Below are 144,179 nucleotides of genomic sequence, written 5' to 3' on the forward strand. Positions count from 1 at the left end.
TGGGGGGGGAGAATGTTGGCACCTAGTGCCAAGACCTACTACCCTATATGCACACTTAGTAATTTGATCCAATCAATATGCATCAGCATGTCGCAATATACAAACCCACGAACCGATTTTCTCACCTATAAACAATTAGTAATAAGCATAAAACTATTTCCAACCTATTAACCCAGCACTAGTAGACGGCGCCAAAAGCAGAAGCAGCATATCAGCGGGAAGAATGACCGACTGACCGATGCAAGTAAAAACCAGCCAGCTAAGCCGAAATGCGCAAGCAGTACATGAACAAACAATCTGAGTCAGCAGACTCAGAGGTGGGTGACCCTGGCATTAACCTTAGTTTAGCACGTCCAGAACTTTGACCTTTCTTAGATTTAATGATGTATAATTTAGCATCTTATATAAGAGTTATTCTTCTGAAATAAAGACAGTTCCGAAATCAGAGTCACTCGTCTCGTTACTCAGTGTCCACGGCACTTAAAATCAACCTACTTCTAGTGATCCTGTGTAAAACGGTTCACAAGTAGAATCCGCGGCATACCAGTCTACTTCTAGTGTTGCTACCGTAAAACCGGACCACAAGTAGACCCCGCGTCATATCATTACTCCGAGTGTTGCTCCCTTGAAACGGACCACGAGGAGATCTCGCGGCATACCAGTCTAGCTCGAGTGTTGCTACCGTAAAACCGGACCACCAGCCGACCCCGCACTATCTAACCTACTTCGAGTGTTGCTCCCGTGAAACGGACCGCCAGTAGGACCGGCCGATAAGGAATCCGCCGAACCACCATCCCACCGGTACTTGAGGAAAACCACCCCAGGACTTCAAGCACGCCACATCAACTCATGCCTGATCACAGCATGCGTCTGGCCAACCCGAGCAGTCCCTTGCAGAATCCAGGTAAATTTAGTCAGGACTATTTACGGTTTTGACTACGACTCCGGGTCCTACCGTTACTCCCGTGAGTTCAAGTTTGACGTAGTTGCCGCATAACGCTCTACGGACGAACAAGGAATGTTCACATCTTTTTGTACCAAGGTCTCGAAAAGACTTATACAATTTTTGAGCTCCGAATAATTTCCAATGAATTTTGGTAATGCTATACTGGGAAGTCTAGCTCGAGTTGGGGCTGGAGAAATTGCAGTAGCTGGGCGGGAGTCCTCAGCTGTACTGAAGGCATTACATAAGGACATAATCCTTGCCTTGGTTGCGATTTTTAATTCTTCCAACTTGGCTCCAAATTCATCCATTTCGTCTAATTGCTCGATCTGGTCTTGTAACTCATTTGCTTTAGAAATTGTGTCATCTAAAACCTGAAGCCTGCATTCTAGCTCGGTCTTTTCTAGAGGAAGTGATTCAGCTTCCAAACGTTTCTCCAACCGGCGAATGCTTTTTACTTTAACATTTAATCTTCTTTTTAAATCATGAAGGGTCGTGGAGTTAATTTTGGGTTTATTACTCTCCATTCGATAAAATTATTTCTTTTCTAAAAATGAAGCGACTTCGATGAAATTGAAATATTTAGAAATTATTTAAATTTTAATAAATAAAGAAAATTAAATAAATTTTAATTTTAATTTCGGTACAAAATAAACTAAAACAATAATAATTAATTAATTTAATAAATTACTTTTATTTCAAATTTGTATTTTCAAGTAATTCTGTGAGTTATAATTTATTTTATTTTTTATAATAAAATTAAATTATTAAGTTTCAATCGACGAAAATAATTAATTAATTAATTGATAGTCGAGGCACAGAGTATTTAAATATTTGTTCGCCAGGGATACCAAAAGAAATATACCGAACAAAATTGTAGGGTATCGCGTCACTTGGCGTTCCGTTGAACAAAAGGCGCCAAAAATACGTGCATACATACAGCAGCGGATAACGGAGGGAGGCGAAAACGATAAGTTCACCGCTGCATCTATTTGTATGTACCAATTACACAGGCCAACAGCAAAAAATCTCCACGCATAATTTCACCTGCTCCACAACCTTTAAGCTCCCCTGAACCAAAGTCCAGAACAAACATAGGTTCTATCACCCACAGTTTCCGCGGTACACCTAAGAGAAGAAATTGATCAAATTTTACCTTATATTGAATTATGTTGAAATATGATTTTTGAAATGTATGTGTACCAACTAAAATGAATAAATGGTATCTAGCAGTTACCATATCTTTGGAATATTCATCCAAAGATGAAATCTCAGATTTTCTTCATTAATTTTTGGTGTTCTATGATTTTTTTCCAAACATTTTCCCATGAAAGGTTTTTATTTTCTTATTAAAATCAGTAGATCATAACATGTTTTAATTTTGGATTTAAGGAAAAACACGAAATAATTTTATTGAATTTATTATAGGTGGTTAAACAATATTTTCGTCAATTAAATTGGACTTTTTAATCTCATATTTTCTACAAGTCATGGCAATCTACAATTTCTTTAAAACTTTACTAAACCAGCTGAAACTACAATAGATACGTTTTGAACATAGAAACAGTTTTAGATAGCCATGACTTTAAGAAAATATGAGATTAAAAACTCCAATTTAATTGACGAAAATATTGTTTAACCACCTATAATAAATTCAATGCATATATAAAATAATTTTTTGGCTGTACTTTATCTATTTTATTGGCAAATATTTACAATAACGAGAACGAGGGGTTGGGGGCGACAGTGATTTTGGAATAAATTATGCTTTTTAAATTTGTCCAAAGGCAATTGTTCATTTATATTAGCAATATTTTAATAAAATTTAAATAAAACTTTATTATTCACTTTAGCTCTACTATTTTGAAGTACGTATGCGCCAAGAATTGAAAAGAGGATCCAATATTCCAGCACAAGACGAATTTTTTTTCTTTTTTGTCTTTTCTCGATTTTTAATTTTATGCACAAATACCTGCGGTTCTGAGTTCGGATCCTTCAATCCTGCGGCTACTTTCCTAATACACTCGATAGAGGTGCAGGGCATGGGAATGACGATGAAACCTTCAATAAGGCGCTGAATAAATCCAGTTGTTAAATAAATGTTTACTTTAACTTTAAATTGTTTTTTGTTTATTATTTTCATAGTTCACAGCACTACCGTCGCGTGCAACTTTTTATTTTTATTTTTCGTTTTCTAGGTATTCTTTGTGTCACTGTCACTGGTTGCTTTATTTATAAAATTATAATAAACAAGTCCACCCTGGGGCGCCAAAATGTTTAATGAGATTATTTTATCTCACCGATTTTTAAAATAAAAGGTGGCTGTTTATTATAAAATTTCCAAACCGACGAAAAGAAAATTACAAGCACTCGACTCGACGTTATAATTCGCTATATTCAAGCAAAAAAAAACTTAAGCCTAGCTTATCTATTGCGGTGAAGCGGGGCGAATTCGCAAGAGAGCGCAACTGAGCTTTTATTTCGCTCCCGCTCCGCCTTATGCTAACTTAGACCAGACTTCAATTTGTTCTCGACTTCAGTATTTAATTATGCTACTTGTTGTGACTTGTGCCAGCATCAAATAACATAATTATTTTTATTTAATTCTCTCGGTGTAACTAGCCGCAGCGGTCCACTAATTGCCCGGTATCAGCTGTTCCATATTCTTTGTTTCTCCCAGATTCGCATGCGCTTTGTTGTTCTTTTGTAGCGCATGCACTTTGGGAGCTTTGATGGAGCTTCTGCGCAAGCTCTTAGGTTTACGCTCTTGTATATTCGGTTTTGTTGGGATCGGCCTCTGCAGTTGTTTTGGGGTTAAATTGACCCAATAAAAATCTTGAAATTGAATTGTGGATTCTTTATTGATTCGGTCGCTATCAAAACGCTGATAGCTCAACACTACTAATCTAATCTAATCTAATTATGCTAATCTAATATGCTGATGATAGTTGACCCTATCATCATTAACCTATCGTTTTGCGCCGAATATTTCCACCAGCTTATGAGGCAACAAAAGGAAAATTTGGGAGAAGGACAGATGGACAAAAATACCGCGCTGGATTGTGGGATGGATTGTGATCGGGCAATTGCGACTTGAATCGGCTCCAGAGTTCAAGGCAGAAAAGGTGCCCCGCAGTTTGGGCAGTGGCTATCGAGCCACTAAATCGGTGAAAACAACGCATCGGAGCGATATGACATTCATCGTCAAGGAGCTACTAAAAAAACCCGGTAGGCGGATCAACAAGACGAGCCTCACAAGGACTTGGAACCACAACATACACACAGTGTAAGTTCCAGTAAGCAAAGGAATTTAAAGAGTTCAATTCACCCCCAACTTTAAAGTGTGCGTGTACTCAGAAAGGATAACATGCATCTCCAAAAGACTCAGAACTAGACCTTACAGTGCGTAGTTGCATTAACATTGACCAGCTAAAGATAGTAAAGCCACAACATGTGTATGTAATTACACAGGCCGACAATTTCCAACTTTTTTTTCCTCCACGCATAATTTTACCTGCTTCATAACCTTTAGGCTCCCCTGAACCAAAGTCCAGAACAAACATAGGTTCTATCACCCAGAATTTCCGCGGTACACCAAAAAGAAGAAATTGATAAAATTTTACCATATATTCAATTATGTAGGCCGTGTAATGGCGATGACCATCATTGTTTCTAGTACATATCATTTTTGAAATGTATGTGTACCAACTAAAATTAAAAAGTGGTATCTAGCAGTTACTATATATTTGGAATACTCATCCAAAGTTGAAATCTCAGATTTTCTACATTAATTTTTGGTCTTCTATGATTTTTCCCCAAACATTTTTCTATGGAAGATTTTTATTTTCTTATTGAAATTAGTAGATCATACCATGTTTTAATTTTGGATTTAAAGAAAAACTCGAAATAATTTTATTGAATTTATTACCACCTGGTTAAACAATATTTTCTTCAATTAAATTGGAGTTTTGAATCTCATATTTTCAAAAAGTCATGGCTATCTAAAACTGTTTTTTTGTTCAAAACTTATCTATTGCAGGTTCAGCTTGTTTCGTAAAGCTTTACAGAAGTGAACAGAAGTTTATGGAGCAGGTGAAATTATGCGTGGAGATTTTTTGCTGTTGGCCTGTGTTATCTGATCTTATTAATGATCATCTGGTCCATATAAAGATAGTTGTGAATACAGAGTACTTGATCACTACTGAGACTGATGCCCCCATCAGAAGGACCGCCAGTAGAATCAGTTCGTTACGTAATAGCCTCAGTGTACTGCTCCCACCAGAAGGACCACTTCAGGAACATATAACCGATACACAACCAACACATACCCGAGGATGGCCAGCCGTAGCAGGACCTCAACTCTAATCCCGCACACCTCCCTTCATCGTAACCTCAGCGAGTTTCGCTTAACTCAGAGCGGCCCATAGGAAAATCCAGGATTACATTAGTCAGTCCTTCCACAGGTTTTAACTACGATTTCGGGACCTACCGTTACTCCTGAGAGTTCATCTATCTTGTGATGCCTAGGGAATCAGGTCGCGAAGGTGAGCGGTATCAAGATAAGATTCCTCTTATTCCCCTAACATGTGCAATTGCAAAAAAAAATTGGATTAAATTGTCACTTTCTTCTACAAAGCGCCTATATTTTAAGAGATTTGCCAAATGTCTATCCGATGCATACTAAAATTTGTATCAATGAGGGGAATGTATTGATTCGCACGATTCTGCGTCTAGTTCCTCCAAGGCATTAAGCTGCTGTCTAGACAATGAATCAGCTGCCAAATTGTTTTTGCCAGGTTTGTAAAAAACCTTTACACCTATGTCCACCGATGTGCCCTTGCCAATTTTTAATTATGGTGTTCGGATTGGAATCAGCTGCCGCGAATATTAGCAGCTGGAAGTCTGTGAAAATGCTTATATTACAAACAGTATATAGCGATGCCACGTTGGTCTCTGTCCGACAATTTCCGTGAGATCATTGTAATTGAACCGGTCATCCATCGTAAATACGAATGGTTGGCACGAAGGCAAAGTGACGCCCCTGCCTTTTATAACAGGTCAGGGCTCGTCGCCGCATGGATTAACCTCTTAATGTATATTCTACCCCATTTCAACAGGTTAGCACCTTACCGTTTCTCCGTCAACTACTTTCAAGGGTTAATGTCCATATGAACCGCCTTTCTCTGTCTCACAAATATGCTCACGGATATTGTTGGCCATTGTTGCCAAACTCCTTCAGTGCGATCTGTGTTCCGATGCGTAGCGTTCGGTTTAACCACAAGCCCAACCTTCCCGATCTTATTCTTTGCAACAACCTTCCTGATTTGTCCCGATGCGAGGAGGGGGATGGCTTCGCCACGCGCAAGCACATTTCTTTTATGCACGCGAATTCCAAGTAAAGAGGCAGCCTCTCCGCGAACCTTTTCGGGTACCTCTTTACCCGAAAGTTACGGGTCCTTGCTTATCACCACGTTCAACCACGTGTCACGTGGTTCACGCGGCGCTGTTTCTGGAGCATCGAAAGGTTCTGGCAGGGGGGTATATTCAGTTACATACCCAACAGGTGCGTAGTAACCACAGCTAGTGGCGGTGATGGCATCTAAGCTGGCGCTGATGGCAACGGCATTACGATTGCTGCCTGTTGGACTTCTTGTACATTCGATACTTCTGGGCGATGCCATCGAAATTCCTAACGCAACAAAGCCTACTGGGCCCCAAAAACGCCACCAGAGATAAAAAAGTCTTCTTGATGTTGGCCGCTTCCTCAAAGACGCCCTCAGCTAATTCTTTGATGACGCTTCGGGTCAGGTAGCAGCTACTGAATAGATTTATCACTAAAATAGAATAACGAATTTAATTTACTTTTTAACGATAGTTCTAAGGCGCGCTCCTATTCCCTTCTATAATGTCATTGCATACGCCCAATAAATTGGATTTATTTTGTCTCTCTCTATTTCATCTGCACGGAAAATAAACAATATTATAACGTTATTATGTAACGAATGTGTGGGGCCTTTTACATAAATTTAATGCCCATATGTGAGGCTTAAAAATTTTGGAGACGACAGTTTAAATCTCCGGGTTAGGTTAGACCCACCCACTCAGGGAAAGTGGGAAAAAGGTCAAAATGCCTCGAACTCGGGCGTACTCCCTTCTTGGGAGTCGATGGAAGATGGTTTTCCAAACGGACAGTGCTATTTATCGCAGTTGTTTTCCTCAAGCTGTTCACTCCTATTGGGAAATGATTTGTTGCAGCTTCTCCATGGTCAGCTGCGGTTCCAGTCTCCGTAAGTTGACGTGACAGATCGTTCCAAATACGCTAATTCGTTTCTAGCACTACTGCGGATATTCGCATTGCTAGCGGGTATCACTGCTAGCGACATCAAGTCTAGAACCCAATTGCGACGAGTGCAGCGTATGCTTTTTTGTGAGGGTGGGTCGGATTTGAAGGGAGATCTCGCAATCCAGCAATCTTGCCTCATCCTATCCTTTTTTCGACCAACTTGGTCTCTTACGTGTGGACGATCGCTTTCAAAATTCGGCGCTGGATTTTGATAGCCGTCCTGCTTCTGAAGGATCTATCCACATTCGTTTTCATACAAGCTTTAAAACGGTTTATATTGCGCCGAAAGCTGCCAACAACAATTTGATCTGACAACGCAATCTTTTTTGTCGGAGCTAAAAACGAGCTAAAGTAGTTGCTCCAACTCTTCCTAAGCGATGAGCATTAACGAGCACTGCTGGAATTTTGCGCGATTGAGTCTATCGAGTGGCATTTTATTCCTCCTCGATATCCGCATTATAGTGGATTCTGGGAAGTGGTAATCAAAACTGAAACGTATTATTTTTACCGGTCTGTTGGATCCTCAGTTCTTGGATTTGAGGACATGTGAACTCTGCTGTGTCACATTGGTGCTGCCATAAACTCACGGGCTTTATTGTCTCTTTTAGAAGATCCTGCAGACCTTGATGTCCTAACGTCAGCCGTTGTTTTGAACTACCAAGCGCGCAGTAGCTAAGCTTTGCCTATTGCCCCTTAAGGGCATGAACTTGAAAAACAGACCCCAACTGGGGGAAGAATGTCCGGCCAGGCAGCAGCTACTGAATAGATTTATCATTAAAATAGAATAACTGCTCTTATTATCATTTATCGTATCCGTATTGATCGTCGCAAGCCGACTCTTCTCGGCCGCTAGTCCACAACTGCTTCATCTGCTAGCATTAAACTAGCGAGCTTTCGCTCAGCGTATGTTTTAAGACGGCCTTTTACTCTCGCTAGGGGGGGGATCAGGGGGATCAATCCCCCCCCTTGGGTCTGAGAATTATAAGATGATATAATCTCAAAATTGAAAAAGAAACACATTTTTACGCGATGACTGTGCAGTACAGCATTATTATTATTATTATCGCAGATTGCGGATTATTATCGCAGTGTAAAATAAAACTTACAAAAAAACAGGATATTATTCTGAGTCATATCCCCCCCATATCAAAAAGCTATCTACGCCACTGCATGAGGCAGTGTGAATTTTGACTTGGGAAAGTGCGGGTTTTTGGGATTTTCGTATTTGACCTGCTATCTTTGTCTTTCAGACTTCTTGAATACATTGATGTGAAAATGTATCTGCCGTGGTAAGATTCCACTTCCTGTGCTACTGCTAAAGAGGATGGCATGTCTCTCGGTTGAAAACACATGTCTTTAGTACTCTGAAAATTCGTGCAGGCATTTACAGCGCCCAAGGATCCGTTGCATATAACAATGAGTTGCCAAAGTATTGTTTATTATTTCTTTATTGTATAAATGGATAACTCATGGGCAACTAAATGTATATAGATAAACTAAAATTGATCGCACAGCAGCCAAATGTAAAAAAAGAAAAAATTCCGCGACAAAAAAAAATACCAATAAAAAGACAGACAGATGCAGAAGATCGTTGGAGTCGTATTTTCTTCAAATGTAACGGGGGTTGCAACTCTTACTTAATTTACTTACTTAATATCGTATTATAATTAACGGGGGTTGCAACTTAATTTCATAATACGATATTATTGTACGGTAATATAAAATTAACTGTGAAGAATATAAAACTATAAAACTATTACTGTAACGGTGAATAATAAAAAATTACTTATGCACGCACAATGTTGCGTTTGTTGACCATGCGTATATTGACCATATAAAAAATAGTTTTTGTTGGCACCTAGTGCCAAGACCTAATAGCCCATCTCTAATAGACGGCGCCAGATATCACCGGAATCGGGCCAGAAGACGGAATCAGCAAAGCGGTAAGACCGCGTGCACCGTGTGTTGCTCTTGTGTTACGGGTCTCGAATATAATAGGTCTCCAAAATAACAAGAAAAATACACACCAGGTTGCATTGGGGCGTTTTTGGCCCACCCTACCATGGCCTATACTCTCGTCTATCATATTTGTTAGGCCCCTTTTTCTTGCAAGCTTCTACGGCGTCTTCTCGATCAGCATGCAGAACAGGGCTAATTATTCATACATTATAAAATATGGTTTATTAATAATTAAAAATACAAACTATCTTAGGATATTTGTGGGTAAATATTTTGGTTTGATTTTCAAGTGTTTTCTTATTCATAAATGTAAATTTTATAAATCAGGGGTATATCGAGAATTCGTTTTAATAAATTCGAACTGAACATTTCAATAAGTGTAACGATGAAGTGTTAAGTGATTGATAACGATGTTTATCAATCATAGATTTAGGATAATCTTTCAAACTGAATATTTAATTTGTATTCTTGGCCAACACTAAACTTACATTATAAAAAATACCTTTTTAATACTATAAATATTATTATACCGATATTTGATATTTCTAAGGTATTCTTACGATAATATTTTTTCGTTAAAAATATCGAAATATCTTACAGCCCTAGCATTCTTCATTGTGTGTGACTATTTGGTTCGGCATACTCTAGGTAAAGTGAACTATACATATGTGTTTACATTATAATTATATACTTGACAAATTTCAGTGTTCGAGTGATAATAATTAAGTAGGACAAAGTTATTTGTGCTTTCAAATAATATTATACAGTTTCGCCTAATGATGCTTTCATGGAAAATATAATAGTAAGCGTCCATTGCCAGCATTGCCAGATTAAAATAAATTGTAGATAATGTAGAGCCCATACAGTGTCAGTATTTTGTACGTCCAAGATTGTATAAATTAAAAATTGGTATTTATACAATCTTGGACGTACAAAATTTTATATTTAATAATTAAAAATTGGTATTATTAAATATTTGTTTAAAGGGGTTGCCTTTTTCCCGTGTCTAATTAACCAAAAATCATCTTTAAAATAAATATATGTTAAAATTGAAATATTTTTTAGGATTATCTGGATATGTAAAGAGAATGTATCCTTAAACTTCCCATTAAACAATACTCCTGCACTTCATCAAATATGGAATGTGCTGATACCGTGGATCCAACCATCTCTTCAGGAGAAGGTTTATCAGTTGACTTAAACACCGAACAAGCTTTACAAACTGATCTGCTTCCAACATGTAGTTTAGTTGATATGGATATAGAAAAAAAATCGGACCATTTAGGTAACATACCGGGATTTCGATGGAAACGTGTTCTCAACCCCACAGGACCACAACCTCGACCTAGACATGGTCACCGTGCTATAAACATAAAGGAGCTTATGGTTGTATTTGGCGGCGGTAATGAAGGAATAGTGGACGAATTGCACGTTTATAACACTGGTATTTAAAATAACTATATTTTTATAGTTTTTTCGTTTATTTTGGTCATTTCTATGATAAATGTTAAATACATCAAGCAAATCAATTCGATCCAAAAAGACTTTTCACCCATCACATTTAATAGCGTTGTTAGAACCTGAATAATGATTCATCTAATTTTGTAATATTTAAAAAGATTTTTATTTTACGGAAAATTTCAGAGTGAAGAAGGAAGGTTACGGCGGTAACAAAAAAAAACAATTTTTTTTTAACTTCAAACAAAACAAGAAAGGAAAGCTAACTTCGGGCGGAGCCGAAGTTTATATACCCTTGCAGTTGAGTCGCAGTCCGCTAGGTGGCGCCACGCATCTTATATTATTAGATATATAGCGGATCGTATATAGTTGGCCGATCCTTATGAAACTTGGCAAATCGAATTATTTTGCCAAAAGAGGAATCCATTGAAACTCCCATCCTTCTAACTTGAAAAACAACGAAGTTATAGCATTTCCGATCAATCTGTTATATGGCAGCTATAGGATATAGTTGGCCGATCCTTATGAAATTCGACAAATCAAATTGTTTTTCCCAAAATAGAATCTCTACCCATCTAATCCCATCTTTCTAACTTAAAAAACACCAAAGTTATGCGAATTTCGATCGTTCTATGACAGCTATAGGATATAGTCGGCCGATCCTTATGAAATTTTGTACATAAGATATTTTGGCCAAATATAACATGTGCATAAAGTCCCAACCCTCTAACTTAAAAAACATTAAAGTTATGGCATTTCCGATCAATCAGTTATATGGCAGCTATAGGATATAGTCGACCGATCCCGGCCGTTCCGACTTATATACTGCCTGCAAAGGAAAGAAGGGTGTGTGCAAAGTTTCAACTCGATAGCTTTAAAACTGAGAGACTAGTTTGCGTAGAAACAGACAGACGGACAGACGGACATGCTCATATCGACTCAGGAGGTGATCCTGATCAAGAATATATATACTTTATAGGGTCGGAGAGGTCTCCTTCACTGCGTTGCACACTTTTGACCAAAATTATAATACCCTCTGCAAGGGTATAATAATTTAAGTATGGAAATACACACCTGGCCAAAATAATAAGTACACGCTCATAAGATTTCTTCTATGTCACGTAAATCTTTTTTGATAACCGTAACGAACCAATTCTAATTTCTTTTAGTTTTCTGGCATAATGTTGATTATAAAAATACTTAACATAAGAATAATTCACGAAATTTGTAGAATTTATGGTCGATTAAACCTAAAAAACATAAAAAAGGGTTGGTCAAAAAAATAAGTACAGCAATTCTTCAAAGCCTCTAACTTAAAAATAAAAAACATTTTCTCAATTTTTTTCTTTTTATAGTAATCTTATGCTAATACCCAGTATATCCCCCCATATTTTGTATAACTTTTGTTATTCGTTTCGGCATGCTGGGCATTTAATTTACGGCACGTCTCCAAACAACTCTCGTACCTTGTCTTTGCTGCAATTCTTCTATATTTTTAAATGTGTTTGTGCCAATCCGACGATTAAGCTCTCCCCATAGGTTATCTATTGGGTTTAAGTCTGCAGTTTGACTTGGCCACTTCATAATGTCCACCTTGTTTTCGGTGAACTAAGCTTTGACCAGCTTTGATGTGTGTTTTGGGTCGTTGTCCTGTAGAAAGACCCAACTCAAGGGCATGTCTTCCTCAGCATTATGTCAGACAATATAATTTTATATCCAAATTGGGTCATAGTATCGGTAATCCGTAAATCGGGACGACTCCATGCCAAGAAAAACAGTCCCAAATCATAATGTTTCCGCTTCCGTGTTTAACGGTCTATTTCGAGTACCGGGCGTCGAATTCTTTGCCTTTGGGTCGACGAAACAAGTCGTACATTCTTTCTGGAGTCGTTACCAAATAGATTTATTTTTGTTTCGTCACTCCATAGGACATTATTCCACTTTTTGGAACCCTCTGTTCCAGATCATGCCAAATGATTTTGGGCTAACTGTTTCCACATCTTTAATTTATTCCCTCGAAGGAGAGTAACTTTTCTGGCTATGTGTCCTTGTAAGCCAGCATTAGTACGTCTTCGACGAACTGATCTAGACGATATTTCATGGTCAATATGAGCAGCAATGGATGAGCAGTAAAAACTTAGGATTCGGGTGTCGGTCGTTTGACAGGATTTCTTCTTCCGACCTCGAGTTTCGAATTGAATGTTGAATTTTAGGGCATTCTGGACCAAACATAATGACTGCCCAAGTCTTTTAGCGATTTCCCGAAGATTTTATCCTTCCTTTTGCAGAATTAAAGCAATTTTTCTTTTTTCTGTTGTACAACTCTTTTTTTTGCCCAACTATAGAATTTTTTTTTCCTGGGATATACTTAAATATGCTAGGAAATAATAAAAACCAACATATCTTGACTCGAATCTAGCTTTAATCCTTTAAAATTTATCAAATACAGATGTGTACTTATTATTTTGACCAGACCAAAATCGCCCACCCAGCAGAAAATTAAGCTTAGTATTGAATCCACGAGGTTCCCATATTTCATTCTTGTTTTAGAAATTGTGTTACATTGTAACTTATCAATATAAAAAAAATGGCGGGTGTGCATTGCATAAAAATCGAGTTATATCGAAACAAATAAACACTATATCTGTGTACTTATTATTTTGGCCAGGTGTGTATATAATTTGCAAATTTCCAAAAAAGTCGCTAAAATGTACTTAATATTCTTTGTTTATCTATGTTTACAGTTCCTCTTTCTAACTAGTTCCTCTTTTCTGACTATCACTATTCTGGCTTTCTGATGTTTTTATACCCTTGCAGAGGGTATTATAATTTTGGTCAAAATTGTGCAACGCAGTGAAGGAGACATCTCCGACACTATAAAGTATATATATTCTTGATCAGGATCACCTCCTGAGTCGATATGAGCATGTCCGTCGGTCCGTCTGTCTGTCGGTTTCTTCGCAAACTAGTCTCTCAGTTTTGTAGCTATCGAGTTGAAACTTTGCACACATCCTTTTTTTCCTTGCAGGTAGTATATAAGTCGGAACGGCCGGGATCGGTCGACTATATCCTATAGCTGCCATATAACTGATTGATCGGAAATGCCATAACTTTAATGTTTTTTAAGTTAGAGGGTTGGGACTTTATGCACATGTTATATTTGGCCAAAATATCTTATGTACAAAATTTCATAAGGATCGGCCGACTATATCCTATAGCTGTCATAGAACGATCGGAATTGGCATAACTTTGGTGTTTTTTAAGTTAGAAATATGGGACGTGGTACAGATTACTCTTTGGGCAAAATAATTCAATATGCCAAATTTCATAAGGATCGGCCGACTATATACGATCCGCTATATATCTATATATTATATATATTATTTATATATCCATATATCTATATATGCACACTTTTGACCAAAATTATAATACCCTCTGCAAGGGTATAAAGATGGGACTTGGTACAGATTCTATAATAGACAAAATAATCTGATTTGCCAAATTTCATAAGGATCGGCTGACTATATCCTATAGCTGCCATATAACTGAACGATCGGAAATGGCACAACTGCAAGGGTAACTCGGCTCCGCCCGAAGTTAGCTTTCCTTTCATGTTAGCCATATTTTTAGCTAGTTTCCAGAGTTGGGAACGGAAAATTTGTTCGGCCTTATAAAAAATTTAAAAAATCTGTTTTTCTATAATTGTTAGGCTCCCCTGAACCCACAGTTTTTGCGGTACACCTAAAAGAAAAAATGTATACAATTTAAGCGTATATTAAATTAAGTAAACCATGTGATTGCGTTCACCACTATTTGCTTGCAGAGGGTATTATACATAAGTGTGCAAAGCAGTGAAGGAGACATCTCTATAAAGTCAGACTCTATGAATCAGTGGCGTAGCGTGCTTTTTTGGGCCCCCGCATAAAATTTGTTGTAAGGCCCTTAAGAAGGGTAAAGATTACTCAAAAAAATTAATAATTAAAATAAAATTAAAGAAAATATTTATTCATTATATTTATCTATTTATCACTTTTTCAAAAATTTTCACGATCAATTCTAATTGAATATACACTTTCCTTGACTATTTTCGGCAAACAGATTTATTAATTCCGAAGTAAATGAACGCACGATTTACGCGGAAAAAAAATGTTTTTTTCGACTTTTGTCTTTTACAAAAAAATAGCACAAAAAATAAAAAAAAAAATTCACAACTTTTCAAATGTCTACCATATTTTCAAGTATCATTTGTATTCCATACATTTAGATAGCCAAGTCATGGTTATCTAGAAATGGTTCCATGTGCAAAAAATATCTCTTTGAAAGCTGATTAAATCAAGTTTTACTAATTTTGTATACATCCCTGACTTTTTAAAAATATTATATTAAAAAACTCATAAAAACATCATAGTTGACGAAAATATTGCTTACCTAACTATAATAAATCAATGACATTTTTTCGAGCATTTCTTTAAATTCAAAAAATTTTACATAGAAAAATTGTAGGCGATAAATCATAGAAGCACAAAAATAAATGTATCCAATTTAATACTTACGGCAACTGAAAAAAATGGTGTTCAACATAAATACAATATATGATTACCAATATAAAATTACCGGAGAAATTGTGTGTGATGGAACGTATCATACGTACGTTCATACTAGTTTTTGATTTAGGGGAGCTTAAGAAGTTATTAGTTAGGAGGTAAAAAAAATTCATTTTTCAAGATATTGTCCTAAGCATACTATTTTGCTTATATTGATTTCAAACTTGGAAGGTATATTATGACAACCTTAAACTATATTCACATATTGTTTATTGCCAAGAATAATTATAGGGAATGTTGCCAATTTTGCAGAGGTCCGCAAAAATAAAAGACCTCTTGCTGTGAGCACGATATCTGTGGACTGAATCATGTAAAATGCAAAAACAAAAAAAATTTCAATAATATAATAAATAAAAATAAATATTTTTTGACAAAATGGCGGCTACTAAAAGCAAAAGGTTAGATTTTCGACCGAAGAAAAATCTTGCTCACCAACTTTGAAAACACGGTTTCGAGAAAAACGCGTTGAAAGTTTTGAAAATACTGCGGTATCCCTTGGCGCGCCTTCACTAATGTGCCTATAACTTTAAAAATATTCGTCGGATCCACTTTAAATTTTGTGTGTATATTTTTTTTATTTTGAAAATCCCAACTGTAAGCTTAACCTTAAAAGTTATGGTTACCTTAAAACCTTAAAAGTTAGGGAAAATTAAAGGGAAAATAAAAGGGAAGGAAAAAATTCGATTTTGTCGGACTGTGTTATTAACCAACTCATAATTGATATTGAAGTTAGATATATCCGATCTGAAAAAAATGTTGTTTACTTCTATTTATTTAGTTACAAATCAGTGGTACGTGCCGGTGTTAAAAGGAGATGTGCCGAATGGATGCGCCGCATATGGATTTGTCGTTGAAGGCACACGCATGTTCGTCTTTGGGGGAATGATCGAATACGGAAAATATTCGAACGACCTTTATGAGCTTCAAGCTACCAAGTGGGAGTGGAGAAAAATGTACCCAGAATCACCAGAAACTGGAATTTCTCCTTGCCCTCGTTTGGGACACAGTTTTACAATGGTTGGAGAAAAAATATTCTTGTTTGGCGGCTTGGCAAACGAATCGGATGACCCTAAAAATAATATCCCAAAGTAAGTTACTATTTATTTTGGGTTATATATATAAATGCTTACTTTGTGTTTCTAATGTACCTTTACCAGGTATTTAAATGATTTGTATATATTGGATACTAGAGGTGTGCACAGTCACAATGGAAAGTGGATAGTGCCAAAAACATATGGCGATAGTCCACCACCGCGGGAGTCCCATACTGGTATTTCCTTTTCTTGCAAGAATACTGGAAAACTTAATCTTTTAATTTATGGCGGGATGAGTGGATGCCGCTTAGGCGATTTGTGGCTGCTTGATACTGGTAAATATTTGTACTACTAAATAATCTTACGGGTAGGAGATATATTGTTATATCCATGCAAGGTGTAATAATTTTGTCCAGATGATTGAAATGCATTCACCTCCTACCCTATAAAGTATAACGTGTCGAGCTTATGTGGATACATGATTTCTTTAAAATGGGTAAGCACATTTGTTCCCGAAGTCTGGGAGATTGGTCTCAAAAATATTAGGATAATTAACAGGATATTAGGATAGGATCAACAAGATGAAGACCCCAAGCACACGACTAAAATCGTAGAAAATTGGCTAAGAAGTCAAAGATCACAAAGTGCAACGCAGTGAAGGAGACATCTAATTTTTGGTATTTTATCTAAGGTATCTTATCAAAAAAGTTTCGTTAGGATCCGCTTACTATATTCTATAGATGCCATATAACTGAACGATCGGAAATGGCACAACCTTGCTATTTTTAAAGATGCTTGGGGCTGTTTTCCACATTTTTATTACAAAATTGATTTTATGGTAAAATTCTGACAGGAATCGGGAACTATATTCGATCAGATATATATATATAATAATATAAGCTGCTACCTAACTGCAAGGGTATATAAACTTCGGCTCCGCCCGAAGTTAGCTTTTCTTTTCGTGTATTAAATAAAAATGGAATACGTAGAAATTCCCATCAGTCTAGCTTTAGATTGCGAAGAAACAGACAGACGGACATGCTCTTATCGACTCAGGAGGTGATCCTGATCAAGAATATATATACTTTATAGGGTCGGAGATGTCTCCTTCACTGCGTTGCACACTTTTGACCAAAATTATAATACCATCTCGAAGGGTATAAATATAAACAAATTGTTACTTGAATATTTGTTTTTTTTTATGTATAGTAGAAATATAAAAAAAATTTTTACGATTAATAAATTGTTACCACTTTTATAACTCTTTGAACTCAGAAGTGACAAACATGTGCTCGCCACTGTATGTCACTGAAAGACATACAGCTCCGCAGTGAAGGAGACACCTCCGACCCTATAAAGTATATATATTCTTGATCAGGATCACCTCCTGAGTCGATATGAGCATGTCCGTCTGTCCGTCGGTTTCTACGCAAACTAGTCTCTCAGTTTTGTAGCTATCGAGTTGAAACTTTGCACACATCCTTTTTTTCCTTTCAGGTAGTATATAAGTCGGAACGGCTGGGATCGGTCGACTATATCCTATAGATGCCATATAACTGATTGATCGGAAATGCCATAACTTCGTTGTTTTTTAAGATAGAGGGTTGGGACTTTCCACACATGTTATATTTGACCAACATATCTTATGTACAAAATTGCATAAGGATCGGCCGACTATATCCTATAGCTGTCATAGAACGATCGAAATTGGCATAACTTTGGTGTTTTTTAAGTTAGAAAGATGGCATTTGGTACAGATTCTATTTTGGGAAAAACTATATTCTATAGCTGCTATAACTTCGTTGTTTTTCAAGTTAGAAGGATGGGAGTTTCAATGGGGGTTCCTCTTTGGGCAAAATAATTCGATATGCCAAATTTCATAAGGATCGGTGAACTATATACGATCCGCTATATATCTAATAATATAAGATGCGTGGCGCCACCTAGCGGACTGCGACTGAACTGCAAGGGTATATAAACTTCGGCTCCGCCCGAAGTTAGCTTTCCTTTCTTGTTATTAATAGAATCAAGTAATCTTCATCAAGTAAATTTTAAAACTAATTAATTTTGCGTATGACTTGTCAAAAACCATGAAGGTGGTTGATGGTAAAAATATTGAAAAATTTTTTTTTAAGTTTCAATCCATCATGCCCCCGAGACGATTTCATCATCCTAGCCTACCATTTACTGCTGCACATTGTACATGCTAGGTGTGCCGGATACACGTCCTCAGTTTCAGATGTCATTTCTCTTAGGTCTGCCTTTTGTTGTAAATGTTGTAGTGCTGCTCAGGACGAAATGAGGTCGTACATGAAGCAGACTAATAGTTTTTGGTCAGAGTACAATTTCGATCAAGAACATAATCCAAGTACGGTAAAGAAAACTGTCAAACAGTGAATTGCCAAACCTGTGAGACTTAAGGGGGGGTTAGGGTCTGAGCGAGCAAAAAAAGACACATTTTCATGTTTTTTTTTTGAGGATCTGGTAAACATCTATTTATTTAAACTATTTTTAGATTGAAGTACAAAATTTGAAGAATGTTTTGTAAAATTTTCAGAAAAAAATAATAAGAACTACGGCAATGGCGACCATTATTAGCAGGCTCCTCGAAAAAAAGTTGCATTGCGGTGCCCCTCATATATCGGTTGTAGATTATCTGAAATCAAAAAATCAAAGTTCTTTCGTTAGATAGACATTTTTCCCAGGTAACGCTGGGAGGGTTTTTAGAAGTAGTAGAAGAAGTTTTTAGAAGAACACTTTGAAGTGAAAAACGTGATTTTTAAGGAAAAAAAACGGCTAATTTGTTATTTAAAAAATAGAAATTTAAACAAAGGGATCTCCAGGGATACCTGGTCAATTATGTTGGCAAGAAGTAGTAAAAATTTCAAAACGATCGATTCAGTAGTTTTGAAGTTATGATGGGCACCGACTTTGAAAAAGTGAGTTTTGGGAAAAACGCTTTGAAGTTTTTCTGACCGTTGGCCTGGCTCGGAGGTATTCTTGACAGTATTCTTGAAAGGTTCTTTAATAAGAAAATAAAAAAAAAAAAAAATCGAAAAAAAAAAATTTTAAAACCCTAACCCCCCCTTAAACTCTCACATGTTAAAGCCACTGACCTTCCACTTCATCTTCCTTAGCTGCAAAATCTAATTTCTTTACCATCAACTATCAGAATACTAGAGGGCTACCCAGCAACTTCCAAAACTGTATTATTTACAGAACCTTTGTTAAATCCGGACCTGTTAAGATCTGAAGTTTTTTCCACTTTTAGGCGTGATCGACCTCCGCGAAGGAGAGGAGGAGTGTTAATTTCTGAAGACTCCATTCGCTTCTGAAAAAGTAAATTCACAAGCGTTTGGTGACGTACAATTTCTTTGCACTTTGAATTGCAAAACTTGTCCGCTATTCGATTCCGTCTTTCTTACTTAACAAGACTACGACTACCCCACGGACATGTTTTACATGTCATTCGGTCAAATTAAAAAAATTTTGAAAATTTTATTGCTCCGATTGCACCTATTAAATTTAAAGAATATCACGAATAGACTCCTATATAAACAAAACAAGAAAAGAAAGCTTTCGGGCAAAGACGAAGTTATAACCTTCCAGTTAGGTAGCAGCTTATATTATTATATATCGAATCGGATATAGTGGGCCGACTCTTATAAGAATTCCACCATCGAATCAATTTTCTTATAAGATGTTGGATACAACCCAGGCATCATTAAAAATAGCAAGGTTGTGCCATTTCCGATCGTTCAGTTATATGGCAGCTATACGATATAGTCGTCCGATCCTTATAAAATTTGGAATCCGTAGAAAGTCCCATCCATCTAGCTTAAAAAACAACGAAGTTATACCTATTCCGATCATTCAGTTATATAACAGCTATAGGATATAGTCGGCCGATCCATATGATATTATGTGGATAAGTTGCCAGAACATGTGTGAAAAATTTCATCCCTCTAACTTAAAAAAAATCAAAGTTTTGTCAGTTTTGACAGACGGATAGACGGACATGCTTATATTGACTCAGGAGGTGATCCTGATCAAGAAAATATATACTTTATGGGGTCGAAGATGTGTCCTACACTGCGTTGCAAACTTCTGACCAAAATTATAATTCCCTCTGCAAGGGTATTAACTGGCTGTAAATTTAATTATTCAACCTCTCCCTAAAATTCCTAAAGGGACTTACTTCTAAGTCCTATTTACACTGACTTCAGTCTTTCTCACTCAGTCTTTTGGGATTCCCAAATAATCTCCTGATTTGGATTTCGAGCTACTTATCTGGAAGAACACAACGGGTCTTTTTTAAAGATGTTCACTCGCGCCTAGTCCGCATCTAAGGAAGCGCGTTTTTGGTGTGCCCTAAGGAAGCCATCTTGGACCCATCCTTTTTACATTGTTTTTTAACGACTTGAATTATATATATATTAACTTATTTTCTTATGTACGCTTATAACGTTAGGCTTTCCCTTCAGTTTAGAATCACTAGTGCCCAATCTAGACTTTAATCCGAGTTGCATAAATTTCAAAATTGGTGCTTAGCAAATAACCTAAAGCTAAATGGATAGAAATGTAAACTTATGCCATTTTATCGATTTATCGGCCCTATGTACTTTCTCTATGGGTACGCCTTAGAACAATTAGCTCAGGTTAACTCAGATTTGAAAAAAATTTCAAATTGGGGGGTTATTTTTTTTATGTTTTTGCTATATAAAAATTCATTTTGGATATTTGTCGTTTCTTGTCCATTCTATAAAATTACATGTGCTAAGTATACTCTACAAATTTCAAGACATTCAGTTTTTTGACAAAACTAAAATCCTAATGCGGCACAAGCTCAGAAACTTCCAATTCCCAATTTATAAAAACAAAGAAAAATTCAATTCGGACCATATTTAGAGGTGCAATTCTGCTGTATTTTTATACCCTTGCAGAGGGTATTATAATTTTGGTCAAAAGGGTGCAACGCGGTGAAGGAGACATCTCCGACCCTATAAAGTATATATATTCTTGATCAGGATCACCTCCTGAGTCGATATGAGCATGTCCGTCTGTCTGTCTGTCGGTTTCTACGCAAACTAGTCTCTCAGTTTTGTAGCTATCGAGTTAAAACTTTGCACACATCCTTTTTTTTCCTTTCAGGTAGTATATAAGTCGGAACGGCCGGGATCGGTCGACTATATCCTATAGCTGCCATATAACTGATTGATCGGAAATGCCATAACTTTGGTGTTTTTTAAGTTAGAGGGTTGGGACTTTATGCACATGTTATATTTGGCCAAAATATCTTATGTACAAAATTTATAAGGATCGGCCGACTATATCCTATAGCTGTCATAGAACGATCGAAATTGGCATAACTTTGGTGTTTTTTAAGTTAGAAAGATGGCATTTGGTACAGATTCTATTTTGGGAAAAACATTTGTCGAATTTCATAAGGATCGGCCGACTATATTCTATAGCTGCTATAACTTCGTTGTTTTTCAAGTTAGAAGGATGGGAGTTTCAATGGGGGTTCCTCTTTAGACAAAATAATTCGATATGCCAAATTTCATATGGATCGGTGAACTATATACGATCCGCTATATATCTAATAATATAAGATGCGTGGCGCCACCTAGCGGACTGCGACTGAACTGCAAGGGTATATTAACATCGGCTCCGCCCGAAGTTAGCTTTCCTTTCTTGTTTTAAGTGGTTTATTCCAAAACATACAAAAGTATGCATTACAATTATTTTTTTTAAATATATACTTGAAAAAGTTAATTAAAGTTTGGGCTGAAAATAAGACTTCCGGGTATCGTAGAGTCGGGAAACTTGACTATTTGACAGTTTTTTCTTGTTATAGCCTATAGGAAGATATAATTTTGGTCAAAAGTGTGCAAAACCGTGAAGCAGACATCTCTGACACTATTAAGGGGGCAAGATGGTTTCAGAGGCTGAAAAAAAGCAGATTTTTGCGATTTTTTTTTTCATTTCTGAGTGAATATAATTATTCAATTTTTTTACATGATACATGGCTATATTTGGAGAGTATTTTTTTGTTATGAAATAATTATTATTTATCCCGTGACGGGCAGTCGGCCGGAGTCGCTTCAAAAAATTATTATCTTGCGGTGCGTAAAGTCTGGCCTTACAGTGTTATCGAAAATAAAAAAATTTAATTGATTTACTTAAAATATTAGTTTCTTGTGCGGATGAACGAAACCATTTTGAAAAATATGCAATTTTGGATTTTTGGCGCGGTTTCAAAGTCAAAAGTACCATTTTTACATAAAAATCCGCCCATTTTTGCCTCTAAAAAAAGTAAAAAAAATTTAAAAAAAAAAAGCGTTCGTTCATCCGCAAGTATTTATTGTATTAAAGATGTGTACAAAATTTTATTAAGATCCGAGCATTACTTTTTGAGTTACGTTACGCACCGACTTGAAAAAGTTGTTTTGAGCAAAACGCGTCTAAAGTTTTAAAAGCAATGGAAAGTATATGGAGAGAAAAAAACTAGAAAATCGGTATCTCAGCAAGTTTTAGTCCGATCGACATGAAACTTTCACAGGATATTTCTAAGATAATGTTCTATTATATAAAAAATTTCTGAAAAAAAATTTTTTTTGAAGTCTCAAACCATCCTGCCCCCTTAAATAAAAAGAAAAAAGTAGAAAATATTGAGCAGTTTCAAAGATATGCCCCGTCGAAGTGCGGTCCGTCTGAAAAACACGGGTCGCGGTGACCAAGACTGGAAATCTGGATCGTTTGAAATAAAAAAATGAAACGGATTTACATTTATTGAAAGTTTATCTAGTACTTAATCAATGGATATTCAAAAAAAATATGGCAACCTATCAAAGTTAAACAATCGTTTTTCGTAAAAAAAGCGGTAGTTTTTCAGCTGTAAAAAAAAAGTTTTGCATAAAAAATTCAATCCTTCAATTAAGTACTAGATTATTATGTATTAAAAAAGCATGCTAAATTTCAATACAATCGGGTCACTAGTTTTCGAGTAAAAGTGGTCACCGACTTCAAAAACGTAGTTTTGAGAAAAACGTGTTTAAAGTTTCAACTCACTATTACATTAACCGGACGCCCCTACCTTTAAACATGTGTATCTCAATGAATTTTTACCGGATCATTTCAAAATTTGTGAACATATTTCTAAGTATATACACTTTAAGAAAATGCAAAAAAAAAAAATTCGATTTTTTGAAATTTACAAGTGCGCATGCCCCCTTAAATGCTGCGGCTAGCTCACAGACTTTGTGGGAAAGTTCCACGAAATTTAATGTTTCGACGCTATTGCCCGATCCCAAAAAAAATGCACATAGCTTTTCTATGAATTCCTTCTTTTTTTAAGGGTCTTTACAATTTAACTGATAATAAATGCTGACGTACTCTGCTCCACCGCCGGCTCTATCATCGACGCTTCTCATCCTGTCGCTTCCATACTCCTGGAAGAATGGGTCAGTCAGGTGCCCAACAGCCGGTTCAACTATTGATTCCCTTCGTTAAGCTTTCTGATTAATGCGCAAATGAAACGGTTTTTTTAATGAATCTTCTGTTAATTATGCAACTAACAATAAGTTTACGAATCTTAACATTAAAATTTATCTAACAGTAAACGAAGACTGTATTCTGGTTGAACGTCCTTCAAGTTGCTCACTAGATGGGATTGCGACAAAGACGTGATTGGTTGCTCAACCTTGTTTGACCTCTCGCCAGGTGGTTAGGATGCAACTAAAACTTGGTAAAGTACAATTGTTGCCTTTTAGCTTTGTTGCTTTTATGTTGTAGGGGAGCATTGTCTTGATCTTGTACATAAGACCTTCTAGCCAGACTTTACCAAATGCTTGAGAGACGTCTGAAAATATGGTGCTCTCGTTTTTCGAAATCATTCCGAGATCCCAAATTGATGTGACGGGATTCCTTTCTGAATTCTTAGGTATGTTTTTATCCGAATCCGAATTTATGCAATATAGTAGGCTTATTGATCTGTACTACGTTGGGATTGTGTGGTATTTTACCGACTTTGCTATTATTATTATAATTGACTTTTACCATCTCACTGGAAAATGGATATGGGAGTCACTGGATATGGGAGTTGATGGGAGCAGGATTTGGTTGGAAAACATTTTTAAGGTGATTGGCAAACGTGCTGGCTCTGTCTGCATCGCTGCGCGCCCAGCCGCCTGAGGAATTTCTAATGGGCATCACAGTTTCTTTCGGTGTGCTCAGAGTTGGGTGAGCTCTCCATAAAGAGTGTTTTGTACTAGAAGTTAACAATTGCTTCATATAGCTGGGGTGGACATATGGTTTAGCTTCCTTTAAAGCTCAAGTAAGTTGGCGTAAGGCATGTCTTAAGCTTTTCTTGGAAAATGGCGATCTTTGGAGCTGCCACTTTCGACGTAAGCGTCGCTTTTTGAGGACGAGCTGTTCGATTTGTAGATTTGTCATCTTTTGGTTGCATTGTGTATTTGTAATTTGAGAAGCTCGAGTTGCGGAGACGAGTACAGACTCTAGTGTATTAACAAAGCTGTCTACGTTAGCTTTATCGTTGAGGTGAGGACTTGGCTCGATGTGTGAGCTAATATACTTTCTGTACTTAGCCCAGTTGGTTTTCTGTGAGGTCAATTTGAATGGTTGTTCCAATGTTCCTGAGTAGAAGAAGCAGGGCAGGCGAGTGATCAGAAGAAAGATTTGAAAGGCATTCGGCGCTTATTAGATTTTTAGGGATGTTTTTAGTACTCTCAAAGTCTATTAAGTCGGGTAGTTTCTTTGGGTCTGCCGGCCAGTATGTTAGTGTGCCAGGAGAAACGACTTTGTTCTTGGCATTGATAATTATAATTGCATTATAGAGCTGCTTTCCTTTTGGAATCACGAGACGAAATCCCCAGTGTGTGTGCTTGGCATTGATATGAAGTGGTCTCCTAATGAGTTGAAAAACTGCAAAAACTCATTATCAGCTATTGTGAAGCGAGGGGGCAGTGTACGGCGGCTAGTGTAAGTTGGTTGCCTGTATATAGTTTTTAGCAAATGTGTTATCATAGTGGTGCTCAATACTGCTTTACCATCTGGATGATTTGTTCCGTAGAATGCATAGCCTTGTAGTTAAAAATTGTATTTGATTGTAATGTGTGTTTCTAAAAGCAGCATTACGTCGATATTATTGTAGGAATTCAGCTATTTCAAGTCTATGCTGTGAAAAGCCGTTAGCGTTCCATCCAATCCAATTTGAATCAGAATTTGGTCTCTCATTAATCTTGCATAGTTGTGCGCATAAACGACATGAATTCCGTAAGGCGTTGTTATATGCTGTATATCATAGCTTCAAAGTTGCCTTTTGGCTGTTTCGGCGAGGGATGCTGCTGAGTATCGTGTTCTTGGTATGCTGATTGCAAAAATGAAATTTTTGAGGCAGGAGTAGCCAGTCCCGATTTTAAATCGCCTCCGTATCTCACATTTTTGTCAGAGTTAATGGGTCCTTGGCAGTTCGCACATTATACGGGACCATTGCGTTTGTGCGGTTCCTCAACTGCAGCACGAACTGAAGATTGTATATAGGGTGCAATTCGTTATCCTTCAGAGCGGCTGCGGCTTTCTATCCTTGTTTAGGATATTGAAGACTGTCTTAGCGCTATATCCCTTCTCTTGTAGCGCCTTTGTTATCTATGCAGGCGTTACGTCGGACTCTATGCCCTTAAGGGGTTAGGTGGGTTTACTCGTCCAAAAAAAGGGCTATTTTCAAAAATTTTTTATCCTTGCAGAGGGTATTATAATTTTGGATAGAACGATCGGAATTGGCATAACTTTGGTGTTTTTTAAGTTAGAAAGATGGGACTTGGTACAGATTACTCTTTGTCAAAATAATTCAATATGCAAAATTTCATAAGGATCGGCCGACTATATACGACCGCTATATATAATAATATAAGATGCGTGGCGCCACCTAGCGGACTGCGACTCAACTGCAAGGGTATATCAACTTCGGCTCCGCCCGAAGTTAGCTTTCCTTTCTTGTTTTTTATAAAAAAAAAAAATTTATAAAAACTTTTAAGTTTTTAATATATACATATTTGAAGAACAATTTCTGAAGTTTTCAGAAAGAAATATTAAACAGTCAGCCATTGAGACGTCATTTCTGGTGACCCCTCGGAAAAAAGGTACTAAATATTTTCTTTTAGTACAGACCTAAAACTAGAAACTGCAAAAAACTTGCAAAAAATTCAAATTTTGGTGAAATTTTGTTAACATTTTTTGGAACGAAGTTTCTTATGGCGCGGTATTAGCTTGGCGGAGGAGGGCTAGCCGAAAAAAAACCGTAATGTAACGTTAAACGGCTATCTGTCTGCTTCTTCTTCGTAGATTGAGAGAATATAACCATTTATCCACTCTCTCGCTCTCCACAGTCGAGCGTTTTTCCACTGCTCATGCTCCCCACTACGCGGAATTCACGAGTATGCTTATAGCTAAATTAGTGAAATTTTCGTAAATGTGACGGCTGTCGCGTCGCCGCAATGAAATTAAATTCTGACCCTTGTAATAATTACATTTACAGCGTTGATGGAATACCTCAACCAAATGTATCAGTGAATTTGGGGGTCGAAGAAAATATTTAAAAAAAAAATACCACGAAAAACCGCCGCAAAGTACCAAAAAGAGTATTGGGATAATCAGGAATCCATTCAAAAAAGAAATGCGCAGTGACAAAAGGACAGTAAAAAAATTGGAGCAGAGCCATCGAATTTTAACAATCAGAGGTCAATGCAAAAAGGACCGAAGCCAGGGGGAACCGTAAACAAATTCACAGCGTCAAAAAGAGTTTAGGGAACGCAGAAAAAAACCAAAAACCTCTCGACGCTCTAAAAATTCCTTTACTATCGACGTTCAATGGGTTTTCATACCCGATCATTCCCTCTTATTTTCCAAAATTAAATATGATCGAGCAGCGGCTCATTTCACCAAGAATTGCGTTCATGCTAATCAGAAGACTTAGGCATATCAATTGTCAATATGGTATTTACGGACAAATTGTTGTAAATTGTTGTTGTAAATCATTTTTCGCCTTCATTCACTCATGTCTCTCCTTCATTGCCAAACATGCCAAAGGAACTTCGTTCCTCACGCGTGTCCCTAGACACACACTGATTTTTGTTTTTTAATAGTTTTTATCAACGAAAAAAAAAATCCTTAGTTTAAGTTCTCGAGAATCGTATCTCGAAGACCTGTGCAAAATTTGATCAAGATCGGTTGAGTAGTTTCCGAGATATCTTGACAACCGACTTTGAAAACATAGTTTTGAGAAAAACGCGTTTAAAGTTTGCGCTCTACCTATATCTGACCTCGAGCGTCCACCTTTTCAAGGCTGTATCTCCAAAACTTTTATTCCAATCGACTTTGGAAATGTTGGAGAATGTTCTCAATATAAAAAAAAACAAGAAAGGAAAGCTAACTTCGGGCGGAGCCGAAGTTTATATACCCTTGCAGTAGAGTTGCAGTCCGCTAGGTGGCGCCACGCATCTTTTATTATTGGATATATAACGGATATGAAATTTGGCATATCGAATTATTTTGTCCAAAGAGGAACCCATTGAAAATCCCATCCTTCTAACTTGAAAAACAACGAAGTTATGGCATTTCCGATCAATCAGTTGTATGGCAGCTATAGGACGGCCGATTCTTATGATCGCAGATCATATACGTTTACCCAAATTAGAATCCATAGAAAGTCCCATCCTTCTAACTTGAAAAACAACGAAGTTATAGCATTTCCGATCAATCAGTTATATGGCAGCTATAGGATATAGTCGACCGATCCCGGCCGTTCCGACTTATATACTGCCTGCAAAGGAAAAAAGGGTTTGCACACGCAAAGTTTCAACTCGATAGCTTTAAAACTGAGAGACTAGTTTGCGTAGAAACGGACAGACGGACATGCTCATATCGACTCAGGAGGTGATCCTGATCAAGAATATATATACTTTATGGGGTCGGAGATGTCTCCTTCACTGCGTTGCACACTTTTGACCAAAATTATAATACCCTCTGCAAGGGTATAATAAAAAAAAAATCGATTTTTTTGAAGCTGCCAAACCCACCTAACCCCTTAAGTACGACTTGCAGGCCCTAGTTGCTTTTTAGCTGACACGTATAAAAGTTATTTTCAGTCTCTGTGAGATATTTCGATAATACTCTGTAATTATCTTCAGACTTAATTTGAACTTATGTTTCCTGAATGTTTAATAATTTTTTTGACAAGAACTTTTTTCTCGAATATAAATAGGCCGAGGCTTTGACTTCCTTTTCTCGACTTCAATAGATTCGGCCGCCTGCCAACGCGTCTGCCAAGATTTTAAATCGACTCGAGGTTATGGGCGTTTCTATTGAAGCTATGCTAGCATTGCCACGGGTTATTTTGGGTTGAGAATTTAGGGGACTCAGTTTCCTTTTTATTTGGATGTAGCTATCCATACAAGTTTGCACAGCCGGCTTAACATATTCATTGTTTTGTTTTTCGGGCAGAGAAGCGGCACACGTTTTTGTTAAATAGATTGAAGTGCTAGTTGCTGCTAATGATCGTAGATCATTGCGTACCTGCGTTGGGGGATGTTTAGTGATCTTCGGCTGCAGAAACATCGATAGTAACGAGGGGGAGCAAGAACGCACTCTTTCGCTCGCTACGTTCGGTCGAGTTCGGGGTAATTGACCGCGCTTTCTGAGAGGTTTCATTATGTACGGTTGATCTAAAAGAGAATTACGGGTTGTTTCTTTGTACTGAGAACCGTCTCTCGTCTTGCTCACTTTGACGTTGTGTGCGAACGTCGTTTAGGCTCATTGTACGATGGTTGCTATGTATATTTCTGGCCTAATAATGAAAATTCGAATATTTATGTTTAAAAATGGTTTTATTGTTTTTTAAAGTATTCTCCAGCAAGACCTATACACTTTTGCATGCGCTCAATTCAATTTGGAGACACCTCCAAAACATGGTTTTTGAACGCTTCAACAGCATCTTCTGACGTCGACCACGCATTTTTCTCTTGATATGCGGGAATAAAAAGAAGTCATCGGGTGCCAAGTCGGGCTGTATTGCGGGTGACCTATCAATTCGACATTTTGGCCGGTCAAAAAGGCTCTGGTTCGAGCTGATGTGTGAGAGCTCGCATTGTCATGGTACAGAATGATCCGTCTTCTCTTGTTCGTTTTTCGAATTTCTCCGAAGATTTCAGGCGAATGTATGCTGGTGGAAGAAATGCCCAAGGAAATGGCTCTATCTCCCGGTATGTCACATGACGATCTTGCATTATCAGTTCATGCACGGCGTAAATATCTCTGGAACAACGACTGTTTTTAGACGACCTTCACGACCTTCGTCTTCGAGCGAGCGTCGGCCACGATTGAATTCATTATACCAGTTTTTCACAGTGCTATAAGATCGCCATACAAGATCCATCGCCATACAAAGATTTAAGTCTTTGGGAACACGAGATTCCCATATTTCATTCTTGTTTTAGAAATTGTGTAACATTAAAACTTATCAATATAAAAAAATTGGCGGGTTATTTTATCGCAGAAAGCGTATTTTCGCATTATTCTAGATTTGTTAAACCAGGCACTGCACTTTTATGATTTTATTATGTACTTTGTTTTTTCCGGAGCTCAATAAATACACGTCTGCATGCGAATGCGGGTCACAACAAAACCCAACCCTCTAATTATTAGATATGTAATTTTCTGCGGGTCTGACAATTTTCCAAGTTGCAGTCTTAAGCACTGCTTTGATCTTCACTCACTATCATCTTCATATACCTTTGCAGCTTGCATGGATTTTAAGCGGTAAAATTAATAATTTATTATTCTTTTTTATCATGCACCCGCCCAACCGACCTAGGGACGCTGCCGCATAGCGTACGACTCTATTATAATGTTTATAGTATATTAATTTTGTCTAGATATGTGTAATGCATTGAAGGAAGCATCTCCGAACATATAAATTATAAATATTCCTGATCAGCACAAAGAGTTAAGATTTTTTTTTTTTTTTTTTTTTTTATCTCTTTAGGTTTTTTTTTTTGAACGCCAGGAATTATATATACAATTTTCAAATTAAAAGGTAGTTTTCGAAGATTCATTCATTTCATATCGTTTTCTGCGAAACTTGAAGCCCCGTCCTGTTGAAACTACAAGTTTTTTTTTGAAGAAGTAAGAGCCGATAATGGTTGAGACACAAACACCCGTCCAAACTGACACTTTCTCGTCGTGTAAGGGTTCCTCATAAATTACCAGAGGAATCGCAGTGTGTTTATTAACGCCGCCAGACATGGTTAAATGCGCTTCGGCGGTCATCAATATATCATGCCCAAAAATTTGGCATCTCCTTAAGAATCTCGGCTACATTTCGGGCGTAGGCCAACCGCGGTTTGTCTTCCGGCAACAATCGTTGAGTTATCTGTGTTTTGAACACATCCAAACCCTTCAAAATGCGACGCATTCGTGGTGCCACTAACTTTTAAATGCTACCTATAACACCACTGGAACGCCTCGGACTTCAGTTGGGTGGCCCGCACGGTTCACCACAAAACCGCGTAAAAAAAAACTCTCAGCCAACGAATGTACTTACGTTGATACCCAAACTGCGTTTTCACAATTGAACGCCCATTTTCGATAAAAGTTTCTACTTCGACACGTTCTTGGGTGTTAAGTTATCAATGGCCCAAATTTTTCTTCATTGGCGTCAAAACGTACCTTCAATAGCTTCTCAAGCGTCAAAGCTAACATATTTAGTGTTTCTATACCCAAAAATTTTTTGAGAGGCACACGCTGTATAAATATTTTGAATTTTGATCTAAAAATATCTGTGCTGAAATAATACTCATCACTTACATACATGTGCTGGATGAACTCTACAAACTTGAAGCCATTCGATGAAAAAATTAATTTATAAAAAAATAAAAACTAAACTTTATTTCTAGAACCCTAATAAAATTAATCCTGTTCATAAGCTACAGAATTTACATATTGGGTAGAGCTCTGAATTTCTTACAGGGAGATCCATAGCTCATACAGCTGTCTTAGGAACTATGGGTAAACTTGCTTATGTTTCAAGAAATTGACTTGTGACTTCATATTTAAAGAGACAGTGAATGTATAAATTGATGTACAATTTTTTTCGTATCGGCCGACAAAATTCTATATACTTATTCAGCAAGTGTAAGAAAAAAAATATAACAAAGACACGTGCCGTGAAACATGTATGTAAATTTGTATACTATACTATATACTAATATTCAAATTTGTCATCACTGAAATAGATATCAGATATTTTGGGTGAGTTCGTCACTGGTATTCGTTATTCGTGATACGATTCTTACATCGAAAAGAGGTGTATTTTATTTTATAACTATAAGGTTTAAGCTTATAAATCCACATGGAGAAAATATCTTATTATTTAAATTAATTAATGATTTCATACGTTTTTAAAATAGTGTTGAATTTAATTGGTTTTAAATCGTTTAAATTTAAGTTGATGTTTTACTTATCATTTTTTATTCATATTCACTTATTCATATTCATATTCACATATCGAATTATTTTGCCCAAAGAGGAATCCATTGAAACTCCCATCCTTCTAACTTGAAAAACAACGAAGTTATGGCATTTCCGATCAATCAGTTATATGGCAGCTATAGGTCTATATCCTTATGAAATTTGGCAGATCGTTTGACCAAATTAGAATCCATCGAAAGTCTCATCCTTCTAACAACGAAGGCATTTCCGATCAATCAGTTATATGGCAGCTATAGGATATAGTCGACCGATCCCGGCCGTTCCGACTTATATACTGCCTGCAAAGGAAAGAAGGGTGTGTGCAAAGTTTTAAATTTATAGCTCTAAAACTGATAGACTAGTTTGCGTAGAAACGGACAGACGGACAAACGGACATATACTTTATAGGGTCGGAGATGTCTCCTTCACTGCGTTGCGCACTTTTGACCAAAATTATAATACCCTCTGCAAGGGTATAACAACAAAAATTGCACCACTTTCAATATCTTAAGAATGCACACAGAAACTATGTCGGATCAAGCAGCAGCCGGAAAGTTTGGCCGGCAATAATTTATTGAATTTTTTTTTTCCTTTTATCTTTATGTCTCTATTCGCATCGCCCGCTCTCGTGCATTCGATCGACCTGCATCTGCCGTCATGCTCTATCGTTGTCTCGCTCTCTCGCGGTATCTCTCGGTCGCTCCGCAGCATCAAGCGTTGAGCCGCGCTCCCGCGTCTTTTAATTCTAATTCGGTCTTCAGCCCTACGCAGTCACATACATATGTCATATGTTGTATATATATATATCTATTGAATGTAATAATTAACTGTTATTTATACAATTATTCAAATTAATTATAATTAAGAGTTAGGCAAATTATTCTAATAGAAAAACAATCAATTTAGATTTTATAACATCTTGGGATAAATCACGCGAAAATATATGTGACAATAGGTTATAATTTTTACAGATAATGCGAAAAGGATCATGATCCGCATAATTAGATCTGCAAATTGGTAACCAAAGGGGTCGGAAGGATCTGGTTGACCTGTTTGGAACAGAGAAAAGTATCTTTTCGAGCAAAAGTTTCTAGTCAACGTGACCGAGAATGATTTTATGAAGGAGCATGGCCCCAGCACAAGTACGACGTACCTGCAATGGTGGTAGCTTTAATAACTTTAGCCGACAACGATATGGTGAAAGTAGACCATCTGAGTCCCAGTTTAAATATTTTAAGGCAAATAAGAGAAACTGCTTTTGCACTGATTCAATACGTCTTTGATGAACCATATACTGCGGACTCCAAACGCATGAACAGTATTCCAGGATCGGTCGAACCAAGGAGATATACAACGTTTTAGTGGTAAAGGGATCATCAAACTCTTTTGACCAACGCTTGATAAAAGCAAGTACTCATCTGGCTTTATTAACTGTTACAGAAATATGTTCATTTAACGACAGCGTGTGATCGAAAAGAACTCCAAGATCATTCATTAAGGAAATACGATCTAAAAAGTGATTCCCAAGTGAGTACGAGATGACATGAGGCATGCTACGATTAAACGACATAAACTTGCACTTTGAACATTTTAGTGAGAGAAGATTATTAGAGAACCACAAGAATACTTCATCCATAAGATAAAGTTTCCGGAGAAGGAGACGATGATTAACAGAATCGAAAGCTTTGCTAAAATCGGTGTAAACTACATCGGTTTGCATTCGTTTTAGATAACCCTTGTGGTTGATCGAAGTGAATTCTAGCAGATTGGTTGTTGTAGAACGATATTTGACAAAACCATGCTAGGTGGAGGAAATTATGCATTTGCAATGATGTTGCAGTTGCAATGTAACCAATTTCTCCAGAAGCTTGGGAATAGCAGAAAGTTTAGCAATACCGCGGTAGTTATCTATAAGTATTTTAGAATCTTTCTTATAAAGTGGAATAATAAAAGAATCATTCCAACTCTTGGGAAGGCATGAAAGGTCCAATGATAAATTGAATAGGGTAGTAAGAGGATAGCATAGGATATCGGAGCAGTGCCAGAGAATACAGCTCGGGACATTATCAGGACCAACAGAAAATGAGATATCCAAGGTTGAAAGAGCATTAAAAACATTGAGATGATTAAATTTAAACAAGTAAATATTGTTTATATACGGAATTTTATAAGGGTATGTAGAATTTAAATTATAAGAATTGGACGAATTGATTGAAAAAATGAAGCAAAGAGATTAGCAATACCTTGTTCTGAAGAATCAGAAATATTTTTATAAATTAAGGAAGGAGGAAAAAGACTGGATCTCGGAGCCAGCTCGGAGCTCGGATCATTTCGGAAGTTTGCCTTACGAAGAATAATAAACTGGTTGCGAATGTAAAGAAAATTTGTCTGATGAAACAAAGATCCTTAAGAAACATTTTGTAAGCTCTAGATTCCCTGTTCTTAAGACGAGATAGGTGTTTATTAAACCATGGCGGTTTAGTTGATGAAGACTATGAAACTACAGGAAAAAATTTGTCCAAGGCGTTGTGGATTACATCATAAAAAGAATCAGTAGCAGCATCAATAGAGCTAAAAGATGAAAGATATTCCCAGTCAAATCCAGCTAAATGATTGCGAAGACCACTGTAATCCGTTTTTCGGAAACATTTAGTACGATACTGAGTCTTATAGTTAGCATGTATATTAGGGACATCAATTAATACCGAAACCAATAGTGTAGGATGGTGTACGTCCTCAGAACTTATTAGCCTCAAGGTGGTGAAAATATACAGTATCTTCAACCGATGGAGGTATATAGGAACAGGTCATGAAAATATGAGTCGGTCCAACAGTTATTTTTAAAGCGATAAACTCGATTCCAAACTGATTCGGGAAAGAGATTACTTCAGCTGAGAATTTATTATTAACAGCAATGAGGACACCACCACCGAAAGATGGTCTATCCATTCGAAACACAGTGTACTTTGGAACAAAAATTTTATAATCAGAGACAGAGGAATTAAGCCAGGTTTTTCAGTAAGTGCAATAGCATCAAAATCAAAAGAAGCTCTCTTAGTAAAAAATTGGCTCAATTTTCCCAGAATACTTCGAACGTTTTGGTAGCAGTAAGAAAATACGTTATTACTCAGTTTTTTGGAGCTGAATCGGCATAGTTGGAATTTAGAGGATCTTTGGCTAAAAATTCATGAATAATACTGTGCTCAGACCAGGCTGACGGATCAAGTGCTTTGAGTGATTAAGTGATTAAACTTAATGACCGCTTATTCATTAGGAGCTACCTTAAAATGGTTTAAGAGGTGACTCTTGACATCATCCACAGTGGCATCCGGCATGAGCCGGGATATAAATATAGCTTTACGAGGTGCAACAGCTCTAAGCGAAAGCCCAAAGGATCTTAACACAGGCGCCACACCAGCGAGAGGCCTAGGAGACGGTGCCACAGGAACCTGTAGGTTTTCCAACGATGGAGGATCCAAGGCAATAGGTGGACCAAGACTCCTTGACGATTCCATTGGCTGACTTGTTGAATGGATCACTTCCACAGGCACAACAGTAGGCGATGAAGTATTAGGCGTTAAAAAAGTATCCGAATGAATCGCATGAGAAGCAGGAGTACCCAATAAAATGACCCCCATCGGGTTGTTGTTTGGAATTTTTCTCCTTGCAGATTCACTTAATAACTTGAGACCAAGGAATTGGGTCTTAAGTGTAAGGAATTGCTCATTAAGTGCAGAAAATTGCTTACTTCTTACATCTAGAAAGTCCGCTTCATGAAAGTCCGCATCTCAGACTCAATCTCTCTATAGGCAATACAAGACCATGTCAGACCAATATTCTTTGTGATAAGATCGCTTATCGGTCCATTGGGCCCACCACCAGCACATTTAATATGTGAGTAGTTGTTGCAAATCCAGCAGGTCAGATACGAGTCACCAGTGATGGATCCTCCAAACTCGCATTTCTTAGCAGTGCAAATTAGACTCATTATTGACTCATTATTGAGATTTGTCCACTGTAGTGAGAGCGAGAAGAGATCAATTAGAAATTTGTGGTAAAGAGGCACGTTCGGATCAGGCACGTCGAAGAGAAGACGTATCAAAAGAGATACGCCGTGACGAATAACCGCTTCAGAGTAACAATGATGTAAAGGCATTACTCGACCGGAGAAGAGAACTCAGGAAGGGAATATATATATATGAATATTCGAAGAGCGCGGCAGAAATAATATTGAAGAATAATATTATTTTTAAGAAGTGTATGGTTCAATGAACTATGTAAGTCAAATATGCTCCGACGATGATACGCGAAAAGAGGAAACTCGTATCAAAGATATAGGTAATCAGATGAGAGCAATCGCAAAAAGCGTCGGGATACAGCAAAGTCAGACTAAAGACTGATATAAACCAAATAGTTTAAATAAGTTGTTTTTATACGTAGAAATCGAACCGTGATTGTTTTTATTAAAGCCTAGATTTGGAACATTAAATAAAGCTCACGAAAACGCTTGGTAACTGAACAAACTATTTTCCGACTTAAAGCACGTGTTTTACAAATTTGTCTTTAATTTGATTATTTCAATAAAAAACAAGAAAGGAAAGCTAACTTCGGGCGGAGCCGAAGTTTAAATACCCTTGCAGTTAAGTCGAAGTCCGCTAGGTGGCGCCACCCATCTTATATTATTAGATATATAGCGGATCGCATATAGTCGGCCGATCCTGAAATTTAGCAAATCAAATTCTTTTGTCCAAAATAGAATCTGTACCAAATCCCATCTTTCTAACTTAAAAACTACCAAAGTTATGCCAATTCCGATCGTTCTATGACAGCTATAGGATATAGTCGGCCGATCCTTATAAAATTTTGTACACAAGATATGTTGGTCAAATATAACATGTGTGGAAAGTCTTAACCCTCTAACTTAAAAAACACCAAAGGTGTAACATTTCCGATCAATCAGTTATATGGCAGCTATAGGATATAGTCGGCCGATCCCGGCCGTTCCGACTTATATACTACCTGCAAGGAAAAAACGGATGTGTGCAAAGTTTCAACTCGATAGCTCCAAAACTGAGAGACTAGTTTGCGTAGAAACCGACAGACAGACAGACAGACGGACAGACAGACAGACGGACAGACGGACATGCTTATATCGACTCAGGAGGTGATCCTGATCAAGAATATATATACTTTATAGGGTCGGAGATGTCTCCTTCACTGCGTTGCACACTTTTGACCAAAATTATAATACCCTCTGCAAGGGTATAACAAGAAAGGAAAGCTAACTTCGGGCAGAGGCGAAGTTAATATACCCTTGCAGTTGAGCCGCAGTCCGCTAGGTGGCGCCACGCATCTTATATTATTAGAAATACAGCGGATCGTATATAGTCGGCCGATCCTTTTGAAATTTGGCATATAGAATTATTTTGCCCAAAGAGGAATCTGTACCAAGTCCCATCTTTCTAACTTAAAAAACACCAAAGTTATGGCATTTCCGATCAATCAGTTATATGGCAGCTATAGGATATATCCCGGCCGTTCCGACGTATGTACTACCTGCAAGGAAAAGAAAGATGTGTGCAAAGTTTCAACTCGATAGCTCTAAAACTGAGAGTCTAGTTTGCGTAGAGACCGACAGACAGACAGACAGACGGACAGACAGACAGAAGGACAGACGGACATGCTTATATCGACTCAGGAGGTGATCCTGATCAAGAATATATATACTTTATAGGGTCGGAGATGTCTCCTTCACTGCGTTGCACACTTTTGGCCAAAATTATAATACCCTTATACCCTAGCAAAGGTATAAAAACTTTCAAATGGGTCGTGGAAGAAGTAGGTCGACTTTTTGGATGCTCCAATAAGGTGATAAGAAACGCCATTACCTATAACAAAAGGAAAGAAACACGCGGTAGAAAGCGTTCCCTGACCCCTCGAGAGGTCAAAAGGTTGGTTCGCCATAGCAAAAGGGAATCTTAAAAAAGGACCTAAACATATACATAGATTGCCTTTGAAGTGTTAGTCAATTCAATGCCATGATGTTGTGCAGCTATTTTAGCCAACAAAGGATGCTCTATTAAATATTAATACACGCATTTTTGATATGTCAATATTGTTTACTAATCAATGTCATATGATTTAGTCATTATTATAATTTAAAATTCATTTTTATAAAGTGGTGCTATTATTTTTTTCGTTGAATTTTATATATACATAATTTATATATTAATAAATTTTGTTGAATAACTTAAGAACATTTAAAAAATTGAAGTTATTTTGTTAATTTGTATTTTCTTAAGGGTCTTCAATTTTAAAAACCTTTAAAACGTTTTTCTAAAAGTGTATCTGGAGGTGGTGCTATTTTTTTTTGTTTTCGCAGCTGTACTAATCACTGTTGAAAATAGTTTGGCATCCAAATTTTTTAAAAAGTTTTCTGAAACTTTTCTACAGAAAAATTGTATTTGTGATGTCGGTAGAGCCGTGAAAAATATTTTATCTATGTAGTTTATAGAAGAAACGATTTATTTAATTGTTTTTGGGTTTCTACAAATGATATATGTACATATGTGACTGAGTAGGGTTGACGACCGAATTATAATAATGAGCGCGGCTCAACGCTTGATGCTGCGGAGCGACCGAAACATACCGCGAGAGCGGGCGACCCGAATAGAGGCTAAGATAAAGAAAAGATAAAAAAAATTCAATAAATTATTGCCGGCCAAACTTTTCGGCGGGTGCTTGACCCGACATACTCTCCCCGTTAGAAGATGAGCTTTCAACAGCATCATGAAGGGGCAGCAGGCACAATTTGTTGACTGCCCGCCTTGTAGCTCCGGACGCCGTTCTCAGCAGCGCACCCGACACACTCGGTTATCGACGTCTTTATCCTCCCTGTCACTGCAGCTGGGCGATGGCATCTCGGTAGCCATTTCGCTGCAAAAGTCAAAAAGCGGCTTCACATACACACTGGGTAATATATGACCTAGCCACCCTTGTGCAGATCCCGGCCAGACGCTTCTCCATGCACTGCTCGCAGTGACGACGTTGCCTGTAATATTTATCCTTCTCGCTGAGCACTTTGCGGAGGTGCTTCTTCTTTGGCTTGGAGACAAAACTGCCATGAGACTCCACCTTTACCGGCTCCTTCTGAGGCTGAACGAGCAACTCTGACTGCTCAACTGCCATGAGGACCTTCCCGTTGTCAGGGCCTCCGCCTCTACAAATAATCCAACCGAGGCGAGTTTTTTTGGTGGAGGGCAAACCAGATGAATTTGCCCCACACAAAGCAGTTCGTAAAATAATCCAGCTCCAATTAGCAAATCAACTGGCTGAGGCTGGTGAAAATGAGGATCCGCTAGCTCTACATTGGCGGGAATTTTGCAAGAGCTGACGTCCAATGCCAAATTGGCTAAAGAAGACCTGGATGAGAAGGTCTGCGTCGTCCTACCGCAAAGTTTGATGCATGCGATGTCGTCCGCAAATCCATGCTCTCCAGAGTCCGACATCTTTGCTCAAGAAAACTGTCGATGGACTCCCACGTTGGAATGGAATCCAAGGAATCCGAGTCAGCTTGCATTTCCTTCCACTTAGACTGCATCAACCTTCTGACTTGGATTACGCAGTGCAAAAGTGATTCTGAACTTTTAAAGTGACAATAGGAATTGTTTATCTGGTCGAGTAAAACTCAAAACCGTGTATGAAATATTTGTAACAGCCTCAAAATCTTGATTTATGGTTAAAAAACGTTGTTTGGGACTTTTTTGCGCTTAAAAATTCCTGAACGATTTTTTTAAAACCAATTTCAAAATTGCCGGTGTTTTTTAAAAAGTTTAAGGTTGTAGCTTTTAAAAAAAAAATATGCTTTCGATTTTTTTAAGGGGGCAGTATGGTTTCAGAGGCTGAAAAAAAACAGATTTTTGCGATTTTTTTTTTCATTTCTGAGTGAATATAATTATTCAATTTTTTTACTCGATACATGGCTATATTTGGAGAGTATCTAGGAATTTTTTTGTTAAGAAATAATTATTATTTATCTCGTGACGGGCAGTCGGGCGGAGTTGCTTCAAAAAATTATTATCTTGCGGTGCGTAAAGTCTGGCCTTACAGTGTTATCGAAAATAAAAAAATTGAATTGATTTACTTAAAATATTAGTTTCTTGTGCGGATGAACGAAACCATTTTGAAAAATATGCGCGGTTTTTGAATTTTGAATTTTTGTTTTTTTTTTTGGCGCGGTTGTAAAGTCGGAGGTACCATTTTTACATAAAAAGTAACCCATTATTGCCCGTTAAAATGGTACAAAAAAAATTTAAAAAAAAGGCGTTCGTTCATCCGCAAGTGTTTATTGTATTAAAGATGTGTGAAAAATTTTATTTAGATACGAGCATTACTTTTTGAGTTATGTTACACACCGACTTGAAAAAGTTGTTTTGAGAAAAACGCGTCTAAAGTTTTAAAAGCAATTGAAAGTATATGAATAGAAAGAAACTAAAAAATCGGTATCTCAGCAAGTTTTAGTCCGATCGACATGAAACTTTCACAGGATATTCCTGAGATAATGTTCAATTATATAAAAAATTTCTGAAAAAAAAATTTTTTTAAGTCTCAAGCCTTCCTGCCCTCTTAAACAAAAAGGACGAAGATTTTACACAAGAAACTGAAATTTTCGCCTTTTATTAATGTTGTCTCATTAATTCTGAATAAAACGAGACAAACGAAGTTATAACGCTTTTCCCAAAAAAAAGTCAATTCAACCTTGCGAGCGCTCCGGAGTAACAGTTTTTTTTTTTTTTGTAGCAATGTGTTATGATGCAGCTAGCAATCTGCTTCGTTGTGCCCATGCTTGACAGGGCTCGCATATGTGAATTAAATTATCCGAAAGCTCGCGAAGCCTCGTCGCCGATGCGGATTCTACAGCCCTCAGATGCATTATCTTATGAACATTAGCTTGAAAAATAAGCCTGCGATTACTAAACCTTTTGTTTAGCAGCTCCAATGCGACGTTATAATTTTTGTCCGTGAGGTCCAACGATCGCAACCGCAACCGTTAAAGATTCTCGATCCGACTTATGAATGGGTTTGTGTTCACCATGGTCGAGAATAATGCCCGAAATCCAAGCCACTCCGCATAACCTCCACTAAAAGTGGGAAGTGGCAGTGGCGGCAAAACCTGGAAAGATCTGCCGAACGTCGCATCAAAATTGGTGGCAGAAGTACTGTTGATTAGCGTCGAACTCGCCGGCAACAAACTGGAGCGCCGCATAATCTCCTGGTCCAGGATGAATCGTGCCTCCCTCGCCGCATCGTTGAAGTTGACGCGCAGACCGCTCCTGAGTTCTGAAACATCCAGCTCGGACAGCTCCTTGTGTGTGCTCTTGAAATCCGCGACGATTCCCTCCAATTCGCTGAGCCGCACATTTAACATCGCCTCCGGAAATATCTCCACTGATTTCAAGGAGGAAACAATCCTTGAAGACCCTCAAAAAGGACAACTGCACTTTGACTCAGTAATAATTTATTTTAGTTCGTTTATTTCTTGTCAGCTAACGACCCACTGTGCAACTTCTATACAACTGAGTAAAATATATATGAGCGATTGTAGCACTCTGCAAACAGCGTATGTATGTATATCAACAGATGCTAATATTTCGCGCACAAATCACAAACAGAATAATGCTTTTTAATTTGTTTATTTGTTTATGTTTATATATTTGAAGCCGCGCAGCTCAAATTTTCAACCTAAGCACAATCACGTCGGTGCTACCAAATGTTCAGTTACCGTGCGTTTTCGGGAGCTTTATTTGTGTGTTCTAAAGATTGGTTTTAATAAAAACAAGCACAGTTCCATTTATAGATATTGATACAATTTATTTAATTGTTTTGGAGTTTCTACAAATGATATATGTATATATGTGGCTTAGTAGTGTGGACGACCGAATTAGAATAATAGACGCGGGAGCGCGACTCAACGCTTGATGCTGCGGAGCGACCGAGAGATACCGCGAGAGAGCGAGGCAAAGATTGCGCATGACGGCAGATGCAGGTGGCCGATATTTAATTGTTTTGGAGTTTCTACAAATGATATATGTATATATGTGGCTTAGTAGTGTGGACGACCGAATTAGAATAATAGACGCGGGAGCGCGACTCAACGCTTGATGCTGCGGAGCGACCGAGAGATACCGCGAGAGAGCGAGGCAAAGATAGCGCATGACGGCAGATGCAGGTGGCCGATCGAATGCACGAGAGCGGGCAACGCGAATAGAGACCAAGATAAAGAAAAGATAAACATATTCAATAAATTATTGCCGGCCAAACTTTCCGGCGGCTGCTTGACCCGACATAGCTTCTATGAGAAGTACTACAATTGGTGCAAATATAAGCTTTGCATTACTTTTTGTTTTTAAAATATTCAAACAAAATTACGTGTGTCTCACGCGAAACAGACAGAAGTTTCTTTTTTTTAAAAATAGGAGGTTTTTCAGGAGGTCCTGATCAAGAATAAATATACTTTATATGGTCGGAGATGTCTCCTTCACTGCGTTGCACACTTTTGACCAAAATTATAATACGCTCTGCAAGGGTATAAAAACATACTATTATAGAAATTGAATTTTTCGGGTGTGTTTGACTTTTCGGCAGAATCTCCTACTTTATGGGGTCGGAGATGATTCCTTCTCCTTGATACAAACATTGATATTAGGTTGTCAAAAAGTCTTGCGGTTTTTTCGTTAGTTTGGCGCTGAAATACTATACCTTTTTGGAAAGATCATTTCACGCGCTAACACGTGTTTGAAAAAAAAACATCTTTGACCGTATGCGAATCGCTTCTAAATCGCAACAAAATCGACCCGTTTTTGAAGAGTATGGTGACTGGCGATGAAAAGTGGGTCACTTACGACAACGTGAAGCGCAAACGGTCGTGGTCGAAAAGCGGTGAAGCGGCCCAGACGGTGGCCAAGCTTGGATTGACGGCCAGGAAGGTTCTTCTGTGTGTTTGGTGGGATTGGCAGGGAATAATCCACTATGAGCTGCTCCCCTATGGCCAAACGCTCAATTCGGACCTGTACTGCCAACAACTGGACCGTATGAATGCAGCACTCATGCAGAAGAGGCCATCTTTGATCAACAGATGCCGAATTGTCTTCCACCAGGACAACGCCAGGCCACACACATCTTTAGTGACGCGCTAGAAGCTTCGGGAGCTCGGATGGGAGGTTCTCTTGCTTCCACCGTATAGTCCGGATCTCCAACCAAGTGATTAGCACCTGTTTCTGTCCATGGCGAACGAGCTTGGTAGTCTGCAGTTGGCCACAAGAGAGTCCTGTGAAAATTGGCACTCCGAGTTTTTTGCCAATAGGGAAGCGAGCTTCCCTAAGAGAGGGGCATTATGAGGTTGACATTTTTTGACAACCTAATATAAATACAATACCCTTGTACTCTACAAGTACCGGGTATAAAAACAGCAACGAAAGGAGTTGAAATCTAAAAGCAATGCTATACTTCATATTTGGCCGTGCCATCTTATTTTAGAAAGATAAGGAGATTAGCGTCTTTCCACATTGAACCGTGATTTTTTGTGACATATTTTTCTAAAAATATTTTATTTAATTGGTAAATTGGTAAAATAGTCAATGTAGTTAAAAAAACAATTTAATTTTTTCAGATTCCATGACATGGTCGAAACCGCGAACACTTGGACAGCCCCCATTGCCCCGCTCTTTGCATAGCTCGACGATGATCGCTAACAAGATGTATGTTTTTGGTGGCTGGGTCCCCTTGGTTATAAATGATTCTAAATCTACAACAGAGAGGGAATGGAAATGCACAAATACGCTTGCTGTACTTAATTTAGGTATGTTAAAGGGTTTGGCCCCACTCAAAACACTAAACATTTTTAATTATTGTTTATTCTGTCAAATTTAAGTTGCTAAATTTTACTAAGATTACACGAAAAACATCTCTAAATTGTCAGCAATTCCAAAGCTTTTTGAAAAACTTATCACTCCACATTTGCAACACCTATGTAGTTCAATAATAACTCCGTGCCAGCATGGCTTCATGAAGCGCCGCTCCACCACTACCAACTTATTGGAGCTGACATCTTTTATCACGGACGGCTTCCGAAATGGCTTACAAACAGACGTCATATACACTGACTTCAGTAAAGCATTTGACTCTTAACCATTCGCTTCTTATAAGTAAACTCAGTCTTTTGGGATTCCCAACTGATCTTCTTATGTGGATTTCGAGCTACTTATCAGGGAGAACCCAACGTGTTTTCTTTAAAGATGTTACCTCGCGTTTAGTCCGCGCCACATCGGGGGTGCCCCAAGGAAGCCATCTTGGACCCCTACTTTTTACGTTTATTAACGACTTGCCCCTTGCCTTAACTAATTCACTTGTACTTATGTACGCTGATGACGTTAAGCTATGCTTTCAGTATAAATTCACTAGTGCCCAGTCTAGACTTCAATCCGATTTGGATAAACTTCAAAATGTGTGTTTAGCAAATAACCTAAAGCTTAATGGATCGAAATGTAAACTTATGTCTTTTTACCGATCTAGTCCTCACCAGGCTATGTACTTTCTCTATGGGAACGCCTTAGAACAATTAACTCAGGTTAACAATCTAGGTGTCCTATTAGATTTGAAACTCAAATTTACCGACCATGGGTGTGCTTGGTTTTATTAAAAGATGGTCAAAAGAATTTAATGACCAGTACATAACTAAAACGTTATATACATCACTGGTCCGTCCGATTCTTGAGTATGGATCGTGTGTCTGGAGTCCTCAATATGGAGTACACCAAGATCACATTGAATCTGTACAAAAAAACTTCCTTACTTTTGCTCTTAGGGGACTTAATTGGGATGCAAATCTTTACCTCCCCTCTTATCATAGTAGACTTTTACTAATCAACTTACCATCATTAACAAATCGTAGAACGATGCTGGGTGTCATGTTTCTATATAATCTTATTTATGGAAATATAGACAGCCAGCATTTACTAACACGCTTAAATTTTAACATTCCTAGTAGAAGGACCAGAAACTTTCGTCCTCTACTCCTCAGCCATTGTAGTTCGACATATGCCCAACACGATCCGTTCAGGGTATTATGTTCGGACTACAATGGTCTCTACCACATCTTGTCACTTTGCTCTACTAACAATCTTAAATCGCTTATATTAACCGCCTTATCTGTGCAACACTCTTCCTCGTGATATCTTTCTCTTAATCCTCGCTTATCTATCTTGGATCTATTCCCGCGATTCGAGCCGTACGTTAAGCGGAAGAGTCCCTCGGTCGGTTGGACGGGAGGTGGGCTGTACGTATGCAGTGGGAACCGCGCAAAAAAAAAAAAAAAAATATTTACTGAAATTATTGTAAATGAAGTATATTTTTAAGCCATTCCGGAACCCATCCGTGCAAAAGATGTTAGCTCCAATAAGTCTGTTGTGGTGGAACGGCACTTAATATAATAAGGTTGGCTGATTTGATATTATAAGTGTAAGGATGAGCTAATTCCGCGCAAAATAATATAACAGCTGCCCGTCAATGACAACTCCAAAATAGGCAAGAAGAACAAGATCTTTGGCGCAGAAGCTCTTCTAAAGCTCCCAAAAGCGCATGCGCTACAAATGACAACAAAGTGCTGGAAGATAAATGTGAAGATTAAATGCTGCTGCAGCTAAACAAATTATAAATATTCTAATCGGGTTATCTGGTGGCTGCTTAGCCTAACATCATCCCCCTATAGAAGGGTGGGCCTTCAATAATAATTCTTTAAGGGCAGCAGACACATCTTGTAGTGGATTATTCCACAGGTTGCGTAGTTGCATTAAGACAATTTAGAAATCGCGCAGGGCGAACAAGGCACACAACTTTTTCCAAACCTTTGACCAAGCGTTGCTCCCCCAAATAGACCCCTCAAAGGTGACCCCTCCCTCAAAAAAGTCTTGGGGTATTTTTATTAAATTTTCAATTGTTCATAAAATTGGTTACAATAAGGCGATTCAAGTCAAATATGCGCCGTTTTGTTCGATGACGCGTTCCCAACGAGATGCCAACCTCATACTGCCCCTCTCATAGAAGCTCGCTTCCCTATTGGCAAAAAAATCGGAGAGCCAATTTTCACAGGACTCTCTTGTGGCCAACTTCAGACTACCAAACGCGTTCGCCATGGACAGAAACAGGTGGTAATCACTTGGTTGGAGATTACGGTGGAGATTACGGACTATAGGGTGGAAGCAAAAGAACCTCCCATCCGAGCTCCCGAAGCTTCTGGCGCTTCTCTAAAGATGTGTGTGGGGAGCAGCTCATAGTGGATGATTCCCTGCCAATCCCACCAAACACACAGAAGAACCTTCCTGGCCGTCAATCCAAGCTTGGCCACCGTCTGGGCCGCTTCACCGCTTTTTGACCACGACCGTTTGCGCTTCACGTTGTCGTAAGTGATCCACTTTTTATCGCCAGTCACCATCCACTTCAAAAACGGGTCGATTTTGTTGCGATTCAGAAGCAATTCGCATGCATCCATACGGTCAAAGATGTTTTTTCGAGTCAATTCGTGTGGCACCCATACAACGAGCTTCTTAGTGACTCCAAGCTTCTTCAAATGGTATATAACGGTTTGATGACTCATGCCCAGCTCTTGACCGATGCTACGGCTGCTACTATGCCGGTCTCTTTCGACCAATTCAGCGACCAATTATCCCAATTTTTGACAACAGGCCTTCCGGAGCGTGGCGCATTTTCGACCACCTCTACACCAGAAGGAAAACGTTGAAACCATGCGGTGGAAATGGAAACTGTATCGCCATAAACTGCACCAATTTTATTGGCGGCTTCAGATGCATTTTTGTCTTTGTCGTTGTAGACTGTAAAATATGCCGTATTTTCTCTTTATTTTGCTTCATGATTGCGACGCTATAACTCACGAACGACTTAAAAGAAAAGACAAATAATTTCCAAAAAGGTATAGTATGACCTGATGCGACCAATAAAACAAGAACTACGCGCTTTCAGCGCCAACTAACGAAGATACCGCAAGACTTTTTTGACAACCTAATATTAATTTTTAAGGCTGGGCTGACAGTCCGCAATATGAGACACTATAACCGCCACTAGGTTCGCAGAATATGTGGTAAGTCGAGACTTCACACACACATTATCGGAGGATCCATCCGTAGCAAACTCAGTACCGCCGAGACCGGCGATCGCTACACAGCATCTGGAGCGACGAAGTTGAAATTGACTGAGAAGGTGGGACAGGAACGGCAACACCAGCGGTGGAAACCAAGTCTCGTACTGGTGGGGAATCTTTAGGGCTGGACAGCTGCCCGCAATGGTGCAACAAAGCATGATGTCAGCGATTGCACGATTGAACATCCATGTGCAAAATGGCCATCCTCCAAACATACAAAACAGCGGGTCAGCCGTCGCACTTCATCGTACCGGCATATCGTAGGACATCGGCAGCTGATCCGGAACTCATAAAAGCCCGCATATGCCCATTGAACCGATCCGATAGCTCCTGCAAAGTAGCAACAGACCCAGACCCAGACTTCGGGCGGAGCCGAAGTTTATATACCCTTGGAGTTGAGTCGCAGTCCGCTAGGTGGCGCCACGTATCTTATATTATTAGATATAGCGGATCGGCATATCGAATTATTTTGCCAAAAGAGGAATCCATTGAAACTCCCATCCTTCTAACTTAAGAAACAACGAAGTTATAGCATTTCCGATCAATCAGTTATATGGCAGCTATAGGATATAGACGGCCGATCCTTTTAAAATTTGGCAGATCGGATAAGTTTGCCCAAATTAGAATCCATAGAAAGTCCCATCCTTCTAACTTAAAAAACAACGAAGTAATAGCATTTTCGATCAATCAGTTACATGGCAGCTATAGGATTAATCGACCAATCCCGGTCGTTCCGACTTATATACTGCCTGCAAAGGAAAGAAGGTCGATTCAACTCGATAGCTGTAAAACTGAGGGACTAGCTTGCGTAGAAACGGACATACCCTCTGCAAGGGTATAATGATGTATAATGATGTGATGTCAACATTTTTTTAGCTTAACTATTTAACCAATTTATCTTTTACATCATGCAACATCATATAATGGATTTTTTCTGGTGTACTCACATTTTTAGGGCGTCCAGATGGTTCAGCGTCGTATGTGCGAAAGTTAGCAAGGAGAGTGATTAAACCACTTATGAAACGTCTGAGTCGGCGTCCGGAAGAATCCGGAAAATAGTTATGTAGTTTTTCATGAGCCTCGGATGCCGTTTTTTTTTCGTAAAAAATAGTATTTTATCAAGACACGGAACTTAAATTTTTCCATATATTTAATATTGTTCTTACGTGGACTTTGGTTTAAGGCTCATAAAGGTTCTGAGTATGTTATAAGTATAAAGGTTACAAGTTCATGCTGTCGGTCTGTGTTAGTTACTCATAATGTTGTTTTTAGGATAAAGCATAATACTATAATATATTATTGAATAGTATAAATGTAAATTTTTTTTTATAAAAATTGAGATAAAACTGCTTAATTTTGCGCACCGACTGTGTCTGGTGTGTTTTTATTATGTATTATCTTGATTGGAAGAAGTTCTTTAAGCTCTGTGAAACTTCCTGAACGATATGTATAAAAACTCGAAAAGTCACAGACCCGCGCGGAACAATGCATAACACCTCTTATTTAGATTTAATCAAAAAACAAAAAATAATAATATAAATAATAAAAAACAAAATATTATTGATAATGCTTTATTCAATATCAAAATTTCAGATACAATGGCTTGGGATAATATTACATTGGACACGATAGAGGAAAACGTACCTCGGGCTCGAGCTGGCCACTGCGCCGTTGGTATTCAAAGTCGACTTTATGTTTGGTCTGGCCGTGATGGTTATCGAAAAGCATGGAACAACCAGGTTAGGGTGAGATACTTTATATTTAAAAGTACTAAATAAAATTGAGTAGAAAACTAGATCTCAATCTTCTATTTAAACAAGAAAGTAAAGCTAACTTCGGGCGGAGCCGAAGTTGATATACCCTTGCAGTTAAGGTTATGCCAATTCCGATCTTTCAGTTATATGTCAGCTATAGGATATAGTCGGCCGATCCTTATGAAATTTGGCAAATCAGATTATTTTGTTCAAAAAAAATCTGTACCAAGTCCCATCTTTCTAACTTAAAAAACAACAAAGTTATGCCAATTCCGATCGTTCTATGACAGCTATAGGATAAAGTCGGTCGATCCTTATGAAATTATAGATAAGATATTTTGGCCAAATATAACGTATGTGGAAATTTCACCCTCTGACTTTAAAAACACTAAAGTTAGTGCATTTCCGATCAATCAGTTAAATGGCACTGTAAGATGTAGTATAGGATGTATAGCTTTTTCTAACAGTTGTGATGTTCTAAAACAAAAACTAGTGCATTTTTTTTAAATGAATAAATGCCACGCAATGAGCTCGAGCAACGATCAAAATAACGAGTGTAGAAGCTCATTGAACCAAAGAAACGGCTTCTACTCTTACTTTTTAACCCGCGATATCGAAATGGAAAAATTGGCGTTTAAGAGCAAGCCGCCTCTACTGACCGCTGAAAGCCATAGGGCACTGTCTTGCTCACCCGCTCTGCTCACTCCGACTCCCGCGTCATGGAGTTCGCAGTGTAAAACCCCCTTTCCAATGGCGGAACCAAATTTCGCCCTAACAAGCAGTGCTGCAATTTCAGCAACCACAGCTACATCCCCTGGAACTCAAAATACCGCGACATCAACGATTACAGCGAGTACAAAAACAACAACTTCGGAAAGTGCCAAAATGGCCCCGGCCATACAGACTGGATTGGATCGCTACATCCAATTTAAGAGCAAGCTCAGCCCGAAGAGTAATCCGGCAGGCAATAAAACAAAAATTAACCGCGTCCAAAAGATCGACGAAGAACCAGGAAGATCCAGTAGTAACAGATTTGCCCTACTGGCGGAGGTTGACGAAAACCAACCAGCACCAGACACCGCAAAAAAACCCAAGCCCCCTCCAATCTATATCAGGGAGAAAAACTCGAGTACCCTAAGCAACCGAATTGCGGCGTTGATCGGGAACGGTGACAACTTTCATGTTGTCCCGCTTATCAAAGGGAACATCCACGAAACAAAGGTGCAAACTAAGATTGAAGAGCACTTCCGTATCGTGTCCAAATATTTGGACAGTGATCGGATAAGCTATTACTCGTACCAGCTGAAAAGCAGCAAGGGATTACAAGTGGTAGTAAAGGGAATCGAACCCGATGTTACCGCCGCGGAAATAAAAACCGCCCTTAAAGAAAAGGGCTTCGCCGCCAAGAACGTTATTATTATTTAAATAAAGATAAAAAGCCACAACCACTCTTCAAGGTCGAGCTCGAGCCAGAAAGCAGGTCACTGAAGAAGATCGAAGTCCACCCAATCTACAAGCTGCAATATCTTTTGCATCGGAGAATCACAGTTGAAGAGCCACATAATCGCAACGGTCCAGTGCAATGCACTAACTGCCAAGAGTATGGGCACACTAGGTCATACTGCACACTTCGGGCTGTCTGTGTAGTCTGCGGGGTCACCCACAACTCCTCTTACTGCACTACAAACAAGGGCAGTACCGCGAAGAAATGTGCAAACTCCGGAGGCAACCATACGGCAAACTATAGAGGATGTGTGGTGTACAAGGAGTTGAAGAGTCGCATGCGTCAAGCGACCGCAATGCGCAACCAAAATCCACAGAATGTGTACATTGGATCTAAAACTACGCCAGTCGTCTTCTTCGCCAAAGCTGCGAGGTCCCCGTTCGTTCCCCTAAACCCCACCAACGACTTCTCCTATGCCGATGCTCTACGATCTGGAATGGAAAATCCAAATCAGCCTAACTCACACAGCTCTCAACAGGCCCCAGAGCAGCCACATAGCAAAACGGAAACTATGATGCTTACCCTCCAACAAAGTATGATGGAGCTTATGTCATTCATGAAAACGACCATGCAAACACTTGTTCAAAACCAGAACATGGTAATACAGCTGCTCGTTGCACAACAGTTTAAATAATCTATGCAGACTCTACGAATATCAATGTGGAACGCCAAGGGTGTCTCACGGCATAAACTAGAATTGTCAAGATTCTTAATCGATATCCATATTGACGTTATGCTACTGGTGGAAACGCATCTTACAAGCAAATAAAACTTTCAAATAAAAAGCTATACAATCTACCGCACAGATCATTCAGATTGGAAAGCCCACGGCGGAACTGGTGTTCTAATCAGAGAACGTTTCTTGCAGTCCACATCAATACAAATTCGGACAAGAAACGGAAGCCTTTCAATCGCTGCCGTTTACTGCCCTCCTCGTTTCTCAATCTCGGAAGGACAATTTAAGGACTTATACAATTCACTTGGGGATCGCTTTAAAGCCGCAGGAGACTACAACGCCAAACACACGCACCAGAGGAAGGTAATTGTACAATGCAATTATAAATGTGAGAAATTAACTGGACTATGTTTCCCTGGAAGTCCCACATACTGGTCAACCGACCCACGCACAGTGGTCGATTTGGCCTTTCTAGCATAACGAAACTATTTACACGAGACTGGTACGCTTATTGTTTATGAAAATATTTACTCAGGGGTTCTTGGGCCCGCTGATAACGAATCTGGAGTTAGATTTTCAAAATTCATAATGGCGGATCCAATATGGCGGACATAAGATTGAAAAACTTGATGGATTTTTATGAAACATTGTATCTTGGAGTTATTCGAGTCGATGATACAAAAGCTGAAGTTGGTCTTTTAAAATTCTAAATGGCGAATCCAATATGGTGAATACAACCTCGAAAAGTAAATGGATTTTGATGAAACATCGTATTACATTGTGTTCATCATTATTGAAGTATTTTTTATTCAGAATGTTTCCAAACACATAATTTTCTTCCGCTAATAATTTGCGACACTGTTTTTTTTCTTCACACAGGAAGAAAATGCACAGCTGAGGTGCATCCAGAATCTTTCACCAACAAGTACAAAGTACCCTCTGTGGAGGGCCCACCCAAATCTCAGCGCCCCAATCGAAACGACCACCCCGATAAAAAACTTTTCGGGATGCTGGGCTCGCAGCGACGAAGGCCGAGCTGAAACATTCGCTATACATCTCGAAAGTGTCTTCCAGCCAAACCCTGCCTCAAATTCATTCCTTCTGCCAGTCATTCAGCCAAAGGCTACCCCTCAGTCATCTGCACATTCATTCCGGCCGAACGAAATCGAAAAAGTCATAAGAGGGCTAAAAACAAAAAAGGTTGTTGGTGGTGATTTACTGACGCCAAAGATTCTGATCGAACTGATCGAATGAAAATGCGCTATAGAGTTCGTCTTCAAACTATTTAATGGTATCATTGATCTTGGCTATTTCCCAAAACAGTGGAAGAAATCCATCATTATAATGATACCGAAGCCTGGAAAAGACCACATAACACCGTCATCGTACAGACCAACAAGCCTTCTATCTTTTTTGTCTAAATAGTTTGAAAAATGCTTGCTAACTCGAATAACACCACATCTGGAAGCTTGCAAAATTATCCCGGCACACCAATTTGGCTTCCGAAGAAACCACGGAACCATCGAGCAAGTGAACAGATTAACATCCGAAATACGCTCAGCCTTTGAAAAGCGAGAATACTGTAGCGCTATTTTTCTCAACGTATGTCAAGCATTCGACCGAGTTTGGCTTAATGGACTCATGCACAAAATTAAAACATACACACACCCAAACATATGCCAACATACACCCACAAGCTATTGAAATCATACCTCTACAATAGGGTATTCTCCATGAGATGCAACGCAACTACTTCGGGCGACTACATCATCGAAGCTGGAGTTCCACAAGGAAGCGCACTCGGCCCGTGTCTATATGCACAACTAACAACGTCAACATTCGCCGACGATACCGCTATCCTAAGTCGCTCCAGATGCCCAACGCCAGCAACAAACCAATTGGCTAATCATCCAATAGTAGTGGAAAGGTGGCTGTCCGACTGGCGCATTAAAATACACGAACAAAAGTGTAAACATGTAACGTTTACTCTTAATAGACAAACGTGCCCTCCACTTTCACTAAACGGTATGCAGATCCCTCAAGCTAACGAAGTAACGTACCTTAGCGTCTACCTTGATAGACGACTAACCTGGCGTAAGCACATGAAATGCAATAAGGTGCACCTAAAACTGAAAGCCAGCAGCCTCCACTGGATCATAAACTCACGATCGCCACTGTGCCTGGACTACAAGCTACTACTCTACAATTCAGTCCTACAGCCAATCTGGACGTATGGCTCCCAGCTGTGGGGAAACGCGAGCAGCAGCAACATAGACATCATACAGCGTGCACAATCAAAAATCTTGAGAACTATTACTGGGGCACCTTGTGTATGTTCGCAACGAAAACGTCCACCCGGATCTAGGCATCCTCGCAGTGAAATACGAAATTCAGAAGCAAAAAGAGTCTTATAAAGAAAAACTGTCTTCGCACCCAAATCCCCTCGCTCAGGGATTGACTCGGGTATCTAGCAGATGCGACGCAACGACCTTCCAAACCAGCAATCGATATTTTCTCCCAAAGAGAAGATTCAAGAAATAAAAGCAACGAAAAAAAAAAATAATCTTATCTGAAAAGAACAGAGCCCTTCGGTGCAATATCGTACCAGTTGAAGAATTTTCCTTAAAGAAATCATTTTTCATGCAGTGCAGAGCCCGGATTTGAAACCGATTAAAAATTTATGAGATCTGCTAAAAAAACGACTGGCAAAGTACGATATTGCACCGAAGGGCTCTGTTGAACTGTAGGTCAAGATGGAAAATTATTTCAAAGGAAATGTTGCAGAATTTTGTTGAAAGTATGCATAGGCGCATTAAAAGTGTCATTAAAGCTAAGGGTCTTTGGAAAAAGTACTAAAACTTGGGAAAAACAACAAAAATGCAAAAACGTGTATAAGTTGATACATTGTCTTTTTTTAAATAAAAAATACTATAAAATAAAAAAAACGTATTATTTTAATTTTTTTTTTTTTTTATGTATAGTGGAAATGAATAGAGGTTACTGGTAAAAAGAAATTTAGGCGATTCATAAATTTTTCCACTTTTAAAACACTTTGAACTCAGAAGTGACAAACATGTATCCACATGTGCTCGCCACTGTATATATAAGATTTTCAAAAAAGTCTTGCTGTATTTTTATAGAATTTTCAATTGTTCATAAAATTGGTTATAATAATGCGACTTAAGTCGCCGTTTTGTTCGATGACGAGTTCCCAATGAGATGCCAACTTCATAATGCCCCTCTTATAGCAGCTCGCTATAGAAGCTCCCTATTGGAAACAGGTGGTAATCACTTGGTTGGAGATCCGGACTATACGGTGGAAGCAAAAGAACCTCCCATCCGAGCTCCCGAAGCTTCTAGCGCGTCACTAAAGATGTGTGTGGCCTGGCCTTGTCCTGGTGGAAGACAATTCGGCATCTGTTGATCAAAGATGGCCTCTTCTGCATGAGTGCTGCATTCATGCGGTCCAGTTGTTGGCAGTACAGGTCCGAATTGAGCGTTTGGCCATAGGGGAGCAGCTCATAGTGGATTATTCCCTGCCAATCCCACCAAACACACAGAAGAACCTTCCTGGCCGTCAATCCAAGCTTGGCCACCGTCTGGGCCGCTTCACCGCTTTTCGACCACGACCGTTTGCGCTTCACGTTGTCGTAAGTGACCCACTTTTCATCGCCAGTCACCATCCACTTCAAAAACGGGTCGATTTTGTTGCGATTCAGAAGCAATTCGCATGCATCCATACGGTGAAAATTTTTTTTCTGTCAAGTGTGGCACCCATACATCGATTTTTTTTTTAATCCAAGCTTCTTTAAATGGTTTATAACGGTTTGATGACTCATGCCCAGCTCTTGGCCGATATTATGATTGGTATTATGCCGATCTCTTTCGATCAATTCGGCGATTTTTTCCCAATTTTCGACGACAGGCATTCCGGACCTGTACCTGTACAGCGCATCTTCGACCACCTCTGCACCAGAACGAAAACTTTGAGACCATCGTTGTGCGGTGGAAATGGAAACTGTCTTGGGTCTATAAACTCCACAAATTTTCTTGGCAGTTTGAGTTGCATTTTTGCTTTATCGTAGTAGTACTGTAGAATATGCCGTATTTTCTGTTTATTTTGCTTCATGTTTGCGACGCTATAACTCACGAAAGACTCAAAACAAACAATATAGCATGAACCGATGAATAGAACTGGAACTACGCGCTTGCAAACACGCCTATCAGAAATACCGCAAGACTTTTTGGACAACCTTATATATAACAAGAAAGGAAAGCTAACTTCGGGCGGAGCCGAAGTTGATATACCCTTGCAGTTAAGGTTGTGCCATTTCCGATCGTTCAGTTATATGCCGGCTATAGGATATAGTCGGCCGATCCTTATGAAATTTGGCAAATGGGATTATTTTGCCAAAAATGGAATCGGTACCAAGTCCCATCTTTCTAACTTAAAAAACACCAAAGGTATGCCAATTCCGATCGTTCTATGACAGCTATAGGATATAGTCGGCCGATCCTTATGAAATTTTGTGCATAAGATATTTTGACCAAATATAACATGTGTGGAGTCCCAACTCTCTAACTTGAAAACACTTAAGTTATGGCATTTCCGATCAATCAGTTATATGGCATACTTTATATGGTCGGAGATGTGTCCTTCACTGCGTTGCACACTTTTGAATAAAATTATAATACCCTCTGCAATGGGATACTAATATAAGCTGCTACCTATCTGCAAGGGTATATGAACATCGGTTCCGCCCGAAGTTAGCTGTCCTTTCTTGTTTGTTTTTTGTTTTCTGTACAAAAAACAAAGAAAACCCCAAATGTTAATTTTTAAAAAAGAGCATTTTATTAATCCACTGTATTTGCACTGTTGGTCGCAATAATTGACCACATAAGGGCGTTAAAAAACGTCCTGATTATTCTACCGAAACTGTAATTGGTGGATTACAAGTAGAAATAAGTAGGATTATATATAATAAAACCAGCTTTATATATTTTATTACATTAACATGTTCCTTTGTTCCATTTAAAATTACATATATTTCATTTTATTAAAGGTGTGCTGCAAAGATTTATGGTACCTGGAAGTGACAAAGCCTCTTTATGCTGTTAAGGTTGCACTCGTGCGCGCTTCTACTCACGCTCTCGAGCTTTCATGGTCTGCAACCACGTTTGCTGCTGCATATATTTTACAAATTCAAAAGATAGATCAATCAGTAAACACAGTTTCCAAATCCTCAACTCAGAATCTTGTACATCATGGAACAACAGCAACTGGAGGAGTTGAAAAGGTTGGAATCGAAGCAAACGCTTCCGCAGACGAATGCTCTAAAGCCGTAAAGAGTCTTCATCAAACTGGCAGTACCACAGGATCAATAGTTAAACCGCAAACATCTTCAAATTGTACTGGCTTTGGCGATGTATTAGATTCACAGTCACTGTCATCAGCAAGCTCTCAGTTTCAAACGAAATCAATTACAAATGAAGGTAACGCCTCATTTTCCACATCGACGTTGGTAGCTCCTGTACAACCGCAAATATCTGTATCCAACAGTACTGTCAGTACAAACAGTACCCTCTGTGGTAGTACCGTTAGTGGCATTCTGCAAAAGTTTCGTCCCAATATTACAACATCTAGATCAATGACCACGAACTCGACAACAACGTCCGCTGGAACTGATTCTGCCTCTTTACGAGTAACAAGTTCCATAGCGGGAAACGTTGTTTTAACTTCAGTTTCCTCAAGTGGAGCCTTGCGACTTGTTCCCAGTGCGGCTGCTACTCCAACAATTCGGTTAGCTTCTGCTCATTCAAATGCTGCAAATAGTGGCTCTACATCAAATTTAATAAAAACAGCAATACCTAGTGCTTGTGGACAATTCCAAACTTCCAGTACGGCTGCACCAATTGGTGGAAAACAGTACTTCATCCAAAAGCCACTTACCTTAGCTCCAAATGTTCAGCTACAATTTGTGAAAACCAGCAGTGGCGGAATGGCTGTGCAAACTTTACCGAAAGTTAACTTTAACATAGGAAAAAATACTAACACCCAAAGTGATGGTACGACAAATCAACAGTCTGGCACCAGCCAACTTCAGGTAAGCTTTTATATAATACTAGCTGACCCGGCAGACTTCGCACTGCCAGCTGTTGTTTTTTTCTTCTTTTCTTAACAAAACTTCTTTTAAGACTTTTTCTTGAAACTTCTTTTGTGATAAAATTTAAAATTTTTCAAACTTAAAAATATTATCTGATACAGTAAGAACTGAAGATAGCTAAAGTAAAGTTTCGTGGAGCTGACCAAATAAATTAAAATACAGTACTAATTACAATTTGTGACTCTTAAATTTTTTCGCGATCGCGATTCACTTTTGTTTAATTTCGAAACGCGACATTAGATCCCCCAAAGCGCACGCGACGAATAATTTGATTGGATTTGAACTTTGTGGAGCGGGAAAAAATTTAAAATTGACCCTTTTTCGCTAAATTGCTTAATATGAACTGTATTGAATAGCAATAGATAAATAATAATCATTTTTAATCCCAGAAACTAAAGAGCGTAAAGGAGCTGGTGGTGGGACCATTTGTGGCAATTTTATTTTGCCTTTAGCACAACATAATCCAGTAAATTCACCAGTGTACTTTAACGCCTTACAATATTTACAAAGTGTTTTCATTTCCGCAATTGTTACTGTTTTGTCGGCACAATAATCAATTGCCGGATCATAGTGGAATGCAGCTCGTTCAAGAATCACAGAAGCACTGCGTCTGCGGATTTGCTCATTTTCATTATGTCTAGCTTGCTGTTGTTGTGTTTGATGTACACGAACTCGTTGCATTCTAAGCTTATCTCCTACATTGTCACTCACTAAAGAACGCAATTCTGACATAGCAATACGACTATTTTCTTCTGTCTGTCTCTGGTCATCAGTGCGGCTAGCACGTGAGGTAGCTCTTCGCACATTTAATTGACTACGACGACGTAAGTCTTCTCCTCGGCATCGTAAATTGTAATTAATCAAATTGAGAAAATTTGCCGCAAAATTTGAGAAGTAATAAAATTTCAAATAAAATTTTTTTTCAACTTTTTTCACAATTTTTCAGTGAACACAATATCGGTTTGTCACATAAAATTAACTGAGCAGAGAACAATGAGTAGCTGTCAAACAATGTATCACATACCGGCGCCTACTATTATTGTAGTCTCCATTTTGTTTAAAAAACGTTTGTATGGGAAATAGAAAAATGCTGTTTATGGATTTTCCCGGCAATCATTCCCGGTTGATCGTAGAAGGGTGAAAATTGGGGATTGTATGTATTTTTGTATGTTGTATCATAAAACAAGAAAGGAAAGCTAACTTCGGGCGGAGCCGTATATTTTTAATATTTTATGTGGTATTATTTTGGACTTTAGAGAAATACCATAATTTTTAAATAACACAAGCTGACAGAAAAAAATCACTACGCATAATATCAACTGCTCCATCCTAACCTTTAGGTTTAACTGAGCCAACGTTCAGAAGAAACAAAGGTTTCATCACCCTCATTTTTTGCGGTACTCTTACAAAATGAAATGAATCAAATTTATACAAATATTAAATCATATAGACCGTGTAATGTTTGAGGTATCATTTTTTTCTTATATATACACTACTGGCCAAAATAATAAGTACACGCCCATAAGATTTCTTCAACGTCTCGTAAATCTTTTTTTAGTACCGTAACGAACCAATTCCAATTTCTTTTAGTTTTCTGGCATAATGTTGATTATAAAAAGTTACCAAAAGAATATTTCACGAAATTTATAGAATTTATTGTCGACTAAACCTAAAAAACAAAAAAAGGGTTGGTCAAAAAAATAAGTATAGCAATTCTACAAAGCCTCTAACTAAAAAATAAAAAACATTTTCTCAATCTTTTTTTTTGGAGTAATCTTATTGTAATAACGAGTATATCCCCTTTTAATTGCTATAACTTTTGTTTTACGTTTCGGAATGCTGGGCATTTAATATATGGCACGTCTCCAAAGGACTCTCGTACCTTGTCTTCTCTTCTTTATTTTTTTGTCAATCCCACGTTTCTATTGGGTTTAAGTCTGCAGTTGACTTGGCCACTTCATAATTTCCACCTTGTTTTCGGTGAACCAGGCCTTAACCAGCTTTGATGTGTGTTTTTGGTCGTTGTCCTGTGGAAAGACCCATCTCAAGGGCATGTCTTCCTCTTTTTTATACCCAAATCGGATCATAGTATCGGTAATCCGATGAATTGGGCCAACGCCATGCCAAGAAAAACAGCCCCAAATCATAATGTTTCCGCTTTCGTGTTTAACAGTCTATTTCGTGTACCGGGTGTTCTCCCCATACTGACTGCCCCAAGTCTTTAAGCGGTTTCCCGATGACGTTATCCTTACTTTTGCAGAATTAAAGCAATTTTTCTTTTTCTGTAGTACAATGCTTTTCTTTGCCCGACTATAGATTTTTTTTTCCTGGGATATACTTAAAGATGCAAGAAAATAATAAAAAAAAACATACGATACTGTTTGGTCATTGAGTCTTTTCAATGACTTTTTCCCCTTTTCCAAAATAACAAAAAAAAGGAATTATTTATTTCACAACGTAAATGTTTATTTTTTCGCATATGAAATGGATTGCCAGAAAGCTCCGATTTAAAATGCGTATGCACTGAGATAGAGAGTACAAGTGGGCCCGTCATTTAGCATAGGACGGGCGAAAGCTCGTTAACTTAATGACAAAGATTAAACAAAGCCGAGCGGCCGAGAGGAGTCGGCTTGCGACTAACAATAGCGATGAGAAAATGATTATATGCTAAACTATAATTATTGCATTTATATATATATGTTACATTTGTATTGATTCAATTTATACCGTGGCTGCTGCCTGACCCGACATACTCCCCCCAGTTGAGGCCTGTAATTCAACTTCATCCCTAAGGGGCAATAAGCAAAGCTTGGTCACTGCGCGCTTGGTAGTTCCAGAAGCGGTTCAAACCACTCGAGGCACTCCATCCTGACCAGGGACTAGATCCAGAATTCGAGCCAACGGCCACTTCATGGGGGGTAGGTTCTCGTCCTTGACTAGCACCACATCGTTAATCGCCAAGGCAGGGCCGGACGCACGCCATTTGGAGCGCTGCTGAAGAAGGCTTAAAAATTCCTCCTTCGGGCCCAGAAAGACTGCTGCAGGAAAGACACACGCTGCCAGCTGTCCATACGGTTGAAATTCAGCTTTGTGACATCAGGCTCGATAAAACTGACTGACGGACCACCAGTTAAAAAGTGGGATGGCGTTAGAACATCAAGGTCTGCAGGATCCTCTGAAAGAGACAATAAAGGCCGTGAGTTTATGACAGCACCAATGTGACAAAGCTGAGTTCGCAGCTCGTCAAATCCAAGAACTGAGGATCCAACAGCCCGGTAAAAATGATGCTTTGCGGTTTTGACAGCAGCTTCCCAGAGTCCACCAAAATGCGGAGATCGAGGAGGAATAAAATGCCACTCGATGGACTCAATCTCGCAAAACTCCAGAAGCGCTCGTTGATGCTCATCGCTTATGAAGAGTTGGAGCAGCTCCTTTAGCTCGTTTTTAGGTCCAACAAAATTGGTCGCAGTGTCAGATCAAATGTGCTGAGGCTTTCGGTGAGTGCATATAAACCTTTACAAGCTCTAAGTGCACGGCTTTAGTAGCAAAGCAAATGAGCTCTAAGTGCTCAAGCTCTAAGTGCACGGCTTTAGTAGCAAACACTCACGTAAACTCTTACGGGAGCTTTATTGCGAACTTCTGGCTTATAGTAAAATGGACCGCAAAAATCCACACCAGTCACTCCAAAAACCTGGCAACCGCTGACTCTTTGCTCCGGGAGATCAGCCATAATGTGCTACAGCAACCGATGCTTGGTGCGGAAGCATCGGATATACTTGTGCAATGCCTTCGTCACCGTTTTCCTCCCCCCGATCGGCCAGTATTGGGATCGAATAATAGCCAGCAGAGCACGAGGCCCCGTGTGCAGATTGCGCTCATGGAAATCAACAATTACAGCCCGAGTAACTGGATGGCTTCTAGGCAAAATAATTGGATGACGGCTATCAAAATCCAATGTAGAATTTCTTAAACGACCGTCCACACGCAACAGGCCAAACTTGTCCAAAAAGGGAAAGGAAGTGGCAACTATGCTGGCTGACGAAATTTCCTTTCCATTCTAAAGCGCCTTTATGTCATCCCAAAAATACATGCTGCACCAGACGCAATAGTAGGTGGGTTCCAGCCTTGATGTCGCTAGCAGTGACACCTTTGTCACGGACTCGCTGTGAGAACTTGTGCACATAAGCGAACACACGCTGCAATGCTGGAAAAGAGTTGGCGTACTTGGAACCAGCTGTCACGTCAACGTACGGGGATTTGATTAGCAGAACCCTTGCCCTTAGCTCCAGAGTGGGTTTTTCAGATAGAACCGCTGCTGGCCACTGGTCTTGAAGTCCAAGAAGATCGCACCAGCAGAAATACCTCCCATCGTAGACCTTCAACTGAGCTACTTTCGACATAAGCCGAGCCAGCAACTCTGCTCCAGATAACTCCAGTTTCGGTACCGTTACTGTTTTTAGAGGAGCGACTCGGGACTTTGAGCAGAGTAAATGACTTTCCGACCTTGTACCCTTCGATACGACATAAATGCAAGCACCATAAGCCTCGATGCTGGCGTCACAAAATCCATGAATCTCCACTTCAGACCGTGATGATAGTGACCATCTAGGGAATTCAGCACGCTGCGCCATGGCGAAGCTGGAACAAATCATGTCCCAATCGGAGTGAAGAGCTTGAGGTAGACTTTCATCCCAGGACAACTTCTCACGGCATAGCTTCTAAAGAAAAATCTTCGCCTTCGTAATGACAGGTCCAACAAGCCCTATCGGATCATAAAGCCGCGCGATTGATAGGATGATCCGCCTAGTGGGCTTCGAAGGTGACTGAAGCCCTTCAAACGAAAAAAGCAAGCAATCAGTAGAAGGATCCCAAGCTAGGCCAAGAGTCTTCGTAAAGTAGCTGCCATAATCAAACCTTAGGAACGACTCTCGATCCTCTTCCGATATGTCAGAGAGCACTTCAGAAAAATTGGAGCACCACTTTCTCAACCGAAATTGGCCCTTGGCGAGGATCCCCGATGTTTGCTGCATTGTGTTGGTAGCCTCCTCTATGGAGTCACCTCCGGAAATAAGATCATCAACATAAAAATCGCGACGCAGAATTTCGGCACCCTTTCGAAACATAGACTGCTCATCCTCTGCCAACTGATGCATTGCTCGAATTGTTAAAAATGAGGCCGGTCCCATAAGTGACCGTATCCAGTTTAAAAACCTGCAACTCATCCTGGGTGGAATTCCGCCAAAGAATGCACTGCAGATAGCTGTCCTCGGGGACAACTCTGACGCATCGGTACATTTTGCAAATATCTCCTGTAATGGCCACTCGATGGCAACGAGAAGAATGTGCAGCAGCTTTGGTTGGATAACTGGACCAGACATCAAAACGTCATTCAATGAATACCCAGACGTAGTGGCAGCCGAACCATCAAAACCAACCCTGAGCTTGGTTGTTGAGCTGTCCTCCTTCAAAACGCAGTGATGTGGCAGGTCGTGGACTAGGCGGGACTGGAGACATATGCCCCAAATCTAAATACTCCTTTATGAACGCAGCATACTGATCCTTTTATTGAGGCTGACGGCAAAGCTTCCTTTCGAGGGAGAGAAGTCGCCGCACGGCTTGTGAGTACGATTCACCTAGCAACTCAGAGCAGACCTTCAACGGCAGCTTCACCGAGTAGGCGCCTGTATCCAGCCGAGCAGAATTCTGCACGAAATGCGTCTCGCAATCCAATTCCTCTTTCGTCCACTTCACAATGAGCTCGGAGCAGTCTTCGATTTCCCAAAATTTACGGAGCAGACACTCTAAGCGCTCATCCAGCTGGCTTAAGCTCCTCACAACGTCCTTGCGGGCTGTGGCTACGAACGACTTTCTCTCCAGATGTGAACCACCGCCGCACACAACCCATCCAAGCCGGGTTTTCTGCATCACCGGTTGGCTAGCTAAGAGCTGGATTTGACCAACACAGCAGATCATAGAATAGACTGGCTCCGATAAGTAAATCGATCCGCTGTGGTCGAAAGAACTGGGGATCAGTAAAAGTGAGGTTTGACGGAATATTCCAACTGGAGACATCCAAGCTAAAACTAGGTTGGAGGTCCGTGATGGTTGGTGGCGATTACAGTGTTGACGAGGTCCGAATATTTAAAGCAATAGGATCGTAGGAGCACGTCAACGTACGATTGCCACGTACTGCCACGATTTGCGTCTACGAAGCTTACTACCCAGTCGGGACGTAATCACGTGCACCTGCGATCCAGAATCCAAAAGAGCCCGGCATGGAACAAAGACCCCAGAACGACTCTGGATGAGAATGTTCGCTGTGGCCAATAAGGCTATCTCACCGCTGCGACCCTGGGCAACTAGTGCATTAGCCGTGGATGGTGAAGCGCCTATTGGCTCGGCGCACTCGGCTGCGGCTGATGTAGACGGCACAGCAGAAGGCTGGCTGCTGGAAGACTGTAACTCCAAAAAATGCAACAGACTGTGATGCCTCCTCCCACAACTGCGACAATTATCAGCGAGGCACTCACGCAGGTGATGGCTAGTTTGGAGACATTTCCGACATAGACCTAGTCGCCTAGCCCCGCCAAGGCGTCTCTCAGGGGGCAATGACAAAAATCTTGGGCACGCAGAAACTACATGGGACAACCCGCCGCATAATATACAAGCAGAGGCAGGTGAATTAGTAATAATAAAGGACGCTCTACTGTTATTTGCTATTCTACGTCTTCCCACATCCATAGCCTCTAAAGTCCTGCAACGCTGTTCCAACTGGATATTCCGACTGGAATATAAACAATTCCGACTCTACAATTCAGTCATAAAGTCTATCTGGAAGTATGGCTTCGAACTTTGGGGCAATGCAAACAGTAGTAATATAGACGTTATCCAAAGGGCACAGTCTAAAGTGCTCAGAACCATCACAGGAGCTCCATGGTATATTCGCAATGAAGATATCCATAGAGACTTAGGTATAGCATTTGAAATTTCTCAACTCCAGGAAGAATACAAAAGGAAACTCTCCACGCACCAAAACCCTCTAGCCAGATCGCTAAACCAAGTTAGTCAACAATCCCGATTAAGAAGAAATGAACTTCCAGCCCGTTGACATCGGAGGCCCCATAGTATAGATGTTTACAAAGATAAACTAATTATGTATTAGATTAAGATTTTTAAAATTGTTGTTAGTCTCTTAATAAGAGAAGATCCAACAAATAAAAGACAAAAGTATAAAAAAAAAAAGCTGCACTTCGACATTATAATTCTCCTCGGAGATTTCCAAGGAACGGACTGCCTCTAAAGCGGAGTCCCGAAGACAAGATCGCAACCTCTGAATTTTTTCCACCTTACTTATATAAGGATTCCAGCCTACGATCGTCGAAAAGACCGAATGAGACTCAGCCCACTCTAAATATCCTCCGCTGAAAGCAGGAAGAGGAAGAGGAGGCAAGGCTTGAAAACTCCGACTGAGCGCTGGTTCCACCTGGATACTGGAAACTCCGCTGGCAAGGGTGGAATGGGCAGCAATTCGAGCAGAGCGCAACGACGTCTCGTGCTCGATTTCGGCATGCATCGTAGCTACAAGCTCAGACACTGTCCATCGCAAGTCGCTGCTTATCTCAGCAATGTCTAACTCTTCAAGCTCCCCGTGGACGGCCTTAAAATCCTTGTACATGGCGACCAACTGGCCGTGACGCACATGGAGCATAGCATCCTCCACCTTTGACATTGGCTGCAGGGCGCCTTGGAACCTCTTCAAATCGTGGAGGATCCCTCGTTAACTTAATGACAAAGATTAAACAAAGCCGAGCGGCCGAGAGGAGTCGGCTTGCGACTAACAACAGCGATGAGAAAATTATTATATGCTAAACTATAATTATTACATTTATATATATATGTTACATTTATAATGATTCAATTTATGCCGTGGCTGCTGCCTGACTCGACACATACCTTAACCTTTAGCTTTAATCCTTTAAAATTTATCAAATACACAGGTGTACTTATTATTTTGGCCAGATCAAAATCGCCCACCCAGCGTTAAGTTTAGTATTGAATACACGAGGTTCCCATATTTAATTCTTGTTTTAGAAATTGTGTAACATTGTAGCTATCAATATAATTTATCAATATAAATACTTATATTACCTATCAATATAATAAAAAATTGGCGGGTGTACATTGCATAATAATCTAGTTATATCGAAACATATAAACATTTTATCTGTGTACTTATTATTTTGGCCAGTAGTGTACATATTTTTTTCGCGTTTTTTTTTCGTACGACTCGAATTGCGGGAATAGATGCAAGGTAGTAATAGATAGAAAGATTGTAAAGGAAGAATTTCTGTGCTCTCGTAAGTAATTTAAATTTGATGTTTTTATATTAAAAGGACAGGAAAGTAAAATAAGAGGAAGACCTTAAGAGGATCATGCTGTTGTGCATATGTCGGTCTGCAATGGCTTAGGAATAGAGGACTAAAGTTTATATTCCTTCTATTCGGAACGTTAAGCTGTACGCGTGTTAGTGTTTTTGAAAGTTATCGAGATTGGACTAAAGTCTGCATCGGGTAGAGGACGATTTGAATTGTAGACAAAGCTTAACATCGTCTGCGTACATTAGTACCAGCGTGTTCGCTAAAGCTGGGGGCAAGTCGTTAATAAAGAGAGTAAGCAGTAACGGGCCGAGATGACCTCTTGGCGAATGAACTGATTTAACCTCTTAAATATCCAATAAGAAACTACTTTCAAGAGATAGATGGAAAAAATATAAGATTGGTTGAAGGTTGTACGCGTATGGCTGTTCTGAGATTTTAGAAGGTGAATAAGTTGTTCCAAAAAGTTTTGAGCACTTTTTTTATTTATTATTTTATTTGACACGCGACTTTTGATCGACACCAGACTCCGGGTTTGACCAGATTTCGGGAAAGAAAATTATATGGGATGCAAAAGCAAGACTATCAGAATAGATTCTAGGGAGCTGATTTTGCAGGCCCCTACAATTCTGATAGATAAGATTAATAGAAAATGTAAGTTTTTTGAAGAATCTGATTGGAAGATGCTGCATGTGGGAGCTTGACTTCAAAACTATTAGAATCTTTTTTCTTAACCGTACTCGGCTGATGCTCTTGCTTCTGGCTAAAAACCAGGCGAACATAACGTCGCAATCATTGGCATTGGGATGACATGCGCGTCGAGTAGAAATAATTAAATTTCCTAATGTCTTCCATTTTAATAATGGCCTTGGTATTAGAAATATAAATGTCAGAAGTATTAGGGGCTGGCCGTGACACAAATATTTGTCTAACAGATTTAAAGGTTTTGGTGAGACTGTCTGTAATACCGCGTCATCAGGCCGTTCCGGGGGTCCGGCGGTAGGTTATCCTATTGAGTGGATGCTAAGGGAGTAGTTCTAGGGAATTTCTTGGTATCATTTGGAGTAATGCCATGGATGTCAAGACAAGGAAGAGTTTTGCTCAAGCGTCTGCATCATTGCGGGTGAATCAAGCCTGCGACCTCTCAAGCTGATACTTTCGTAGTAGCGGATTTTTTTCGCTTAGGAGATTCATTCAAAAGCTGAAGGCTGTTGAATTGAGTATCCAGTGCACAGAGTTGATCGTTGATTTTTCGAAAACTAACGATTAACTTAAGGAACTAACTTTCATCTTGGACAGCCAGACAGTCACTGCAACAATAATGTAGGTCAACACGCCGGGAAAAGTCAGCATATTTGGCATGTTCACACATCCAACAATAAATGCTGGCTTGGAACAATGAAATCGGCTTGACTTTAACAAGTAGAGTATAAAGATGTTTTATCTGTTTCTATATAACTCAATTGTTATGTAATACACACCAGCCAACTTTTTTATATTGAAGGGTTACAGTGTTGCAATATTTCTAAAACAAAAATGAAAGGGGGGAACCCCCTTCACCAAAGTTATAGCATTTCCGATCAATCAGTTATATGGCAGCTATAGGGTATAGTCGACCGATCCCGGCCGTTCCCACTTATATACTGTCTGCAAACAAAAGTTTTCAAAGTTTCGATAGCTTTAAAACTAAGGGACTAGTTGGGGTACAAACAGACAGACGGACATGCTTATATCGACTCAGAAAGTGATCCTGATCAAGAATTTATATACTTTATAGGGTCGGAAATGTCTTTTTCAATGCGTTGCACAATTTTTCATAAAATTATAAAACCCTCTGCAAGAGTATAAACACATTGTCTGGCATAATGCTGCCATATGCTGAGGGCAAGTCTTCCCTTGAGATGGGTCTTTTAACAGGACAATGACCCAAAACATATATCAAAGCTGGTCAAGGTCTGGTTCAGCTATAAACACACCTAAACACCAAGTCAATCTCTAGACCCAAACCAAATTAAGTTTTCATATAAAGTGCAATTAACTCAAAGAATTTTGGCAACAGACCTACCAAGGCGCTTGGATTATGGCAAAACAGTCGCCGGGCGCTTGATGTCAAAATATGGCGATATTGACAGGCCGCCGCATTCACTGGATTTGACGCCACCAGACTTTTTTTTAGGGGGCTTTTTGAAGGGAAAGGTTTACGCCTGTAATGCTCAGACTATCGATGACCTCAAGGCCATCATTCGAGCCGAAATGGATGCCATACCGGTCGAAATGCTCGAGAAAGTGATGGAAAAGCAGCGAAAAGAGCCAGTTTTGCCGTGGCCCATAAGGGGGGTCATTTAATCGATGTTGTGTTTCACAACTTGTCCAAACAAATTGTAAACGACCAAATTATATAAAAATACCTCATTTGTGAATCTCGGATGTTTTTTCAAAAAGTTATAGCAAATTCACATCCCGTAATAAAAGATGGCGCACCCTGTATATAGTTGACCGATACTTATGAATAATAAAAATGTTGGAAACAGACCCAAGCATCTTTAAAAATATCAAGGTTGTGCCATTTCCTATCGTTCAGTTATATGGTAGGTGTAAAGGATATGACAGGATATAGTCGGCCAATCCCTATGAAATTTGGCAGATCGGATTACGTTGCCCAAAATGGAATATTTACCAAGTCCCACCATGAACCTTCAGCCTTCAGTTAAGGTTTCCAATCGGCCGATCTATAACAAAATTTCGGATGCTGGTACGAAGTAGCGGAAACAGAGCTCGAAAGTAACGGAAACATTTGCTACACATTTTCCAAGTGTTTGCCAGCCAAATCCTTATTTAAATGCATTACTCCTGGTAGCAAGCAAGATAAAAAAAATCAAAAAAGTCGTTAAAGAATTGAAAACCAAAACACGTTCATGGTAGTAACTAACCAAATATGCTAATGGAAAAACCGAACTTCCCTATTGATATAGTATGTAAAATCTTTAATGGGTTTATTATTCTCTTAAAGGCCTCTTAGTGAAGTAGAAAAAATCGGTCATCATAATTATCGAAAATTGTTCAAAAAATTACTTCCAACACACATTATGGCACATGTGGAACTTTAATTATCTTTTGACGAAAATCATGGAAGCCAAACTGAAGCATATTTTGTCCGCGCCAACCATACTGCGATTCTATATCGCTTCACTCACTGATCATCACATCGTAGTGGAGAGGTGACTATCTGAATGGCATAGTAAAATAAAGGAACAAAAGAAAAGTAAGGCTCCCAGCTTTGGGGAAATTCAAGCGGAAGCAACGTTCACATCATCCAACGGGCGCAATTAACATTTATTCGAACATGGTATGTTCAATACAATAACTTCTTGCAATACAATATAATAACTTCTTGAAAGAAGAGAAGAAACTTTCCGAAGCAAACTGATCATACATCCAATCAATCTGAATACAACTAAGGTTGTCAAAAAAGTCAAAAAAGTAGTTTCCCGTAGCCCAACTTGCAGTCGCCGTCATCATTCTATGTTGCACCATTGCGGGCAGAAGTCTAGTCCTCACCCGCATCAGACGTGCCTCCCACATATGCAGTTACCGTTGCGACTCCACCGTCCCAGACAATCAACACCGTCTCGACCTATGATCGCCAAGTTCAGCTAGTGCTCCAGCCAACCGCCAAAATGATCGTCTACGGTCAATTAAAAGCCATCTTGTCTTGCCGAGTGTTGTTAGATTCCGGTTTACAAGTGTACTTCAACTCGTCGCAGCTGACGGGTCAATTTCAGCTTCGTTGCTTCAAATGCTCCTAATCCAACGAATAGAGCCTCTGGTAATTTGTCTCTGAAGTCCCGCCTATCTACTTATTCTACAAACATAGATACTTTTTTAGCATCCAACGTTACGGACTGTCAGCCCAGTCGTAGCTCGAAGAGTATATTGTATTCGTGTGAATGTATATATGTAACAAGGAGGGATCATCTCTGATCCCATAGAGAATGTATATACATATATTTTTGATCAGCATCAACAGCCAAGTCCGTCTGTCTGTGTGAATGCGTGATCTCAGAGACTATAAGAGAAAACGCTATAAGATTTTGTGTGTAGACTTCTATAATATCAACGCAGATCAAATTTTAATTTTGCAATTTAATAATTTGCAATATTTATACCCTTGCAGAGCGTATTATAATTTTGGTCAAAAGTGTGCAACGCAGTGAAGGAGACATCTCCGACTCTATAAAGTATATATATATTCTTAATCAGGATCACCTCCTGGGTCGATATAAGCCTGTCCGTCTGTCTGTTTCTACGCAAACTAGTCTCTCAGTTTTAGAGCTATCGAGTTGAAAGTGTGCACACATCCTTCTTTTCCTTGCAGGTAGTACATAAGTTGGAACGGCCGGGATCAGTCGACTATAACCTATAGCTGCCATATAACTGATTGATCAGAAATGCCATAACTTTTGTGTTTTTTAAGTTAGAGGGTTGGGACTTTCCCCACATGTTATATTTGACCAACATATCTTACGTACAAAATTTAATAAGGATCGGCCGACTATATCCTATAGCTGTCTTAGAACGATCCAAATTGGCATAGTTAGAAAGATGGGACTGGTACAGATTCTATTTTGGACGAAATAATCTGATTTGCCAAATTTCATAAGGATCGGCCGACTGTATCCTATGGCTGGCATATAACTGAACGATCGGAATTGGCATAACTTTGGTGTTTCTTAAGTTAGAAAGATGGAATTTAGTACAGATTACTCTTTGGGCAAAATAATTCAATATGCCAAATTTCGTAAGGATCGGCCGACTATATACGATCCGCTATATATCTAATAATATCTAATAAGATGCGTGGCGCCCCCTAGCGGACTGCGACTCAACTACAAGGGTATATCAACTTCGGCTCCGCCCGAAGTTAGCTTTCCTTTCTTGTTTTTAAATATATTTGGAAAATTAATTTAATAACTCTTATGTAATTGTAACAACTTATGGTTGATGCGCTACTAGCTTTATAATAACGGCGCCTGTTAAATCGGCGCAACTTGATTAGAAGAACTGAGCTCTGCTGTGTCCAATTAGTACCAAAGCTGTCAAGAAAATCAAGACCATCTTGCGCAGTTTCAGAAAAATCTTACAACGTATTACAATTTCCGTGGAAGGTGTGCAACACAGTGCACACAAGGAGTCTCCTCCGACCCTATAATGTATAAATATATAAGTTGGTATGAGTGTATGGGTATGCTAATGTCATCCTTATAGGAATATTGCACAGTCATTAATGGCACAGTGATTGGTTCTGTGTGTGTTGTCGCTTTAAGAATTGTCGTTTTAGCAGGGCGACAGTGTAGTGTCGCTGTCGCCGAACGTGGTTTGGTGGTAAGGAATGTCAGTCTGCAGTATATATTTTTCTACGAAAATTAGTTTTTGTGTCCAAACCTTGCACATATCTTCTTTTCTTAAGAACAGAAATGATACATCTATTGTGTTTTTTTTTTTTTAATTAATATAAGAAACTGATATGATAATCAAATTCATATATATCTCCGAAATTTAAAATTGCACCTGTAGCACATGTAATGTTTAAAGGGTCACCATACAATATTTAAACCCGTTCAGAGGGTTTTATAATTTTGGTCAAAAGTGTTCTACGCAGTTAAGGAGACATCTCCAGAACATCATAAAGTTTGTATATCTTTGATAAGGATCGCCTTTTGAGTTGATATAAGAATGTCTGTCTGTCTGTCTCTGAAACTTTGCACACGTCCTTCTTTTGTTTGCAGGCAGTACTTAAGTCGGAAATGCTGGGATCGGACTATATCCTATAGCTGTCATACACGTAATTTTTCGGAAATGCCAAAACTTTTGTGTTTTTTAAGCTAGAAGGATGGGATTTTTATCATTCTGCCAATTCCATTTTTGACAACCTTATCCAACCTGTCAAATTTCATAGGGATCGTCCGACTTTATCCTATAGTTGCCATATAACTGAACGATCGGAAATGGCACATCCGTTCTATTATCAAAGATGCTTTGGCTGTTTGCAACATTTTTGTTAGAAAATTGATGGTGAGATTCTCATAAGGATCGGCCAACTAAAACGAACCGAGATATTTATAATAATATATATGCTGCTACCTAACTGCAAGGATATCAACTTCGGCTCAGCCCAAAGTTAGCTTTCCTTTCTTTTTTTTTAAATAAATAGCAAGATTCATTTAAACCGGTATTAAAAATAAAAAAAAAATTTTACAATTTTCTTATTTTTATGTTACAGGGACCTGCGCTTTCTGGAAGTCCAAAATCTATCGTTTCCGGAAATGTTTTGAAACTGGTGTCGCCACATAGCATGACTAGCGGTAAGCTAATTATGAAAAACTCAAATATTCTACAAATGGGCAAAGTAACATCGAATGTAATAGGCGGAAAGCCAGCATTTGTTATAACAAATAAGCAGGGGGCCCAGATAACAAACCAACAGATAATCATAGTCACTACGGGTAACACCGTACGAACTGTTCCAACTAGCACTACTGTGAGTACTGCAGGTGGGATGACATCTGGAACTAATATTGTAAGCCTGGTAAGTTCCACATCAACAACTAATACTAATCTTCAAGGAGCTGGTGCTCAAAGATCTGCTATATCTAACCAGACCGGTTTAAAGATGCTGCGTAATATATCACCTGTACATACATCAACATCAATGCAGAAAGCAAGTGGTACTCCAAGTCAACAAAAAACAGCACTTTATATTGGGGGTAAAGCTGTCACAGTTATGAGTACCAATACAAATGTGACTACTTCTGGCGCTATATCCAATAAAGTAGTAGTGTATCCTGCTTCAACAGCCGTTACTGCTGCAACCTCAACATCTCTTAGCGCTAAAAAAAGTTTTGTGTTTAACACTGATGGCAGTCCTCGTGCCCTGACATTGACTTCTAAAAATTTACCGACCAAAATTTTTCCATCGATGCACGTGTCGAAGGAAATTGTATCCGAAACACCACTTACTATTGTCAGTATGAAAGAAACAGATCCAATGGACGATATAATTGAGCAGCTGGATGGAGCTGGTGATCTGTTAAAACATCCTCAAAATGAAGCACAAACAGAATCGGTTGAAAACGTAAACAACGAAAACGCTGCATCGGCATTATCGATTATCCCTTTATCAACGTCAGAATCAGTGGACCAACTTGCACGTGTCGAATTAATAGATATTTTGAATAACCAACATTTGGAAGAGCCGGCTGAAATTATTGATGATATGTCAGGAGTAAGCAGCACCACTGACGTTAAACAAACAGAAATCTCAAAAATTGAGAGTGCAAAATTTCTACCTATTACTGAAAAGGAAAAAAGCAATGCACATTCTATGGTAAGTAATAAATCAAGATTAACATTATGGTCAAATAAAAAGTAGAGAAAATGTATATATTTATGTATTGTTTTATACCACATTGGTATCATTTTATTTAAAAGCATCTCATAAACACACACATCTCATAAAAACAAAAATGTTTCTATGGCGCCTCAACAAGTCAGGCATAGCCGAGTGGTAGAGTTTTTGGCTAGTGAGTGGAGTGAAACGAGCTCAAATCCAGTTCGAGAGATCCCCTTATTTTTATACCCTTGCAGAGGGTATTATAATTTTGGTCAAAATTATGCAACACCGTGAAGGAGATATTTCCGACCCTATATAGTATAGCCTCCTGAGTCCATATAAGAATGTCCGTCTGTCCGTCGGTTTCTACGCAAACTCGTCTCACAGTTTTCTCTTTCCGCACATGTTAAATTTGTTCAAGATATCTTATCTTGCACAATTTCATAAAGATCGGCCGACTATATCCTATAGCTGCCATATAACTGAACGATCGGAATTGGTATAACTTTGGTGTTTTTTAAGTTATAATGATGGGACTTTCCACGGATTTTATTTTGGGCAATGTAATTCGAAGTGCCAAATTTCAAAAGGATCGGCCGACTATATTCTATAGACGACATATAACTGAACGATCAGAAATGGAACAACCTTAACTGCAAGGGTATATCAACTTCGGCTCCGCCCGAAGTTAGCTTTCGTTTCTTGTTTTTTATTCAAAAAGAGTCAATGTATCAACTTTTGCACGTTTGTGGTTTTTGGTGTTTTTTTCTAAATATTAGTACTGTAGGGACTTGTGCCAGCATCAAATATCGTAAATATTACTAATTAGTTTTGTCAGTGTAACTAGCCGCAGCGGTCCACTAATTGCCCGTTATCCGCTGTTCCATGTTCTTTGATTATCCCAGATTTCGCATGCGCTTTGTTTTGTTTCTTTTGTAGGGAGACTTTGGGAGCTTTGGTGGAGCTTCTGCGCAAGCTTTTAGGTTTACATGCACTTGTTATTCGGCATTGTTTTGGATCGGCCACGGATTTTTTTTTGGGGTTAAATTGACCCATAATAAATTGAAATACCAATTTAACCTCGCCTTATTAATTCGGTCGCTATCAAAACGCCGATAGCTGAACAAGTATTTTGTCCAAAGACCCTTAGCTTTAATGACACTTTTAATGCGGCTAGGCATTTCAAGCAAATTCTGCAACATTTCCTTTGAAATATTTTCCCATCCTGTTTCTATTTCTGACCCACAGTTCTCCACAGCCCTTTGGTGCAATATAGTACTTTGCCAGTCTTTTTATACCCTTGCAGAGGGTATTATAATTTTGGTCAAAAGTGTGCAACGCAGTGAAGGAGACATCTCCGACCCTATAAAGTATATATATTCTTTATCAGGATCACCTCCTGAGTCGATATGAGCATGTCCGTCTGTCCGTCTGTTTGTTTCTACGCAAACTAGTCTCTTAGTTTTAAAGCTATCGAGTTCAAACTTTGCACACAGCCTTCTTTCCTTTGCAGGCAGTATATAAGTCGGAACGGCCGGGATCGGTCGACTATATCCTATAGCTGCCATATAACTGATTGATCGGAAATGCCATAACTTTGGTGTTTTTTAAGTTAGAGGGTTGGGACTTTCCACACATGTTATGTTTGACGAAAATATCTTATGTACAAAATTTCATAAGGATCGGCCGACTATATCCTATAGCTGTCATAAAACGATCGAAATTGGCATAACTTTGGTGTTTTTTAAGTTAGAAAGATGGGATTTGGTACAGATTCTATTTTGTGAAAAACAATCTGATCTGCCAATTTTCATAAGGATCGGCCGACTATATACGATCCGCTACATATCTAATAATATAAGATGCGTGGCGCCACCTAGCGGACTGCGACTGAACTGCAAGGGTATATCAACTTCGGCTCCGCCCGAAGTTAGCTTTTCTTTCTTGTTTTATGTATAGTAGAAATGAATAGAGATTATTAGTAAAAAGAAATTTTTGCGATTTATAAATTTTTACCACTTTTATAACACTTTGAACTCAGAAGTGACCTCTGTAGATGTCATGCTACTGGTGGAAATGCACCTCACAAGCAAATACAATTTTCAAATAAGAGGTTATAGATGTTACCGAACAGATCATCCATTCATGGACTATTAAAACTTATCTGGAGATTGTTTTATAGCCACAGGAAACTACAATGTCAAACAAGCTAAGAGAAGTTGAGTCGGGTGAAATGATATTTATTAAAAAAAAAAGGGTGTAATCGATTGCCCATCAAATGACCACAAATAACCATCAATATTTTGCCATCCAAAATTTGCCATCCAAGTCCCATATTGATGTTTCTGAGATAGTGGATACACCTTGGTTCGTTAGTATTTTTCAAAATGAAACCGGTGCGTTAAAATCATGGAATGACTCTGTTTGGATTAAAGCTAGATACCGACTAAAATCTAAAATCAGTGCCCCGACTTTCAATGTATACGTTCGGATAAATCCAAATAATATGTTGACTTTTATAAAGCAAAGTTGTGGTATTACGGAGAACTCGATCAATGAAACTGTAAACTCAACGCTTTCCGAAGATGATCCGGAATTTCTGATTAGCGAAATACATGGAAATGGACCTTTGCTCAATCTGTTTTTAACATTAGAGTTGGATACGGAAGTTTGTAGATCAATCGCTCCTACCAAAGGAAAAAATGAAGGATTGTGCCTTTAATTTTAAAAAAGCAAAGAAAAGCTAAAAAAAGAAAACATTTGGCTACAAATTTAAAGTTACTGCAATGAGTGCAGTTCAATGTTTAAAGGACATTGTCTTGTGGAACCTGATCCGAATTTGGGAATAAGCATTTCGGTTACAGTACCAGATACTCGTGGCCTACCACATATCCAAAACGGAGATGCTCTGGATTAAAACGATTGGCAATTGGTAATGAGTTGCTTCATAAGAAAGCGTCGTTGTGGAGAAAAGAAGCCACGAAGGAAATGAAAGACGACGATCCTGATCCAAGTTTTATTCCCAAATTACAAACTTTAAGAAAATTGCGCTTTAAAGGAAGGACGCTTTAAATCCTTGGAATAAGCAAAGGACACGATCCAATCTCTGATTTATACTTAACAAAATATGAGGGCGAACTAGCTGGATGTATACTCGATATTGGTTTGGACAAGTTCTACTGCGTTTACTGCACTCCGGCACAAATTAAAACATATAATGCGCAAATTAAAAGACTCCGGAGAAAATTTTCTTCTTGAAAAAATTGCTACATTCTCGGCACCAGAATATGATAAAGATTATGATAATGCTATTACCTATACACCGGAGGAATTGGAGCCGCAAGGAGAAAATGAAGGAATTATTGAATAAGCCAGTAAATGTAAATCATCAATAAGTCGTCCAAACCCATATTTTCCTTCGGAATTGGTACAGCCCTTCATCAAAATAGCGCAAAATTTTATTTTATGAAAAACAAATTTACGTGGAATTATAATGTTGGATCGTCTGCATAGGCTTACTTCAAAGATTTAAAAAAATCCGACATGAGCACCTTCAATAGACCTGTGCGCGCAGATAAATTTGTAACACAACACATCCGATGCATCGAGGCAGCCTGTAAATCGGATCGTGCAGCAACAAAAAGGAAAACAATGAGGACAAAAAATTTAAAGTAGATGATAAAATCGATGCAGGTCATCTCCTAGAAGAGGAAAATTAAAAACAAAGCGAAAAGTACTCAACAAATAGAAATTGAAGATGAAGGAAAGCCCAGAAGAAAATATTTTAAACAAGAAAGGAATGCTAACTTCGGGCGGAGCCGAAGTTGATATACCCTTGCAATTAAGGTTGTTCCATTTCTGATCGTATTTATATGGAGGCTATAAGGTACAGTTGGCCGATCCTTACGAAATTTGGCAGTTCTGATTCGATTGCCCAAAATGGAATCCGTTGAAAGTCCCATTATTCTAGCTTAAAAAACACCAAAGTTATGCCAATTCCGATCGTTCAGTTATATGGCAGCTATATGATAGTCGGCCGATCCTTATGAAATTCGGCAGAACAGATTATTTTGTTCAAAAAAGAATCTGTACCAAGTACCATCTTTCTAACTTAAAAAACAACAAAGTTATGCCAATTCCGATCGTTCTACGACAGCTATAGGATATATAGTCGCTATACAGCTATATAGTCGGCCGATCCGATGTAAAGCTAACGAGTTGAAACTTTGCATACATCCTTTTTTTGTTAGCAGGCAGTATACATGTCGGAATGGCCGGGATCGGTTGACTATATCCTATAGCTCCATATAACTGATTGATGGGAAATGCCATAACTTTGGTGCTTTTCAAGTTAGAAAGATAGAACTTGGTACAGATTCCATTTTGGGCAAAGTAATGCGATCCAAATGCAATGCCAAATTTCATAAGGATCGGCCCACTATATCCTATAGCTGCCATATAACTGAACGATCGGAATTGACATAACGTTGGCGTTTTTTAAGCTTGACTGATGGGACTTTCTACGGGGTCCCTTTTGAGCAATCTAATCTGATCAGCCAAATTGCATAAGGATCGGCCGACTATGTATATAAGTGAACGATCGAAAATGGAACAACCCTAACTGCAAGGGTATATATTAGCTTTCCTTTCTTGTTATAGCCTTGCATAGGGTATTATAATTTTGGTAAAAAGTGTGCAACGCAGTGAAGGAGACACCTCCGACCCTATAAAGTATATATATTCCTGATTCAGGATCCCTTTCTGAGTCGATAAAAACATGTCCGTCTGACCGTCTGTCTGTCTGTCGCAAACTAGTCTCTCAGTTTTAAATCTATCGAGTTGAAACTTTGCACACGTCCGTTTGTCGATTATATCCTATAGCTGCCGTATAACTGATTTATCGGAAATGCCATAACTTCAGTGTTTTTTAAGTTAGAGATTTGGGACTTTTTCAACACATGTTATATTTGGCCAATATCTTATCTACAAAATTTTATATCGGACGATCTATCGGATCGGACGACTATATCCTATAGCTGTCATAGAACGATCGGAATTGGCATAACTTTGATGTTTTTTAAGTTAGAAAGATGGGACTTGGTACATATTTCATTTTGGGCAAGAATCTGATTTGCCAAACTTTATTAAGATCGGCCGATTGTATCTTATAGCTGCCATATAACTGAGCGATCGGAAATGGCACAGCCTTGCTAATAATATTTAAAGATGCTTGGGGCAGTTATCAACATTATTATTACAAAATTGATTTGATGGTAAAATTCTTATAAGGATCGGCCAACTATATACGATCCGATATATAGATAATAATATAAGCTCTACTGCAAGGCTATATCAACATCGGCTCCGAACGAAGTTAGCTTTCCTTTCTTTTTATACCCTTGCAGAGGGTATTATAATTTTGGTCAAAAGTGTGCAACGCAGTGAAGGCGACATCTCCGACCCTATAAAGAAGATATATTCTTGATCAGGATCACCTCCTGAGTCGATATGAGCATGTCCGTCTGTCTGTCTGTCGGTTTCTACGCAAACTAGTCTCTCAGTTTTGGAGCTATCGAGTTGAAACTTTGCACACATCCTTTTTTTCCGTAGGTAGTATCTAAGTCGGAACGGCCGGGATCGGTCGACTATATCCTATAGCTGCCATATAACTGATTGATCGGAAATGCCATAACTTTGGTGTTTTTTAAGTTAGAGGGTTGGGACTTTATGCACATGTTATATTTGACCAAAATATCTTATGTACAAATCATAACGATCGGCCGACTATATCCTATAGCTGTCATAGAACGATCGGAATTGGCATAACTTTGGTGTTTTTTTAGTTACATACAAAACATTTAAATATTTCAAAAACTAAAAGTTTTCCAAAATTCTAAAAGATGACCATTGGTGGTCAAACAAGTTTATTTCGATATGGAAAATAAATCAAAAATTCAAATCATTCACTTTTAAATAATTTCCAAACGGGAGGTGGTAATTTCAAAGTATTGATGGTCGTTTGTGCTCATTTGATGGGCAATCGATTGCACCTTTTTTTTCCAAAATATATCATTTTACCCAACTTTTCGTAGCTTGCCAAACATACGCCTTGTGACTCCCAAATGCATTGTACAATTAAGCTATTGTAAATGTCAGAAATGATAGGATTATGTTTCGAAAATTCCCAGACCTTATTGATTATGCCTGACCTTGAATTCTCAGACCTTATTGAATAACAAATATCCTGCAATCTAAAAAGGGTCAAAGTGCATGCAGCCTAATTTTATCGCCGATGCTATTTGGTCAAAACGCTTCTCCAAAGCCCTGAATTAACAGCCTGACGTAGCCAAAAACTAATTGGCTTTAATACAAAAAGAATGTGAGTTCCCCCATAGATCTCGCCCTACACCGGAAGAGAAGATAAAAAAGCAAACAAACACTATAATTAGAATCAGCAAATTGAACAGCAACACAAAAAGCAGATCGCCGTATTCAAAAAATCCTTAAGCCACACGATCACTCGACCAAGCAGAAAATGAACTTCTGCGGTACATCCAGAACCTTTTACCAACAAACTCTAAGAATTGCCAAAGAACATAAAAACATTGGGAGAAAGTTTTGAGGAACATGATGAAAAATTATCTTTTGAAAGTTTTGAAACGCGCAGAATTAAATGGTATACGCTTCAACCCTGACAAGGTTCAATATTGGAGACCGGTAATTGTACTTATTATTCACATCCTTTCCGAAGGAATAAAAAAACACAAAGAAAGCATTTGAAAGCAACAGAATGTTGGACAACAATAATTCTATGGATCTCCAATTTATTGGCTAGAATCAGATAAAAACAAGAAAGGAAAGCTAACTTTGGGCGGAGCCGAAGTTGATATACCCTTGCAGTTGAGTCGCAGTCCGCTAGGTGGCGCCACGCATCTTATATTATTATAGCGGATCGTATATAATCGGCCGATCCTTATAAAATTTGGCATATTGAATTATTTTGCCCAAAGAGGAATCTGTACCATCGGAAATGCCATAACTTTTGGGTTTTTTAAGTTGAAGGGTTGGGACTTTCCACACATGTTATATTTGACCAAAATATCTTATGTACAAAATTTCATAAGGATCGGCCGACTATATCCTATAGCTGTCATAGAACGATCGGAATTGGCATAACTTTGGTGTTTTCCCATCTTTCTAACTTAAAAAATACCAAAGTTCCAAAGTACCAAGTCCCAACCCTTCAACTTAAAAAACACAAAAGTTATGGCATTTCGATCAATCAGTTATATGGCAGCTATAGGATATAGTCAACCGATCCCGGCCGTTCCGACATATGCACTTCCTGCAAGGAAAAAAAGGATGTGTGCAAAGTTTCAACTCGATAGCTCTAAAACTGAGAGACTAGTTTGCGTAGAAACAGGCAGACGGACATGCTTATATCGACTCAGGAGATGATCCTGATCAAGAATATGTATAGGGTCGGAGATGTCTCCTTCACTTCGTTGCACACTTTTGACCAAAATTATAATACCCTCTGCAAGGGTATAATAAAAATTATTAAGAGAACGAAAAAATTATATGTTTATTGAAAAAATTAAAATACCAAGTGACAATGCGTAAAATAACAAGTGTTACACATTCATGGACTGTTTAAGTTTTTAGCTAGATTTATACCGGACTTGTCCTTGTATAAAATAATTTATGTACGCTTGCGAAGTTTCGTAAAAAAATCAGGAGGAACCCATGATATAATACGAAACATCAAAATAACCCTCTTATATGGTAGGAATTGATATCTTTGATTACGATGAAAAGAATTTCTTTCAATATTTTACGAGTACTGTGTAATTTTTTGATTGTTAATCAGCTTCAAGGAAAATCAGTATTATACATTATTAAAAAACTCGGAAAGAAAAAATATGGTTACCTATCAAAGTTAATGTGTGAAAAACTCGATTTAATTCGATTATGTTCAGATCTTTTGCCAATGCAGCACTGCAGTTGTTATGTCAAAAATAGCAAAATTAAAAAATATCTTAAAACGTTGCTCACAAGTAAATGATTTTGGGTCAATATAGAATCCTTGAATACAACGCTACCCCAGTTTGAATCTAGTCCAATACGAATTATTCTTTCGAAGAATGTGCAAGACAAAATTGCCAATAAAGAAGACTGTAATAAAGTATTGTATCGAAATATAATTAGAGATAGAAAAGATAAACTCACGGAAGTTTGTCGAAAAAAAAACACTTTTACAACATGCTCTCAAGAAGTTGCGTCCATTTATTCAATGCAATAGGGTTCAGGAGTTAATGGATTGGGTGAATGTGTAAAAGGAGTAGACAGAAAAGAGTAAATGAAATTTCTAATATCATAAATATTAGTTTAAACAACCAGAAAACGATGCTAGATTAAGTGAAACTGAAAATTTTATTAATGAATTTAATGAAAATGTAATTGAAAACGAAACTTTAGACGTAACTGACTATTGTATGTGATTATGAAACAGCAGGCAGGTTTTTTAAGTTAGAGGGTTGGGACTTTCTATGCATTCTTATTTAGGCAAACATATACGATCTGCCAAATTTCGTAAGGATCGGCCGTCTATATCCTATAGCAGCCATATAACTGATTGATCGGAAATTTCATAACTTGGTTGTTTTTCAAGTTAGAAGGATGGGAGTTTCAGTGGATTTCTCTTTGGGCAAAATAATTCGATATGGCAAATTTCATAAGGATCGGCCGACTATATACGATCCGCTATATATCTAATAATATAAGATGCGTGGCGCCACCTAGCGGACTGCGACTCAACTGCAAGGATATATAAACTTCGGCTCCGCCCGAAGTTAGCTTTCCTTTCTTGTTTTTATTAAATATTTTTAATACCACTTTTGTAGGCAAAGTCATCAATATCAGCCGATGACAGTAATCAACCAATGAGTACATCGGAAACAGAAGCTGCCACTATACTGACCACTATAAAGACTGCTGAAATTTTAGTCCAAGGAACTGCCAAAGATTCTTCTCATTCAAACATAGATCATGAAAATAATAAAAAACAGAAAAATGAAACTAAATGTGGCCAAGAAACTCATTTTTATGGTGTTTTATTGCCCCAAAATTCAAATCAATGTCAAAACGGTTGGTGTTTAAATAGATTGTAGCACAGGACACAAATTTATTATTTTTTCCCATTTCAGTAGATGGTTCCCATTTGGAGGCACTTGCTTCAGCTGCTATGATGCAAGCCGCAACGCATGATCAAGGGGACAAATTTGTTGTTGAAAATTCTCACACTCACCAGCGCAGTGGTAACATCCCAGAAAATGTAAATGTATGTCATGATTTTGTAATTTGAATTTTGTTTTTATATGCAAAAAATTGTAACGAATGCTAACTCCTACAATCATTTATGGGCTGAGGCGGATGGTAAAAACATGGGAACCAGCGCACGCTGGAATATCCGGCTTCGGCTCGTCGGCAAGGGGGGTGTTAATTGCCGGTTCCCAAGAGTGCCTCTCCAGGTAGGGATCTAACTTCAAAATTGCGTGCTCTCGACGACATACTCTCCGGAATGAGGCCCGATTTCCCATAGATGGTGAGAGATGGGGGGTTCCCTTCCTGCGCCTAACTAAGAGTCACCCAGGTGTAAAGGGGCGACTCTCGCCTGCCCCCGATTAAACCATTAGGACAATTACGTTAATATTTTTTTCTTTTCTTTGGTTTTCTTAACCTTTGTTTTCCGGTGATGATTTTTTTTCTGTAATTTTTTTCCGTTTATAACTATCATTTTACTTTAGTTTTTAACTGATCTTATAATACGACTCTGGGAGCCTTGAAATCACTTTGCCGGTTCACTCCACGGCACAGTGGTTGGGCTTGTATAGAGCCGCGGCCATAAATACTTTCCGTTGAGATATCAACGTGACATTTTTTCCAAAAATCTAAAAAAATTTTAAAATATATAGTCAAAAAATGGGATACATCGGACGACTGAATCCTATAGCTCTCATAGCACCATGGCAGTAGTATTACATATGTATATGGCAACGGTGGTCAAAAATACTTTCTTACTTACCAGTAGAATTACAGTGTTAAAATTTCATTATTAGGCATAATTTATTTGTATTATATTTAAATTTGTATTATATTAAATTTGCTTTTCAAAATATAACGAAGTGAGGTTCTAAAGTTCCTTTTATGATATGTATATAAGAATAAATGTATTTAAATCATAAAAATAAAATTTAATTGAATGCTAATTGGAGTGAAATAAGTATTAACAAATATTTTCTAATAAATCAAATGTGCTGGGAAAAAAATTAGATTTGTTCTTTTTGATAGTTTCCTTGTTATCTTGTTATGAAAGGGTCTGAACGCAAAAGAAGTGTATTTATTAAGTCTGTATTTGTCAATATGCGAGACATCTTCCGAGTATGAGCACTTTCCTTTTTCCTTTTTGAGGACTAAGCAAAATCAATTTTGGATCGTCCACGTTCAGCACTTGCAATCTTTTGTTGAGGTGGCTCAATTATAATTGTGTGAATAGTGTTCAGCCAATTAGATTGATTCTTAACAATTAAATTCTTAAAACGATTTTTAAGGAAAAAAGCACCAATTTTTCGCACTTATAAGAAGCACCTATTAAAAATGAAAACATAAAAATAAGCGAAAAAATAATATGAAATTATCGACAAACACAAATGACTAAAACAAAAGAAACATCCCAACAACAAACGAAGAGCAGCAGATTGCGTCGCGAATTTGACCTTGAATATAGTAAGACAGCTTGAGTTTATTAATGAGTATATACAAATCGGCAAAAATCGGCAGCTGAACTTAACATTTTTATTACCTGAAAACATTGGCAAATGCACTGATATCACTCATAAAGGGGGAATCGGGGGGCAACATATGTAAAAGTCTACTTAAACATGAAAAAGACGTTCAAAATATAGACAAAAACATGTATTTTTTCAAATTAATATGACAAGAACAGTTTAACAAGTACAATTTTTTATAATATCTCAAATTTTAGAAAAAACCTTCAGCTTCAAAATCCATTACAAATATTTTAAATTTGGAGACGTAATAAATGATCTGACCACTTCAAAGTTCGGTTTTGTTATGAAAAATTCGGGATGCGCGCAAGCTGCGCTGTGAAAATGAACACCTGCACTCAACTTCAATTTTATTTTTATAGAGAACGATTAATTTTCCGGACAAACCTAGTATGCCACAAAGAAGTTTGGACAATTTAAAAGCGATTTGTTTACTTTTCCTACATTTTTGTTGTTATGACTTTTTTTATTTTTGGCCTATGGGCGCAACCACTGTGCACGGGTTCACTGCCGGGCCGGATCCTAGGCTGGAACCCACTCAGCCTGGACCTTCTAACAAGAGGACACCTCCGCGGTCTTCCTTCCTCACATTCCGATCGGTCACGCTAAACTGCGATTAGCGCCTCTTCTGCGCTCCTCCATTCGCTCGAACCTAGCTTTGGTTCGAACCGAATTTGCTGCGGTACCCTAGTCCAAGCTGGGATTACTGCTTCTCCTTGGTGCTCTTCTCATCCGCCTTTGATGGGACTGGCTTCTTCGAGCCACCTGGACTCCTTCCCTTTGGCCTCCCCACTTGGAGTAGCTAATTCGAAATTCCGCTCGGGCCTGCTAAAACTAGGATTCGTGACTAAGTCCTATCCCTTGACCATTAGAACACTCACCCCGGGGTTTTCTCCGATCCACCCTTTCACACCTCCAGTAAGCCGGAGGACAATTGGGAGCCTTTGGGCGTCCCCAAGAAAAAAATTAATTCAAATGCCAGCGGGATCTTCGGATATTTTCTTGCTACCTTCTAAGCAGCCTTGCTCCAACCGTCTAGTCAGCTCAATCTCTCGCTTGGGAATGATCCTATCTACACTCATAACCAGACCGACGCCGGATTTTAGGCGGGCTGGCTCCTGGGGTCCACAAATGGCGAACTACCGGAAATCAATTGTTCCAGGCGCTCCCTCAATAACTACAGCTACAACTTTCCCATAGAAGGCGCCACCTTCCGCCAACTGCGGCTCCTAGGGTTCGCTTTGCGTAATGGCAAGTGCTACAAAATAGATAGAGCCTTTATACATGCGTTTTGCTAAGTTGTTTATTAGACGTTTGTCTCTAATGTTACTAATTTTTGTTTACCTATTATGATTCTTAATCAAAATGAGGTATACTATTCTTCTTCTTGAAAGATAGATTATGAATTTTAGCTTTATTTATTCGTACAAAAATATTTATTGATCAGTTTTAGTATAAAACTCATAAAGTAATAAAATAATGGTTACTTATTTATAAAAATGTAAACTACATTAGGAAACCGGTCAAGCTCTGCATTGGGCACACATTGTGTTTTTTGAAGGCATAAATAATAAATAAGTATAAATGAACAAAGCCTAATTTACGTATCCCTTTAATTTTGTAAGAATAGTGTGCCATATTGTAACACTAGCAATATTCTTACTGCTCCTTGCATAAGCTACTTCCACATTTCGTCCACAGCTTTTGTTACCCTTCTGATCATTTTCATCCCTCTTATGCTTTGGCCTTCCTTCTACTTTCGCTATAGATGCTTCTGCTCTTGCCATTGCTTCCCCACATATTCTATTTTTTCGCGCCTCTACCAATACTACTCCTTGCGCTATAGCTGCACTTTCTGAGACCCTACTATTCACACAACTGTATATATCAGTGGTGCCACGCAAATCGATCCCGCTCGAAAACATTGAAATTTTTATTGGGTATTGGGAAAATTTCAGGTCAGAAAGTAGCCAGGAAATTTTAATTGTGGAGTTGTTAGTTAAAAAAACTAATAACCTTTAACAAGGTTATTAATTGAAAAACAATTCAATGAGACTTTTGGGCTAATCAAACACTTGGGAAACGGAAATTTAATCTTACCCTGAACATAGGTTTGAGAGGTTTGTGACTTGACTTGGCCTGACACTTCTGAAAGTTTCGAGCGGAATTGCTCTTACCTATACCAATTCCTTTGTCGAAATAAAATGTATAGAAAGTCTCAACTCTCCAACTTAAAAAAACACTAAAGTTATGGCATTTCCGATCATTCAGATATATGTTCTGAGTGGATATATAGGATATAGTCGACCGATCCCGGCCGTTCCGACATATACTGCCTGCAAACAAAAGAAGGATGTGTGCAAAATTTCAAGTCGATAGCTTTTAAACTGAGACTAGTTTGAATATATATACTTTGGAATGTAGAGGGTCGGAGATGTCTTCTTCATTGCGTTGCATACTTTTGACCAAAATTATAATACCCTCTGCAAGGACATAATGATAAAGTGTGCAATGTGAAACATGAGTTTTTTGGTTGAAAAAAAAAACCAAAATTAATAAAAAAAAAAAGACAACATTTTATGTCTCATTGAATTCTGGTAGACGCTCGAGAACAGGTATAGGCAGAGTGCAAACCTTTTAACGCGTTTTTCTAAAAACTATGTTTTCAAAGTCGGTTGTCAAGATTTGTCGCGAACTACTCAACCAATCTTAATAAAATTTTACACAGGTCTTGGAAATATCATTTGCAATGCATTAACCGAAGGATTTTTTTAAGATACTATTAAAAAAAAAAATAATTTCTAGAAATTTTCAAATCTAATTTATTGTTTTTTATTTTATTAAAACACTTATTTTTTTATTTTTATTCCTAATGATCTTGAAAGAAGTTCTGCTGACAACGCGGAGCCACCTTTTTCCGAGGGACTTCCGGAAATGGCGTAGTAATGATCATTTTGATATATTTTTTGAAAATTTCACAAAATGTTTATTAAATATAATAAAAATAAATAATATAAAGTTTAACTAAAATATTTAATTTTTGTTTTGCCCGTTGTTTGTCCGAGGAAACCCATGGAAGCAAGGCTTATGGCAGTCACACGTTATACCCACTCAGTCACACCAGCTTCAGTAAACTAAAGAAAGCTCTTTAAGAAAATCTACAAGTGTAATAATAACTCCAGCTGTAGTTGAAGTTATTTGTTTCTTGTTATTATACCCTTGCGGAGGGTATTATAATTTTGGTCAAAAGTGTGCAACGCAGTGAAAGAGGCATCTCCGACCAGGGTCACCTCCTGAGTCCTCCGGCTGTCCGTCTGTCTGTCCTGTTCTCTAATCTCTCAGTTATAAAAGCTATCAAGCTGAAACTTGGTACACATCCTTCCTTTGTTTGCAGGCAGTATATAAGTCGGAACAGGATCGAGCGACCATATCCTATAGCTGCCATATAACTAATCGATCAAAAATGCCATAACTTTCGTGTTTTTTAAGTTAGAAAGATGGGACTTTCTACGGATTTTATTTTGGACAATTTAATTCATAAACAAATGATTTGTCATATTTTAATAGGGATCGGCCGACAATATCCAATAGCTGCCATATAATTGAACGATCGGAAATGGCACAACCTTTCAATTTACAGAAATGCTTGGCAGTGGCGTAGATAGCTTTTTGATCTACGCTATCCTATCTACCCTATCCCCCTATCTACGCTACTGATGCTTGGAGCTGTTTCCAACATTTTTATTATACCCTTGCAGAGGGTATTATAATTTTGGTCAAAAGTGTGCAACGCAGTGAAGGAGACATCTCCGACCCTATAAAGTATATATATTCTTGATCAGGATCACCTCCTGAGTCGATATAAGCATGTCCGTCTGTCCGTCTGTCCGTCTGTCCGTCTGTCTGTCTGTCCGTCTGTCTGTCTGTCCGTCTGTCTGTCTGTTTCTACGCAAACTAGTCTCTCAGTTTTAAAGCTATCGAGTTGAAACTTTGCACACACCCTTCTTTCTGTTGCAGGTAGTACATAAGTCGGAACGGCCGGGATCGGTCGACTATATCCTATAGCTGCCATATAACTGATTGATCGGAAATGGCATAACTTCGTTGTTTTTCAAGTTAGAAGGATGGGATTTTCAATGTATGCTTCTTTGGTCAAAATAATTCGATATGCCAAATTTCATAAGGATCGGCCGACTATATACGATCCGCTGTATATCTAATAATATAGATGCGTGGCGCCACCTATCGGACTGCGACTGAACTGCAAGGGTATATAAACTTCGGCTCCGCCCGAAGTTAGCTTTCCTTTCTTGTTAGAAAATTGATTTTATGGTGAAATTTCTTTAAGGATCGGACAATTTAGCAACCCAGTTCTAGGAAATAAATGTTAACTTATTTTCGTTGTCCTATACATGAATAAAATTTAAAAGTTAATACTATACTATAAATATACACTATTTTCAGAACCCATCTCATTCCTCGTCAAATGTCTCCCAAAACGACAACCAGAAATGGCATACTGTTGGGATATTTAAGGATCTTTCACATACAGTTACCAATTATATTGAATCAAATTGTATAAGTGAGGGTCTACTTAACGGTATTGATTTGGAAAATTTTCCCGACCTAAGTAAGCTCCCACGAATCAGTTTGGAACCAGGAACAGCATACCGTTTTCGACTTGCAGCTATTAATTCGTGTGGCCGAGGTGAATGGGGAGAGGTACGTATAACACATTTATTTTTTCTAGTTGTGTTAAGGGGGTAGGATGGTTTCCGAGGCTGAAAAAATCAGATTTTGCAATTGCAATTTTGTTTTTTATTCCTGAGTGAATATAATTATTAAATTTTTTTACACGACACGGCTACATTTGGAGAGTATCTAGGAATTTTTTTGTTAAGAAATAATTATTATTTATCCCGTGACGGGCAGTCGGCCGGAGTCGCTTCAAAAAATTTTTATCTTGCGGTGCGTAAAATCTGGCCTTACAGTGTTATCGGAAATAAAAAAATTGAATTGACTTATTTAAAATATTAGTTTCTTGTGCGGATGAACAAAGCAATATTGAAAAATATGCGATTTTTAATTTTTGGCGCGGTTGTAAACTCGGAGGTACCATTTTTACATAAAAATCAGCCCATTATTGCCCATAAAAATGGTACAAATTTTTTAATAAATGCGATCGTTCATCCGCAAGTATTTATTGTATAAAAGATGTGTTAAAAATATTATTTAGATCCGAGCATTACTTGTCGAGTAACTAGAAAATCGCTATCTCAGCGACCTTTAGTCCGATCGACATGAAACTTTCACACGATATTCCTGAGATAATGTTCTATTATATTAAGGTTAATGATAAAATCTGGTGTACAGATATTAATTTTTGTATACAATTTTAAGAAGTAAAAATAACATTTATTTCTAAATTTTTTTTCGGGAAACTCACTTGATCCCATTCATAATAAGAAAGGAAAGGTAACTTCGGGCGGAGCCCTCTGCAAGGTTATAAAACTTAAGAATATTATTATGTTGATGTTGTCCGTATTATTTCATTATTATACCCTTGCAGATGGTATTATAATTTTGGTCAAAAGTGTGCAACGCAGTGAAGAAGACATCTCCGACTCTATAAAGTATATATATTATTGATCAGGATCACCTCCTGTGTCGATATGAGCATGTCCGTCTGACCGTCTGTCTGTCTGTTGCAAACTAGTCTCTCAGTTTTAAATCTATCGAGTTGAAACTTTGAACACGTCCTTCATTTGTGAAGAAGGATGTGTGCCTTTTCACACAATCCTCTAACTTAAAAAAACACCAAATCGGTTGTGTGGATTTGCCTTCAGAGTCCTGTGGAAATGTGATAGTTACGTCATTAGAAACGACTTGCATTGGAAAATAGATTCGGAAGGTTCTGGAGCATATTCATTTACCAGAGCCTTAATGCTTAAATGGATCATGCTCTGAAAAATTCCGCTATACTTATAGGGGCCAAGACTACTTCGGCAGGGGTAGGGATCAACTTGTAGCCTAGCCCCCTTCCCTATTAATAACCTAATAGTATCGGGAAAGAAACGAACAACATTAATAGGAGAATTATGGGTCTAGTACCACTTTAAGTTCTATTTGCGGCGGAGGGGTCGAATTCCCACCTTGCGTAAAAATACCTTTCTCTTAAGTGAAAATTCCTTTCACATTCATTCCAAATAAAATTTAATTTTGTTTGATTGATCGATTGATATTTCTCCATCTTGTCGCATTGAGGAATCTGGTGTAGTTTTTCAGATCCCTAGCAAAAGTTCCTCCCATGATTTTATTTTTTTTACACCCTTGTAGAGGGTATTATCATTGTGGTCAAAAGTGTGCAACGCAGTGAAGGAGTCATCTCCGACTCTATCGAGTATATATATTTTTGATCAGGAACACCTCCTGACTCGATATAAGCATGTGCGTCTGTCTGTCCGACTGTCTGTCTGTCACTCTGTCTTTCGGTTTCTACGCAAACTAGTCTCTCAGTTTTAAAGCTATCGAGTTGAAACATTGCACACATCCTCCATTTCGTTGCAGGTGGTATTTAAGTCGGAACGGCCGGGATCGGTAGACTTTATCAGCTATAGAGCTGCCTTAAAACTGATTGGTCGGAAGTGCTATAACTTTGGTGTTTTTTAAGTTAGAAGGTTGGGATTTTCCGCACATGTTATAATTGGCTAAAGTATCTTATCGACAAAAGGATCTTCCATAAGGGTCGGCCGACTATATCCTATAGCTGTCATAGAAAGATCGGAGTGGGCAAAGCTTTGGTGTTTTTTAAGATAGAAAGATGGGACTTGGTACAGATTCCATTTTAAGCAATATAATCGGATTTCATAACGATCGGCTGACTTATATCCTATAGCTGCCATATAACTGAACGATCGGAAATGGCACAACCTTGCTATTTTTAAAAATGCCTGGGGCTTGAGGCTGGACGGGAAACTGTCACCAGCAGTGGCCCAAAGTAGTCCAGTCCTGTATACTTGAATGGCCATCCTCCCGCTTCCAAGCGATCCTCTGGAAGGGGTCCCATTATCGGCGGCATCGGCCGCGTCCGTTGCAAATTGCACTCGTTGCACGACGAGATTACCTCCTTCAGCCCTCGTCTCATCTTCGTGACCCAGAATCTCATCCGGATCTGATCAATCGTCGCATCCACGTTTTGATGCTTCATCTGGGCGTGGAAGTGTCTTACTATCATCTCCGTAAGACTGTGACTGTGCGACAGTATCACAGAACTCTATGTTCATCCACGTAAGGCGCTAGACCTCGAATCTCGCTCGAGCTGGCGACGTCCCTTCCGCGTTCCGCCGACCTCATCTCGTCGGGAATCGATTCCAATTGGGCCTGCCTGACTAACAGGATCTCCGCGGCCTTACACTCCGTTGCAGTGAGTCCATATTCCTTGAGCTCGCTTCTCTGTTTGCGCCTTTCGGCGCGCAAACCTCTGGACCCAGGCTGTGGTCCTCACCAGGCGACTGAAGCTCGACAATCTCTGCAACGGGTTGATAAATTCATTCGATGCCACCAATGCGACTCATCAGATGCATCTGGAACATGCTCAGTTCCCTCCTCAGGCGTTGGCCAGGCGCTTGCCAGCTGCCTCAAAAATGCGGGACCGCTTAGCCACCGGGATTCCGGGCTAAGGTCCGCCTTGCTCTGCGACCGCGTCTCATCATACGCTGCATTGCCAGCTGTAGGCAGCCGACTGCTGGCTCCTCGTGGTCCTTATAACCACCTCGTGGCGAAGACCTCCTGTCCGGGCTGCGTCTGGAAAGCGCTGACTGCTGGTTTGCTGGTGGCGCCTGAAGCCACCTCTCTGCTCCGGCCATCTTCGCCCTTCGTCCGCTCCATGTATCAGACGGTGATGCAATCTGCGGCATCCGTTGATCTGCCACTCGCAATGCACATCGCAGGATCTGGCCGTATGACCACTCCGTAAGCATGTGAGGCAGAGCCGATGCCTCTTCATGTTGCCCATAGCATGTTGCCCTCCACAAATTGGACATCCACAAATTGGACAAATCGATCATCCCGCTGCTCGCATCCGTTCTGGTCGACGCTCGCATGTAGAACTCGACGCCTCGGCTCCTTTCCCTCGCCGTCCAAAATCGTACACACGATGTTTGCGTACTCCTTTAGCCACGCGCTTAAGTGCGCTACAGTGGCAAAGGCCCAATCCACTTACTTGCTCGTAGGAAGCTTTGCCACAAGCTCCTAGGGTGGGGTTCCCCAGATGCTGCTCCGCCTTCGCCGACAGCAAGAAGGCCGTGAGGTTACTCACTAGTGTTGCGAAGGGAACGATCCTCGTCAGGTGCTCCGTAATCGGCGGCACCTCTCGCACGCTGTTCAGCTGGCTGCGGATAAGCTGTTCCGGTCGGCCAAGCCTAAAGCTGCTCCATCACGGCGCGACCAGGGTGAATCAGCAGTGCTTCATCCTTCAGCGCCTTCAACAAACTCTGGTTGTTCTCCAGGTCCTTGCAGTTGTACGCTCGGGTCGTCTCCACAAACGCACAGTTAAAGATGGGCCACTCCTCTGGCTGCCCTCAAAATACAGGAATGTCCGGGAGCCTCCTTAGCTTCATTCGGCGTGTTCGAGGCGTAGGATCCAACAAATGGTGATGCAGTTGCCACGTTGTGGATGCACGAATCCATGCGCTGTCGGCGCAGCACTTGTAGCACATAGTGGCCCCACAAGATGATTGCTAGTCATTAGCAATGGCGGTCCACTCCAAGATGGCGGCAGCGTGCAGACCGCACTGCTCGCACCGACACCGCTATGAGGGGTCGGTCCGACCCCGTTAGTTGGGGCCTCACCGTTTGATGTGGCTAATGGCAGTCCCCTCCAAGATGGCGGCCGCCCCGACGCTCCACTGTTGCCGCCATTTGCGATTGGGCCAACTACGATTGGCACGCGATTGGCGGTGCTCACACCGCTTTGTTCAAGGCTTTAACCTTCTTCAGCTCGTTCTCCAACTCCGTAATCCTTTCCAACAGGTACGACGTGAGTGGCTGGCCCACCTCCGGCTCTGAAGTCGCAGCTGTGACAGCAGTACTCCTAGGTTGGGACGCTACTGTAGTCACCTGGCTGGGCGAGAAATGTCCGCCGCCGTGGTTATGTGCATCCGAAACTGAGCCCGTGAACCCGGCAAACTTAGCGTGTAAAACGTTTTCTTTCACTAAGCCATCAGTGGATTGTAGGCTGGGAAGAGGAGATTGTCTCATTGCAAGACTTCAACGCACAGACAAGTTTAAATTTTATAATTATTAAAAATTATATAATCAATTTATTAATATTTTTGTTTATATTATTGACGTTCCTTGAACCACTGTACCAGGGAAACGAAAAAGGGAGATTAAAGAGAGCGATTAGTGTGAGTTTGTAAACTGCAAAGAATAGAGATAAAAATCTCTATTGAGCGAGAATAGAAGCAACACCGTAAAAGATGAAGAAGCAGAGCAGGGCTATGTTTGGAAGAAAATTAATAAAATTATTATTTTACCTCCAAATATATCACTGCACACGCAAAGCGATACGGATCTATAAAATGTTAAATTTTTTTTTTATGCTGTAACGAACTGTTTTTGCTATATGTTGTTCGCAACAAATGCCGCGACTAGCTTACAGAGGTTGAGGGTACGTTCCACCGAACTTATAGATTCGACGTGATTGCCCGAGCCCAGAAATAACACGGAATGCTTCGTTTCAATCAAATCCCCTTTATTATCTTTACTTTACAAAGAATAAGAGAATCTCACCGGCTGTTTGGCTCAGCCGACCGACCGCTCGCCCTCCCGTCGATCCCCGATCCCCGCTCCGGGTTTGTGCCAATATACACGCGCTCCCAAAGCTTGCGCCCGGCAGGTCGTGTGGTCTTGGTGCCTGGCACCGAAACGGCTTACGGTTCCCTTCGTTCGGACTCACGGACTCTGGTCCGCGCTGGTCTTCTGCTGCCGCTGCTCGTCCGTCGCCGCCGCTCCCTCGTCGTCGCTGCTCCCCTGACGCTGATGCTCCCTCGTCGATGCTGCTGCTTCCTCGTTGTCGTCGTCGCTCCCTCGTCGTCGCCTCTGCTGTTGCTGCTCCTCCTTTATGGGTGCCACGGACCTTCGAAAATCTTTGGCTCGCTGCACTCGCCCTTTCGCCGTGGCCGGCACTTAATCCCTGTTAACAGGCCGAGTGGCTCACCTCCCAGGCATACGCCGGACAGGATACGCTCCTCGCTGCTTAGCGGCCGGATCAGGGCACAAATGGCCTACCTACCGCACAGGACACGCCCCCGGTCGCGTTCGCCACTCGCCTCCAAACACCTGCGTGCCTACGCTCCGCAGGATCTATGGTAGGCCAGAGGTTTGGACGTCGCGTCTCCTTTAACTCCAGGTGATACGCTCCAGCGCCTGGATCAGGATTCTACTGACTTTCCCGGGGTGTCCCTGCGTGGTTTTACTTGTGGGCTTGAGTTCCCGAGCTGGCTATCCCTCGCGTTACCGGATCACACCTGGTTCGAACGGATAGAAGCAGGCAAGGCGTACGCCAGGCTGATCCGTCGTTGCCGCTACTACACCAGGATACCTGTTGTGTCCGGGAATAACTCCACCCGACTCGTTTACCCTTGGGCCTCAGTTTGCCGCGGATCCTTGATCCTTTCCCCCTGCTCCTTGCTTAATTCGCGTACCGCCGCCGGACTTACCCACAGGGGGTCCTTAAGCTATTTATCGGATATCCTTGCTCACTCGCTTTAAAGCCCGCACCTAAGACTGTCGGACTTACCCACGGGGGGTCCTTCAGCCTGTGCTCCTAATTCCTCTAAGGAAACTTTCCTACTTGAATGTCAGACTTACCCACGGGGGGGGTCTTTCACTCAACTCTTCCAGCTTCCCTAGAAGACTCGGTCCCGATTTGCTCCAGGGGCCCTCCTTATATAGTGCCAGAGGCGCCCGTTAATCCTTGCAAATCTACTTCCTGCCGTTAATCCTCCGCTCATTTACTTTCTTCGTTAGCATTCTCCAATCCCGCCGTCTTTCTATCGGCGGGCTTTCTTTATTGCCTCTCCCCCGATTGCCCTGCTTGGGCCTCCGATCCGCATTGTTTTTGTGCCGGTCATCGGACTTCGTCCAGATACCCCGAGACCCCCCCCTGGTCATTCCCAATGCATTTCTGTGTTTTGTGCATTTTCTAAACACAGCTGCGCAGTCGCCGGCCGCTTCGTTCCCCGCCGTCCCCGCTGTTTTCCGTTACGTTCCACGGTGATTTATTTGTTTTTTTTTGTTTACCTTTTTTTTATGTTTCTATTCTATTATATATTTTTTTTGTTATTTCTTTTTTTTCTTGTATTTTTTCTTTTCATTTTTTTCCCCCTTTTTTTTATATTTTTTCTTTTAATTTTTGTTTTTTTATTATATTTTTTCTTATTTTATATATATATATATTTTTTTTTTTATCTTTTTTTTTTTCGTGTTTCTGTGGTTTATGCTTGCGCCGACTCCTGCGCTTGGGCTTTCAGCTCAGTCAGGTGGGCCCTCTTTTCCTTCCTTGTGCCAGCGTGCCGTAGCATAGCAATCACTGGCGATACAAAGTTCACCACCGTGTACGGCCCGTCGTACTTCGGCGCTAACTTTGCCGCGAATCCTTCGGCCGCCTTGGACAAATGGTGCTCTTTTGCCCACACTGTGTCGCCGATCTTCGGGCTCCACTCCCGCCTCCTCAGATTGTAGTGTCGAGCTTGCTCCTGCGCCGCGCGCTCCATGTTTCTCCGCTCCTGTAATTTTTCCGCATTTTCTGAGAGAGTGGCTTGTGCTTCTCCTGTCCCCAATGCCCCTTTGTCGAATATTGCTTTTGGCATTCTTGGCTCTCTGCCTTGGGTGATGAAGCATGGAGAGTACCCCGTGGAGTCCGACACGCTCGAGTTCACCGCCAGCATCAATTCTGGCCAGTGCTCGCCCCTTGCCCTTTGGTCCTTTCCTGCAAACTGGGCGATCATCGTCTTCCCGTCCTGTTTGCCCTTTCCGTCGGGTTTTCCTGCGGCGTGTATGGTGCGGTGAACTGATGACGAACTCCGAGCTCCTCGAGGAATTTCTTGAAGCTCCTACTGGTGAACTGGACATCATTGTCCGTCACCATCACCTTTGGCACCCCGTATCTAGCGATGATCCTTTCGCGGATTGCCTTCTGCAGCGTATCTTTTGTGGCTTTCCGCGTTGGGACCATCTCTGTCCATTTTGAGAACCAATCGATCATCACCAGTAGCATGGTGTTCCCATGCTTGGACCTCGGCAACGGTCCCACGAAGTCCACACATACCGTCGCCCACGGCTCCTCTGGGACCTGTGTTAACATTTTCCCTGCGGCCTGCATCTGGCTCGTTTTATACCCCATGCATATCTCGCATTTCCTGACATATTTTCTCACGTCCCTCTGCATCCCTGGCCAGAAGTACCTTGCTGCTACTTTCGCAATCGTTTTCCTTCCGCCTAGATGTCCCGCTGTTGGTGCGTCGTGGTTCTCCTTCACCGTTTGCCTCATTTCCATCGGCACACATAATTTCCACGATGCCACTTCCTCGCTCCCGGCTCTGTGTGGAACATGTCGGTAAATCAGGCCTGCCTCCTCGACGTATTCCGGATACTTCTGTGGGTTTTCCTTTATTTCCGCGTCTTCGGTTGCTGTGGCACTCCTCAGCTTCTCCACCATCGGCTGGCGGGAAAGTGCATCCGCGACTACTGTCAGCTTGCCTTTCCTGTAGCTGATAACGTAATCGTACTGTTGCAATTCGAAGACCCATCTCGCGATCCTTCCGAGTGGGCTCTCTATGTTGTTCAACCACTTCAGCGCCATGTGATCCGTGATCACGTCGAACTGGTACCCCTCCAGGTATGGTCTCATCTGCCGAATGGCCCATATTATTGCCAGGCACTCTTTCTCCGTCGCCGAGTAATTCTGCGCCTATTAGCGTTCGGCTGGCGTAAGCGACCACTCGCTCGCCCTCATCCGTGTCATGCGTCAGTACTGCACCCGCGCCGTAGTCGCTGGCGTCTGTTTGCAGCACAAACTTCTTCGTGAAATCGTGGCATGCTAGCACTGGATCCTCTGCAAAACGTGACTTTAACGTCTCAAACGCCTCTTGGTGTCTTGCCGTCCACTCCCACTTTGTTCCCTTTCGTAGGAGATCGTTTAACGGCCTTGCGATCCCAGCGAAATCAGGGACGAATCGCCGATTCCACGACGCCATCCCGATGAATTGTCGTACTCCTTTCACGTTTGTCGGTGGTTCCAATTCCGTGATCGCTGCAACCTTTCCAGGATCCATACCAATTCCCCGACTTGTTATCCGGTGGCCCAGGTACAACAGCTCTTCCCTGAAGAAGTGGCACTTATCTGTGTTTATCCTTAAGTTTTTGGGGTTCTTTGGGTAATATCTTTGTTTAATTGGGATGTCGTCCTTCATCGTGATTTTATGCTGGGTTATGTTTGAACAACCCTTCTGATTTGTGAACGCCGCCAGCACTTCTTCGATGAACTTTTTGTCCCGCTCGCGCTCCCATTCCTCCGAGGGTCCAGCTATGGCTATGGACAGCCTATCCTCCAGGCATCCGCTCCATCTTTCTCTTCTCGGGATCGTGACTTGGTGGCCTTCGCAGTTGATTGTTGTGCCGAAATCTGCGAGGAAATCCCATCCAAGCACCGCGATGTCTCCCATACCTGGCAACACTAACATATTCAAATCCTTTTTCTTGTTGCCAAAGCTTACTGTTGTTAGGAGTACCATTTGAGTCTCTATGTGGCTCCCGTTGGCCAACTTTACTAGTCTCCTTGTTGCTTTCCGTTCTCCGGCGATTCCCGGGTTCTTTGCTAGCTCTTCTGAGATGAAGCTAGCCGTTGCCCCGGTGTCCACCATGGCCCTCACTTCTGCTCCTCCGACCTTGATGACTGCCGCTAACTGCTGATCGTCTCCGGTTAATCCACCAACTAGTTCTGAGAGGCCGCACCTCGCGATCTCCGCCTTCCTCTCTACGGCTGAGATCGCTGCACGTTTACCGCTCTTTGGCAGCATTCTGTGCTTCTCACCCCTACTGCGCCGCACATCCTGCAGAACAAAATTCTGGGGTTCCTGCACCCTCTGGCCCAATGGCCCATGCCTCCGCATCTGTTGCATGCCTGTGCTGGGTTTTCTACATGTCCCTGCCCAGGCGTCGCTGCCCACTGCATGTTCGGCTGCCTTTGACTTTGGTTTGCTGCCCATCGTTGACTCGGCTGCTGTTGCCTTGGGCCTGTACATTGCTGGCTCGGCTGCTGTTGCTGTGTCATTTGGCGATGCTCCTCAGGCTGCCATCTCTGCCCCCACCCCTGTCCTGGATGGCTCTGTTGCTCCGGTGGTTCATGGTGCGGTTCCTCTTTTTGCCATCTTCTGTCTACCGCGGAGGTTTGTCTATTGAAGACCTCCTCTTCCAAAGCCAGCTCCTCGAATTCCTAGGCTTCATTAGCGGCTCCCTAAAGGCTTCATTAGCGCCTGAAGGTCCACCATGTACTCTTTAAACGGCTCCCCTCGTTGTTGTTTCCGCTGCTTTACCTGGTCTGCCAGTTTCTCGAAGTATCCTTTTGGCAGGAAAAAGGCCTCGAAGCTCCTTCTGAACTCCTTCCATGTGGGCCACTCCTCGTCGTTCATTAAGAACCATTTTTGCGCTCTGCCCTGAAGTAGTTCTGGCATCGCCCCCGGGATTGTGTTTATATCCATCCCGTATGTTTTGGCGGACCATGCTACTCGGTCCACGAACTCGAGAGGATCCCCTGTTCCGTCGAATCGGAATGACCACTCTCGGACTTGTTTCGCCACTTTCGCATATTCCACCTGTACCGGGACTGGATTCCGCACTTGTGGCTCCATGCTCTTCATGCTCTTCATTTCTGGCCCTGCCAGACTTTGAATTAGCTTTTTCGATTCGCTCACCGCTCTCTGCCTCGGCGTGGACCTCTGCTCGAACTTCTCCTCGAATCCACGCGCGACCACCATTACTTCATCGTCCTTTGTTTCGTCGACCCACCTTGCCACCAGTGCCCTCATGATCTCCACGGTTCCATCCGCTGCGAGACCGAGTCTCTGCACACTTCGCACAACTCCTCTTTGCGAAGCGCGTAGATCCAATTTTTTCTCCCCATCTTGAAGCTGTGTTACTCCTAGACTCTAAAGCAATCACGTAGTTTGGGCGCCAGGTGTAACGAACTGTTTTGGCTATATTTTGTTCGCAACAAATGCCGCGACTAGCTCACAGAGGTTGAGGGTACGTTCCACCGAATTTATAGATTCGACGTGATTGCCCGAGCCCAGAAATAACACGGAATGCTTCGTTTCAATCAAATCCCCTTTATTATCTTTACTTTACAAAGAATAAGAGAATCTCACCGGCTGTTTGGCTCAGCCGACCGACCGCTCGCCCTCCCGTCGATCCCCGATCCCCGCTCCGGGTTTGTGCCAATACACACGCCCTCCCAAAGCTTGCGCCGAAACGGCTCACGGTTCCCTTCGTTCGGACTCACGGACTCTTGTTGCGGGGCCTGTCTTCTGCTGCCGCTGCTCGTCCGTCGCCGCCGCTCCCTCGTCATCGCTGCTCCCCTGACGCTGATGCTCCCTCGTCGATGCTGCTGCTTCCTCGTTGTCGCCGTCGCTCCCTCGTCGTCGCCTCTGCTGTTGCTGCTCCTCCTTTATGGGTGCCATGGACCTTCGGAAATTTTTGGCCCGCTGCACTCGCCCTTTCGCCGTGGCCGGCACCTAATCCGTGTTAACAGGCCGAGTGGCTCACCTCCCAGGCATACGCCGGGCAGGATACGCTCCTCGCTGCTTAGCGGCCGGATCAGGGCACGAAGGGCCTACCTACCGCACAGGACACGCCCCCGGTCGCGTTCGCCACTCGCCTCCAAACACCTGCGTGCCTACGCTCCGCAGGATCTATGGTAGGCCAGAGGTTTGGACGTCGCGTCTCCTTTAACTCCAGGTGATACGCTGTGCATACGCTCGAGCTGGCTATCCCTCGCGTTACAGGATCACACCTGGTTCGAACGGACAGAAGCAGGCAAGGCGTACGCCAGGCTGATCCGTCGTTGCCGCTACTACACCAGGATACCTGTTGTGTCCGGGAATAACTCCACCCGACTCGTTTACCCTTGGGCCTCAGTTTGCCGCGGATCCTTGATCCTTTCTCCTTGCTCCTTGCTTAATTCGCGTACCGCCGCCGGACTTATCCACAGGGGGTCCTTAAGCTATTTATCGGATATCCTTGCTCACTCGCTTTAAAGCCCGCACCTAAGACTGTCGGACTTACCCACGGGGGGTCCTTCAACCTGTGCTCCTAATTCCTCTAAGGAAACTTTCCTACTTGAATGTCAGACTTACCCACGGGGGGGTCTTTCACTCAACTCTTCCAGCTTCCCTAGAAGACTCGGTCCCGATTTGCTCCAGGGGCCCTCCTTATATAGTGCCAGAGGCGCCCGTTAATCCTTGCAAATCTACTTCCTGCCGTTAATCCTCCGCTCATTTACTTTCTTCGTTAGCATTCTCCAATCCCGCCGTCTTTCTATCGGCGGGCTTTCTTTATTGCCTCTCCCCCGATTGCCCTGCTTGGGCCTCCGATCCGCATTGTTTTTGTGCCGGTCATCGGACTTCGTCCAGATACCCCGAGACCCCCCCCTGGTCATTCCCAATGCATTTCTGTGTTTTGTGCATTTTCTAAACACAGCTGCGTAGTCGCCGGCCGCTTCGTTCACCGCCGTCCCCGCTGTTTTCTATGACCTTCGAGCGCGGCCGCGGAGGCCCGGTCGGGACCGTTACGTTCCACGGTGATTCCTCTTTGGCCTTCTTCCGTGCGCGCCGCCGTGCCGGCTCCTCTTGTCCCCGCTGCTGCCCCCGCATGCCGTCTGCCCTTGATGCCTTTCTCTTCTTCCGCATTTCTAAACACAGCGCTGGCCCATCCGACGCTGCAGTGCTGATTTGCTTGTTCTCTCCCCGCTGCTGCTCCTATTGCCAACTGTCTTGGCGTGTGGGAGATCTAATCTCCTCACAATGCACTTAAATAAAAAATAAACACCGAATGTTTAAAGTTAGCTAAAAGATTTTATAAAAACGCAGTGCGCACAAAAAAAAATACGTCCGTGCGCTTTAAGATTAAGAGAGGAAGTCATTATGAGGCAAAAAAAGTCTGGCCGCTTACGTACCTATCAGTCAATGCCCTGTGGTTGTCTAAGTGCGAAACTGCCAACTTGCCTATTAAGGAAAATTAGTTTCATGGAGGTTTATAGCGAGTACGCCAGATCATGCGCAAGTTCCTATAGGTAGGGAGATTTCTCCATTCCCTTTGTGCTACCAAGACTAAGTAATCCCTGGATTTGATGCAGAATTTAGGTGATTCCTACTTGTTCAGGAAAGAGAGGGTTTTTACTCCCCGCCCTTGGTAGTTCATCAGTGGCTCGATTTCCCTCGTGGTCCGTGTGTCCAGGTACCTATTATAGTAATACGGATATCATGCTGCCATCTCGTTTAGAGATCTGGGATAGTAATAGTTTACACTTCATAGGGAACAAAACAAGCTCGGTCTTTGATAGATTAACTCTAAGCCTATTTTTATTTGCCAAAACCGAGAGCACCCTTAGCTTGCCCATCATAAGACCACATGGAGTTTGAGATAATTTCCCTTTAAAGGTAATTGCAACGTCGCCCGCCTACGCAAAAACAATGCCGCTTTCACCCTCTAAGTATCTTTGTAGGTTATTACCCGCCACTTTTAAAAAAAGGGAGAAGAGCACATAACCATTCTGTACGAGTGTTGTAAGCTCGAAATATCGTTTAAGTTTAAAGTCAACTCGAGCCTCTCTGGATTCTTTAAAGGATATGGTACAGTGTCCGTCCCCAACTTTTATTTAGCTTACATTAGATGCAGAATTTGCGAGGTTTTTTCTTACGCGATATACCTTCGAGGTACATTGAATGTTAGAGAAGAAACTGGCCCAGGCATTCCTCTTTGTTTTTTGATAGTTCCTTATTGTACTGCGCGAGGTTTAATTTGCATGCCTCTTAAGCTTCTCCTGTGTTCACTCTCTCAGTGAAATTAACTGACTTACGGGCCTTTGTCTTATAAGTTCCATTGCTGTCTCGCACGGTTCCCACTGCATACGTACAGCCCACCTCCCGCCCAACTGACCGAGGGGCGCCTGCCGCATAATAAACGCCTCGAATCTAGTGTATAGACCCGAGGTAATAATAGATAGAAAGATTTTAAAGATATAGAGGAAGAATTTTTGTGCTCTCGTAATTAATTTAGAATTATTGTTTTTATATTAAAAGAACAGGAAAGTGAAATAATGCGATAGAGATTAAGGTAGTTCGAACATAAAACATAAGAGGATCATGCTGTTGTGCATATGTCGATCTGAAATGGCTTAGGAATAGAGGATTAAAGTTTCTATTCCATCTATTTGGAACATTAAACTGTAAACGTGTGGTATGGTATTATGGTATTAATTGTAACTAATAAGATTTTGTTGGAAAAAGACACTCATAATTTTTCTAAGATTTGTTAAGGAGAGTAAGTTTATTAGTAAGATGAAGTATCTGCTAAAGTATCTGCTATGATACGAAGGAAGGACATTTTTTTTATGGTATTAATGGGGTCAATATATCACCCTCAGGACCATAGGACCATTCCTACCTTCCGCCACCTCGGCGAATGACTTGTAGGTCGGTTGTATTGGCACCTATTTCGATTAAGGCGATCAACCTTCGGTCAACCTTTGCCTTTCCGCGGTCTGTTTGGTAGATGTCGCTATTGCTGTCGGTTTTTTTTTATTCTTGCGGCCAAGATCCGCTCTCCTGCCCTCGCTAGTTGAAAATTTCCTTGTCCCTGTGGAGAGTTTTGCAGATAAATCGGTCGGAACACATGAAAAATTGATTTTATTTAAAGCGGTTATATGTTCAAAGACATGTTAACGACAGAAGGATATTTTATTAAGATTGGTTGTGTAATTCTCCATACATCTAGAGCTAGATTGAAGGGAGCTGCGCTTCATTTTAATTATTTTGACAATATCTTTGGACATCACAAAACCTAGGTAACCCTTAGGGGTAACCCTCTCCGTATTAGTACGGGGAGCCAGAAATTACTCATTTGTAAAGATTTCTTCATCGTTTGCTTGAACCTCAAAGCCTAATATAGTCTCAAGCTACAGTTAATAATGGAATAATAATAATAATTTTTTTCTCAGATATCAAGCTTTAAGACTTGTTTACCTGGATACCCCGGAGCACCCTCGGCGATAAAAATTTCTAAGGATATAAAAGAAGGGGCTCACTTAACCTGGGAACCACCACCAGCACAAAAAACAAAAGAGATAGTTGAGTATTCAGTATATCTTGCTGTTAAGCCAACTTCCAAGGAAAAATCATTGTCGACCCCACAATTGGCTTTTGTTCGGGTTTATGTTGGTGCGGCCAACCAGTGCACTGTGCCAAACACATCATTATTAAACGCACACGTCGATTGTTCCAATAAGCCGGCAATTATATTCCGTATCGCTGCTCGCAATCAAAAGGGTTACGGACCAGCTACCCAAGTGAGATGGCTGCAGGGTATGACTTTTAAAACTAAATACTTTTAAAATTACACATTTTTAAGACATTGATATTTTTGAACATTTTTAGATCCAACGACTACAAAATTACACTCACCGGCAAACTCACAAAGTTTAAAACGTTCACAAGATAAAAGTTCTAGTGCTACTGGTAGCTCTGCAAATTCCTTAAGTTTGCCAAACAAGCGTGGGCGTCTTGGATTACACGAATGACCATTGAACTAATTTTTTTAAATTTATATGTACAAGTAGACCATCGGATAAGTGAAATATTGAATTAATAAATGAAATGCATGAAAATATTCTTAATTTTTAACACTTTTTTTTAATCTTATATCTCTGTTATATAAAATTCTTTATGGAATTAGCACTATAGAATGATTCGGTTGAATTAAAAAAATGTTTATGGTCTTGTTGGCGGACATACATACAAGTCAAAAACCCACAGTGATGACTAATACTGGGTTGTAGGTTGAGATTCCAGGTCGTAATCCCTCGGATGGCTGCGTCCATTCTACGTTCCCTTCGCGATTCTAGTCAAAAGACTGCGTCAATGGTTCACTGTAGACGACATTTCAGGTAGGTGACCAATCAAATCGTTTCGTTTACAACATTTTGTAAAAGTGGAACAACTTAAGTTTTTAAAAAGTGGAATTCTACTAGTGTCTCTAATTCTACTAGTGCGAAAATATTCTTGTTCGAATATGTTTTTGTTTTATAAAAAATGATAAAATTCTATAGTAATTCTACTAGTGCGAAAATATTCTTGTTCGAATATGTTTTTGTTATGTGTAATAAGTATGTTGTGTGTAGGAATACTTTTAAATGTGAAGTTTTATATGCCTACATTATACCATATTTATACTGTAATATACATATAGCCAATACCCACTGACGGGGGGCCTCGTAGCCTAGCGGTTACCACGCTAGCTCGCTAAGCATGAGGTTGTGGGTTCGATTCCCACTCATGACAAGTGCATGACCCTACACTTTCGGCTTGTAATATTTATACTGTGTAATTGTAAGCAATTCACAATGGCCTCTTGCTAGCTCAGCGGTAGCGTATTTGCCTACCAAACAAGAGGTCGTGGGTTCGATCCCGACCCCCGATAAATAAAAATTATGAATTATTATAATTTCGCATGATACTTATGAAAAAGTCAAAAGCGGAACTCCCAGATGTCGAAAAGTGGCAGCCCCACTACATGGGATAAGTCGCGTCCGGCCAATCACCGGGCCGAACGAAAATAACAATGATTACAAGAACAAATACAAGTACAATCGAACCAAATGACACCCCAAAACCGATGACGACCCTTCGCATCTCGAAACGGACACGAATTGGACAATGGAACGTTAGGACTCTGATGGAGCCATCCAGATTGGCGCAGTTGGAGAACGAGATGGACCGACTGCAGATCGCAATTGCTGGCATCAGCGAGATGAGATGGAGTGGGAAGGGAGCAACAACAACATCACAAAGTAATTTAGTGTTGCATAGCGGAAGCAGTGATGGTGGACGAAATGGAGTAGGGATTTATGTGTCGAGGAAATTTAAACAGACACTTATCTCCTGGAACCCCGTCTCTGACAGAATCATCACCGCCAGATTCCGATGCAACGCCAGGCACATCACCATCGTGCAATGCTATGCCCCAACAGAAGACGCCAGCGATGACATCAAAGACGACTTCTACAACGCACTCATCTCATCTCTCAACAAGGTCATACGAGGCGACATCAAGATTCTCATGGGTGACTTCAATGCGAAAGTCGGCCCCAACAACACCGGATTGGAATCAACCATGGGCCGGCATGGTATCGGCACGCGAAGTGACAATGGAGATAGGCTGATCGACTTATGCCAGACCTTCCAGTTGGTCATTGGAGGAACAATATTTCCCCACAGGGAAGTTCATAAATATACATGGACATCTCCAGATGGAAATACCCGCAACCAAATCGACCACCTGTGCATAAGTAAGAGATGGAGGCGTTCGCTGAGTGATGTACGCAATAGGAGAGGCGCGTCAATAGACAGTGACCACGAGCTTGTAGTTGGAGAGATCTCAATCAAACTCCAACGAAAGCACACTGCCACCAGGGCCACAAGAAGACCGACCCCCCTGAATATACATCGACTCAGAGATACTACCCTATCCTCCAGAATGGCAACAGCACTACGCGAACAGTTGACACCACAGCGGAACTGCCCTTGGGAACAAACTTGCAGACTACTGAGAAGTACCGCAGAGGAGATGCTTGGCACGAGACAACGCAGCTGCTCTGAATGGATCTCGGCGGACACATGGGAACTCATCAGCAGACGGAATAGACTCAAGTCGATAGCGGATCACGACGGCAGAGCCAGAGAAGAACACAGGAATCTCTGCAAATTGGTGAAAAAATCAGCTAGACGCGACAAGAGAGCCGTACTGGACAGCATTGCAGAAAACGCAGAAAGAGCAGCAAATACAAACAACATGCGCTCACTGTACCAATTGATATGCAAACTATCTGGAAGCTACCAGAGGCAAACCCAACCCATTCGAGACTCAGACGGGAGGCTCCTAGTAGACGACGATGCTCAACTTGAGAGATGGAGGCAAGCTCATGGAGATCAGCTGTACAGAGCAACCAGGCCACACACAGCCCGACTTCAGAAGTATCGTACCCAACAGCAGCGTTAGGATACCCCCAACCCCTCCCTCAATCAGAGAAATACGAGATGCAATCAGGAAGTTAAAGAGCAACAAAGCGGCTGGAGAGGACGGCATATCTGCTGAACTCCTCCAGATTGACCCGCAACTAATGGCCGAAACATTGCACCCGCATTTCATAGATATATGGGAAAGTGAGCGAGTTCCTGACGCTTGGAAGAGAGGAGTAATCGTTAAGCTTCCAAAAAAGGGAGATCTCAGTGACTGTAACAACTGGCGAGGGATCACCCTGTTGAACACCAGCTATAAAATATTAGCGACCCTGCTGAACGAACGACTTATGGAGAAACTAGAGCCAACAATTCGAGATGAACAAGGAGGTTTTAGACCACTTAGGAGCTGCGTAAACCAGGCAAACACGTTACGCACAATAACCGAACAAGCCGTGGAATGGCGTTCGCCACTATACCTTCTATTCATCGACTTCCAAAAAGCGTTTGACTCAATAGACAGGGCGGCGATATGGCGTGCACTTGCAAGGAAAGGAGTGCCAATCAACATCGTAAACATAGTAAGAGTTATGTATGATGATGCGGACCTGGCAGTACTGCACAACCGAAAAATCAGTGCACCCTTTCAGACGAACACTGGCGTCAAGCAAGGCTGCCCTCTATCACCCCTACTGTTCAACCTGGTGATTGATGAGATCATGAGAGAAGTAAGCATGCATCGACGCGGGATAACTTGGAGCTTCACACAACACCTTGAAGACCTAGACTACGCCGACGATATATGCCTCCTATCACACAGACTCATCGATATACAAGCCAAGGCGTCCGACCTCGAGAAGAGAGCCAACGCAGTAGGCCTCTCCATCAACGCATCAAAGACCAAGGCGATGCGGTTTAATAACTCCAACCAAGGTAGCATCACCATCAGCGGTAAAACTGTCGATTTCGTCGACCACTTTACCTACCTTGGCACCATAATATCATCCAGTGGTGGAGTGGAAAAAGATGTAGAGAGCAGACTGTGCAAGGCAAGATCTGCATTTGGAAGACTGCACCGCATTTGGAGAAATCAGCAAATAAGTAGAAGAACAAAGCTGCGGATCTTCAATGCGTGTGTAAAATCCATTCTTCTGTACGGAGCTGAGACGTGGCTAACCTCCCAAAGGATGATGGCAAAGCTGCAGTCATTCATTAACAAGTGCCTCAGGATCATATGTGGGATATTCTGGCCCAACAGAATTTCCAACAGTGACCTGTGGCGCAACACGGGGGAGGCTCCCATCCATCACCAAATCAAGAAGAAAAAATGGAAATGGATAGGTCACGCACTCAGGAAGAAGACAGCATAGTCAGGAAGGCACTGGATTGGAACCCACAGGGAAGCAGAAGAGTGGGCCGCCCCAAGCTTACCTGGCGCCGTACTATAATACAAGAATTATCCCGCAGCAACATCACGTGGGATTACGCTAAGCAAACTGCACCAAACAGAGTCAGGTTCAAAGTCCTTGTAAATGCCCTAAGCTCCCAAGCGGAGTAATAGGAGAAAAAAACAAAAAAAAATACCCACTGACGGTTCAAGCAGCCGCCCAAAAAAGTTTGGCCGACAATCATTTATTGAACTCGTGACGTCACTTTCTTTTATATTTATGTTCGCGTCGCCCGCTCTCGTGCATTCGATCGGCCACCTTAAATACAGCTCCCGAAAACGCTCGGTAACTGAACATTTGGTGACCCCGACGCGATTGTGCTTGGGAAAATATTTTGTTGAACTATTTTCAATTGATAATTTAAGCTGCTCGGCTTAAAATATAAAACAATTTAAAACATTAAAAAACATTCAGTTTGTGATTTGTTTCACTGATTCATAAGTCGGGTCGAGAAGTTTCAACGGTTTCGGTCCTGCCTTCGTGAAACTCCCTTGGAGACTGTTTGATCGTTGGTGCTCACGGACATAAATTATGACGTCGCATTGGAAGTGCTAAACAAAAGGTTAAGTAATCGCAGGCTTTTTTTTCTCGCATATGCGAGCCCTGGCAAGCATGGGCACAACGAAGCAAATTGCTAGCTGCATCATAATCCAAATGCTGTTGCAGAAGGTTGATTATGCCACACAGTGTAACTGGAAGGAAATGCAAGCTGACTCGGATTCCTTGGACAGCATGGATTTGCCGACGACATTATATGCACCAAACCTTGCGGTAGGACGGCGTAGACCCTTTCATCCAGGTTCGATGCATGATTTGTGATGGCCATTCTCGAATAATAAATTATTTTCGCCCAAGGTTTTTGAGCTTGTCACCTGAGGATCGTTTAGGCGACTGGATTTATGCCGTAAGTTTGGATTTGGACACCTATCTCGGCATTTCAATGCGTCAAGCTGCCGTGCGTGTGGACGCAGACATCATAGTCTGCTGCATTTTGGTGCCAATTCGCCAGCTTAAGGCCAACACCACTCTCCCGAGGTTTCCGCATCTAGCGACGCTGTTTCTCATTCAGCGTCCACCGTTCAGCGTAGTGACTTTAAGTCTGGCGAACCAGCTGCTGGAGATAAGGTCTCCGGTGTCTGTATCCGGTATAGGTGACGGAGGGTTCTCTTCAGATGGGTTTCCTGTGCAAGTCAGCTTGCAATCCCAATGCTCTGACTACTCGGCACAAGTAACTGCGATCGTAGCCTCCAACATCACTGACCTTCAGGCCAATTTTGCATTGGACGTCAGCTTTTGGAAAATTCCCTGGCTAGGGAATTCCCTGGCTAGGGAATGTAAAGCTAGCGGTGAAAGCCTCTTTTTCACCAGCCTTAGCCAGTTGATTTGCTAATTGGAGCTAAATTATTTTACGAGCTGCTTTGTGGGGGCAAATTCATCAATCCAAAAAACTCGGCTCGGTTGGGTTGTTTGTGGAGGCGGAGACCCTTTCAATGGTAAGGTTCTCATGGCAGTGGAAACCTGCACCGATCCGACGAACTGGATTGGGAGTGTCACTTTGTTAAGAACTTCGTGCGGTTAGAAGGTGATGCCAATGCAGTCATGTTGCCAATTAAACATAAGTCCGGTTTATTGGGTGACTCGTACTCACAGGCTCTACGTCATTTCCAGTCGTTGGAGAGGAAACTGTCTCATCAGCCCGAACTGCCCGCTCAGTATTCGGCCTTTATAGAGGAGTATCTTAACCTGCCAGATCACTGTGTGCTAAAAAAGGGCAGCACCACGACGAAGGTTCCGCTGTTCCACCTTCGGTTATTCTTTGGCTGACATCTTAATGGCTGGGCCGGTCATCCAACCTAAGCTTTTTCACATCCTGCTGAGGTGTCGTTCGCATTCGGTAGCATTGACTGGCGACATTTGTAAGATGTACCGTTGTGGGAGGATGGTGTTGTAATATTGTTCCATAGCTGGCCCTTGGGCTTGTTCTTTATTTGTGTGTTTGGGGCGCTTGGCCCTTACGATGTCTCCCTCTGATGTCTCTTCAGGTCTGTCTTAACATTTCATTGCTAGCGGCTGCGCTGCCTACAAAAGCTCAAGTTAGGTTATGAGACTGGCTGACGATTGCACTTCCATAAGTGGGCATATATGTGCGATCATATATCCACTGGCTATTTGGACGGGGCATTATGTGTATGTAACAACATTGTAATACAATATTGTTGTGGCCACAATGGATGCTTGTTATAATGACACATGCATACTACATTTCCCTCCTTTTTAAAATAACGTAATAAACTGAAGATATTATGAATGGACTTATTATCTATTGATTATATATAATTATATTATTGATTATATATAATTGATTATATATATATATTTCTTATTGTATTTATATTAAATGTTAGTAGTGTATTTGAAACGTGTTTTTATCATTTAAAAAATATAATTTTAGAAAACCTTATATATTTTTATTCTGTTGATATTGGCATAACAAAATTATTTTCAGAAAAAATAGCTACTTTTCTTATTTTTATTATTATGTTAAACAAATTTTTGTTTGTGTTTTGTTTTTAATCAAAAAAATTTTTTTTTGTTTAGTATGGCCATACTAATAATTACGAATAATACATTTTTAACCTATCATTATGTACTATCTGTTTCTTATTTTTATTATTAGAAATTATTATGTTGGCACCTAGTGCCAAGACCTACTACCCTATATTCACACTTAGTAATCTGATCTAATCAATGGTCATCAGCATGTCGCAATACACAATAATCAGACCCACTAACCTATTGGCACACCTAGTAATAATTATCAATAAGCATAAAACTATATCCAACCTAATAACCCAGCACTAGTAGACGGCGCCAGAAGCAGAAATCAGCATTAACAGCGGGAAGAATGACCGACTGACCGAAAAATCAAGCAAAAAACAAGCAATGCATGGTGGGTGACATTGGCATTAATATTGGTTTTCGCACGTCCATAACATTGACCTTCCTTAGATTTAATTATGTATAATTTAGCATTTTATATAAGAATTGTTCTTCTGAAATAAAGATAGTTGCAAATACAGAGTAGATAGGTTCGTTACTTAGTGTCATGCGCAGTTGGAGCGCAAAAAATAGACATTTTCCCGAATTTTTTTCTCGTAAACTATTGAATTTTTTTTGAAATATCGCTTTATCATGTGAAAGTACTTAAATTTGAAAAAAAAGTAGAAAATATTGAACAGTTTTAAAGTTATGCCCCGTCTAAGTAAGGTCCGTCTGAAAAACACGGGTCGCGGTGACCAAGACTGTGAAATCTGGATCGATTGAAATCAAAAAATAATCCGTTTCATTTTTATTAAAATACATTTATTGAAAGTTTATCTAGTGCTTAATCGATGGATATTAAAAAAAAAATTATTCGACAAAATGGCTACCTATCAAAGTTTAACAATCGTTTCTCGTTAAAAAATAAAGCATGCAAAAAAAAAGTTGCATGAAAAAATCAATTCTTCGATTAAGTACTAGATTATTATATATTAAAAAAGCATGCTAAATTTCAAGACAATCGGGTCACTAGTTTTCGAGTAAGAGTAAGAGTGGTCACCGACTTCAAAAACATAGTTTTGAGAAAAACGTGTTTAAAGTTTCAACTCACTATTAGATAAACCGGACGACCTTACCTTTAAACATGTGTATCTCAATGAATTTTCACCGGATCGTTTCAAAATTCACATTTCTAAATATATACACTTTAAGAAAATGCAAAAAAAAAATTTTCATTTTTTGAAAATTACAAGTGCGCATGAAGGGTTCAAAAAATCGAATTTTTTTTCTACATTTTTTGAAAGAACTACATTTCAAAAACATGCTCTTAAATTTTCAGACCGAAATTTAGAATATTTTCAAAGTTATTGGCAAAATAAGAGAGCGCGCCATAGTGAGTATGAAAGCGTGTCGAAACTTTGAACGCGTTTTTCTCGAAACCAGGTTTTTGAAATTTCGGGGAAGCTTTGACTCAAAACTATTCAACCGATTTGGCTTGAAATTTAACCAGTTATTCTACATACACATATCTAAATACCTAATCTTCAAAATATTTAAATTTCAAATATTAAATTGATTTTTTCAAACATTTTATCAACGGAAAAAATTTGATTTTGAGTACTGTTTGGTCATTGAGATTTTTCAATGACTTTTATCCAAAATAATAACAAGGTAATTATTTGTTTCACCACGTTATAAAAAGATAAAGAATACAAGTGGGCCCGCCTTTTAGCATAGGACGGGCGAAAGCTCGTTAACTTAATGACAACAATAAAATAAAGCCGAGCGGCCGAGAAGAGTCGGCTTGCGACTAACAAAAGCTATGAGAAAAATGATTATATGCTAAGCTATAGTTATTACATTTATATATATATGTTACATTTATATTGAATTTATGCAGTGGCTGCTGCCTGACCCGACATACTCCCCCCAGTTGAGGCCTGTCCTTCAACTTCATCCCTAAGGGGCAATAAGCAAAGCTTGGTCACTGCGCGCTTGGTAGTTCCAGAAGCGGTTCAAACCACTCGAGGCACTCCATCCTGACCAGGGACTAGATCCAGAATTCGAGCCAACGGCCACTTCATGGGGGGTAGGTTCTCGTCCTTGACTAGCACCACATCGTTAATCGCCAAGGCAGGGCCGGACGCACGCCATTTGGAGCGCTGCTGAAGAAGGCTAAAAAATTCCTCCTTCGGGCCCAGAAAGACTGCTGCAGGAAAGACACACGCTGCCAGCTGTCCATACGGTTGAAATTCAGCTTTGTGACATCAGGCTCGATAAAACTGACTGACGGACCACCAGTTAAAAAGTGGGATGGCGTTAGAACATCAAGGTCTGCAGGATCCTCTGAAAGAGACAATAAAGGCCGTGAGTTTATGACAGCACCAATGTGACAAAGCTGAGTTCGCAGCTCGTCAAATCCAAGAACTGAGGATCCAACAGCCCGGTAAAAATGATGCTTTGCGGTTTTGACAGCCGCTTCCCAGAGTCCACCAAAATGACTCAATCGCGCAAAACTCCAGAAGCGCTCGTTGATGCTCATCGCTTGGCGTAGTAGAACACACGCTGCAATGCTGGAAAAGAGTTGGCGTACTTGGAACCAGCTGTCACGTCAACGTACGGGGATTTGATTAGCAGAACCCTTGCCCTTAGCTCCAGAGTGGGTTTTTCAGATAGAACCGCTGCTGGCCACTGGTCTTGAAGTCCAAGAAGATCGCACCAGCAGAAATACCTCCCATCGTAGACCTTCAACTGAGCTACTTTCGACATAAGCCGAGCCAGCAACTCTGCTCCAGATAACTCCAGTTTCGGTACCTTTACTGTTTTTAGAGGAGCGACTCGGGACTTTGAGCAGAGTAAATGACTTTCCGACCTTGTACTCTTCGATACGACATAAATGCAAGCACCATAAGCCTCGATGCTGGCGTCACAAAATCCATGAATCTCCACTTCAGACCGTGATGATAGTGACCATCTAGGGAATTCAGCACGCTGCGCCATGGCGAAGCTGGAACAAATCATGTCCCAGTCGGAGTGAAGAGCTTGAGGTAGACTTTCATCCCAGGACAACTTCTCACGGCATAGCTTCTAAAGAAAAATCTTCGCCTTCGTAATGACAGGTCCAACAAGCCCTATCGGACCATAAAGCCGCGCGATTGATAGGATGATCCGCCTAGTGGGCTTCGAAGGTGACTGAAGCCCTTCAAACGAAAAAAGCAAGCAATCAGTAGAAGGATCCCAAGCTAGGCCAAGAGTCTTCGTAAAGTTGCTGCCATAATCAAACCTTAGGAACGACTCTCGATCCTCTTCCGATATGTCAGAGAGCACTTCAGAAAAATTGGAGCACCACTTTCTCAACCGAAATTGGCCCTTGGCGAGGATCCCCGATGTTTGCTGCATTGTGTTGGTAGCCTCCTCTATGGAGTCACCTCCGGAAATAAGATCATCAACATAAAAATCGCGACGCAGAATTTCGGCACCCTTTCGAAACATAGACTGCTCATCCTCTGCCAACTGATGCATTGCTCGAATTGTTAAAAATGAGGCCGGCTTTGTCCCATAAGTGACCGTATCCAGTTTAAAAACCTGCAACTCATCCTGGGTGGAATTCCGCCAAAGAATTCACTGCAGATAGCTGTCCTCGGGGAAAACTCTGACGCATCGGTACATTTTGCAAATATCTCCTGTAATGGCCACTCGATGGCAACGAGAAGAATGTGCAGCAGCTTTGGTTGGATAACTGGAACAGACATCAAAACGTCATTCAATGAATACCCAGACGTAGTAGCAGCTAACCCATCAAAAACAACCCTGAGCTTGGTTGTTGAGCTGTCCTCCTTCAAAACGCAGTGATGTGGCAGGAAATACTGTCTGGCAGGTCGTGGACTAGGCGGTACTGGAGACATATGCCCCAAATCTAAATACTCCTTTATGAACGCAGCATACTGATCCTTTAATTGAGGCTGACGGCAAAGCTTCCTTTCGAGGGAGAGAAATCGCCGCACGGCTCGTGAGTACGACTCACCTAGCAACTCAGAGCTGACCTTCAACGGCAGCTTGACCGAGTAGGCGCCTGACTCGAGGCGAGCAGAATTCTGCACGAAATGCGTCTCGCAATCCAATTCTTCTTTCGTCTACTTCACAATGGGCTCGGAGCAGTCTTCGATTTCCCAAAAATTACGGAGCAGACACTCTAAGCGCTCATCCAGCTGGCTTGAGCTCTTCACAACGTCCTTGCGGGCTGTGGCTACGAACGACTTTCTCTCCAGATGTGAACCACCGCCACACACAACCCATCCAAGCCGGGTTTTCTGCAGCACCGGTAGGCCAGCTGAGAGCTGGATTTGACCAACACACAGCAGATCATAGAATAGACTGGCTCCGATAAGTAAATCGATCCGCTGTGGTCGAAAGAACTGGGGATCAGCCAAAGTGAGGTTTGACGGAATATTCCAACTGGAGACATCCAAGCTAAAACTAGGTTGGAGGTCCGTGATGGTTGGTGGCGATTACAGTGTTGACGAGGTCCGAATAGTTAAAGCAATAGGATCGTAGGAGCACGTCAACGTACGATTTGCGTCTACGAAGCTGCAGCTGACTACCCAGTCGGGACGTAATCACGTGCACCTGCGATCCAGAATCCAAAAGAGCCCGGCATGGAACAAGACGACTCTGGATGAGAATGTTCGCTGTGGCCAATAAGGCTATCTCACCGCTGCGACCCTGGGCAACTAGTGCATTAGCCGTGGATGGTGAAGCGCCAATTGGCTCGGCGCACTCGGCTGCGGCTGATGTAGACGGCACAGCAGAAGGCTGGCTGCTGGAAGACTGTAACTCCAAAAAATGTAACAGACTGTGATGCCTCCTCCCACAACTGGGACAATTATCAGCAAGGCACTCACGCAGGTGATGGCCAGTTTGGAGACATTTCCGACATAGACCTAGTCGCCTAGCCTCGCCAAGGCGGCTCTCAGGGGGCAATGACAAAAATCTTGGGCATGCAGAGACTACATGGGACCACCCACCGCATAGTATACAAGCAGAGGCAGGTGAATTAGTAATAATAAAGGATGCGCTACTGTTATTTGCGACTCTACGTCTTCCCACCTGAGTGCCCGGCGCGTAAGCGGCCAAGGCCACATCCATAGCCTCCAAAGTCCTGCAATGCTGTTTCAAAAACTCTGCCATCGACTCCCAAGTAGGGATGAGATCCGAGTTCGAGGCATTTTGACCTTCCTCCCACTTGGCCTGAGTAGCTGGATCCAACCTTTGAAGAAGTACCTGGACAATGATGCAGCCGGCGATCTGAACTGTCGTCCCCAAATTTTTTAAGGCTCGCATATGGGCATTGAACTTATCGGACAGCCACTGAGTCACCTTCCAATAGATTGAGGCCCAGAATCTCGTTCACATGAGCCTGAAATATCAACCGACGGTTATTAAATCGATTCTCCAAAAGCTGCACTGCGACATCATAATTCTCCTCGGAGATTTCCAAGGAACGGACTGCCTCTAAAGCGGAGTCCCGAAGACAAGATCGCAACCTCTGAAACTTTTCCACCTTACTTATATTAGGATTGCAGCCTACGATCGTCGAAAAGACCGAATGAAACTCAGCCCACTCTGAATATCCTCCGCTGAAAGTAGGAAGAGGAAGAGGAGGCAAGGCTTGAAAACTCCGACTGAGCGGTGGTTCCACCTGGACACTGGAAACTCCACTGGCAAGGTGGAATGGGCAGCAATTCGAGCAGAGCGCAACGACTTCCCGTGCTCGATTTCGGCATGCATCGTAGCTACAAGCTCAGACACTGTCCATCGCAAGTCGCTGCTTATTTCGGCAATGTCTAACTCTTCAAGCTCCCCGTGGATGGCCTTAAAATCCTCGTACATGGCGACCAACTGGCCGTGACGCACATGGAGCATAGCATCCTCCACCTTTGACATTGGCTGCAGGGCGCCTTGGATCCTCTTCAAATCCTGGAGGATACCCTTTGCGTTGCATTTTAAAATCGCGCTCCGAGATGGAGTTGGTTCTCCTGTGACGGCGCCGCTGGAGTTCATCGCCACTATAATTGAAATACGCTCAATTTAGGTAAAAACACGCACAAATTAATTTTGGCGCCAAAATTATAGTTCTTGTTTATTTTTTTATATTTAATTATATTTGAGCGCAGCGAACACGATTTATCCCACCGTGCGCTCAGAACCGTACACTGAGTTGTGGACTGTATATATATATGAACGCTTGTGTGAGTCGAATGCACTTGCAAGTGGAACGTATGTATGTATGTTTGTATGTATGTATGTTGGCGGACCGGATAACAATTGTATGTATTGTATTTATTTATATTATTAAATGATTTATGTATAAATACAAAATAATTATTTCACTGATGCACTGTATGCCGTTTATGTTTAAAAATGCACATACGTATGTTAATACACCGCAAAACTGAAACGGGTATGTTCGCACTGTTTTATGCTCGCGGAATTGTTTTATTTATTTTAATAATTATAATTTATATTAATTAAATCACGTCGGGGTCACCAATGCTTGGTCATTGAGATTTTTCAATGACTTTGATCCAAAATAATAACAAGCTAATTATTTGTTTCACCACGTATAAAAATGTTCACATATGAAATGGAGACAGAAAGCTCCGATTTAGAATGCGTATGTACTGAGATAAAGAATAAAAGTGGGCCCGCCAATTAGCATAGGACGGGCGAAAGCTCGTTAACTTAATGACAACAATAAAATAAAGCCGAGCGGCCGATAAGAGTCGGCTTGCGACAAAAGCTATGAGAAAAATGATTACATATATGCTAAGCTAAAAATATTACATTTATATATATATGTTACATTTATATTGAATTTATGCAGTGGCTGCTGCGTGACCCGACAAGTACCTTTTTTTCAAAACTCCAACATTTATAAAATGTCTCACTTTCTATGTATATTATTGGTTAGTTCATTAGAATAGGGTCTACATAATAATAATTTCTTTGATTTTTTAATTTCTGATGACTACGGAAGGCTGTGTGCTTCCCCGAAACAGCTCACCAAACGGACCACAAGTAGGACTCTCTTAAAACAAACCTACTTAGAGTGTTGCACCGGTGTAAAACGGACCACAAGTAGGACTCTCTCAAAACTATCTACTTCGAGTGGCTCCTGTGTAAATGGACCACAAGTAGAACTTTCGTCAACGAACCTACTTCGAGTGGCTCTTGTAAAACGGACCACAAGTAGAACCCGCGTTACCCAACTTACTTCGAGTGTTGCTCACGTAAAACGGACCACAAGTAGGAACCGCGTTATCCAACCTACTTCGAGTGTTGCTCCCGTGAAACGGACCACAAGTAGGACCGGCCGATAAGGAATCAGCCGAACCACCATACCATCTTTACTTGAGGAGAACCAACCCAGGACTTCAAGTATCCCACATCAACTCCAGCCTGATCACATCAAGCGCCTCGTCAACCCGATCAGTCCCTTGCAGAATCCAGGTACATTTAGACAGAACTTTTATACGTTCTTTGACTACGACTACGGGACCTACCGTTATGCCCGCGAGTTCAAATTCTACGTGGTGGCCGCACAACGCTCTACGGACGCACATATTATGTTTCCATTTTCATGTATACTTTCCACCTTATACGGACCAGTATATTTAAAGTCTAGCTTATGTCCTGTTTCATTTTTATACCCTTGCAGAGGGTATTATAATTTTGGTCAAAAGTGTGCAACGCATTGAAGGAGACATCTCCGACCCTATAAAGTATATATATTCTTGATCAGGATCACCTCCTGAGTCGATATAAGCATATCCGTCTGTCCGTCTGTCTGTCTGTCGGTTTCTACGCAAACTTGTCTCTCAGTTTTAAAGCTATCGAGTTGAAACTTTGCACACACCCTTTTTTCCTTTGCAGGCAGTATATAAGTCGGAACGGCCGGGATCGGTCGACTATATCCTATAGCTGCCATATAACTGATTGATCGGAAATGCCATAACTTCGTTGTTTTTCAAGTTAGAACGATGGAATTTTTAATGGATGCCTCTTTGGGCAAAATAATTCGATATGCCAAATTTCATAAGGATCGGCCGACTATATACGATCCTTTATATATCTAATAATATAAGATGCGTGGCGCAACCTAGCGGACTGCGACTCAACTGTAAGGTTATATAAACTTCGGCTCCGCTCGGGGGACTTTCTATGGATTCTAATTTGGGCACACGTATACGATCTGCCAAATTTCATAAGGATCGGCCGTATATATCCTATAGCTGCCATTTAACTGATTAATCGGAAATGCCATAACTTCGTTGTTTTTCAAGTTAGAAGGATGGGATTTTTAATGGATGCCTCTTTGGGCAAAATAATTCGATATGCCAAATTTCACAAGGATCGGTCGACTATATACGATCCGTTATATATCTAATAATATAAGATGCGTGGCGCAACCTAGCGGACTTCTCGAAGTAGACTGGTATGCCGCGGGTTCTACTTGTGGTCCGTTTATACAGGAGCCACTCGAAGTAGGTTAGATAACGCGGGGTCTACTCGTGGTCCGTTTCACGGGAGCAGCACTCGAAGTAGACTGGTATGCCGCGGGTTCTACTTGTCAACCGTTTTACACAGGATCACTCGAAGAAGATTGATTTTATGTGCCGTGGTTCAGACACGGAGTAACGAGACGATTCATTCTGATTTCGCAACTATCTTTATTTCAGAAGAACAATTATATAAGATGCTAAATTATACATAATTAAATCTAAGAAAAGGTTAATGTTATGGACGTGCTGCAACTAATGTTGATGCCAGGGTCACCCACCTCTGAGTCTGTTTACTCATGTACTGCTATTTCGGCTTAGCCAGCTGATTTTTTGCTTGCTTCGGTGAGTCGGTCATTCTTCCCGCTAATAATGCTGATTTCTGCTTCTGGCGCCGTGTACTAGTGCTGGGTTATTAGGTTGGATATTGTTTTGTGCTTATTGATAATTGGTTAGTGGGTTTGTATATTACAACATGCTGATGCATATTGATTGGATCAAATTACTAAGTGTGCATATAGGGTAGTAGGTCTTGGCACTAGGTGCCAACAGTGACTTTTAATATTTGTCTGTTTATTTCTTTTAGTTAGTCGTTGCTTATTCTTGATAAGGCATCTGCCACATAATTATTTTTTTCATTAAGGTATACTGCAATGAATTATTATTCTTCTAAATCTGCTGGTCTAGTTTTTAGACTTCTAGCTAGTGAAATTTTTGCCATAAATGTATGGTCTAAAATAATTGACTGCCCAATGTATTGCTGCCAATTCCTGTTCAGTTGTGTTTTTATTATTTTTGCCTTTTGTAAGGCGCGGAAGAACCTTCTTGATAATGCGCTTCTCTGCGACTGAACAACTAAAAACGTTCAGAGAGCATTTGAGCGTAAGAATGAGAGTAACATTCTCTCTGGGGCCTCCGGGGGTCTGTCGCAAGAAATTTTGGCGTCCATTTTCGTTGTATGAAATGAGAAGTCTATAAGTTTTATGGTTAGTGGTGTAACCTAAGATTGTGTTTTCTGCATATATTGAATGCATTAGTTAAATTTTTTATCATATAATTTTCGGAGCAGCCTATAATTACTAAGTCGTCCATGTAAAGGAAAGCTTGGAATGGTTTTATTCTATTTTTATCTATTTTTATTCCATAGGGTAATCTTTTATATCTTCAATTCTTGGTATTGGGAATTTGTCAGCTAATAGCTTTTTTACGGTACGGTTTTTTACGGTTTATTTGACGGTAGTCAATAACTAGTTTCCAACGTTTTGGCTCTGAGCCAGGAAGTGACTTTTTGGGTACTTACAGCAATAGGCTGTTGTATTCTGATACTGATGGTTCTAATATGTCATCTTATATTAGTTTTTGTACTGGTTTATCTATTTCGTCTTTTTGGCTATGAGGTGTTCTATAGTTTTTAATGTAGACGGGTGTATTGTCTTTTAACTTAAGCTTTTGTTTGTAAAAATTGTTTGCTGAAATGGGTTCTGTTTCTAATCCGAATATATCAGTAAATTCGGTACATAGTTTGGTAAGGGTACTTTTATAAATTGTAGGAAAGTTTTTCTTTACTTTTGAAAGGACTTCTTGTTTTCGAGTTTAATTTTCTTTATTTTGGATGACTTGATAATTTTCTTATGATTCGTACACGATTTTGGATATGTTTATAATTTTATTTTTATCAGTCGTATTTAATATTCGGACAAATGCCTTGCTAGAATCAGTTATAGTGCTGGCTACAAATATGGCTTTATCTATGCACACATTTTTAATAAGGATTTCCTTGTGAGAGGTTGTAATATGAATTTGTCTCACAAACTCGGATCGTGCTGGTATGATTAAGTTATTATTTATTTCTTGATTGAAGTCTAATGATCATGCTGTTAACCAACCCTGATCTGTTTGAAAATCGAGTTGACAATTAAACTTTTTTATGAAATCCATTTCCAATATACCATCACATGGTATTGGGAAGTCTAAAGTTGTTTACTAAATAAAACTGAAATGGGATTATAAATTTTCCTGTTTGTATTTCTACGAAAGATAAACCTTGAGAATGAAGGATATTTTCTCTTATCCCAGACATTGTTATAGTTTTAATTGAATTTTCGAATGCTTCGAAAAATTGGATACTCCATCTCTTGTTATGCTCAGGGTCAATTATTTTCTGATATATGTATTTGTCGTTTGCGATTTTAGTTTTTTTGTCGGTTCTGGCCGTGATTAAAAAAAAAGAGAAAAAAAAGAAATAAATAAATAAAAAAAAAAATTTTTTTTTTAAATCAGGCGATCAAACCCTTAGCGAATCTAGGTCAACTTCTGAGGGGTTCGATCAAACCGAAGTTAAGATAGGTCAGTTCTGTATTGGTTCGAGTAAACAGTTGTGGGAAGCAAAAGAATCAGCTGATACAACGGAAAGTTCATCGACCTTTTTGTTCGGTGAAATCCCATATCACATCCGTTTGAATTACCTGTTTTCATATATTTTACCTATACTTTTTTTTAGATTTATTCGCAAGTTAGTTTTAATATTAGTATAATCAATAGTTTATATGTACTTAAATAGTCGTGTCAGTATTTTTTCATTTAGATATATTATTTTTTCTGTCCTTGCAAAATTCTAAAAATTAACCAGTCATGCCAGATCCCGAAGAAAATGTGGCACAAACTTGTCCGTTATGTGATTCCACCTTAGATGTTGGAAAAATGTACAAAACCAAATGTGGGCATGTTTTCCATCAGTCCTGTATTGCAGGCTATGCCAAAAGTAAAACAACGTGTCTTAATTGTAACACCGTATGCTTCGAAAAATTGGATACTCCATCTCAAAACACTAGGTCAACTAGAGGGCAGATGTAAGATTCTACGCCTAGTGGTTCATCAGGGGCATCCGCGTTGGGACTGGCTCAGAAAGAGTTAATCCAAAATACAGTTTTAGACGCTGTAAAGTCCATGCAGAACGAGTTGTTGACAGAATTATCTGAAAGAATGGCTATGTTGATTGATGCCAATCTTCCGGCATCATTTCCAGCGGTAGAAGTTTCAAACCCGGAGGTAGCACTTAGAAGGAATTCCTTAGGCCAAATTCCACTAGGCAGTAAGGATGAACCAGTCGGGTCCAATCGCGAAACACCCAGGAGTAACTCAGATCTAAGCCAGAGGCCCGACAAAGTAGGTCATACTTTAAATAGTTGGAAATTGCGGTTTAGTGGGAACCCGGAAGTTCTTAGGTTAGGTTAGGTTAGGGCGGTGATGATAGGGGGACTTAGAAGACCCCACCGCTTCCACTTGAGCCGCTAGGGCTCCTTGTGCTACCGCTAGGGCAAGAGTTTCACCGAAGTGTTACACCGAAGGGTGCATATATGAGTTAAAAAGATTTTATTAATATTCTTTAAAAAAAAATAAATTAATCTTTTTCACATTTTGTTTATTTGAGTATCCGATTAGAACTGACAATTGTGATTCTTATAATTAATAATTACACCTATGCGTTGCTCCATCGCTGCCGCGATCTCGGTCGCGGTTGTTGCTGCTGCTGGCGTCCCTCGATGTCATTGGTAGCTGATGTTGTTGCTGTAGCTTAAGTCCATATCTTCATTGCTGATTGGTCAATGCAAGTGCATTGTGTTGTTGGTGGATGCACTTGCCATTAAGTTCAGTGAGCTTTGCCAAATATTTGGGTGTTTTCTTTCTTTTGGCTTTCCCACGATCGCAAGCATAATCAATGCTTACTCAGCGCACTTGTCTTGCGATCCGTGTGACCCTTATTGGTGCCACGGCATCATATTGCATCCGGTGCACGGTGCACTCAATGCGTTTATGTAAGTTCTTTTGCAGTTGTTATTGAGACTTAGCGTTTTATTAATATTATCTAGTGTTTGACATTTTGGGTGTTAACTCTTCCCCCCTTAAACGCGGGCGTCCTCGTTCGCAACGTAGAAGAGAACAGGGTTAGGTGGGGTTGGATCCGCCGGTGTTTTTGTCGTTTTCGGGGCGGCTTCTTTTGGTCTGCACCTTCTAACTAGCATTATGATCAGACTTACGATCATTATGAGCAGGATAGTGGCTGACGTATAATTCACGGAAGCCTCGATTGTCTTTTCTTCTTTAATTTTTTCCAGAATCTTAGTGTTATTTATGTTTAATTCTTTGATTAATTGAAGGGAGAGAACTTCGTAAATTTTAGGGTTTACCGCTGATAGTTGGAATAGCGGAGGTTCGGGGTCTACCACAGTGACCTCTTCCGTTCTGTAGATGTTTTCGCCGATCTGTACTGTGGAGTTCCTGTGTTGGATGATGAAGGATCCTTGAAGATTAAGGTTCTTTCCGTCCAAAGACACCATTCCGTTAAAGTCGTTCAGCATCAGTGTTCCTGGTAGTAATTCCTCAAAATTAGGCACATGATGGCTGTTGATTGCCTTGCATTCCGGTGGTCTTAGGTTTAATAGAGCGCTTACGCAAGTGTCGTTGCTTAAGTCTAACAGTTTATCCTTAACACAAATGGTTCTATCATTATGCGATTCACATGGTTTTGATATCGCGAATAGTTCCTTCTTACATTCTAACAGGTTTTCATATTTTATGTCATATATTATATGGGCTTTTTTTACTGCTTTGACTAATAGGGTTCTACAGATTTCATTACTTATTATTGGGATACTTATGATATACAGATGAGCTTTATTATTCGATGCAAGTTTGACTTTTGAAAATTCTAGTAATTCTTCCATATTAATAAACAGGTTATTTCCTTTATTAAAAATTTGTTCTAAAATATTGGTTTCTATTGTTGAGAATATAAAAGAGTTTATAATATTTGTTTTGGCCCAAGTTATTGCATGTAGTATATTAGATATTTCTTCTTTTACTATTTGAATTCTATATCTGAGGATATTTGCCTCTTCATTAATTATTTCGTTTGAATTTTTAGTTATTTTTAAAATGGCATTCGTTACGTTACTTATTTGATTATTTTTTTCTTTTAATTTTTTATTTATTATGACCTGCTTATTATTATTTTCTAATTGTCCGTTTATTTTGTTCTTTAGTATTTCATGATCATGGTGGTCCGGTGTTCCTGCCAACCATTTCCATGCCGTTCCTAGGATTTCTATTGCTCTTTTTTGTCTATTGCTTGTTTTTAGTTTGAGAAGGTTTTGTTTTATCTGATTTAATTCGTAAGACAGGTAGGGGTATAGATGGTGTGATGGTGTGAGGCTGTTTAGTCCTTTGTTAAGTTCGTCAAATGTATTGTCGTTTTCTTTTAGGTCGAATGTATGGATGATTTTGAATGTTCCCTCTTGTTTGGCCGCAAGTCCAGTCTCAAGTGAGATCACTTGTGAATTTGAATAATCAAGGACCGTGGACAGGCTGAGGCAAGTTGGTATGAATAGTCTGAAAGTTAGTTTCTGATGTTATTCTTGTGTATTATTTTACCGGATTGAGTTTTTATTGTAGTGTTATTATTTTCTTTGACTGTTTCTTTTTTATAGCGTGGGGTAAGTTTGGTGCCTAGTCTTTTGTCGATTTTTACGTGAATTGTATCTCCTGTCTCTTATTGTTTTGGCTGTATTTTGTCCTGATTATGGTATTCTAAGTCGGCTACCTGTTTTTTTTTTATTTTTTCCCTGATTTCGGTCCGCTGTTTCTCTATGTCTTCTGTTGTGTTCGGAGTGGACCTCCTGAAAAACACCTCAACTGGTTTTTCCTCTATTACTGAATGGATAGACCCATTATATTCTTCGACTGATTTGAAAATTAGGTCTTCGAATGTCATACTCCCGTTGTCTTTTTTAATGCATATCATGATTTCTGAAAGTGTTGAATGAAATCGTTCTACCTGACCATTACTGATTGAAGCGTATGGGGCTGTTGTATGGACTGATATTTTAAGTTGATCTTCTAAGAGGAATCGAATCGCTGCAGAGTTTAAAGCGCGTTCGTTGTCCATTACTACCCACTTGGGCATGCCGAATGCTATCAGCATTTCTTTCAAAGGCGCTTTAATGTCCTCGGAGGCCCTTGATTTTAATATTTTAATTTGGGCGTATTTTGAGAACTTGTCGAGACCAGTTAGAATATTATTTTTTTCTGTAATATAAATGTCTATATGGATGATTTCTCCTGGGTACTTAGGGATGGGAGTTGGTTGGATTGCCCCCTTCGGTGGGTGTCTATCTTATTTGGATTCTCTACATGTTTGACAGGATTGGACTATTGCCTGAATTTTCTTTTGAGCTTGTGGGAAGAAGTATTTTTTAAGAATTTGTATTTTGTTTTCTTTTGCGTCTCTGTGTGCCCTTTTGTGCTCTAATGTAATGATCTGATTCTGGGTTGTTTCTGATGGTACATCTTCAACTTGATTACTAGTAAACCTAACTTTGTAAGACTTGAAGTGCGTAGGATAAATAGTTTGAATTTTTCCCATTATTTCTTCTGAAGTGTAGATACCATTGATAATTCTGGGATCTAATCGGGCTCGGAGTATATTAATGATTTCCTGTTCTGTGTAAGAAATCTTTTTTATTATATGGCGATGAAAAGTTGGAAATGGAATTTCGAAGTTATACGCACCAGTGTTTTCTTTTAATAAAAAAATTTGGTTTTTAAATGCGTTGATCGGGGCTTCTACTGAGAATATTAGATTATGTGAGGAACTTTCGTCGCTGTGGATCGTAGAGTCTGAATGGATTGAATTAACTTCTGGTCGGGCTCTGGATAGGGCGTCTGCTACTACGTTAGCTACACCGGGCTTGTATTTAATTTCTGGGCTGTATTCACCAATAATGTCCCTCCAGCGTTTTAGCTTGGCATTGTGGTTATTTGCACTATTCGAAAAGGTCAGAGGTTGGTGGTCTGTATAAATTGTCACTCCCGAATATCCGTACAGATAATGTCTTAAGCTTTGGAGAGCCCATACGATGGCTAACATTTCCCTTTCGTTCGTTGCGTAATTTTCCTCGGTTTTCGAGAGGATACGGGATATAAATGTTATTGGTCTATGGTTCTGTTCTAAAACGGCTCCTATGGCAAAATTTGATGCGTCTGTGGTCAATTGGAATTCCTTCGTGAAGTCTGGGTACGCTAATGTTACATCCCTAGATATTAGTGTGTTTTTCAGTTTTTCGAATGCACCCGTTGCCTCTTTGTCTAGGTTAATAGCTATTCTGCTTGACTTGTATTTGGGTACGCGTCCTTCTTCTCCCCTTAAAAGGGCAGTTAAAGGTTTGGCAATCTTCGCATAATCTTTAATAAATCTCCTATAATAGCCTGTCATTCCTAGAAATGATCGAAGTTCCTTTAGTGTTTTAGGTATTGGGAAGTTTTTAATTGTCTTGATTTTTTCGATGTTGGTTTTAACTCCCTCTTCTGAAATCGTGTATCCCAGAAAATCAACTTCTTTTTTGAAAAAGTGGCTTTTGTTGATTTGTATCCTCATATTGGCTTTTTTTAATGTTAGAAACACTTTGTTCAAGTTTTCGGCATGGTCGTTTTCTGTTTTGCTGAAAACAATGATGTCGTCGACGTAAGCATAACAGATTTTTCCTATGTGTTCTCGCAAAATGTCATCTAAAGCTCTTTGAAATATGGCTGGTGAATTTTTTAATCCAAATGGTAATCTGGTAAATTCGTATTTGCCTCCATTTACTGCGAATGCAGTTTTTTCCATGTCTGACTCTTTAAGTGGTATTTGATGAAATCCACTTTTTAAGTCTAGTACTGAGAAGAATCTGTTGTTTCCTAATTGTGCGATTATTTCGCCTATTTCAGGAATGGGGTACCTATCGGATATTGTTACCTCATTGAGCTTTCTATAATCAATAACTAGCCTGTATTTTTGTTTTTCGTTAGAATCGGTTTTTTTCGGGACTACCCAAACTGGTGCATTATAGGGTGACCGTGAGGGTCTAATAATGCCATCCTGCAGCATTTCTTGAATTTGTTGTTCTACTTCTTGCCTAAGCGATGCCGGATATGGGTAGTGCTTCCGTAGACAGGGGTATCGGAGGAAGTTCCAATTTCTCCTACAACTCTTGTAGTGTAAGTTAGTTTCGTTTCAGGATCGGCGAAAAGGTTTTTATGGGTGTCGATAAATTTTTTGATTATTTCTCTTTGAGTTTCTGTCATATGTTCGTCTGTTGGTCTAATCTTGTTTACGGCTTGTGCCTCTAATTGGTGGATTTTAATTTTCCTATTATTTTCTAACAGCAGAATATCATTTTTAACATCTATTATTGCCCCTAGCTTTTTCATAGTGTCGTTACCTAGAATTCCATGGAAGGTTTTCAGTGTATCTAATAGAAAGAATTTTAGTGGGGTATCTGATATGTTGGAAAGTTTAACTATTGTATGTTGTTTTATTTCGTTATTCCCTCCTACTGAATTTACTGTAAAGTTGTTACTATTGGGTTTAGGGCTTGGTACTAGTTTCGCTTGAATGTAATTTTGATTTGAGCCGGTGTCAATTAAGAATTTCAGATTTTTGCCGTTCCCGATAGTTACCTTAAAAAAGGGTAAGGAGGAACGGTTTATTCTAAAAAATATAATTCTGAAATATCAATAGATTCCTGTTGTTCGGATTCCGCTTGCCATGAAGCTTCTTCATCCAGCTCGTTTATTCCATTCTCTTCCGATGACTGAAAATACTCTTGTTCCTCATCTACTTCTGGTTGTATATTGAACTGGCGTTGCATTTTATTAGTATTTTGAACATTTGTGCTGCTCAGGGGTCGTTTCCCTACAAAATTGTTGTCCTGAGGTCTATTCATATAGTTAACGTGGCGTGAACGAATAGACTGGTCTACGTCCATGGGTGTTGGCTTTGGTTGGGGTATGGGAGGTGGGTTGGGGTTAAAGAAAGCTTGCGCTCCTGGTTGATTTGTCTGAGTTTGGTTGAGTGGGTTAGGTCGGTTTAGTGTTGTTTCAAATATCCTTGGTGGGATTGCGGGTTTTTTTACTTGTCTTGGGTAATAGTACAGATTTGGTTGTAAATGTTTTTTGGTGTTTGGCCATTCCTAGTGTTCTGATTCTCTATTAGATTGCAAAGATGTAATGCATGTCCTAAGTCGTGGGGTTCTTTAATAGCCAGAAGTTGGGAAAGATTGCCGATCAGGCCTCTTACAAATGTATCCAGTGCTTTCTCTCTATACAGTGCTGTTAGTGCCTGTATAGTTTCCTGAGATGCTTCAAGATTCCCAATTTGGTTCAAAATCAAAGAAAGTTGTTGGTATACGGCTTGATAGAATTCGACTATCGAGTTGCTGCCTTGGTTAAGTGCATACAACTGATATTCTAGTGTCTTTAAGTCTCTCCTATCAGCAAAGTGTGCAGTCAGACACTTTGATATTGCCTCCCAGTCTAAAGGTGTGTTATAGGACTCGAGGACAGCATCTGCTTGACCGACGATTTTGTTCCTAATCGCTAATATTATGCCATAATATTTTGGGGACCCCTTTTTACTGTCATAAATCTTTAAAACCCTTTCTACGCTTTTCTTCCAAGACGAATATTCGATCTTGTTTCCGGAAAACTCTCTAAGTGTCCGCACTATGTCTGGTAATTTATCTAACTCACCAATATTGTGGGCTATTTCCCTTTTAATTATTTGGTCTGAAAGGTTTGAAAAGTCTTTGTTTGGGTTAATGATTTCCTTTACTAACTCAGCTAGGTTCTCTTGAAGTATGTCCCTAATTTTCTCTTCAATGTCTTTTTCCGTCAGTAGTTTCGAACTCGTCCTTACAGAGGACGAAGGTCCTGCAAGATTTCCCATCCTATCTACTAAGTCCTGTTCAGTCATTTTAACGAGGTTTTTGATGGATGATCGTTAGTAGTCTTATGAGGGTTAGTTGTTTGGATGTCAGACGAATTATATTTAATTTTTTCTAAAAGTTCTAGTTTAGATCTTCGTAAGGTTTCAATTGGAGCATTAATTTGTATGATTTGATTGGGATTTCCTTAAACTTAATTTTTATATCCTTTTTAATATTATTCTTAAAATTTTTCTTGTTTAATTTCTTGATGAGGTTTTCCTCTTATTTTTGATTTGAACTATTAATTTTTTGTTCGTGTTTTACTCAAGGTTTCTTAGGGTTTTTTATGTTTTCAATTATTTCTTAACTAGCTTACATTAAAATCATTTCGGCGTGCTATCGTGACGATAGGTTCGGCTGATTCCTTTTTGTCCCACGCAGCAACGATTCCTCCTGTGTGTGGGTCTACTCCGGAGCCTCCTCTATACCTAGATCACGTTCCCTCTGAACGGGTACTGAAGGGATCACGGCGATAAAAGTTGGAGCCTGGTTTTTCCGCTAGGTACAATTCCTTTATACCTAGCGTTGTAGCGTTTCTTTCTAACGGCACTTTTGCACTTCCGAATCGCGGTGTTTGGCGTTTCTTAATTAGTTGAAGATATAGCCGAACGTCGGGATTTTTTACCGATCTGAACGAGATTCGGAACTTGTATCCTTTCGCGGTTTTTCACCAGGTCCCTGCTCGGGCGCCAGTTAAAAAGATTTTATTAATATTCTTTAAAAAAAAATAAATTAATCTTTTTCACATTTTGTTTATTTGAGTATCCGATTAGAACTGACAATTGTGATTCTTATAATTAATAATTACACCTATGCGTTGCTCCATCGCTGTCGCGATCTCGGTCGCGGTTGCTGCTGCTGCTGGCGTCCCTCGATGTCATTGGTAGCTGATGTTGTTGCTGTAGCTTAAGTCCATATCTTCATTGCTGATTGGTCAATGCAAGTGCATTGTGTTGTTGGTGGATGCACTTGCCATTAAGTTCAGTGAGCTTTGCCAAATATTTGGGTGTTTTCTTTCTTTTGGCTTTCCCACGATCGCAAGCATAATCAATGCTTACTCAGCGCACGTGTCTTGCGATCCGTGTGACCCTTATTGGTGCCACGGCATCATATTGCATCCGGTGCACGGTGCACTCAATGCGTTTATGTAAGCTCTTTTGCAGTTGTTATTGAGACTTAGCGTTTTATTAATATTATCTAGTGTTTGACATTTTGGGTGTTAACTTATGCCTAGATTTCCTGTGGCGGCCCGTGGTCCCAACCTGCTTTTTTTATGAAGGCAACCAGTCCACGGGGAGAAATCTCTGAGAGATCGTTGAGGTCCGAGAGTTCTGCGGACCCTAAGTGCTTGAGTCTGCTGCGACCGTGTGCCGGGCAATGGCATAGGAGGTGCGTGACCGATTCCACCTCCTCTTCATCCCTGCAGCTCCTGCAATAATCATTGTCCTGGTGTTGGACGAGAATCCGTCAAGTGCCTTGAGCGCTGCCTGACTATCTGAGAAGATGCATTTTGTACCCCGATTGCCCCTTAGTGCTGGGGATTCCAGTGCTTCTCTAATGGCTACTACTTCAGCCTGGAAAACCCTGCAGTGGTCAGGGAGTCTGAAGGATTCATTTAGGCTCAAATGCTCACAAAAGTTACCGCCTCCCACCTGGCCGTTAAGTTTTGATTCATCTGTGTAGATATGAATGGAGCCCTCCGGACCCGGTGTCCGGGCATCCCATTCCTCCCTCGAGGGGATGATGATTTTGTAATTAGTGGTGGGTTGGTCGACGGGCACGCAGTAGTCCGTACCCCCCTCAGGCATGAAGTGATGCAGGTCCAGTCTGGTGTGACCAAAACTATTCTTACTCCATAGATTCGCCTCTCGCAGTGTTATTGCCGTAGTGTTTGTGGGAATTTCTCTACGAAGGCAATAGCAACATCATCCGCGTACGCAATGATCTTACAGCCGCCACCCTCTAAGGATCGCAGTAGGCTGTTAACCGCCACGTTCCAGAGTAGTAGTGAAAGTACACCTCCTTGCGGGGTGCCTCTCTTGACGTATCTTCGAATAGTCGAACCTCCAAGAGTAGCCTCAACACTCCTGTTGACCAGGATCTGCCGTATTAGGTGAATTGATCGGTCGTCTATTCCAAGTCCCGTCAGTGCATCAATTATTGAGCACGGCAAGATGTTGTTGAAGACCCCTTCAATGTTTAGAAAAGCAACAAGTGCGTATTCCTTAAAGTTGATCGCTCGTTCGACGATCATAGTGATATCGTGCAGGGCTGTTTCTGTTGATCGGCCCCTTTTGTAAGCATGCTGAGAGCATGAGATGTCACTTGGGTTAGTGGTTAGTTGTAGATGGAGACTCAAGAGTCTTTCCATAGTCTTAAGGAGGAAGGATGAAAGACTTATAGGTCTGTAGTCCTTAGAGGTGCAGTGGGATGGTTTGCCCGCCTTGGGTATGAATACAACCTTCGTGCACAGCCACGCCTTTGGTACCATACCAGTAGTGAAGACTGTACTGAAGATTTTCTTGATCCATTTCCTTAGGTTGAAACCGGCCCTTGATAACTGAACCGGTATAATACCTGGGCCCGCAGATTTGAAGGGTTTAAAACTATCTATTGCCCATTTAAGATTTCTGTCACTAAGTAGGTAGTTGAGTGAGCCCTGGTAGCCCTGGCTGCGCATCACCTGGGTTGTTCCTTCCGTTGAGCAACCCGGGAAGTGTGCGTTAATAAGGGTCTCCAGGGATTCCTGGCTTGAGGTTGTCCACCGCCCCTCCGTGTTCTTAATATGGCCTACGATGGGGGCTGTAGTAGAGAGAATCTTTCTTAGAGGCCGCCCTCTGATGTCTCCTGGATGTTGGTTCAGAAATTAACCCAGGCAACCCCCTTTGCCTTTGGCAATTCCTTGTTATACCGCCTGAGTTCAGCTTTATAGGCCTCCTCCAGTAAGCTTATCTACCATGGCGTTGAGCCCCTCGTAAGTCTCGATAATCTCTGAAGGTGGTTCACCTAAGGATCTACCTGGTATCTTTTTATAGAGCTCCCAGTTTGCCTTCCTAGGATTTCGAACTGCTTGCTTGGTGAAGTTTTCAAAATTTACGGATTTCAAAATCTCAACGTAGCGGTGATCTGAAAAGGAGTGTTTATCTAGGACTCTCCAGCTGGTGATTGCATCACCCAGGGAGTGCGAGAATAATGTAATGTCAAGAACCTCTCTTCTGTTCTTGACGACGAAGGTGGGTTCTGAACCTCTGTTACCCACTAGAAGCTTAGAGCTGAGGATAAAATCGAAGATTGACTCACCCCTCTCATTTGTGTCAGTGCTTCCCCACTGACTGTGATGAGCGTTGGCATCGCATCCTATTAGTTGGTCGATTTTCTTCCTATCGCTGTCTTCCACAAGCCGCCTGAGTAGCAAGTGCGGTGGAGGTCCTAAGTGGTCATGACCCATATACGCCGAGCATATTCTTAGATGTCCGCCTGGGCCTTCTGTCGATGCGGCTACATGATCTTCATTGCTGAAATTTAGTAGCAAGAAAATATTAAGGCTCTTTTTTGCGAGTATGATGCTCGCAATCGTATGCTTGTTACATCGGCTGTGCACGGCCTGAAATCCGACGCCCTCAAACCGAGAATCCTGTCTCCATGGATCCAGGGTTCTTGGATGAGGGCCACGTCAGCTCCACTCTCTGCCAGATGGAGCAGGAGGGCGGCGGAGCACGTTCCTCACCGCAACGTGCTCGAACCCGTACTTAATACGGCTACCAGCACCCTCCAGGATCCTCGCAGTCTCCTCATTTAAAGTGAGGACAACCTGCCTTCTTAGTCCCACTGCTTCCTTCACCTTGGCGACTCTCCAGTCCGCCGTAGGGAGTGTGGGATTGCCCATCTTGAGCATGGCCAGTTTGGTAGCAGGGTCTGCCGTCTTTTCTGTCAGCTATACACGGGCCCTCGGTTTGCTGGGGATCTTGTCCTAGTCCACCGCCTCCAGATTGGCTCCTGGGTAAACCTCTGCAAGCGACGCAATCATACGCTTGTAGAGGCTTACAGACCTCGCATCTTGGCACTCTATCACCTTGATGCTACCCTGGTACCACCCAGCGTCTTCGCAGTCCGGTGGAGGTCCTCCGCTCTTGAGCATCTCCTCCATGAAGCGCCCATGCAGCTCATTTACCACCCTCCGCCAAAGCTCCTTGGGCATCAGGCCATCTTTGGAGCCATTGTCAACAACCCCAATGATGGTCCTACCCTTAGTAACCTCGGCGAAGGATCTGTTACTCTGTTGCGTCTGCACCTTCTTCTTCTTTGCTAGGGGCGCTCCACCGTCAGTCGACCTCTGCCTCTTCGCACTTTGTGCGCTATCCTTGGCAGAGTCGCCTACTCCTACTCGGTGCCTTGGCATCTCCCCCTACACCGGCGCAGCTCGCCTCCGGACGTTGTCCCTCAGTGGGGAGCTATGCCATCCCAGCATCTCTTTGGCCTCTGTCTGCCTTGGAGATTGACGGATCCATGATCCCATTTCCGGACTTTCTTGGGGAGTTCCGTTCTCCACTGTTTTTATTTATATTTTTATTCATGTTCATATTTGGACCCACGAGTAGGCGGGAACGGGTTCGTCCATCATGACATAGCCCGCTTATCATGATAAGCCTGATTGAAACTGAGGGGTCGGCCGGTCTCCCAGAGTCCGCATATTAACGTCCGTGCACCCCCCTGACATGCATCCCTCGGCATATGCTGTTCCACCTTGGATTGGGGTGATTTGAGGAAGGGAGTGTTCTTGTCCCCGCCCGACTACGATTCGCCAGCGTCCTCGGCAGAGACATGACCTTTCCGGGACCTGTTACCAGCCGCCCTCACGTGGAGAGTATAGTCGCACTTCCAGCGGTGTACACAGTTACGGCACATGAACTCATGCGTTTCTCCCCCTGTAGTACCCGTTGGCTGACGGCCACCCGGAAGGTCTTAGTGTCGATAATTTGATTTACCGAGTAGAAGCCCTCACCAGACAAATGCTGGAAGGTAATTTTTCAATTCTAAGCAGCAATGCTAGCCTTCTTTTTGAAGGAAAAGCGAGAGAGTTCTACTGGAGGTACCACAAAAATACCCAGGAATTGCGATGGGACTTTCTTTGTACTGCGCTTAGGAGGCAATTCAGAGAGGCGCGGACGGACTTGGATATCCGAGAAGCCATTCGAGATAGGAAGCAGCGGGAAAGGGAAGGTTTCGATACGTTCTATGATGCAATAGAGGAGTTAATGGATCACCTGGATATGCCACTAACCGAATTGGAAGTGGTGGAAATGTTTAAAAGAAATTTAAGACCAGAGATAAGGCATGAAATTCTGAATTCTTCCAGTCCGGTCGGTAGAAAATTTAAGGGCAATATGCCGGCGCAGGGAAAGTTTCTTAGAAGATGTCCGAAAATCCCAGAGGGATATCAGAAGGTGGTACCGTTCCGCAAACAAGTTTCCGAGTTGGTTGAGGAGATTATGGATGCTGAGGAATTCGTAGAAGGCGAAGTGAATGGCGAAGTCTGTGCAATGGCGCTATTATGCTGGAACTGTCGCAAAGAAGGCCATCGACATAAAGAATGTCGAATGAAGCGCAAAGTGTTTTGTTTCGGCTGTGGTGCCCCAAATAGCTACCGCCATACTTGTCCGAATTGTTTAAAAAACGGGAAGCGAACATTTTCAGCGGTCAACAGTAGGCAAGTGTTCCGAAGGACAAGTCGACAAACGGGGACCTGAACTAGTATGTCCAGTTCAGACCTAAGAAAACCCTGCGAGATCACCTACATCTGATCCGATCAAGAAATTTTGGCCAAATCTGGTGGTTTCACATGTTGCACGTTTAAAACCGAAAGTGAAGAAAAAAGTGGTGTCTAGAAATACTAGAAGGAAATACTAAGGTCCTATTGGAACAATGTTAGAACTATAAATAAAATTAGGTTCAAAAACAATGATAATCGTCCGTATGCCGAAGTCAGGCTCCTAGATAGGGTAGTGGTTGGTCTATTAGACACGGGGCGGCTATTAATGTGATTGGTGGGAAATTGGCAGAACAGTTAATACGAGGTAAAGTTCTGTTCAAAGGAGTAACAAGACTTGCTACCACGGCAGATGGTCAAAAACAGGTTGTAGTAGGAAAGCTTCAAACGGCCGTAAACTACAAGGAAGATATCAAGGATCTCGAGTTCCATATCATACCATCCCTGAATCAGGATTTGTACTTGGGTATTTCGTTCTGGACAGCATTTAGTTTGCTGCCATCTTCCATGCAAATACCAGAAATAGCGTCAAATTCACATAATCTGACGGAGGGTCAGCGATGCAGCCTAAGCGAGGCAATTGGGAAATTTCCTTTGATTGCCTCGTCGGGATTAGGAAAATCACCTTCTATTTCTTACGAAATCGACGTTGGTGATGCTAAGCCAATCAAGCAACATCACTTTCTGGTGTCACCGGCGGTTGAAAAGCTTCTTTACAAAGAAGTCGATCGAATGTTGGAAATGGGGGTGATTGAGGAGTCTCAGAGTGCGTGGTCCTCGCCCGTTGTGCTGATTCAAAAACCCGGGAAAGTATGGTTGTGTTTGGACAGTCGTAAAGTTAGCGCTGTTACCAAAAAGGATGCTTATCCTTTACCCCAAATCGATGGAATCTTATTTCGACTTCCAAAGGCAATGTATATCTCTAGCCTCGATTTGAAAGATGCCTATTGGCAGATCCCGTTGGACCCAAAATCTCGGGATAAAACAGCAAAAAATTCGAAATGACTCCGGAGGGTGAGAAGGCGTTTTTCCTGCTTAAGGACATGCTTTGCTCCGCCCCGGTGATACGTACCGCGGATTTTACCATTCTTCGTGCAATGCGATGCAAGTAAGTCTGGAGTGGTGGCGTGCTGGTGCAAAAGACGGATCTCCACTCGCGCCTAGCTCGATGGGCTTTAAAGTTGCAAGGTTTCACGTTCAAAATTGAACACAGAAGTTGGAAAATGAATATTGTACCGGATGCTTTGTCTAGGGTCAATGAGGCTGAATTAGCTGCTACAGAGGCGAGACACGGACTTTCCCGAATTCAAGTCGGCCAAGTATTTAGAAATTATAGAGAATGTCAAGGCCAATCAGAATCAATTGCCAGATTTGAAAGTGGTAGATGGTCTCGTTTATTGGAGAACACAATATGCAACAGGAGACCAGATGCATGATATTTTCAATTGGAAATTATGCATTCCCGAGGAGCTAGTTGCCGAGGTTCTAAGAAAGAATCATGATGAGCCTCTTGCTTCTCATGGATAAGACATTGGAAAGGGTGAGGCGATATTACTATTAGCCAGGGTTAGTCAACGACGTGAGGTCGTATACGCAAGCTTGTGAAGTTTGCAAATCCACCAAGGCCTCAAATAAAACTTTTCGACCTCCAATGGGTGTGGCTCCTGTATCAGAGCGATTTTTCCAGCGTCTTTATATAGATTTTCTTGATCCGTACCCCTGGTCTGGGAACATCGGAATATTTATAGTGTTGGACCATTACTCCAAGTTTGTATTTTTTAAAGCGGTAAAAAAATTCACGGCAGACGTAGTCATTAAATATCTCCAGCAAGATCTTTTTCACACTTTCGGCGTACCGGAAACCATTGTATCCGATAATAGAAAGCAGTTCAGGACGGAGACTTTTCAGAAATTGCTAAGGGAATATTCTTTTTCTCACACTTTGACGGCTGCTTATTCGCCCCAGTCGAACGCATCGGAGAGGGTTAACAGATCAGTCATCGCAGCGATAAGATCTTATGTCAGACCTGATCAGAAACATTGGGACGGGAAACTCAGCAATATTTGTTGCACGGTTCATTCTGCGTTGGGTACTAGCCATTATTATATGGCTTTCGGCCAGAATTTCGTCTCCTCAGGGCCATCCTACAAACTGTTGAGAGCTTTAGGGCCGTTGGAGGACAGGTCTTTGGCGCTTTCAAAAGAGGACTCTGTGGAAATAGTCCGGAAAAATGCTTGCGAGGTTCTGAGGATACAGAATGAGAAGACTGAGCGTCAGTATAAACTGCGGGATAGAGAGGTGGCTTATAAAGAAGGGCAAGAAATATTTTAAAAAAACTTTAAGCAGAGTAATTTTGCGGCAGGATATAGTGCCAAATTAGGCCCAGCATTCATAAAAGCTAGAGTGCGCAAAAGAGTTGGAAACTCATGCTATGAGTTAGAAGATCTGCAAGACCATCTCCTGGGAAAATTTCATGCCAAGGATATTAGACAGTAGCCAAGGCAGATACAAACTGTTGGTGGAATCTGTCTTAGGGTATCAAACCCTAAGCCAGATTCTTGGCGGAGGGAGAAAAGAATCTGGCTTTCCCCTTTCTAGATGGGAGAAAAGTTTTAAACTGTAAGGTTTAAACTGTAAGGAAAAGTTTTAAAAGTGTAAGGAATTGCGGCGGTTCAGTTATAAATTCTTTCCAAGTTATCTTTTCGTGACTCGGCTCGGCAACAGGATAGATATTACCGAAACAGAGGGAAACTCAGGCAGTCCCAAGGTGTCGGAGCGGATCCGCAAAGCAGCAGGAGCAGCGTTCGCCGGAAAAATATCAGGTTGTACCAAACAGAAAAATAAAGAAAGACTCAATCGGCGGGCTTGAGTTTGACTCGCTAGGCCCACCATCAAACCCTTTGCGCGAGCGGCAGTTTGGTCCCAACCGCGTTCGATAGCGCATAATTTTTCCTCGCCGCGAACAAAACCGAAATGATCACTAGTTTTCTGGCGGAAAGTGACCCGAGAGTGACCTAGAGCACTTCGGAGACATCTGGCGACCCCGGCGCCATAATCCGGAGAGTTTTGTCCGGAAAAAATCGGAGGAGCCGAATCCACGTGGGATTGATTCCGTCATCTAGATATGGGCTAGTTTAAGTAGTATAAGTTTTTTTAGTGAGTGAAAATTATGTTTTAGTGATTGCTGATGGCTAAAACCGATTCAGACCTATTAGAGTGAAAATAAATAATATGAAATAGAAAAGAAAATTGGCCAAACTCGGGTCGAGGTGAGAGTGGGGTTATACCTAACCTTTAAAAAGAAAAAAAAAGGAAAAAATAATTTCCATGGCCCCATAGTGTATTTCATAATAGAGAATTTTCCTTGTTTTTTTTTATTATTGTTAAGTTCTAAAATTTCAGCCACCTCAAGTCCGAGAAAGCGCTTTCGACGATGGATTTACCAATTTTGCGGTGAGTGTAAATGTAAAGTTCTTACATAATATAAATTTTAGTCAAAAACAAGAAACGAAAGCTAACTTCGGGCGGAGCCGAAGTTGATATACCCTTGCAGTTCAGTCGCAGTCCGCTAGGTGGCGCCACGCATCTTATATTATTAGATATATAGCGGATCGTATATAGTCGGCCGATCCTTATGAAAATTGGCAGATCAGATTGTTTTTTCCAAAATAGAATCTGTACCAAATCCCATCTTTCTAACTTAAAAAACACCAAATTTATGCCAATTTCGATCGTTCTATGAGAGCTATAGGATATAGTCGGCCGATCCTTATGAAATTTTGTACATAAGATATTTTGGTCAAATATAACATGTGTGGAAAGTCCCAACCCTCTAACTTAAAAAACACCAAAGTTATGGAATTTCCGATCAATCAGTTATATGGCAGCTATAGGATATAGTCGACCGATCCCGGCCGTTCTGACTTATATACTGCCTCCAAAGGAAAGAAGGATGTGTGCAAAGTTTCAACTCGATAGCTTTAAAACTGAGAGACTAGTTTGCTTAGAAACAGACAGACGGACAGACGGACATGCTCATATCGACTCAGGAGGTGATCCTGATCAAGAATATATATACTTTATAGGGTCGGAGATGTCTCCTTCACTGCGTTGCACACTTTTGACCAAAATTATAATACCCTCTGCAAGGGTATCAGTTGAAACTTTGCACACATCCTTTTTTTCCTTGCAGGTAGTATATAAGTCGGAACGGCCGGGATCGGTCGACTATATCCTATAGCTGCCATATAACTGATTGAACTTTAGTGTTTTTTAAGTTAGAGGGTTGGGATATAACATCCACACATGTTATATTTAAAAAAAAAATATCTTATGTGCAAAATTTCATAAGGATCGGCCGACTATATCCTATAGCTGTCGTAAAACGATCGGAATTGGCACTTTGTTGTTTTTTAAGTTATAAAGACGGGACTTGGTACAGATTCTATTTTGAACAAAATAATTTGTTCTGCCGAATTTCATAAGGCCGACTAAGGATCGGCCGACTATATCATATAGCTGCCGTATAACTGAACGATTGCAATTGGCATATCTTTGGTGTTTTTTAAGCTAGAAAGATGGGACTTTCTACGGATTCCATTTTGGGCAATCGAATCAGATCTTCCAAATTTCATAAGGATCTGCCAACTGTATCTATACTGTTGGCTGTAAACTGTATCAATACTGTTACAGGTGCCAACTGTTCTATAGCCTCCATATAAATGAACGATCAGAAATGGAACAACCTTAACTGCAAGGGTATATCAACTTCGGCTCCGCCCGAAGATAGCTTTCCTTTCTTGTTTTGTGATAATTTATTATATAGTGAATGTTGGCACCTAGTGCCAAGACCTACTAATCAATCAAGATGCATCAGCAGGTCACAATACATGGCACCTAGTGTCATCAAGATGCATCAGCAGATTAGAATATACAAGCATCAGACCTACTAGCCTATTAATAATGTAATTATAAGCATAAGCCAATACCCAACCTACTAACTCGACACTAGTCGATGGTTCCGGAAGCAGAATCTGTCCAGTCTACTTCAAGTGTTGCTCCCGTGAAACGGACCACAAGTGACCCCGCGTCATCTCATTACTTCGCGTGTTGCTCCCGTGAAACGGACCACGAGTTGATCCCGCGGCATACCAGTTTACTTCGAGTGTTGCTCCCGTGAAACGGACCGCCAGTAGACCCCGCGTTACCTAACTACTCCAAGTGTTGCTCCCGTGAAACGGACCACGAAGAGATCCCGCGGCATACCAGACTAGCTCGAGTGTTGCTACCGTAAAACAGACCACCAGTCGACCCCGCACTATCTAACCTACTTCGAGTGTTGCTCCTGTGAAACGGACCGCCGGTAGGATCGGCCGATAAGGAATCAGCCGAATCACCATCCCAACGGTGCTTGAGGAAAACCCTACCCAGGACTTCAAGCACGCAACAGCAATTTCAGATTGATCACAGCAAGCGTCTGGCCAACCCGAGCAGTCCCTTGCAGAAACCAGGTAAATTTAGTCAGACTATTTACGTTTTTTGGCTACAACTCCGGGACCTACCGCTACTCCCGCGAGTTCAAGTTTGACGTAGTTGCCGCATAACGCTCTACGGACGAACATTTGGTGACCCCGACGTGATCCGTTGCTAAAGGATCACACCCTGAACACAAGCCATTCGCCAATTCATCTCAGAAAACAAAAAAAAAATAAAAAAAAAAACTACACCGCAACCATGGGATCAGAATCATAACCTGTAACCCAGATGCTCATTGATGAGCAAATTGATACCAACATAGCCATCCAAAGGTTAATAAAAAATTTCACGAAGGACTCCGCAGAGCGAAAGCTCAAGGACGGATACTTCGAGGAGAGACTAAAACAGCTCACTCACTCATGGATTCAATTTAAAAGGAACGACGCCAAGCTCCGTGAGTTGGCGCTAAACCCGGAAAATGATTATTTCACAAGAGCAAAGGCGCCAGAAGAACTGGTGAAGAAATATGAAGCCATATTTTCCTATGGAATCCCATCAGGGTCAGGCCCGTCACAAAGGCCCCGAAAAACAGGAGAAAAACTTGAGCCAACGGCACAAGCACAAGGAACCGAGGGAGAAGACCCTCACTTTCTGTGCAACCGTACCGAAGGAAGGGAATTATCCACACACATCAGACAACACATGAAGGACTTATGGAAGGAAATCGTCACGGGATACTATGATCTCATCGATTTGGAGCCAACCTTAAAAAATGATGGACATACTGATGACAGATTTCAGGTCGTACGAGCAGAGTATTTTTCGTTTCTGAACGAAGAAACACAATCAACGTCAGTATCAACACAAAAACCCGCGATGGCCTCCCCATTTGTAATACCACCGGTCGACATTCCAAAATTTGACGGAGATTATTTAAAGTGGCCACGATTTTGCGACATCTTTACGGAACTAGTACACAATCAAGAGTATAGCGATGCTGTAAAATTCCGGTACCCGGAGAATCACGTGATTGGAGAGGCCAAGAATCTAATCTCCACAACATTTGGAGGACACGCCAGATATCAAGAGACCTGGCAGCGACTAAAGGCACGATATCAGAATGAAAGAATCCTCATCAAATCAACACTTGCAACCTTGTTTGCCCATCCAAAAACAAATGGGTCAGCAGATCAACTACGCAACTTACATGATGCAGTGCTTAGAACGATTACCGCCCTTCACGCCCTGAATATATCAACAGTAGGTTGGGATCCCATTCTGATACACATTCTCGAAGAAAAATTAGATTCCCATACCCTATCATGCATAGAACTCGCCATCACAAACCCAACCTGTCAACCATCATTAAAACAGATGCTTGACCATCTAGAGCGGCAAGCAACCAGCCTAGTTACGCTACAAAAGACAGCGGTCAATAATGGGTTTCGCTCATCAACTCAAGCACCGGTTGAAAAATGTAGCATATGCACCCATGGCAATCATCGACTTCAAACCTGCCAAAGATTTTTAGACATGACTCCGAGTGAAAGAACACAAAAAATAATAAGGATGCCATAACTTTGGTGTTTTTTAAGTTGGTAATAAAATATCTTATGTACAAAATTTCATAAGGATCGGCCGACTATATCCTATAGCCGTCATAGAACGATCGAAATTGGCATAACTTTGGTGTTTTTGAAGTTAGAAAGATGGGATTTACAGATTCTATTTTGGGAAATACAATCTGATTTGTCGAATTTCATAAGGATCGGTCAACTATATACTATAGCTGCCATATAACTGATTGATCGGAAATGCCATAACTTCGTTGTTTTCCAAGTTAGAAGGATGGGAGTTTCAATGGGTTCCTCTTTGGGCAAAATAATTCGATATGCCAAATTTCATAAGGATCGGCCGACTATATGCGATCCGCTATATATCTAATAATATAAGATGCGTGGCGCCACCTAGCGGACTGCGACTCAACTGCAAGGGTATATAAACTTCGGCTTCGCCCGAAGTTAGCTTTCCTTTCTTGTTTTTAAGTTAAAAAGGTGGGTCTTAGTACAGATTGCATTTTGGGCGATCTTATCCGATTTGCAATTTTATTAGGATAATTGCCTTAACGTTGTTGTTTTTGAAGCTAGAATGATGGGACTGTCTACGGTTTCCGGTTTGGGCAATCTAATTCTATGCTTCATAAGGATCGGCCGACTATATCCTATACCTGCCATATAACTGTACGATCGGAAATGGCATAACCTTGCTATTTTTAAAGATGCTTGGGGCTGCTTCCAATATTTTTATTAGGGGAAATTCTCATAAGGATCGGACAACTATATACGATCCGATATATATAATATTAATATAAGCTTCTGCTTAACTGCAAGGGTATATCAGCTTCGGCTCCGCTCCAAGTTAGCTTTCCTTTTTTTTCTTATACCCTTGCAGAGGGTATATTAATTTTGATCAAAAGTGTGCAACTCAGTGAAGGAGACGTCTCCGACCCTATAAAGTATATATATTCTTCATCAGGAGCACCTCCTGAGTCGATATAAGCATGTCCGTCTGTCCGTCTGACCGTCTGTCTGTTTCTACGCAAACTAGTCTCTCAGTTTTAGAGCTATCGAGTTGAAACTTTCCACACATCCTTCATTTGTTTGCAGGCAGTATATAAGTCAGAACGGCCGGGATCGGTCGACTATATCCTATAGCTGCCATATAACTGATTGATCGGAAATGCAATAACTTTAGTGTTTTTTAAGTTAGAGGGTTGGGATATAACATCCACACATGTTATATTTAAAAAAAAAATATCTTATGTGCAAAATTTCATAAGGATCGGCCGACTATATCCTATAGCTGTCGTAAAACGATCGGAATTGGCCCTTTGTTGTTTTTTAAGTTATAAAGACGGGACTTGGTACAGATTCTATTTTGAACAAAATAATTTGTTCTGCCGAATTTCATAAGGCCGACTAAGGATCGGCCGACTATATCATATAGCTGCCGTATAACTGAACGATTGGAATTGGCATATCTTTGGTGTTTTTTAAGCTAGAAAGATGGGACTTTCTACGGATTCCATTTTGGGCAATCGAATCAGATCTTGCAAATTTCATAAGGATCTGCCAACTGTATTCTCTAGCCTCCATATAAATGAACGATCAGAAATGGAACAACCTTAACTGCAAGGGTATATCAACTTCGGCTCCGCCCGAAGATAGCTTTCCTTTCTTTTTTTGTGATAATTTATTATATAGTGAATGTTGGCACCTAGTGCCAAGTCCTACTAATCAATCAAGATGCATCAGCAGGTCACAATACATGGCACCTAGTGTCATCAAGATGCATCAGCAGATTAGAATATACAAGCATCATACCTACTAGCCTATTAATAATGTAATTATAAGCATAAGTCAATACCCAACCTACTAACTCGGCACTAGTTGATGGCTCCGGAAGCAGAATCTGCGTGATCAGCGGGAAGAATAACCGACTGACCGAGGCAAGCCGAAACCAGCCAGCGAAGCCGAAATGCGTGGGGAAAGCAGTACGTGAACAAACAACCTGAGTCAGCAGACTCAGAGGTGGGTGACCCTGGCAGTAACCTTAGTTTAGCACGTCCAGAACTTTGACCTTTTCTTAGATTTAATGATGTATAATTAAGCATCTTATATAAGAGTTATTCTTCTGAAATAAAGACAGTTGCGAAATCAGACTCAATTATCTCGTTACTCAGTGTTGAAACTACGGCACTTAAACTCAACCTACATCACGTGATCCTGTGTAAAACGATTCACAAGTAGGACACGCGGCATACCAGTCTACTTCAAGTGTTGCTCCCGTGAAACGGACCACAAGTGACCCCGCGTCATCTCATTACTTCGCGTGTTGCTCCCGTGTAACAGACCACGAGTTGATCCCGCGGCATACCAGTTTACTTCGAGTGTTGCTCCCGTGAAACGGACCGCCAGTAGACCCCGCGTTACCTAACCACTCCAAGTGTTGCTCCCGTGAAACGGACCACGAAGAGATCCCGCGGCATACCAGTCTAGCTCGAGTGTTGCTACCGTAAAACGGACCACCAGCCGACCCCGCACTATCTAACCTACTTCGAGTGTTGCTCCCGTGAAACGGACCGCCAGTAGGATCGGCCGATAAGGAATCAGCCGAATCACCATCCCAAAGGTGCTTGAGGAAAACCCTACCCAGGACTTCAAGCACGCAACAGCAATTCCAGCCTGATCACAGCAAGCGTCTGGCCAACCCGAGCAGTCCCTTGCAGAAACCAGGTAAATTTAGTCAGACTATTTACGTTCTTTGACTACGACTCCGGGACCTACCGCTACTCCCGCGAGTTCAAGTTTGACGTAGTTGCCGCATAACGCTCTACGGACGAATATTTGGTGACCCCGACGTGATCCTTTGCTAAAGGATCACAACCTGAACACAAGCCATTCGCCAGTTCATCTCAGAAAACAAA

The 144,179-nt window shown here is 40.7% G+C and overlaps 2 protein-coding genes across 7 annotated transcripts; both read left to right on the forward strand.

Annotated features, from left to right (window-relative positions):
* Nucleotides 1–9,809: 9,809 nt before the first annotated feature.
* On the forward strand, nucleotides 9,810–103,759 carry LOC6502326 (host cell factor). 6 transcript variants are annotated; one of them, XM_014904537.3, is made up of 14 exons: nucleotides 9,810–9,893; nucleotides 9,951–10,047; nucleotides 10,311–10,689; nucleotides 16,089–16,398; nucleotides 16,468–16,679; nucleotides 43,556–43,744; nucleotides 48,692–48,843; nucleotides 56,096–57,136; nucleotides 71,852–72,955; nucleotides 81,865–82,108; nucleotides 82,168–82,301; nucleotides 88,273–88,530; nucleotides 103,085–103,448; nucleotides 103,521–103,759. In XM_014904537.3, the coding sequence occupies exons 3-14, from the start codon at nucleotides 10,383–10,385 to the stop codon at nucleotides 103,661–103,663; spliced, it is 4,458 nt and encodes a 1,485-aa protein (XP_014760023.1). In that variant the 5' UTR covers nucleotides 9,810–9,893; nucleotides 9,951–10,047; nucleotides 10,311–10,382; the 3' UTR covers nucleotides 103,664–103,759. The 6 variants fall into 6 exon arrangements, with proteins under 6 accessions (XP_014760023.1, XP_014760024.1, XP_001966239.1 ...); XM_014904538.3 differs by having other exon boundaries at nucleotides 82,171–82,301; XM_001966203.4 differs by having other exon boundaries at nucleotides 48,692–48,837.
* Nucleotides 103,760–104,757: 998 nt separating this feature from the next.
* Nucleotides 104,758–106,140, forward strand: LOC123257772 (craniofacial development protein 2-like). Its single transcript, XM_044717751.1, has one exon. The coding sequence runs from the start codon at nucleotides 104,758–104,760 to the stop codon at nucleotides 106,138–106,140; it is 1,383 nt and encodes a 460-aa protein (XP_044573686.1).
* Nucleotides 106,141–144,179: the final 38,039 nt, after the last annotated feature.

The sequence above is a fragment of the Drosophila ananassae genome (assembly GCF_017639315.1).
Source record: "Drosophila ananassae strain 14024-0371.13 chromosome 4 unlocalized genomic scaffold, ASM1763931v2 tig00000061, whole genome shotgun sequence".
NCBI lineage: Eukaryota > Metazoa > Arthropoda > Insecta > Diptera > Drosophilidae > Drosophila > Drosophila ananassae.

Bases quoted from the DNA above. Each gene is read 5' to 3' on its own strand.
- LOC6502326 (XM_014904537.3), top strand. From the start codon at position 10,383: ATGGAATGTGCTGATACCGTGGATCCAACCATCTCTTCAGGAGAAGGT. The intron at 10,690-16,088 runs GTATTTAAAATA...CTATTTATTTAG, and splicing joins ATTGCACGTTTATAACACTG to TTACAAATCAGTGGTACGTG. The intron at 43,745-48,691 runs GTATGTTAAAGG...TCAAAATTTCAG, and splicing joins GCTTGCTGTACTTAATTTAG to ATACAATGGCTTGGGATAAT.
- LOC123257772 (XM_044717751.1), top strand. From the start codon at position 104,758: ATGACGACCCTTCGCATCTCGAAACGGACACGAATTGGACAATGGAAC.